Here is a 112,114-nt window from a genome sequence, read left to right as displayed (position 1 = left end):
CTGGTCCTGGGTTCCAACTGAAGTTGAGTTCTCTTTCAGTCATGTGACTCCACAAACTAAACGGTGGCAGCAGCAATTGAGCAGATTTTGAGCAGATTTGAGCAGATATTGACAAACTTGGACAACTGTCTGCATGCTCACAAAATATGTTTGTGTTTTATTTAGTTGTTTTTTTTCATAATTTCTGATAAAATATGATTATTTCCTCTGTTTTTATCATTTTTGACAAATAGTTTGAGGAATACCAGGGAGCTGAGTGTACACAGGTCGTAATAGTTCTGGGATCTGTGGTGTGCATTCAAAATACAAGTGACACAAAGATTTAATTCATTCATATATTCAACTTGGATGTAAAGTGAATTCATCTCGCCTTGTAATCTGGATATTTTATGTACATTCAAGCTCGTGTAAATTGATCCACAGTGGGATAATATTTACTCATCAGAGAAGAACTGGAAGGCTTTGAGAGGAACATGTGAGTCTGTGTATGTGCTCATGTGTCAGCGACTTGCGGCTGACCTGCAGCAGGTGCTGCCACAACAGACAGGCAGACAGCCCAGATAACGAGATCGCTGTCACCTTGAATCTGCATCCAACATCCACGTTGGACGACACTGTGCCTCATTGTCTGCTGTGAGATTACTCACCTACACTTACACCTTCACATCCCACTGGAGTTCAGAAACAGACGATAAACTGATTGGCTGTTGAAGCAGAGACAGTTTATGGTGAAGTTTGACACGGAAATATGCACCACAGTTGAGAGATTTCCTGACTTTTAACTTGTACCGTTATTTTAGAGCATTAGTTTTATACAGTAATCGCTCTGCTAGCATTTGGTGTTACACACACGTGTCCCAGTAAATGTTGCTGACATGCAAACGCAGCTAACTGGCCATTTCTAAGTTCACGAGCTGTCCTCCATGTTTGCGTACACAGAACGCAAAATGAATTTATCTGATCACCACACACCTAATCTGACTTGTCTGCTTTTATTATTGAAAATATTTAAAAAAAAATCTTCTTCGTCAGTCAGCAATGTTGACTCCTATTTTTACAGCTGTCTCCAGAGAAGTCCCTCGAAAGATTTCCTCCAAACTTTCCGTGTCTGGCTCAGGTTCAGCTGTGTTGTAAAAATGCACAAAACTGACATCATTTGGATTATCCCACAAGTATCAAAAATTGTAGTATTCATTGAATTCAAAATGGCTCGTGTAATTTTGACATTGGCAAATATACAGAATCATCATTAATTATAATACAACAGCCCATCAATATATTCTCCCTTCAAACTAATTATAATGTTCAGTTGTTATTTAATCTGATTAAGAAATGTAAGAATTTATTATTTTTAATTTTATTTTATGAAACTGTACTTATAAGTGCACTGCACTTCACTGGGTTATATTCAGAGTTGTTCCTAAAATTCTGTCAATCCAATTAATTTCAATTTAAATTCACTTCATTGAAAGGGACAGAATTTGTATATAATGCTGGTAATGTTGATCATTTCCATAATAGAGTAGCTTTGTTAACTCTATTGAAGTCTTTAGATTCTCACATGATGCAGCTTTTAAGTACAATACTATGTTACATTCATTTTTATTTACTTTGTCTGTGGTTAGAGCACATTATGTAAGGAACCTGCAAAGGGGGCGGGGCTTCTGAATGTTGGCCAATCCTTTGTGACATCACAAAGGATTCTCCAACATTCTGAAGCCCCGCCCCCTAGCCACAGACAGAGCCCAGCTAAAGGTTCCATGCACAGATTCTACTGACTCACTTCTGCCTCATACAGCACAAGGAAAGGATCTCACAGCTACTTTTACATTTCAGAAGATATCATTTCGTCTGAAAGGGCTTTATCACGAAAAACCATTCTGTCCACAGCTAAGTTACAATACTGTCAACATGAACAGACTACACCTCACGAAACCCTTCTCTCCACCAACCAACAGTGAGTCTCGCTTCCCATCAAACTTCAACAACATTCAGTGTGACCGCCCCACAGCAGGACAGGCCCCCAAAATCACCCCCCATTTCCTTTCAGATAACGAATACCGTTGTGCACCAGATAGTTACCAGTTACCACGACATTCCACCAAACAAACTCATCTCACCAAATGCATTCAGGAGTTCAGGAGCCTGCACTATAAACAGTTGAATGTATTCCCATTCAGCACCAACACACCCGACTTAAGACAAAGCCCACTCCCACCAATTTCCACTAGCAAGATTCCCCACCCTCCCCCCTGTTTCACCAACACTGAGTCCCACTTCCCGTCGAATGCTAAAAATATTCAGCTTGACCTCCCCAAAGCAGAACAGGCTTCCGAAGAGACTCCTTATTTCATTTCAGATAATGAATACCATTCTGCACCATTTTGTGACCAGTTACCACGACATTCCACCAAACAAACTCATCTCACCAAATGCATTCAGGAGTTCAGCAGCCAGAATCTTAAAGAGTCGAATGTTTTCCCGTTCGACAGCAACACACCCCATTTAGGAAAAAGCCCACTTCCACCAATTTCAACTCACAAAATTCCCTCCCCCCCCCCCTGTTTCACCAACACTGACTCCCACTTCCTGTCCAACGTTAAAAATATTCAGTGTGACCTCCCCAAAGCGGAACAGGCTCCCGAAAACACTCCTTATTTCATTTCAGACAATGAATACCGTTCTAAACCATTTTGTGACCAGTTACCACGATATTCTGCTCGACAGTTTAATCTCCACAAATACAGCGAGGAGGCCAATACCCTGCCTCTCAAAAAGACGGAAGTATACCCATCCAATACTAACACACCCGAACTGAAAAAGCCACTACTTCCACGCATTTCCACCAAGAAAACAAAGACTATTCAGTATGAACGCCCTCAACCTCCACAGGCCCCCAAAAATGATCCCCATTACCAGTTTGATAACGAATACCGTTCTGTATCATATGGTGACCAATTACCAAGATATTCCACTCAACCTACTCATCTCACCAAACGCAACCAGAAGAAAAACAGTCTGTATCTCAAAAATATGGGCGTATACCCATTTAACATGAACACACTGCACCTGAATAAACCACGAGGTCTACCAATTTATACCAACACAAAACCATCCTTTCCTCCCAAATCAAAGACGATTCAGTTTCAACGCCCGAAACCTCCACAGGCCCCCAAAAATGTTCCCCGTTACCAATTAGATAACGATTACCGTTGTGCACCATATGGTGACCAACTACCAAGATATTCTACTCAACAGACTCATCTCACCAAACGCAGCCAAAAGAAAAACAGTCTGCATCTCAAAAAGATGGGCGTATACCCATTTAACATTAACACACTGCACCTGAATAAGCCACTAGGTCTACCAATTTATACCAATACAAAACCGTCCTTTCCTCTCAAATCAAAGACTATTCAGTTTCAACGCCCTCAACCTCCACAGGCCCCCACAAATGTTCCCCGTTACCAATTAGATAACGATTATCGTTCTGCATCATATGGTGACCAACTACCAAGATATTCTACTCAACAGACTTATCTCACCAAACACAGCCAGGAGAAAAACAGTCTGCCTTTCAAGATGGGCATATACCCATTTAATGTAAACAAAAAAAACAACTTCCTCCCATTTCCACCAACACAAAATCCCACCGATGAGGCCTGTGAGCAACCCCCCAAAATAATCATCGCCACTATGTGAGTCAGGAGTTGTGATGGGTGTCAACTCCGCAGATCAAACCGCCACAACAGGAGATTCAGAACCACAGAGTCCACTTAGATGTTACCGAACACGAAAGTTTGACCCCACGATCTAATTAAACCGTGACACTTTACAATTTAAATCTTATTCTCACACACACACACACACACACACACACACACACACACACGCCACAAACGAACCCAATCAGTGTTCAGAACTAGTCTGGATGCTCTAATTTCTGCCCAAAAAACAAACACAATAGAAGAAAATAGTATTTAAAGCAAAATTTAAACTAAAATAATTACACTTTTACTAACCTGATTAGAAACTGGGCGGTGCAGTGGTCAACACTGTCACCTCACAGTGAGAAGGTTCTGGGATTGATCCCAGGCCTCCGTGTGCCTGCGTGGGTTCTCTCTGGGTACTCCAGCTTCCTCCCACCGTCCAAAGACATGCATGTCAGGTTAATTGGTGATTCTACAAACTGGTGACCCGTCCAGGGTCCCTGACCTGGAATAGGCTCCAGCCCCCCCCCCCCCCCCCCCCCACCCTCCCCCGACCCTGTTCATTATTCTTAGATAATAGATAAACCAACAAATAAAATAAATCTTAAATAAAAAAAAAAGTACCATGAAATTGTTTGTATGTTTTTTTGTGTTTTTTTTTTCAGGTTTCTTTTAAAATGAGCAGTGTTGAACAACCAAGGACTTCACGCTTCATCAAGGTGAAAACAAGAACAATTTATTTGTCTCTTTTTAAAAAGTCATTTATTCTCTGGTTCAAAAACACTGTACTTCAATAAACAATAAATCAGGGTTATAATGTGAGCAAGCAATGAAAAGGTTCAACCATAAGCAGATGTCGATGATAATTTAAGTTGTGAGTACAAACTGCATGATTAAAATTACAATAAATTAGCTTAACAACCAACAAATAATGAACTTCCACGACCTCTGACATTTCTGTAAACATCAGCAAACACAACTCGTGGACTTGAACTTGAATATGAAACCATTTGAACGCAGCTTGTGAACACTATGATGTCGCGGAGTAAGTACGGAGTGCAAGTGTTTGTGATCAGGGCAAACCGGTTCATGACATTTAGAAAAAGTCTCTAAATTATTTCACATCAGCTTATTGCGGTTCAGAGATCTGACTATATAAAGTACATAATATCTAAAACTGTTCTCGTCCCTCTGCCGGACATTTCTCCTGAAAGGATGAGCTGGCTAGTTACTGAACCACTTTTACTCCAGTACATTTATTTATTTATTCATTCATTCTAAGTAACTTTCTAGCTGACAGCACCTCACTGAAAAAGAGAGAAAACATGTTTGCTCCAAGATTTTATAATCCTAAAAATGTATTTGTTTTTACTGGAACCAAAAGCTTTATTGAAGTGAAAGACAAATATTTTTTACCATTGACTGAATTTAGCACCATGTCTGTTTGTTAAGAAGCCATGACATGTTGTGAGTATATATATCAGAATATCATCATCAGAATATGCAATATCATCATTGCATAGTTTGATGTTTTTCCTTTCGTTCCTTCCAGTCGTGCAGCGGAGGACGTAAGGCGTCAGTCACAGACGGGTCATCTGGGATCAGGGATGTCTCCATCTATTCACTGTCCTGCACACTAACACTGCATCTTCGCCTCGTTTGATAGACAGCAGAGAGGAGAAATATGAGTAGAGAGAGGAGCAATGACATTCAACATCCACACTTGAACTGTCTGCAATTACAAATAATTGGTTATTTAGTTGCTGAACATCCTTTAAAATTGTATTTAAAAACTGCAGTTCTACGAGTACGTTTGTATTTTTCTGCTTCTTTCAGTGGGGGCGGGAGGTCCCACTTCCTCTACGTGTCCGGAGTTCATCCACGTGGGCCAAAGTCAAGATGGTGAAGGCCGAAGCTTCAAAACAGATGGCCGGCACATATCGTCACCTTCCTAAAATAATGGCACAAGTCATTTTTTCAGGTTTTTCAGGAAACACAAAAAACTTAACCAAATGCTGATTATGATATTTATTAATAATTTCAGTCAAAAAGGTTATGACAATAGATGACTATTGACATACTAATAACAATGTCTGTCAATTATGTAACATAAGAGGAATAAATGACTTAGGCACATTTTTGAACATGCCTTTGTGACTTAAGCAATTTTAAACCTTCAACTCTGTCAACAATAAAGCATAACTAACAAACTAACTCAACATAATGCTGAGGAGGCATGTGCATCTCCTCACTTCTCCCTCCAGCTCTTCTTTGCTGGGTTCTTGACTGATGCCTATTGATGTGGCAAATTGTCAAAGAAATGATGACACTCGACGGGCATGACGTGTTTCATTGACTGGAGGTCCTGGAACTTTCTTTCCTTGATTGTCAGAGCACATGGAAACATTATCCATGCTATCGGCTCATTTGGCACCCGTACCCTCTGTGGCAGTGCTTCCCACGCAGAGTCCTTCAAGAAGGACAGCTTGAAATGGACCTAGTCCATTGTCCAAACGGACAATAATTTTCGCTGAGTCCTTGTCCCAGGATTTCTCTTGCCTCGCTTCATCTTTCTGGGTGACATGTGCATCATATTCGGCCTTACTGATATTCCCATGCTTGAATGAAACACAAACATCACACTGATCTTTTCCCGGAATGAATACGGAATAGTTCTCTTTATGGAACACATCTGTGAAATATCGTAGTCCAACGGCCCTCACTCCAGCAGTTGCAGCTGCCTGTTGATATTCCTGATGTATTTGGGAGATGGTTGTGCCTGGGTGAAGGAATGTCTTGTCTTTGTAGGTCTTCTGAAATATCCACTGCCGCTGTTCTTCTGCAATGACTTGGCAGTCTCGAGTTGAGACTCGCTGACATAACATTGAGTTGCAGGGAGGACCCATAGCCTTTGCATTTATTTCTTTGCCACCTTTGCTCTTGTATGACATTCTTTGAGACGTTTCTCCTTGGATTAATTTTGCTTCCATGTTCCCGGACTAAGGCATTTATTTATTTTCCTTTGGACCATATTGTTTAAATCAACATCCTCATCCTCATCCTGCTGTTCTGGAGTTGTTGCCACCATGGTTAGGCTGTCTTCATTTTCAGGGGCAGAGGACACGTCACAGGATGGGGTATAGTCTGGATCGCTGATGACATCATTGTCATCAGATATGTCCTCTTCATGGTGTGGATGTGTCTGCTTGGCATCTTCAACAACATCAACGAGAGTGTTTAAGCTATTGTCTGCTCCATCTGAAACAGTCTTGGCCTGGTATATGCTGCTTCATCTCTTCAACAACGGTCTCATTGTCATTTTCAGTGGATGAGGCCTGGTCGGTGTCAGAATTGTCAAGTGCATCTCCTACCAAAATTGAAAAACATTTCAACCCTTTGAGGTGTACGGTCACAAATGTGTGATCAATCTCAAGTGAGATTTCCATTGACTAAAATGCTGACTAAAAAGACTGAATAAAAAGACTAAATAACTAAGCAATATTTATAGCCTAGCCTATTTTATAGTAAACCTCATCACTTACCAATAAGGGGACAAGCCCTGAATCATGGAAATAACTCCAGTGGCTCGGTAGATTTTCGTTCTTCTTGATGCAGCCGCCCTCTTGAAAAGCTTGTAAAATTGCCCAAGTCACATTGTCTTTTGACTTAGTCAAAATAAAACGGCCTAAGTCATACTCTTGACATAGGCCATTATACTACAGGGGTAGAATCGCATGATCTGTTCAACTGAGGATGTAGGCGATTTTACCAGAGGTGGCCAGCATCATGAGGAGATGATTTCGGCAACAAAATCATTTTTGTTGAAAAATGACTTAGGCCATTATTTTAGGAAGGTGATGAATATAAAAGGTGTGTTCCCAACCATTTAAAAAAAAGATCTATATATTCAAGAGTTAGCAGCCAAAATAAGAACAAACACAGGTGGAGGACACGGCTTTTATTGTATTATTTATTCAAATCTAATGTCTGTTTTTATGAGGCAGGATTTAAGATTTTTCAATATAAAAAAATTGCATTATAAACAGATCATCGACCAAGAGGTTTTGTAAAGATGAGTTAACGTGGGCTCCTCATTAAGAGCAACCCCTTAAAGTAGTCATCCATTATTAATATAAAAATATATTGATTATAGCTGTTTTGATTAAGATTGATTGGCAGACAGCTAACCCTAACCCTGGGTTACATATTAGCTTCTGGTAAAGGTCAATTTATCTTGATTAGGAAGTTCATAAGGCTCAACATGACGCTCACTACACAATACTCCCTTTTGGGTTTTGGTAATATCTTTCTGTTTGTCTGTGCGTTTTCACGTCCGTGTAATTTTCTGTTCAGTTCCTTTGTCGTTGCTGCTGCTCCATCATTTTTAATCAGTCTCATTTCATAGATAAGATCTGAGTGAAAAGGTTGAATGATAGCATGGACGTGGACAGACACATACACACGCACACACCTACACACACACACACACACACACACACACACACACACACACACACACACACACACACACACACACACACACACACAAACACAGATACATAAACGTACACACACACATTATCAGGAACGACCCTTTTAGCAGTGCATTATTACAGGTAGTATCTGTGGAAGGAACTATGGTGTGCTGGCTTTTCCAAACACACCTGCATTCCCTACCAAGTACACAAACACACACACACACACACACACACACACACACACACACACACACACATTAGGCGGCTGGCTCCTGTGTTTGCTCAGCGAACAGACGAAGGTTGAGGAATAAGACGTGTTTGTACTGCTCTGGGAGATGGAGAGATTAAACTGGATTAATGAATAGGTGATTGTTTGGAAAAGAGAAAGTGTAGTATATCTATATCTTTCCGTTTAATCAATCAGTACATTTGCATTGAGATTTATACTGTAAAAATTATTAATGAATCAACTAGAGCACCATTTAGTTAACTATATTGCTTTGCCGTCAGAGAACAGAACATTTACTCAAAGATGAATTTCTCACCTTTGAGGCAGGCACTTGTTTTATATTGACATTTTAATTGTACTTTAAACCTTGTTAAAGGTAATCTATCTCTGAAGGAAATTTGGTGTAAGGGTGTATACGGACCAACGATGTCCTCCTTGTTTACTTATTTTCTTTTAAAGATAAGTCATACTGCAGCAGTATAATTACATTTCCGTGGTTATATTTCACCCTATGAATTGAAAGTTATGGCTGATTCCATATTTCTTTACAGTATTTCATTGACTTTGTGTTACATGTGTCAGTTCCACCGAGTAATAAAAGCAATAGAGATATTACGCATGTAATGATACACAAGTGATGGCTTTTGATCATTAATATCCATCATAATTGTCATATATTATTATTAATAATATATTTAGCTGATATGTGATATCTCACCTCTATTAAAATGCATCCTGATATAAAACTGTGGAAACTGTACCAGCCTTAATAGCAGCTTTCTATTCATATTTAATCTGTGTAACATTATACACATTGGCATCAAAACAGAGATAACTTTAAATATTTGAAAAAGAATGCAACTGCAGTTAGAAAGGGGGCTGATTGTCTTCGTTAGCAGCACCAACTCGGAAAATCCTGCTTCAAAAACAAGAGTTTACCTTCATGATAGCAGCTCTGGGAGGTTGTTTTTAAACAGAGGTCATCAAAAACTAACTTGAACACAAAACATTTAAAGCATGAATAAAATTGCACACTTCAGTCACTGTGATCCTTGTATTAATTTGAGAAACTTAGAACGCCTGTATAATAGACTTTTGGTCCTTTGTGTGCCGAGGTCAAAGGTCAACCATCAGTGATGTCACCACATTGGTTTGTCAATGTTATGAAGCCTCCAGTTCAGATTCTGTCCGTCACCATCTTTGCTAGTTGGGAGTGGTTTGGAGCAGGAAGTGACCATGTTTGGACGAGCTGGGGGAGGAGCCACCGGTGGATCTGACTGATCTGATTGGAAACCTGACGATACTACGTCCCGCCCACCGATAGCTGTAACACAGGCCTGTCAATCAAACAGACACGCCCCCAAAAACAGGTCTTCTTGAATCTTCTTTTCTAATGAATGAGGGATTATTTTCAGATGGACCTCCAGAAAACTAATAAGAAGGAGTGACTTTAGCTAACAACACCGAGATAACTGATGGACACATTTTATTGACTTTGAATTTGATGAGAGAAGTTGAATGGGAGTCTATGCAGCCGGAGGCTTTTTGGAGCCGACCTCTAGTGGCACTCGGTGGTACTGCAGCTCTGTCTGCTTCATATGTTCTTAGTGTTAACATTTCTACTTTCTCCATTTAACAACTACAACTCTTTTATTATTCTCTTTCTGCCTCATCATCTCGTCTCCTCTTCCTCATCAGTCATTACTTCATGCTGATGGTTCCCCTCCTCCCTCTCTACCTTCATCAGTCTCATGAACTCATCGATGGCTTCCCCCTCTCCCGGGAACTGCTTCTTCAGGCTGGCTGCCATCTCAGTCTTCCCCGCGTGGATGCGGTATTCCCTGAGAACAAGTGCACGTGAGATGTCAGAGGAGGCAAATGAGGAAGAAAGACGGAAGCGTGCCGATCCTCGGCTGCCCTGTAACCAGGAGAGGATCTGTACCTGCGCTGGTCGGGAGGGCCGAGGACCAGCGTGTCGAAGTGCTGCTCCAGCCTGGTGAACTGCAGCTGTCCCTCCGTGATCTGGTCCAGAGCCACCTTCAGCATGCTGTTCTCATGCAGCTGGCCCAGGTAGTGGATACCTGGTGGAGGCAGTCGGAGGTCACCGCTGTTTTCAGTCAAGAGATTTATCCTCATACGGTCTTCATTCAGTGACGATCAGAAGAAGTGGCACTCGGTGGTATTGCAGCTTAAGACACTTAAGACTGCACAGGTACAGTCAGTATTTATAAGTATATCAGTATATTTAGGTGAGAGTGTCGGGGTCTGAAATGACATTAGAGTGGAACAAACACCAGACCAAATAAAAAGACAAAACCATAACCATTAAAGCACTGTGAATAGCAGTGAACAAGATGAGATCAATTTTGAAGTTCTTACGAGGTGACACGGTTGCACCGGATGTGGCGTAGCATGAAATCGCTGCAGGAGGAAGATCATAGCTGCGTCTTCCTCCTGCAGCCAAACGATAGTGTCATTAACATCACAGAGGAAACTCACGGAGGAGACGGAGGAGAAGATGCTGTGGAAACAATGTGACGAGCGAACGCACGCTGAGACATGTTTGTGCGTCACAGCGTTGGACGACTGAGACACTCCGCATCACGCTTCCTTATTGACGTTGACACAACTACTGTCTGTCTGTCTGTCTGTCAGTAGCACTATTGACACGTATCTCCGCTTGGTGGACAGAACCAGACCAACCAGGCTTAAACTGGTGACTCATGTTACTTTAACAAAGAATAGAAATGTTAGAGAAACTCAAGTGTAAACATCAAGGGACACATAGTGAGATGAACTATGACTATGGTCATATATGTATTCCAGTCTACAGGTGCTGCAGCGTTGCATAAAAAAAACCACCATCTCTGTAAACCCACAGAAAAAATATTTAGACATTTTGTGATTTGGACTTGTCATACTTAATTGATTATACTGCTCATTCTGCTTTCTTATGGCAAATCGTGCTGTTCGGACAGTCACAGACCTTATGATGCAGGATGTTTATGGTAAGTAAGAAGATGACATTTACAGTAAACATGCAGCTTTTTGAGTGTCAGGGCTCCAAATGTCATCTGTTAGCTATTAAAAAGAAGGGGCTGACTGCGCGTTAGTAATGTCTCCATCATCACCATTTGACGCATTCGGCCTCTTCACCCACCCTTCTTCTTCACACACACACACACGTACGCGCACACACGCACGGTGTAAAGCCCTCCCTCCTCCGCGGCTGCTCCACTATTTAAACCTCCTCTGTTGGAGTTTGGAACCAGGTGCAGCGACCTGCAGAGTTAAAACGCACAGAAGAAGCAGAAGAAGAAGCGAAAACTCCTCAGCGGCAAAACCGAGATCTCCTGCTGCTGTAAGACTCCACCTGTGGCTCCGACCTCCTACCTGCAACCTCTGAAGTCTGCTCACAGTAAGTCTGCGCACGGCTGACTCTTATTAATCTAAAAATGAACTCCTACTTTTACTGATATTAAATTATTTTTTTAGCTCAAGCCTTTATTTCAGTAAAACTCACTCTGATAATACAAGATCATTTTTGACTTTTTTCCTGCAAAACCTTCTGAATTAAAGCCTCCTGCTCGCATATCTTTCTTCTTACGAAGTTGGACGTTTTGTTTTTTCGCACGAAGAGAAATTCTCGCCGTTCAGTAATTTTACCTTCGCGCTCATAAAGCTGACATTCCTGCAGTCAGACTGGTGATCTGCAGACGCTCTACGTGTTTCCTCTTCTCTGCTTCAGTTAAAAGCTCAATATTCTGTCGTCATGTCTGCGTATTGGAAGTGAAATGTCTTTAATGAGGTGATTCTGGAGGCGCGTTCATCTCCTCGGACAGCGCGCGGAGACTTTTCACCAAAATCTGCATGACAAATATTTCATCTTCTCACATTCAGTCTGTCTTTGATAGCTGAACTGTTTTCCTGCAGTAGCTGCACGTTTTTTTTTTCCACAGTAACTTTCAGAATTTGCATTCTAAACATCACAGAAAAGACGCGCAAAGGTCACTGATTGATCTGTAATATCTTATAAGAGGATAATTTTCTCACTTTGCAGCAAAACTATGCAGCAAATCTTTTTCTCACTATAACGCAACTTGGAGAAATTACTTTGAGCTTTAAAAATGATTCACTTTATACACTTCACACATAAAAAGGTGAAATAAAGTCAACTTTAATAAAGTAAAAAAAAAATAAAGTGCTTATTATTTTTTATATAGAACGGAGAAATGTTCTGCAGGTCCAGGGCTTATTGATCCTTGCTGCAGCCTGCAGGTGCAAAATAACTGACATAATTGTTTCATTTGAAATAGGCTAAAGCTTCCTTTAATGTTGATAAGATCGTAGCTGCTAATATTAGCCATGCACCGTAAAAAATGTATTTAGATATCCAAAAGAAAAGATAACCAGAAGATAATGTTCTCAAATGATCTGATAATGTGGAGCACTGAGCCATAAAACACATTCATGTCTGTTTCAACAGGTATTCAGAGACCAACCAGTAGAACTGAAATGATTTATTAGTCAAATGATGATCTATTAATTATTTAAGTAAATATGTTAAAATATATATATATATATATATATTTTATTTTTTTATTTTTTATTTTTTTTTTATGCTCTGGCAGCAGCCAGCTAAATGTGAATATTTGTTAGTTTAGTGTTTTTTTTAAAACTAAGAATTTACATAATTAACTTTACATTTTGGGGGATTTAACCTTAAAAATTATTCTTCCGGAAAAAAAGAAGTATCCTGACATTCAAACAAAACACAATATTTCTTGCTGGCGGTACTCCTGTAATAATTATCACCTCTTCTGAGGCTTAGCGTTTAAAACAAAGTAATTTTGACGTTTACAATAAATGACCTCAATAATAAACAAATGAAACTAGACACGCCCACGACATGAAGGGTGAAGGTTTTATTAATATTCAACTTAAGAGGTGAAACTTTACAACAAAGGAAGCGTCAGTTTAACCGTGTAGAGCTGACAGGATAAACCTGAGGCTGGGAAGTCGCTCACTGTCGGCATGTTATCAGAAAATACAAATACTTATTAAAGGAAGTCATGCTTTTTTTTAATCGAGTGTTCGTCATGATTTGCTTTTGTTTACAAAGTGAGGGAGTTTATTCGGGATTCGTCCTCGATGATGTGTGACATCAATCAGTTTTGCTCCACTGGAGTCGATCCGTTTCTCTGCATCCTCCTCAAGAACACAACAACACTCAGCTGACAGGAAGTCGATCCGCAGCTCCTTTACATGATACACACCGATTCTTCAGCTGCTTCACACCACCAGTTCTACACTTCAGGCATTTCTCAGAAAACCAGATGACTCTTGTTTTACCAGCTGTGTGGGAGAGGTTTGACATCCAAAGTTTTGTCATCAGACAGGAAGATGTTTTTATCTCATGTATTATTTAAAACACCTTTTCATGATTTTTACCAATAAAACAATAGAAAATGAGACTCGGTAGCAACAAAGACGTATTTTCCAAGAACTCTTCTTCCTGATGATTGTGTTGGACTTTAATTAAGCCCATCTTGCACCCTCCTCCTCTCCTGCTCTAGATGGCTGTAATCCTGAAGCCGTGGAGGGTTCTGCTGGCCGTCGTGCTGTGTGTTCTGGTGTGTCTGGGAGCGCTGGCAGACGCCTATCCGCCCAAACCCGAGAACCCCGGTGATGACGCCCCACCCGAAGAGCTGGCCAAGTACTACACCGCCCTGAGACACTACATCAACCTGATCACCAGGCAGAGGTACGGACGCACACACACATCAGGAAAACGGTCCTCATGAGGCTCAAACCAGATTCAGTTGAGACACTGTACACAAATTATTTGAGCGGTTTGGAGGGAAGAATCTAATATTTGACTTTCCAAAAAAGTCTAGCTTGAATGTTTGAAATATCTTCTTCACTTATCAAAAATACAAAATGAAACAAAACACAGTTTTCTGTTCCAGATCTCAATAATAATAATAATTACAACAACCACCGCCTATGGACGTAATACAAATAACATCAGAGAAAGTCAAAGTCGGCATAACAGCATGGTGAACATTCCTGCTATCTATTAAAATCTTTCAAGTAAAGAAAGGAAGAACACATAAGTCTTTTCTACCATCATTTTCAGAGAGTTCCTACAAGACTGTTATGGTTATTGAGGGTTGAAGAAGGTTTGACTGGTGCATCATCCAGACTATGACCCCAAACTAATTTTAGGTGTCAAGCTAAAAGGGTTTGCGTCGAACTTGAGCCTTTTTTCTCTCCTCCTGTTGCTCAAGATTAGATTTAGTTTGTATTAAAGTCAGTGCAGCAGCATCGTGCCAGCCCAGAGCTCGGTCAGCGTGCGATGCTCCTTCCTCCCCAACCCTCCACTGAGCACCAGCTCCATAGATTAGATTACAGTCCCGTCTCGGAAACCTCCAGGCCTCCACATCAACCGGACCAGAGCCATAAAACAGGCCCAGATGGACCCAAGAAAGAATCCCAAATTCATTTAGCGAGGCCTGCTGCTCACATTCAAATGGCGTATTTTCTATGTGAAGCAGATCATGAGCTCTCTGTCCTTTTTCATGAAAGTCAAATAGGTGTTTGATATTTAAATAATGGGCTTAAAGAAGGATCCTAATGTTGTAAAAAGTCCATTTGTTTGAAGGAATACGTGTTTAAGATTCACTGGAGAGGTGCAGATGAAGACATATTGTACGTGATGAAAAGATCTACAAGGTTTGGCTGGAGGATGTGATGAGTGTCAGCTGTAGGGATCCGTATGATGGAATCTGGTCAGTCTGGTGAATCATATATATGGTAGCTCATAGCACGATGGCTTTTATTGTGAAATAAATGCAGGAAGTGCTGAGTTTGTATTAACACAGTTTAATTTAACAGGCCAAATGGTAGTTGATCAAAGAGACTTCAATTCATCATCATGAATAAATCAATGAATCAAAACGTCTTTAATGTCCAAGTGAAAACTTTTTTTTTTATCGGCTCTCTTGCTGAACTTGTGCTTTACAGATGATCGGATTTTAGAGCACTCAAAATATATAAATGAAGTTTAACTGAATTAAGAGACATTTTGAACATTTTATTTCCTCACTTGGAGAGTAAAAGAATGTCGGAGCGTCATTTCGGTGCGGCTTTACACGCACGAGAAGCACCTGTGGTGCACGTGTCACAGTTTGGGAGTCACTGATCGAGTAGGTAGAGGAAGAAAGATCATAGACACAGAAATATAAGAAATACAGAGAGACAGAGGAAGATGAAGATGAAGACAGTCAGTTAGAGAAAAACGTGTGTGTGCAGACAGGCCATTATCAGAGCAAGAACATTTTACATCCTGATGTGTCGCCAGCTGTGTGGCGGCTGAGACAGACCATCTGTGCTTCCTGATTGTCTTCCTGCAGGGCAACACACACACACTCACAGAGCAAGTAATGGAGCATAAGATTGGGTGCTGGGGTCACAGAGGGAGGGGGAACAGGTGGTTGATGGGAAAACACGGGAACTGTCTGTGGGGGTTACATTGATTGTGTCAAACACATAAACACACACACACACATTAGCGAGTAAATTCTCTCTTAAACGGATCCGTGATTTTACATTTGTAGGCTGTCTTCAGTCACTGGTTTCCTTCCCAGGAGAATAATGAGACCCATTCAGACTTGGAAATGACACCTTCATACACATTAAAACACAGCCGGAATACTCACAAACCTGAATCTGACTATGACATAAAAACATCAGGAGCAGAGGAAGGAAAACAGGTAAAGCGGTGTATTGGAAAGGCAGAAGTAGAGAGGACATAGATGATGGACAGACACGCTCCAAAAGCAAACATCTCAAAGAGTTATGTCTGTTTAGAGGGATGAAAGAAAGATGTTATGGGAAAAGTCATTTTCAGCCTGAAAAAGAGTGTCGTAGTATGTCAACCACAGACTGGATATAAAAGTGTTCGTAGCTTCCAGCTCTGAAAAATGGTTCCGATGTAGAAGTGTCTTAAACTGCAATACCACTGAGTGCCACTAGAGGTCAGCTCCAAAAAGCCTCCGGCTCCATAGACTCCCATTCAACTTCTCTCATCAAATACAAAGTGAATAAAATGTGTCCATCAGTTATCTCGGTGTTGTTAGCTAAAGTCACTCCTTCTTATTAGTTTTCTGGAGGTCCATCTGAAAATAATCCCTCATTCATTAGAAAAGAAGATTCAAGAAGACCTGTTTTGGGGGGCGTGTCTGTTTGATTGACAGGTCTGTGGTGCAGTCAGGTTGCAGCTATCGGTGGGCAGGACGTAGTATCGTCAGGTTTCCAATCAGATCATTCAGATCCACCGCTGGCTCCTCCCCCAGCTCATCCAAATATGGTCACTTCCTGCTCCAAACCGCTCCGAACTAGCAAAAACGGTGACGGACAGAATCTGAACTGGAGGCTTCATAACGTTCACAAACCAACGGTTGACCTCATTGATGGTTGATACTTCATGTCGGCCAAAGTTTAACAGGAACACAACTTAATTTAGACATACGTTTCAGTTTCTTGCTCATGAGCAGCAGCACTGAGCCTGTGAAGTGTAAAAAAGTTGAATAATATTTTCTGTGGAGGGGAGGTGTCAGATAAAATATGTCTGATGATGTCACAGGATGTCACCAACGTTTGGAAACTACAAATTAGAACCTGTTGCAAACTGGAAGTAGGAAGTTTGAGTGACATATCTGGTGCTTTATGGGTAATGTGGGATCCAGCATTAGTAGGAATTAAAAGTCGGGATATTAACATCTCTGCTGCACTGATTTCGACTTAATTTAATTGCATTTCCTGTGACTGTTTCACAATAAAAGCCACCCCGTGTTTTGCCAAATAAAAGATTTAATTGTGAAATAGTCAGACTGAGGTTACAATCTGTAATCCCGGATTGCATGCAGAGAGTTTCCTGTGTATCTGGGCGATCTGACAGAAAACACATTAAACAGCTCATCATCCATTAAAGTGATGATTGATCTGATGAACATTCCCTCCCTCTCAGGTATGGGAAGCGCTCGGCTCAGGAGGACGTGGTTGCAGAGCTGCTGTTTGGCAGCGACAGCAACAGAGACCAGAGATCAAGGTAAAGTCTCACACACATAGACGGAGGAGGTCATGTGACCTGTGATCAATATGTTAAGGATTAATAAGCAGTTCTTCCCTGTGTGTGTTTCAACAGATATGATGACTCCTACATGTGGTGAGCCCGTCTCCCTCGTCACTGGGCATTCCCTCCGGCTGCTACCCAGAATGCACCTGGAGGGGCCGACATGTGCCTCTCACCTCTGACCCCCTACCCCAACCCAATGATCATCAGTGAGTGGAACACCAGTTCCCTCTGTCTCTCCTGTCGCTGTCTCACATCTCCGTCCTCACATCAGAACTGTACATAATTTATTATTGAAATAAAATCTATATATGAGATCAGAGCTCCTAATCAGGTGGAACTGTGTTTCTCTCTGTGTGTGTGTGGGTGTGTGTGGGTGTGTGTGTGTGTGTGTGTGTGTGTGTGTGTGTGTGTGTGTGTGTGTGTACGTGTGCGTGTGCGTGTGCATGTGTGTGTGAGCATCGAGGTCTTACTGTCCGTCACTGTTCAGAGGAGGAAAGTCTTGTTTCTCTGTTTCTGTCAGAAGTAACTTCCGAACACGCAAATAAAAACGTTTTCTGTGGGATTAAAATCTGTCGATGACTCAGAATGGATTTTTTTTTTTATTCATTCAATGATGCTCATCCTTTTTACACACTGTGGTTTAATGTCAGCTGATCTTCAACAGTAGGTTTGAGACAATAATGTAGAATATAATTAAAAATAACATTTTAAAAACACACTATTGTATAGCCATGCTGATAGTTCTCAGACCCTGTTTGAGGTTCTGGGAAAAAGTGTTCTTCACTGCAGTCTGCTGTGATCCATACAGGTGATTTGTTTCGGTGGTTGACCTTTAAAGTTAATTAAGTTCAAAAGTTTAGTTTAAATTATATTGAAGAACTTTAATTGAAGTTTGACAGTTTACATTGCCTCGTTTAAGTTCATTTTTGGGGATTTTTCAGCTCTATTTCCCAATTTAAACATAAAAAAATGGTAAACAAAGAGTAATATAATATAATGAGTTCCATTACTTTGATGAAATAATTAAAATAGCTCCTTTACTTTCATTTAAACATGGTGAGTTGTCAGCTAATCTGTAACCTATTGTATTTAAAAAAAATAAATTAAATTAAATTAAAAAAAAAATATATATATATATGATTAGGACACACTGCAGTTGATACCAACCATTTTCTAGACATTAGCTGATCTAAAATCAGGATGATTTCATATTCGAAGCTGCTGCACATTACAATTACAACTGTTTTGAATTACTGCAAAGAACAGAAATCTCCCCTAATGTTTAGTTTTTAAGTGTGCATTGCAATTCAATTCACTCAGCTATCTGCTCAGTGTACACAAAGGATACGGGAAGCAACAGGGTATAATACCATGGTAACTACATCGTTAAAAAAAACAGCAGTATCTTGTTAATAAAACTATTTTCGTACTATATGTCATTTATTATAGGATTGTGCAAATACTGGGGAAAAAAACTGAATAATCTCACAGAAAATACCAATATTAGAGATTTTCTGTGTTACTATTTCCCTGGGATGTTTTTACATACATTACCCTCATATTTTCTTCCTTCATTACATTAATAGAGAAAATGAACCTCAGTATTATCACCAAGTGTCCCAGTACTGCCCGGACATTACCCTGCTGTTTCTATTATGCTGAAATACAAAGTAATAATTCTTCAGCCCATCAAACACCACTTCAGGTGTAACACTTTAATCCGTCCACTGTATGCTGCTGTTGCTCTGCTTCCACACATGGTGGTCTTCCATCACAGCATCCTACCAGCTGGTGAGCAGCACGGACAGTCTCTGTATGTTCCACTTGTTTTTTTTTCTTCAGTTACAGGAATGTAAAGGCTCACGTGAAGCATAAAAAGGAGGAAAACACAGGGCTTCAGAAAATATGACAAACAAAACAACGCACTGGCCCTTTAACACTCCTGCGATGCTCGGTGCCGCATCAGGAGGTGTTAATGTACCATAAATATGGCGAGTTTAACCGGAAGTAAATCAAATTTGCAGCCAAAAATAAGTTTAAATGTTAAACTGCTACCTGCTTACGGTACCTACTTGCATGCGCCATAGTTCAAATAATAATAATAATAAAAAAATACTATTTTTTTTTAGTTTCATTAAAACAACATGAAATGCCAAAATTGTTTTATTTTGAAATATTGGCGGAAGTTCTGTATATTTTCGTGGTTGAAGAATCGTCAGAGGACCACAAGCAGCCAGACGACAACAAGAAGCGCACGAGACATCTCAGACAGCGGGAAGCCTTTCTCATTTGTGTCAGACGGTAAGTGTCGGCTCTCCAGTTACCGGAGACGTGACGGTATATTTAACGGGACGTTCCTCTTACGGTCAGCGTTGAGTCTCTCGTGCTCCTTTTTGTCTGAGGCTCGTTTATTGCTAGAGAGCAGCTGCACCGGAGCTGTGTTGACAAAGGTGCGTGTGCGCGTGGTAATTTCGCTGTATCTAAATAAGCGCGCGCTTGTATTAGCATACATTTATGCCAGCCGGATTTTGTTGTTGTGTTAGCATTGTCTTCGTGTGTGAGTGTGTGTGTGTGTGTCGTGCTTTGTTACATATGACCCCCGAGACTAATTAAAAGACCCCTCTGCGCCACGCGTGAATGTGGGGGTGGGGGGTACATAAATAATAAGAGTAATGGAGGGTTGGATGTCAGGAGGAGAGAAAGGGGAGAGGGGGCGATTATTAATGGAGGGAAAGTATAAAGAGCGAGAGGAGAGGGAGAAGATGGGCCAGCAAGGGGAGGGAGGAGGGGCAGTATGAGGAAGAAAAGAAGTGTGAAAGCAGAGAAGACTGAAGAAGAGGAGGTAGGAAGGTGTGAGGAGAGACTCGAGGTGAGGAGGAAGTGTTTGTCTGTGAACGTTATGAATCCTCCAGTTCAGATTCTGTCCGTCACCATCTTGCTAGTTTGGAGCAGGAAGTGACCATATTTGGACGAGCTGGGGGAGGAGCCAGCGGTGGATCTGACTGATCTGATTGGAAACCTGACAATAATACGTCCCGCCCACCGATAGCTGTAACCTGACTGCACCACAGGCATGTCAATCAAACAGACACGCCCCCCAAAACAGGTCTTCTTGAATCTTCTTTTCTAATGAATGAGAGATTATTTTCAGATGGACCTCCAGAAAACTAATAAGAAGGAGTGACTTTAGCTAACAACACCGAGATAACTGATGGACACATTTTATTCACTTTGGATTTGATGAGAGAAGTTGAATGGGAGTCTATGGAGCCGGAGGCTTTTTGGAGCTGACCTCTAGTGGCACTCGGTGGTATTGCAGCTGAAGACACTTCTGGATCAGAACCGTTTTACAGACCTGAAGCTACGAACACTTTTATATTCAATATGTGGATGTTACCAGTGGAACAGCAACTCTTCTTGAGAACCAGGAAACATAACTACAAATTGAATAGTTTGAGATCTGAAGGCACTTTGGAGGGTGATGAATTAAAAATCCTTTAATCAGTCATTACTATTCGATCACAGTAAAAAACACATTCCTATGTGTTTCTGCCATTAAGGCCTTCATCAGGGGATTTACAATAGATTGTAACTATTGTACATATTACAAATATCATGTGTCCCTAGTAGAAGAGTCCTCTGATAAACTGGCCTCCTGCAGTCCAGACCTGTCAATCATTGAAAACATATGGAGCATCATGAATGAAAAATACGACAAAGGAGACTCTGAACTGTTGAGCAGCTGAAATCCTATGTCAGGCAAGAATGGGACCACATTTCACTTTAAAAACTCCAGAAACGGGTCTCCTCAGTTCCCCAACGTTTACAGAGTGTTGTTAAAAGAAGAGGCGATGCATCACAGTGGTGAACATGATCCTGGAACAACTTTTATGAGACGTGTTTCTCAGCAAACAATAACATGTCAGTTTCAACATTTGATAGGTTGTATTTCCAATTAAATATTTACATTTTACACAGCGTCCCAACTTTTGTGGAAACGGGGTTGTATGAATCGTGCCGATGTTTCAGATGTCGTGATCTTCATCCAGTCATTGTCTCTCTTCTCTCTCACACGTGTTTCAGTCTCTTCATCTTTTCTCTTCGTGTCATCATCTCTCTCTCCTGTTGCTGCCGGGGGTGTTGTGTAACGCCTGCTCTGCCATTAACGGCGGTGTGTGTGTGTGTGTGTGTGTGTGTGTGTGTGTGTGTGTGTGTGTGTGTGTGTGTGTGTGAAGGCAAAACTGAAAGAGGACAGGTTTCCATGGCAGCCATGAGCGGTAACCGCAGCTTGTCATAGCAACCACCTAACATAGATAGATAGATAGATAGATAGATAGATAGATACACAGACAGACAGACCTCTTTGTTCTCATCTCTTTCTCCCTAATTTGCTGTAGTATTGTCTGCGTTGTCATGGCGATGTATAGATTGGTTACGCCCACATGCCCCTCCTCGTCCCATCTCCCGCTCGCGCTCCTCTCGTGACTTTTCCATCTGTACTCGGCCTCTCTTCATCTTTCGCTACGGATGTTCGATTCCAGAACCATCGCCGAGGCTCCACCCCCTCCCTCACTGACATCACTGCCTGCTGTGTGTGTGTGTGTGTGTGTGTGTGTGTGTGTGTGTGTGTGTGTGTTTGTTGTGCTCCAATCCAGTGCCTATAATGATATATATGTACTGCCAGCAGTCAGTTAGCTTATCTTAGCACAAAGCCATGAAATAAGGGCAGTTGCATCACGCTTCACTTTCCCCTTTTGTAATAAATAACATCTTCACACTTTGATGTCTGTAAGGTTTAAACAAGTAATAATAATAAACTTTATTTATTAAAGCACCTTTCGAAACCAAGGTTACAAGTTAAAACAAAAATAAAACCATAAATGAATGAGGTCGAACAGCGTGCAGATTGAATCTGTTAGTTTTGGATTGTTATCTTTAAATAAACAGCGTAAATGATCTGATGTAAACATTCGGGAGTTTAGACTGAACACAGTTACTGGAGCTTTTATGTCATCTTTTTCAGCTGTGAGAAACTCACATGGTGTGTGTCGTCCTCCTGCTCCTCTGTGTGTCCTCTCTTGGTCTCTCAGATTTCCTGAAGCTCCACCATGCCTGTGGCCTCCACCAGGACAGAGCCGGGTGAGACCCGACATGTTTTCCACAACTGTCCCCGAATATCCGGTTTACAAACGGGATCCTCAAACCACCAGAGTAGAAAAATGTCAGGTGGAAACGGGGTCAATGAATTAATGAAGCGCCGATCTTAACCTGTGATATCAGAATAATGTGGAAGACGTGTCATCACATCCAAACTTGAACCATAAAATGAGAGCTTTGATCCCAGCGATGATTCACCTGAAACAAACAGCATCATTAAAACCTGAAAGATCAGCATTTTATTATTGAAAGCAGCCCTATAACTACTGTGTGTGTGTGTGTGTGTGTGTGTGTGTGTGTTACAGTGCCCCAGGTGTTGGACGCAATGAGTGACAGCACCATCAGCTCCACCACGGCCAACGACCTGGATCTCATCTACCTCAAAGGAATCATGGAGAGTCCTCTGGTGTGTACACACACATATATACACACACACACATACACACACACACACATACACACATATACACACATATTCACACGTATACAGACATATACAGTGGTGTGAAAAAGTGTTTGCCCCCTTCCTGATTTCCAATTTTTTTTGCATGTCTGTCACACTTAAATGTTTCAGATCATCAAACAAATTTAAATATTAGTCAAAGATAACACAAGTAAACACAAAATGCAGTTTTCAAATGAAGGCTTTTATTATTAAGGGAGAAAAAAAATCCAAACCCACACGGCACTGTGTGAAAAAGTGTTTGCCCCCTCCTGTTAAAACATAACTTAACTGTGGTTTATCACACCTGAGTTCAATTTCTCTAGCCACACCCAGGCCTGATTACTGCCACACCTGTTCTCAATCAAGAAATCACTTAAATAGGACCTGCCTGACAAAGTGAAGTCGACCAAAAGATCCTCAAAAGATAGACATCATGCCGAGATCCAAAGAAATTCAGGAACAAATGAGAAAGAAAGTAATTGAGATCTATCAGTCCGGAAAAGGTTCTAAAGCCATTTCTAAAGCTTTGGGACTCCAGCGAACCACAGTGAGAGCCATTATCCACAAATGGAGAAAACATGGAACAGTGGTGAACCTTCACAGGAGTGGCCGGCCGACCAAAATTACCACACGAGAGCAGCGACGACTCATCCGAGAGGTCACAAAAGACCCCATAACAACATCCAAAGAACTGCAGGCCTCACTTGCCTCAGTTAAGGTCAGTGTTCATGACTCCACCATAAGAAAGAGACTCAGCAAAAATGGCCTGCATGGCAGAGTTCCAAGACCAAAACCACCGCTGAGCAAAAAGAACATTAAGGCTCGTCTCATTTTTGCCAGAAAACATCTTGATGATCCCCAAGACTTTTGGGAAAATACTCTGTGGACTGACGAGACAAAAGTTGAACTTTTTGGAAGGTGTGTGTCCCATTACATCTGGCGTAAAAGTAACACCGCATTTCAGAAAAAGAACATCATACCAACAGTAACATATGGTGGTGGTAGTGTGATGGTCTGGGGCTGTTTTGCTGCTTCAGGACCTGGAAGACTTGCTGTGATAAATGGAACCATGAATTCTACTGTCTACCAACAAATCCTGAAGGAGAATGTCCGGCCATCTGTTCGTGACCTCAAGCTGAAGCCAACTTGGGTTCTGCAGCAGGACAATGATCCAAAACACACCAGCAAGTCCACCTCTGAATGGCTGAAGAAAACCAAAATGAAGACTTTGGAATGGCCTCGTCAAAGTCCTGACCTGAATCCTATTGAGATGCTGTGGCATGACCTTAAAAAGGCGGTTCGTGCTGGAATACCCTCCAATGTGGCTGAATTACAACAACTCTGTAAAGATGAGTCGGCTAACATTCCTCCACAGCTGGAAAAGACTCATTGCAAGTTATCGCAAATGCTTGATTTCAGTTGTTGCTGCTAAGGGTGGCCCAACCAGTTATTAGGTTTAGGGGGCAAACACTTTTTCACACAGGGCCATGTGGGTTTGGATTGTTTTTCTCCCTTAATAATAAAAACCTTCATTTGAAAACTGCATTCTGTGTTTACTTGTTATCTTTGACTAATATTTAAATTTGTTTGATGATCTGAAACATTTAAGTGACAAACATGCAAAAAAATAAGAAATCAGGAAGGGGGCACACTTTTTCAGACACACACATACAGTATATACACTCAAACATTTACACACACATATATACACACACACATATACACACAGAGACACATATACACATGTAGATAAATGAAACTACACTTGCTTGTTGCTGATGATGTGACTGTCCTGTATGTAACTGTGTGTGTCTACCTATACATGTATATCTATCTATCTATCTATCTATGTTGTGTGTGTGTGTGTGTGTATATATGTGTATGTGTGTCTCTATGTGTGTGTCTGTGTGTGTGTGTCTCTGTGTATGCGTGTGTGTGTGTGTGTGTGTGTGTGTGTGTGTGTGTATCAGGAGCAGGATGAGGGTCTGAAGGAGCCTCGTCTGTCTCCGGTGAGAGACAACAACATGGAGCTGCTGCAGGAGATCCTCAGAGACCTGGACCCGTTCACACAGCGCTCCGACACGGCAGCCGAGCTCTCCCGCATCCTCACACAGCCACACTTCCAGGTCGGGAACACACACACACACACACACACACACACACACACACACACACACACACAGATCTGATTATGTTCCCATCATACACAGCTGGTTGAAATAATCATACAATTCATGTTTTGTGTCTCAGTCTCTGTTGGAGACTCACGACTCCGTGGCGTCCCAGGCGTGTGACACCCCCCCTCTCAGCCCATGTGACTTTGTGGATCACGAAACAGAAGAGAACCACACACACAACCTGCACCTGCCCCCTGATGCAATCCGCATGGTGGGGATACGCAAAGTGGCGGGAGAGCACCTGGTGGGTCCCGCTAAACCGTTAAAACTCCCGTTAAAATGAAATGAGTTTTATCGACACGTCCAGTTGTCAGAGACGTCTCTTTGTTTGTTTCATCCAGCAGGTCTATGTGTTGAATGAACATGAATTAAACAGCATCTAAACCTCTTATTTTGACAGCTGATGTAGTCCTTGTTTCTATATTCCAGTCACAGACGGTCTGTTCTGGAAACATACGCAGCTTTTAGGACCTTGTAGGAGCTTTTAGGACCTTGTAGGAACTTTGAGCCTCATGGTTCTCTAAGTTTTAATAAATAAATGTAAAAAAGATTAGAACTAAAATATTTATGTGATGTGCAGCATGATTACTATCACAGGAATTGATTACAGATTTATGACTTTATCAGGGAGAGCTAAAAAAAATAAAAAAAATTCACAACCCGCAACTTTTCTAATTCCCATAATTTAAGTAAAAAACATTGCAATTTGTGAGAAAATCTGCAGCGAAATGAAAAATGTTTGATCGCAACAATCAAAAAAGATCTCTGTGAAGTCCTGGAGGGACTGAAGGAGATGCTGGTCTTATCCTACAAGATGCAGATGACAGACTATTAATTGCGTTTCAGGGGGTGACGTTCAAGGTGGAGGCCGGAGAGCTGGTGATCGCCCGCATCCTCCACGGTGGGATGATCGACCAGCAGGGACTGCTGCACGTCGGAGACATCATCAAAGAGGTGAGCTAACCTTTAAGTATGACTTACTGATGTGTCAGGATCAGCAACAACTGGAACTTGAAGTTGAATAGAAGTTGTTTCTTTTTTAAACGTGGGCACCGGAAATAGTTGAGCACAAAACACTCGTTAAAACAACAAACTACATCTCCTTCATGAGTTTCATTTGTACACGTATGAAGGCAGCTGTCTTTACTGCACTCGTCTACACAGCCAGGCTCGCTGTTTGTCCATCTTTCCAGCTTTTATGCTCTTCTAACTGCCTTAAGAAGTCACATCAAAATAAAAGTTGTTCTTTATTCTCCCGATGTTGCCGTGTCGGCAGGTGAATGGACGAGAGGTGGGCCGAGATCCCCGAGTGTTGCAGGAGGAGCTGCAGGCAACCAGTGGAAGTGTTGTTCTCAAGATACTGCCCAGCTACCACGAGGCCATCCCACCCAGACAGGTGACACAAACAAACAAACAAACCTCACAAACAAACAAACCCTCACAAACAAATCTCAGACAAAAAAAACTCACAAACAAACAAACAAACCTCAGACAAATAAACATCACAAACAAACAAACCTCACAGACAAATAAACCTCACAAACAAACCGCAGACCTCCTGTCTTTGGTTTTAGTTTTTTTCTGTCAGAAATAAACCAAAGTTCTTCTCAGTAACAAGAATAAAATGTCAGAGCTCATAGTGAGATGTGTCTGTATGTATTTTCCTCAGGTGTTCTTCAAGTGTCACTACGACTATGACCCGGCCAATGACAACCTGATTCCCTGTAAGGAGGCGGGGCTACGGTTTGAGACGGGGGACATCCTGCAGATCGTCAACCAGGACGACGTCAACTGGTGGCAGGTGACAGAAACATCACGTGTACATGCTAAATACATATGAGCCTTTATCCTCACTTCATAGTGTTGGTGTTCGTTACGAGTCTGTGCAGTAACTGTGTGTGTGTGTGTGTGTGTGTGTGTGTGTGTGTGTGTGTGTGCAGGCCCGTCATGTAGAGGGTGGGAGTGCCGGTCTGATCCCGAGTCAGACGTTGGAGGAGAAGAGGAAAGCTTTCGTTAAGAGAGACGTGGAACTGGCACCTGCAGGTGAGAGGAGAGAAACAATGATTACTGCCACCTGGTGGTCAAATCACAGGCCAGAAAATAAATACCATGTTATCGTTCACGATAATACCGGTACTATTTTTCAGAAGAAAGAGACAATGATATCGTGTTAAAGGCAATTTTCTGACTTGTTGACGTAACGACGTGATTCCGATAAGTCATTATTTGACATAGACATAGAGGTTGAAGCACAGACTGTATATAAAGATGGACGACACATTTTTCTCCGATTATACTAAAGTAAAGCTTAAAAATCAGCGTGCTGCCGTCTATGAACCAGCCCACGCAGACGTGATAGAGGGGGAGGAGCCACAGTATTGTAGCCCCGCCCATACACTCCACAGCTACTTCACTTAGAGATGTTTTTTTTTTTTAGTTTAGCCCATGTCCCATCCACAAACAGTGAGGGGGGAAGGGAGGGAAGGAGGGGGCGGGGGATTATGAGCTGTACTGCAACCAGCCACCAGGGGGCAGCTGTCAGGACATCAATGTTATAATAAACACAAAGCTCAGACATGAGAGTCAGGTCTCTTTATCATAACAAACACTTTTTGTCACATATAACTGTGATTTGTCTTTTGTTTCTTTTATAAATGCTATAAACACGCACGTAAGTGTCTGTAAAATTTACATAAGCAAACCATAATTTAGTTCTAGTTGTTAGAAACGTGTCGGCTCTGTGATTAACACTCAGTTACTAAAAGTTCAGCAGACGAGGAGCAGGTTTGAGATGAGAATGGAAAGGAAGGCATGTCACTCATTCATTCATTCATTCAACCTTTATTTATACTTGAGAAATCACAATAAATACCAGGCCAGGAAAAATAAAAACAATATCAGTGATCACAGCAATAAGACGAGCTGACAGAGATGAGGTTGTACTGCAGTTTGAATTTATAGATAACCATTTAACTGTCAGATTAACCTCAAAGATGAATAGAAAGTAAGCTTTAAACTATAAGGAAGGTAGTTTGAATAAATAAAACAGTTATATAAAACAATTACAAAACTGACGTCACTAACTCCTTTAATGTGACAGGAAATCTTTGTACCGGTGTTGGAGGGAAGAAGAAGAAGAAGATGATGTATGTGACCACCAAAAATGCAGGTAAACACTCGGTTTATGTTTTTATTTGTTTGCTTCCTCAGTTTAACAATGATTTCTCAGTCGTCACCTCTCTTCTCTCCCCGCCTGACTTCCCGTCCTCCTTCCTCTCTCTCTCTCTCTCTCTCTCTCTCTCTCTCAGAGTTCGACAGACATGAGATCCTGCTCTATGAGGAGGTGGCCAAGGTCCCGCCTTTCAAGAGGAAAACTCTGATTTTGATTGGTGCTCAGGGTGTGGGGAGGCGGAGACTGAAGAACAAGCTCCTGCTGGGGGATACTCAGCTGTTTGGCACCACTATACCATGTAGGAAAAGACACACTAACAAACTATTGTGTGTTTCTGCTTGGTTGTGTTTTTTTTACAGTGTAACGTTTTCCTGACTTCCTTCCAAATAGATCAAATTTAGATTTGTCATTAAAATGCAGCCAAGCATTGTGAAGACAGACAAAATAGAGCAGAGTACATCTTGAACATTTAAACTATGTCTGAATGGATCCGCCACATAAAACATGGCGCGTGGTGTTAAATGACTGACCATGTTCCTGTGTCTGTCCAGACACCTCCAGGAAGGCCAAGAAGGGCGAGCGCGAGAGTCGGATGTACGCCTTCACGAGCCGCAGCAAGATGGAGACGGACATCAAGAACGGACGCTACCTGGAGCACGGAGAGTACGACGGCAGCCTGTACGGCTTAAAGATAGACTCCATACACGAGGTGGTGGAGGCGGGACGTGTCTGCATCCTGGACGCCAACCCGCAGGTCAGTTTTTGTTTTTTTATGCTTCCACTATGCAGGGCAACAAGTTGGACATTTCTGTAATTGTAGAAAAAAACGGATGTAAAGCAGCGCTGATGGACTTCCTGCCGAGTTCACCGGTCAGTTTTTACACTAACTGCTGTCGGGTGATGAGCTGTTCTCAAGAAAGCTTCTGAGAAGAGTCGCAGATTTGTTCTCACCTGCGTTCTTATCCCGATGAATCACTCGTTCCTCGTAGGTTGAAAGCCTACGTTGTTACTCATTAGCATAAACGCCCCGCCAACGCCCATAAAAGGACATGAGACTACAGCGAGGGAGAAAAGAGAAATTCAGAGAAACTTAGATGACGTCGACAGACGGTGGAGCAGCAGACTCCAAGAGGAAGAACAACTTCTGCGGGAAGTGAACAGGAAAGGCGCCGTCATATTTAAAACAGTAGCGTAAGTACTGGATGTCAAAATAATTTAAAAAGTAAAACGTGCACGGGACGTGATTGCTCATTCAGTGATCAGGAGAACGGCGCAAAACCAATGATGTGACCACGAACCTGCTGCACACTGTAAACACAAATGCTCAAAATAATGAAATAGATTTCGTCGTAAAAATACAAAAATAAAGAATCGGCTAACTTTATTATTTTGCTGTGACGCTTTCTTCCTTTTGAGTTCAGTAAACTAATAATAATTAAATTGAACTATTTTGTGGATTAAGTTACCAACACTTAAAAGTATATTTTCACTGTACTTATTGTTTCCACAGTAGAAACTGGTGTATGTGAGCACAGTCAGGCTGTATTACATTATTTCCATTAATATACTTAGCTATGGCAGCCTGTCCAGGTAAATTGACGGTCGCCGGGTACATTCGATGACCTACTTCAGCCTTCTTAATTTATTTTTAATCGAGAGGACGACGCTCTCGACGCAAGATCTGTTTCAGAGCATCTGAGGGAGCGGAGGTGGAGCGACGTTTCCGAATGCAGCATGCGTGTTTGAGTGGGCGTGGCTGCAGCTCATCAGGTGTGTGGAGGCTCCAGCTGCTCCTCCTGTGACTCACACAGCTGATCCTCATTCCACTAATCAACACTCAGTATATCAGTACATCTACTGCTGGTCCAGAACTCAACCTTCTTCAGATCGTTCCTTCTTCCATCGTAACCCAGTCGCTGTGTTCAGTCTTCAGTCATTCATGTTTCACCAGCAGATGTGTACTGACCAGCTCCAGTCCTGCGTTTCTTGAGCTTCAGCCGGCCCACTGACCTCCATCCGGTTCAGCTACAATCACCAGCAACCTCCTCTCCTCCTCATCGAGCCACTACCAATAATCTTTCCCTTCAGTTTTCGATAAATCTCTTGACTTTTCTCCGTTGTCAGCGTGCTGCATTTAGATCCACTCGTCTGCATTAAAAAATAAATGTTATTTATTTTTCTGGGTTTTTCATTGTTAACTAGTGCAGCCTGTTAAATCAGAGAGAACAAGGAAATACTGAACCAACGATGTCAACTCGAGTGTTTAAGTTAGTTGTACTTAATGTAACTGAGGCAACGAGTTGCTGCAAAGTTTTTGTTTTGGGTCGCGATTTTGATTATTAATATTTAAAAGTGTTTAACTTGCGTCTAATTTTAAAAAAAAGTCTAAAAAGACTGATAAATGTTGAGTTAATGTAAAAGAAAGTGTTTGTGTGCGTATGTTTTTAAGTTCTGAAATCCCATAGAAGAGGTGAATGAAAACTTCAAGTCCAAGTGACTGAAAATATTTAAGAAAAACTTTAATTTAAGTGTAATCAGAGCGTTCATGTAGGATGTAATTCAAATATTATTAAAGTTTTATTTAAGTTGATCACGTGACTACTGGCCAGCAGGTAAAGTTAACTGTTTTGTACCCTGATATCTAAAACGTGTCAGAATGCATCATGGGAACATTAGTCTGTTTTAATGAGGAACATTTTAAGCATAATAAATCCCAGTGGGGAGCTGATGTGGTCCTCCAGCGCTGCTTTATGTACCAGTTCGGTCCGGCTGCACGACATGATTTACATGCTTGAACTTCATCCTCACTGACGAGCTCGTCAAGTCAGTTGGGCGTCATGTGCCTCTCTCAGGGGCGTCTGTGGGCGAGTACAAAGTAAGTCATTCACTGTCATCCGTCCGGGATGTCCTGCAGCCGAGCACCGGAAAATAAAGATAATTCTGACACGTGTGTTTGTCTCAGTCTCTGAAAGTGCTGCGGACCTCCGAGTTCCTGCCCTACGTGGTTTTCCTGCAGTCTCCCGACTTTGAGGTGCTCAAGGCGATGAATCACTCGGCCGTGGAGGCGGACGTGGTCACGAAGACGCTGACGGTACAAAGCTCCCTCCTGTCCGATCGCACACGCGTGTGGAGAGAATTAACATTTCCAGCTGAACTATTCCCAGAAAGATCAAACGACTCCCAAATACATCCGTGATGGAGTTTCTGTGATTGTGTGTCTCAGGATGAAGAGCTGCAGAGGACGTGTGACGAGAGCTGTAAGATCCAGGCCGCCTACGGCCACTACTTCGACCTGAGCGTCGTCAACGACAACCTGGACGAGACCTACCGCACCGTCAAGGCTGCGCTGGAGACAGTTTCCAAGAACCCGCAGTGGGTCCCAGTCACCTGGGTGTTCTAAAAAGGTGGAGAACACAGACACACCATTTAAATAATGGACCGTCTCATCTAGATTTTACAGTGCCTTGCAAAAGTATTGACCCCCCCCCCCCTTGGCGTATTTCTTTTTTTGTTGCCTTACAACCTGGAATTAAAATTGATTTTTTTTTGGGGGGGGGGGGGGGTTGTATCATTTGATTTACACAACATGCCTACCACTTTGAAGATGCAAAATATGTTTTATTGTGAAACAAACAAGAAATAAGACAAAAAAACAGAAAACTTGAGCGTGCATAACTATTCACCCCCCCAAAGTCAATACTTTGTAGAGCCCCCTTTTGCAGCAATTACAGCTGCAAGTCTCTTGGGGTATGTATCTATAAGCTTGGCATATCTAGCCATTGGGATTTTTGCCCATTCTTCAAGGCAAAACTGCTCCAGCTCCTTCAAGTTGGATGGGTTCCACTGGTGTACAGCAATCTTTAAGTCATACCACAGATTCTCAATTGGATTGAGGTCTGGGCTTTGACTAGGCCATTCCAAGACATTTAAATGTTTCCCCTTAAACCACTCGAGTGTTGCTTTAGCAGTGTGCTTAGGGTCATTGTCCTGCTGGAAGGTGAAGTCTCAAATCTCTGGAAGACTGAAACAGGTTTCCCTCAAGAATTTCCCTGTATTTAGCGCCATCCATCATTCCTTCAATTCTGACCAGTTTCCCAGTCCCTGCCGATGAAAAACATCCCCACAGCATGATGCTGCCACCACCATGCTTCACTGTGGGGATGGTGTTCTCGGGGTGATGAGAGGTGTTGGGTTTGCGCCAGACATAGCGTTTTCCTTGATGGCCAAAAAGCTCAATTTTAGTCTCATCTGACCAGAGTACCTTCTTCCATATGTTTGGGGAGTCTCCCATATGCCTTTTGGCGAACACCAAACGTGTTTGCTTATTTTTTTCTTTAAGCAATGGCTTTTTTCTGGCCACTCTTCCGTAAAGCCCAGCTCTGTGGAGTGTACGGCTTAAAGTGGTCCTATGGACAGAAACTCCAATGTCCGCTGTGGAGCTTTGCAGCTCCTTCAGGGTTATCTTTGGTCTCTTTGTTGCCTCTCTGATTAATGCCCTCCTTGCCTGGTCTGTGAGTTTTGGTGGGCGGCCCTCTCTTGCCAGGTTTGTTGTGGTGCCATATTCTTTCCATTTTTTAATAATGGCTTTAATGGTGCTCCGTGGGATGTTCAAAGTAGATTGCACACAGGTGGACTTTATTTAACGAATTATGTGACTTCTGAAGGTAATTGGTTGCACCAGATCTTATTTAGAGGCTTAATAGCAAAGGGGGTGAATACATATGCACGCACCACTTTTCCGTTATTTATTTTTTAGAATTTTTTTGAAACAAGTTATTTTTTTCATTTCACTTCACCAATTTGGACTATTTTGTGTATGTCCATTACATGAAATCCAAATAAAGATCAATTTTAATTCCAAGTTGTAAGGCAACAAAATAGGAAAAACGCCAAGGGGGGTCAATACTTTTGCAAGGCACTGTAAAGACACGTTGAATCTGAACCCTTCGCATCATAAAACGTTTCTCTGGAGGAAGTAATAAGTTTACGAGATATCTTCTTAAATATGTAGAAAAGATGTCCGTTATTTAAATAAGATCAACGTTTTCAGGGCTGGTAGGCAGACTGGACCTGCACGCATCAAGGTGTGTGTGTGTGTGTGTGTGTGTGTGTGTGTGTGTGTGTGTGTGTGTGTGTGTGTGTGTGTGTGTGTGTGTGTGTGTGTGTGTGTGTGTGTGTGTGTGTGTGTGTGTGTGTGTGTACTGTTACATGGTCGTTACATTATGGCAACTCGACACACTTTTAAGGATAAAAACCAGTGAAGATAATTTGATTTTACAGTCCAGACTTTAAGGTCTGGGTTGATATCCAAGAAACGACTGTGTGCGTGTACGTGTGCGTGTGTGTCCTCGTTAATACCAGGACTTCAGAGCAAAGACTTTTGTATGTTTTTAAATTATTTGTGCCATTACTGATGATCATCAGCAGACCGTCATTGTTTACATTTCACGAGTGAGATCGATGCTGTGTTCCTGATGACATACACATACATGACATACAATATACATGACATACAACATACATGGCATACAACATACATGACATCCTTCACTCAGTTCAGTAACACATAGTACTCTTCCATGTTAGGACTCTTACTGCGTACTTCAGAAAGTAGTGTTGTTTCGGATCACACTGACAGGAAATGACCTCATCATGTGAACACATCAGCCTCCAGAACATCTGCAGCTTTAATTATTTTACCCAGAAATCAACATGTTTTTGTGTCCTCTGTTTAGCACACTCAATAAACACTGATTCTTCTGTCCAGCAGTGGAAAAGAAAAACTTTGTGTTCAGGAACAGCTGCAGCTTCCTCACATGCTTTTAATTTGAAAATCCTTTAAGTCAGTGGCCCCGCCCCCTTCCTCTGCGGAGCCAAGATGGCGACTGTTTAGGGTGGAAAGTGTCCAGAGTTTCACACTTCTTCTTTTTGGAGTGTTCTGAATTCATCATCCTGGTACTTGTAGTGTTCTGATGTTAGTGTTAGTACACAAGTAGAACATCTGGAACACAAGTACAACATCTGGAACACAGCAGCAGACTTTGTCATTGTTTACATTTCACTCCCCTGAATCGTGGGATGTCGTGGCGTTTCCCTGGCGACACGCTGACATCTATAAACTGCTCCTTTGTTTGTTTGGCAGTGAAGAAGCACAAATGAGTTCATTTCAAATGATACAGTGGATTCGATCATCGACACAGATGTGATAACAGAAAACGTACGTAGCTGCTGTTGGAGAGTTCCTCATCAGCCAAACCTGTTGAACCTGAAGCAGCTGTGAGGTTTGGAGACGTTCTGTAGCTACGAGTGAATAATCAGCCAGATAGACGCGTGATGATGAAACACATGTTCACGCCGCGGAGATCGCTGTTTTCTTCCATCGTTCTCCATTTGCACCTTTCATTTGGTCGTATTTATGATTTGACGTATTATGTACACAGTTTGTAGATAGCATGTAGATACACGATGAAACATAGATCCTGATACAGTCGATCTAGTATTTACGCTCCGTGATGCCGTTAGTGAAGACGTGACCACGGCGGCGTGCGAGTGAACAACACAGCAGCTGAGGAAGTCGTCCTTTTTTTTTTTTTTTTTTTTTTTCATTTTTGCCTTTCAGACATTGTGTTTGTCACTCCTGGGCCACCGTACATGTTAAACCGTCCACCGTGCCAACTGCAAAGAGCTCGAGCAGATTGTTTGTACTTAGATCCTTTTTCGTGGCAGCTACTGAAAACTTTCGATGCACAATGAAACTGGAATGTAAAGCAGCTGTTTTTGTTCCCCGGAGAGATTTTTAGTCCCTCAGTCTTTGTAAAATGACATTTCTATATTTGTGCTCTAGTTTGAAATAGATATTTGTCGGCAGCTATACTCTGATCTCTGATCTCTTGGTACGGACCATCATTTCTCTCTTGAGGACATTTTAAAACCTCACTGTGTCCTTTTTCTATCAACTCTCATCGATGCAATAAGACCATTAATGTCACCGTATCTTTATTATTTAAACGTACATTTTAGAACTCGCAGTAACTCTTGAGAAGTTATTTGGCTTTTTGTTCTGTTTCTAAAAATCACTGACTGCTATCTGCTTGAATGAATGAAGCATATTGAAGTAAAGGTTTACTGTACATAATGTACACAGTATATGTGCTGAATATGTACTACTGAAACATTCCCGTGATGTTACACAAGTATTTTCAGTTGGGTTACAGAATGACATCACGATGACAATTCTCTCCAGAGACTTTGGAAACTCCCGTTGGAAACTCCCCTCAAAATAGCCGACACAGCAGCGTAATGCTCCTTTAAAGTGACGGCTCGTCTCCTCGGACGAACCTCCGTCCATGTTTGCAGCTCACGTACGCTGATGACGCGTACTCGCTCCGGCAGCCGTTTCCTCTGAAGTTGCTCGAGCTCAAGTCTTTTCATGTTGTGTGTTGTCGGCCGGCCATTAATGACGCTTCAGTTTTTACGGAATAAATTATTCATTTGATTGAAATGTATTGTTCTGTTTCTTTTCTACAGGTGGTTACACTTTTAATAAGGTGCTTGCTTTATAATAACACCCTGTTGTTCAGCCCGGTTTCCAAAACAGAAATGTAAATCACGTAAACACAAAATATAATTGTAAATAGACCAAAGACAACATATCAGATGTCGAAACTGATCAATTTTATTGTTATATTGAAAATATCTGCTCATATTGAATCTGATGGCAGCAACACGTCTCTAAAGTTGTGACACGATCATGTTAACCACTGTGTTGAATCACCTCTTCTTTTAACAACACTCTGTAAACCTTTGGGGAACTGAGGAGACCAGTTGCTGGAGTTTTGAAAGTCAAATGTGGTCCCATTCTTGGCTGATTGAGGATTTCAGCTGCTCAACAGTTTGGGTTCTGTTGAGAAAATATTAGCTGCTAAAACGCTGAACTAAACGTTGCACCTGCTCATCAGCATGCTAAATACTTAAGATTCATAATATAAAATGTATAATCTAAACTGCAAACTGCCCTCAACGGAGAGTCTTACTTTCCCTGGAGTGTTTAAAGCTTTAATATTTCATTTGTTTTATTCTTCTTGTGACTGTTTTTATTCACTTATTATTTATTGTGTAGTTTTGTTTGCTGGTTGTGATCTGGTGACTGTTTCTTGGTTCCAGAACTCTTTTTGAAAATAGATCTTTATCTCAGCGACACTTTCTGATTAAACAAAATTTAAATGAAAAAATGAAATGTTTGCATTTAGCCTGAAGTCCTGCTGTGCATCAGTATCACAACTTTTTGGTATGTTAATGTATAATTTACATTAATGATACGGTTTGTATACAAAATAATACACAGCGCACTTACACACTCCATTTTATATTGTAACAGATATAGAATTTGTTCATTTCTATCTTCGATTATTTTATGTTATGTGATTCATATTTAAAATTTTAAAAAAAAATATTTATTTATTTACTGGACACTATTCTTTGAGCACAGATTTAATATCACCACCCTTTACTGCACAACAACCTTTGATTTAGATTTTTTTTTTTTGATTTTTTTAAAGATTTTTTTATACCTGATCTAAGAAAATAATAATAGTAGTAATAATAATAATAATAACTTTCCCATAAAGCAAAGTGGCCCCAGGGAGTACCAATCAGATCATCTTGGCAGTTGTTAGGTTCAGAACTATAACATAGCGCTGATAGGATAAGAATCAAACCCACAGTCAGACAAAAACAAGGCTTGGACCCAAATCTGAGTTTTACTTGCAGCAAGGGAAGTCCGTGCAGGGTCTTAGAGTTGTGAGCTCTTCACCTGGCATCAGCCAACTCCAACACAGACTTCCCTCTTTGCTCCTTTTATTGTATACATGGGGTTATAAAACAGCATGTGGTCTCTTTGCCTCCTATATGGGTATGTTTGCTTTTAACATCCATTTGCTTTTAACCTATGTGTGCTAAACTAGATAAGCCAGTTCCTCCTTCCCCCGAGTGGCCATATACTGCAAGAGAGGAACTCGTGGAATGTGCATGCAGTATGAGACATTTCATCTAAAGTTTTATGCATAGACTAACGGAAACTTTACACGCATAACAGTAACTTAATTTACACACTGACAATGAGTTACTATTTTTCCTAACATTCCCTCCTGTTTGTCATTTTGTAAATTCTTTAGATCATTGTGACATCAACATAACATCACTTGTTTTCACATTTTCAATGTATGCATCATTTTAGACCTTGGAATCATTTCATTCATTTTCAGGGGTGTCCCGTTCATATTGCTGTAGGAGCATATAATTAAATAATGTGTTTGCCACCATCTCCTGCATCATCATCCATAGGCAGGGAATAACACAACTTATGAGTACACAGAATATTATCAACACCGCGAGTACAGGCATGAATATCTTCAGTAACATATGCCACCATGGGCCTGTAGTCAACCAGGAGTACATATCCCAGCTGCCTATGCCAGGGTGGTCTTTGGTCATAACAGATTGCATTTGTTTCAGGACATTCATGGCAGTGGATATGTTGGTGTTAACCTCGTCAGGGATGTAAGTACAACATGTAGTTCCTATTTTCACACAGACACCTCCCTCAGATGCAGTCAGGAGGTCCAATACCATCCTGTTCTGGAGCACCATGAGGCGGAGTGCCTCGATCTCACTGTTTTGGCGTGTAGGGTCACTTGTTTGGAAGAGTGTGGCATGTGAGAACACACAAAACAATCACTTTTATTATACGACCTGACGAGGACCTTTACGTAGCTGTACCACATGTTAGTATCCCACGAGTTTTTGGGGTTTTCGTCCGTCCATGTCCATTCTTCTGGTTGCTGGTTTGTCCATCTTGTTCTTCTTATAGTTCCATCACCGTTGTGGCGGAGCAGGAGGAGACATAGTCCTGCAAGAGTGGTTACGACAAGAAAAGAAACCCACCTGCATGCCATTGTTGACAGGATACTATGGGCGCGGATCAGTTGTTTTCTTCACTGGGTTGAGACCAGGGAGCCTAGAGCTACACCCACCCTTTGTAACCAGACTTCCACCGTTACCCGCTGTTGGCAGCAGTCAAGGGGGTCACTCTCTTGCAGTGGCTCAAATGTATCCAGGTGCCTCTCTCCGTGATTTTTACGGCCGTTGGTGTGGTCAGGAGGACTTGGTATGGTCCAGTCCAGCGGGGGTTGGACCAACACTTCCTTTTGATGACCTTTATCAGCACCCAATCACTGGCTTTGACTGGATTTTCCTGTGGGGACACAACGTGGTCTGGCAGATTATTTGCACTCATTATTTCTTTTTCTTTCATCATCTTACACATCCAATCAGTTAATGTGTTTTCTTCTTGTTCTTTTTCTTCATCGTCATAAAATAATGGTAATTTGAACGGTCTACCATTTACTATTTCAAATGGAGTTAGTCCATTTTCAGTTGGGGTTATTCTCATGTACATTTTTACCAGATCTATACATTCTGGCCAGGTTCTTCCTGTTTGCTCCATAGTTTTTCGTAGCCTTAATTTCACCGTACCGTTTGCTCTTTCCACTAACCCTGCACTTTGTGGATGGTACGAGCAGTGATTTTTTAATGTTATTCCTAAGTGTTGCGCTAGGTATGTTATCACATCATTTACAAAGTGTGAGCCATTATCACTGTATATTATTCTGGGGATGCCATGCTGTGGGATGATGTTTTTGCATATAGCTTTAGCTACTGTTATAGCATCTGCCTTTCTGCTTGGGATAATCTCCACCCATTTGGAGAATGGGCATATCAGAACCAAACAATATTGGAAGTTATTTTTTTTATTTAATTCAATAAAATCCATGTGTATTATTTCAAACGGGTGTTCAGCTCTCGGGAATACACCGCGTTTTGGTCTGACGTTTCCTTGGGAGTTATGTTTACAGCAGATTAAGCATGATCTACAAAAATTTTTTGAGTATGAATTGAATCCTATTGTATAGAAATGTTGATGTATCCCTTCAACCATCCCTCCTGTTGAGACATGGCAAGGCCCAGGACTCAAAATGGCTGCTGTTTTGTACAGGTTTCGTGGAAGTACAGGTTTGTTGTTTATGTGATATATGCCGTTTTGTATTTGTGCTCCATTTTTTAACCATAGCTGTTTTTCTGTTGTTGGTGAATTCGCTTGCATATCTATTAAAATTTCATTAGATATTGGTTCGATTTCCTCGTTTGGTTTCTGATGAGACTATGGTGTATATGCCATATTGTCCTGTTGCTGCTTCTTTGGCTGTTTTATCGGCAAATGCATTGCCTTTGCTTACTCTGTCCGTTTTCTTTGTATGCGCTGCACATTTGCATACTGCGATTCTTTTTGGTAACAGGACTGCTTTAAGGAGTTCTTTTAATAAGTCCGCATGCTCGACAGGTTTTCCTGTGGATGTGGTCATTCCTCTCCGTGACCATTGGGCTGCGAATAAATGTAGCGTGGAGGATTCATATTGACTATCAGTATATATAGTGACGCTCTGATCTTGTGCTATTTTGCATGCTTCTGTAACTTCTATAACTTCAGCCGCCTGGGCTGAGAGGTTCGAGGCTAATTTTTTCACCTGTACAATTTCTTTGTCTGTGACCACAGCGAATCCTGTTTGTGTTTTTCCATCAGTGTACATTGTTTTTAACGTGATTCTCTGAGGTCCTAGTTTCTGAACCTTTTCATTGTAGAGTAAATCTGGTCCTGGGGTATGTTTAAACCTCAGGGTCACATGCATCTGGTCCGCATGTTGTTCTTGATACTGGCCTGTTTGTTTTTTCCTTGCAAACTTTAGGAGTTGTTCTCCAGTGTGAGTAGGGTCTGGTTGAGGCATGTCGAGGGACCAGTAGTAATAAGGTTCGCTATGATTCTGCACCACTAGTGTGTCGACAGCCTCCCCTTTCCCCACTGCGACCATTCCTTTAGAGGTAGGAACTATAGATATTTTCATAGCTAAGAGTAAGCCTCTCCCTAACAGGTTGACTGGACACTCAGGACAGATTACCACTGAACTTCGGGTTTCCTCTCCTGATTGTGAGTCTCGTATCCATACCGGTTTGGACGTGCGATGACAGTTAAGCTGTCCATTTGCGGATTTCACAAAAATCTGTCCATTTGATGGTGTTAAACCAGGTACGTGTTGTTTTAAAACTGTTTTGTCTGCACCTGAATCACATAAAAATGTGATGGGTTTTCCGTTTACTTCCAATTCTCTTGTGGGTTTTTCATGATCTCCCGAGAAATGTAATAATACTTCTGTAAGATCTAGTATGGGTGTCTCGTCCACACTACCTTGATCCTTTCCTCCCTTTTCCTTCTCTAGTCATCTATTGTGAAATGGGTTATGTGAGGGTGGCTGTTTGTATTCTTCGTCATGTTGGTCAGAGTTGTCTTCTGCTCTGCAGTCTCGTGCATAGTGTCCTTTTTTGCCACACCTCTAACAGCTGTCATCCCTGCCTCCGGGGTAGCGCAGTGGAGCCCATCCTCCTCTGCCTCTCCCCCTTCCTCCACGCCCCCTGCCTCTGGGCGGGCCGGGGAAAAATACTTGTGATAGTTCCTCATAGTCTAATAGGTACGTGGCTGCTGTTTCTGCCGTCTTTTTCTTTTTCTTTTTTATAATACTTTGGGTGTGTTGAGCCCAGTTCATACACGGGACGAGTCCGTCTGTCGGGTGGTTAACATTGTGTTTTTTGATAAAGTCAGCTATGCTCTGGTGGAGGCCTGACAGCAGAGCCTGTTTTAGTTGTTGTTGATATGGGCCATCTGCGTTATTGTTGTCGTGTAGTCCGCTGTTCTGTCTGAACACTCCCTCCAGTCTTGTCCTGTATTCATGTACGTCCTCTCCTTCCTTTTGTCTACATTGTGCTATTTTAGCGTAGTCTGGTCTCCGTCGGAATACTTCGGTCATGCTGTCATACACGGGTTGTATCTGGGCATTTAGTTCTGCTGTACCGTAGCCTAGGACGTTACCATCCGCTGCTTTCCCTGTGTACACTCTTCTTACTCTATTCCAATTATATGTGAGACATCTTTTAAACGTTTGTTCTACTTCTATGCCATTTAGGCGGTAGGAGTCTCTTAACTGTTTATGTCTCTCTATCCATCCCTCCACATCAGTGACATAGTCTCCTAAGCTTTTACATGCTTCCGCACAGTCGCTCTCCGTCCATGGTCTGTATACGTCAATAGTTCGTTCTTGGTCACCGTTTATGCCGAAATGAGGGTTAGCCACCGCCATTAGGGGGTATGTTTCAGTGTTATATTTTGGTGGGGGGTCGGGTCCTGTGCCACAGCCTTCACATTCGTTGCTTTTTTGTGTTATGCCGTATTTTTCTTTATAGGCTGTCAACACTGGATACGTGCCAGTTGCCCTAGCTGTCTTACTTCTAGTTTTCATGGGACTAGTTAGTCTAGCTGCAGTCGGGCCTATTTCGTTTATCACTTTTTGTTCCTCTTCTTTTTCCTGTTGTCTCTGGCGCTCCTCTTCTGCGTCTAATCTTTCCAACTCTCTAACTGCTCTCTCTGCTTCTTCCCTCCGCTGTCGATGTATATCAGACGGGGGCCCTGTCTCTTCATCCTGATTTACGACTGCCGTGGCTTGCAGCGTAGTACGCTTATCTCTCCCTGCTTTTTTCCTTTTTTTTACTTGCTCTAACCATTTTCTAGCTACACTTAACTGTTCTTCCTTTCTCCGCTTGTTTTTCCCTGTCTTTCCCGACACACTTAGTATCAATCCTTCTACTACTTTCTTACATTGCCCTTCCATTAATCTTCCGTCAAAATCAAACTTTTTCTTCCAGTTGTCTAGGAATCTGGTGCTGCCTGGATATGGCCGTTCCATAAACTTGGCGTCTCCCTCTAAGGCAGGCTTACTGTTTTCACTCCCCATTATGTCAATATTCTTTGTGTCCTTTACAGACTACGTGTCTTTTTCAGGACCTATTTTCCTTAATCCACTACTATGTGTACTTTAACAGACCACAGGATTATGTTTACACCGTTAGGTTTCCTCCTGTGCTGTTGTTTCCACTAGTGGCATTCACACACACACACACACATTCGCTCGAGCTCTCTGTTAACCTCCCTTACGGCGGAGTTACCTAATTGCGCATTCACGGTTATAGAGCCGTACTCTTTCCTTACTTTTAGCATTGTTTCTGTCTCCCTGGGTGATTCAGGATCCCGTCAATCGTCGTCCACCGAGGGGAGTTCAGACGTTATAGCACCGGCCTGGCCACAAATTCACACCCCAGGTCTTTTTGCAGGCATCCTAGATGTCCTGGCTGTCGACAGACTCCGGTGTGTCCTCTCCCTCCTCACTGGGCGGCAATATCTTGGGATCCGGCTCGAAGGACCAAGTTGTATGTTAGGTTCAGAACTATAACATAGCGCTGATAGGATAAGAATCAAACCCACAGTCAGACAAAAACAAAGCTTGACACGATATCTGAGTTTTACTTGCAGCAAGGGAAGTCCGTGCAGGGTCTTAGAGTTGTAAGCTCTTCACCTGGCATCAGCCAACTCCAACACAGACTTCCTTCTTTGCTCCTTTTATTGTATACATGGGGTTATAAAACAGCATGTGGTCTCTTTGCCTCCTATATGGGTATGTTTGCTTTTAACATTCATTTGCTTTTAACCTATGTGTGCTAAACTAGATAAGCCAGTTCCTCCTTCCCCCGACGGGCCATATACTGCAACAGAGGAACTCGTGGAATGTGCATGCAGTATGAGACATTTCAACTACAGTTTAATGCATAGACTAACGGAAACTTTACACACATAACAGTAACTTAATTTACACACTGACAATGAGTTACTATTTTTCCTAACAGCAGTGAAAGCATCTTTGTTGGCGATCATTGGGCAGAACCATGATGAATCCAGCTGTACAGTCAGAATCCTGTCCAAGTTGTCCGTCCTGAGGCGCTTCAGGGACGAGGAACAAAGACGCTCTGTGGACGAGGACAGAGTCCGACCGACTCCTCAACAACTGGCTGTCTTCTCTACCGGTCTCATGTTCTCGGTGTGGACAATCTGTTTATCTCAAGTCAAGAGTTTCCAAAATGTCATGCGTTACACATCCTTAACCTTGATAAGCCTTCATCCTCCTCCTCCTCCTTCACTCCACCCCTCAGTCCTCCTGCTGCAGCTCAGAGAAAATCTCGCCGGACAGCCGTCCTCTGTCTTTCACTCTCCGTGCTGTCCGTCCTTCACCATCCTCCTCTACCTCCCCGTTTCCTCCCTCCCGGCGGTGTGAAGGTCGCTCCGGGTCTCTGCGATGTGGTGGTGGCTGCTGGGCGCGCTGAGCGGCGTGCTGCTGCTGGTCATTCTCTTCTTCGTCGCCACCGGGCAGCGCTACAAGGTGTTCAGTGAGAAGAGCCTGAGGCCTCCGGCAGCTCTGGTCACCGACAACAAGCAGAGGGACGAGCGGCTGAAGAAAGGTAAAAGAAAATGCAGAAGTATGCAGCTTCGTGGTCCCCAGAGGATAAACTCCACTGACCCTAGTGGTCCTTCCACGTCACCTTGAATGTCAACGTTTTCACTTATTCAGGGTAAAAGCTCGACTTCTAACTGAATGATTGGCTTTTAAAGTTTGTGCTGACATGAATGAATTTTTGTCACTTTTCTTTAAGTGCCATGAGCAGAGTGAAATGTTGTGTGGATTAAAATAAATCTGAGGTCCCCAGAGGATGAACTCTAGCGAGCCTGGTGGTCCTTCGACTTCACCTTCAGTGTCTCTAGTGGACCAAAGTTTTCACCTGTTCAGTGAAACAGCTCGAAATCCAACAGATGAAAGAACACTAAAAGAACTCCTGGATTCCTTATTTTTTTGTTTTGTTTTTGGTTCAGCAGGAAATGTCTTGGCAATTATTGGATGGATTGGTTTTTTTTTGCTCTTGGTGTTCGAGGCTGAACAGGATGAATTGCAATAACTGTTTAAAACCTTCATTTGATGAAGGCGAGGGATGGAAAAGCAATAACTGTGTCCCAATTCAGGGGACGCATCCTTCGGGGGACGCATCCTTCGGAGGACGCATCCTTCGGGGGACGTATCCTTTGGAGGACACATCCTTCACCGTGAAGGCCGAACCAAAATAATCTAGTCTACTTTTTTGCGTCAGCACTTGTTCCTGCCGTTACCGTAGCGCTGCTCTTGTCGCCTAGCAACCTTGGAAGCTTCAGAACTGGTCACAGAAAACTCTGACATCCAGAAAAGTTTTCATTCATGTTTATCATTTGATGGAGGAGATGGAGGAGATGGGGAGGTGTCACCGCCGGCGTGTCATTGAGGACCACGGCTCACAATAATGCAAACATGAGCTACTTAACAACAGCTGGTGTTTGTCTGATGTCAGTATGATTTTATATTTAAAATAACAAGCGGTGGAATTTAATAAAGTGCATTAACTCACTGTACATGGTAGTCACTGGAAAGCACTGGTAATAATAATAATAATAATAATAATAATAATAATAATAATAATAATAATAATAATAATAATGATAACAACCACTGCAGATGAAACTACCAACAGTATATGAAGTCACAACTTTACCACAAATTGAATTAAAGCAAACAAACACATGGTAACGATGTTCCCGTCAAACTCAGCTGGAGCTTCTTTAGTGCTAATTAGAAAATGTTTTACAGCTTCAAATGTGGATTTAGTTTCCAAGTAACAAAACATTTAATGTAAATTTGAAGTTGATTACAAACAGTCCAGGACGAAGGAAACCAAGATACTTGAACTGTACCCGAGGTCCCTCTCTAGTTTTCTGGATATTCACTACAGTGGAACAGCTCGTGCACAGTTGGACCTTCTGTTGTGTTTAATCTTCAACACGTTAACGAACCCTCCGTCCGACCGAGCTGCCGTGTCTCCTGCAGGCTTTCGTGCGGACCGCGTGCCCCCCGCTCTGGACGCCGTGGTGATCGGCAGCGGGATGGGAGGCCTGACGGCGGCTGCTCTCCTGTCCAAAGCCGGGAAGAAGGTGCTCGTGCTGGAGCAACATGACCAGGCCGGAGGCTGCACACACACCTTCCAGAACAAGGGCTTTGAGTTTGATGTGGGTGAGTCAGCACAAAAAAAAAAAAAAACTTGACGGAAGTTCTCTGCAGCGATGAAACTTTAAACTGCAACCCAGGAAGGATTTTTCTAACGTGTTGGTGAATTATTTCACCCAGACTGTGGGTTCTCTAACATTTACAGAGGTTCACGTTCTAAAAACAGAAGGACATACGTAAACATGCAGACCTTCATTCTGCATGAAGAAAACGACTGCAACGCACGTCACGTTTCTTTCTCTGTCCAGCTGTGAATTCCTAAATAACGTGATCATCTAAATAAGAGGGCAGATTTAATTTCACTTTTCTTCTGATCGTCACTGAATGAAGACCGTATGAGGATAAATCTCTTGACTGAAAACAGCGGTGACCTCCGACTGCCTCCACCAGGTATCCACTACCTGGGCCAGCTGCATGAGAACAGCATGCTGAAGGTGGCTCTGGACCAGATCACGGAGGGACAGCTGCAGTTCACCAGGCTGGAGCAGCACTTCGACACGCTGGTCCTCGGCCCTCCCGACCAGCGCAGGTACAGATCCTCTCCTGGTTACAGGGCAGCCGAGGATCGGCACGCTTCCGTCTTTCTTCCTCATTTGCCTCCTCTGACATCTCACGTGCACTTGTTCTCAGGGAATACCGCATCCACGCGGGGAAGACTGAGATGGCAGCCAGCCTGAAGAAGCAGTTCCCGGGAGAGGGGGAAGCCATCGATGAGTTCATGAGACTGATGAAGGTAGAGAGGGAGGAGGGGAACCATCAGCATGAAGTAATGACTGATGAGGAAGAGGAGATGAGATGATGAGGCAGAAAGAGAATAATAAAAGAGTTGTAGTTGTTAAATGGAGAAAGTAGAAATGTTAACACTAAGAACATATGAAGGGCAGACAGAGCTGCAGTACCACCGAGTGCCACTAGGGGTCGGCTCCAAAAAGCCTCCAGCTCCATAGACTCCCATTCAACTTCTCTCATCAAATCCAAAGTGAATCAAATGTGTCCATCAGTTATCTCGGTGTTGTTAGCTAAAGTCACTCCTTCTTATTAGTTTTCTGGAGGTCCATCTGAAAATAATCCCTCATTTATTAGAAAAGAAGATTCAAGAAGACCTGTTTTTGGGGGCATGTCTGTTTGATTGACAGGCCTGTGGTGCAGTCAGGTTACAGCTATCGGTGGGCGGGACATAGGCTCGTCAGGTTTCCAATCAGATCAGTCAGATCCACCTCTGGCTCCTCCCCCCCAGCTCGTCCAAATATGGTCACTTCCTGCTCCAAACCGCTCCAAACTAGCAAAGATGGTGACGGACAGAATCTGAACTGGAGGCTTCATAACGTTCACAAACCAACGATGACATCACTGATGGATGATGACCTCACTGATGGTTGGAGAGAGACACATAACACATGACTGATTTATGGCTGATTTAAGCCCCCACAAGAGTTCATCATTTTTTTTTATTTATTGGTTCCCAGGAACCTGCTAGTGAAGAAGTGTAACATTCAGGGAACTGCTGCTTTCTTTACACTGAAAACTATGAAGGCGTTTGTGACAATAACTCCATTTATAAAATCATCTTTCCTGCCAAACACTTGAACTGGTTGATAAGAAGAACACGAATGACTCGGACTAATAACTGTGGTTGTGTGTCCTCCTGCAGCTCGCCTCACGCAGGACGCCTCTCATTGCCATGCTGAAGATCGTCCCTTATTGGCTGGTTCACTTCCTGGTTCGGACCGGCCTGCTGGATCGCATATCGTCCGTGTTTCGCCTGGCAACGAGCAGCCACTCGGAGGTCATGTCCCGCCTCACTCAGAACAAAGACCTGCAGACGTTATCGGCCTACTTATTCTACGGTGCGGGACACGTTCACACACACACACACACACACACACACACACACACACACACACACACACACACCGGACGTCCCTGTCACTGTCCCCTCCTCCTCCTGCAGGTGTCCCTCCCAAAGACTCCAGCTTCCTCATCAACGCTCTCCTGCTGCACCACTACAAGCGTGGTGCGTACTACCCTCGGGGGGGCGCCAGTGAGTTCGCCTTCCACATGATCCCCGTCATTCAGCATGCAGGTGGAGACGTGCTGGTCAGAGCTCCCGTCCAACGAGTCCTCGTCAACCGGCAGGGGGACGCCTGTGGTGAGTAAAGACTGCGGTGGGTGGCCACGAAGAGTTCATTTCCATCTGCAGCTTTCTGGCAGAAGTCTCAATGTCATCAGGTGAATGCTGGGAAATGTGCACCTGGAAAACTTCAGGTGTCTCTGGAACTGCTAATATTGTGTGTGTGTGTGTGTGTGTGTGTGTGTGTGTGTGTGTGTGTGTTAGGTGTGACGGTGCTCAAAGGACATGAGGAGATGGAGGTCCATGCCCCCGTCGTCATTTCCAACGCCGGAATCTTCAACACCTTCCAGAAGTTTCTACCTCGGCAAATTCAGCACAAACAGGGTCAGAGAACGCGGCCCGACATCAGCACATATCTCCTCGTATCTCCTAGCCTTCATCACGGCTTCGTGTGTGTGTGTGTGTGTGTGTGTGTGTGTGTGTGTGTGTGTGTGTGTGTGTGTGTGTGTGTGTGTGTGTGTGTGTTGTTTGTGTGTGCAGAGGTCCAGTCTCTGCTGGGCATGGTGCGTCACGGCATGGGTTCCTTCTTGGTCTTCGTCGGTCTGGATGGAACCAAAGAGGAGCTCGGCATCGTTTCCACTAACTTCTGGATGTATAAAGACAACGACTTGGACCCGCTGTAGGTGTTCTCCCTCCTCCTTCTCCCTCCTCCTTTGAATCGATCCGTGTTCATTTCCTCGTATTGAACGAACGTGTTGTGTGTTTTTGCGTCTCCACTGTTTGTCTATGATGAACTGTGGATGAAGGATGGAGAAATACGCCTCTCTGAGCAGAGAAGAGGTTCTGGGAAACATTCCCATGATGTTCATCACGTTCCCGTCGGCTAAAGACCCCACGGCCAGCACACGACACCCAGGTAACGCTCACCCGCATGGAGGCAGGTGCCCCCGCCGGCCGCTGGATCACTCAGCCTCACGTATTAAACCTGTCTTCCGGGTGATCACCAACAGAGACCTCCACAATCTTTAGTGGAATGGTACATTTCTTTAACGTGACTTTCTTCTGGCTTTCTTTGGTCACCTTATAAACATCTGCGAAGGTTCATCTCACCAGCGACGCATCAGGTTTTCTATTGAAGCTTTGGCTACTTCACTTCAAATTTTTGGGGAAACAATGGCTCTTCAGTTGGACCCAGAATCTGAAACTCTGGAGTAATGAAGATTTCTGATGGGTTTTACTGGAAAGAGAGGATTAAAGGAGGAGTTTAAGAGGTGTAATAAAAGTTGTGCTGGAGTTTCCGGAGTGTAAACGAACCAAGTCCTAAACAGCCGTCGTCATCGTCGTTACTCTGAACTCAGATTCAGTTGCAGCTTCAGCTCCTGAACAGGTTTCGTTCTAACCGATAGCACAAGTTACTGCTGTTGGTAAAAAGTTAAGAATGTCAACATTTGTAGTTAACAATACAGAAAAAACACTTCAATCCGTTCATTACGCACAATAACGATTTTAAACTTGGTTTTACAATTTTTGAATGACAGACCTACTCTGCAGGTCCTGCTGCCAGTTTATGTTGAATCCGGGTCAACAAAAATTATTCGACCATTAACATATTAGAAAGTTTCATTTGAATGTATAAACTAATCAGTTTTAGCGACTGGAGTGAGAAAACCCGCCAGCAGGTACGACATTCAAAAAGATTAACGGTTAAACGAATGGAATGTTTTGTGACACCCTCTCTAATCCCCTTCCCATCTCTTCTCAGGTAAATCTTGCATGACGTTGCTCACCATGGCTCGCTACGAGTGGTTCGAGGAATGGGAGGGGACAAAGCTTGGCAAGAGGGGACAGGACTACCTGGATCTGAAAAACAGCATGGCCCAAGAGCTGCTGGACTGGGCTCTGACCAGGTTCCCTCAACTGCGAGACAAGGTGTGTGTCCGTGATTTCACGCAGTTGTTACGTTGCAGAACTTCTGTGATCTATCCCTGAATAATGATAGTAGGTATCACAGTCTGTATGTAAACGTGTTTGTAGCTTCCAGGTCTGAAAAATGAGGCTGATGCAGAAGTGCCTTAAGCTGCAATACCACCGAGTACCACTAGAGGTCAGCTCCAAATGGTGTCATTTGCTAGTCCCACCTACTTCTTATTAGTTTTCTGGTTGTCCATCTAAAAATAATGGAAACACTAATTAAATATTATGCTTAAAAAAAGCTGTATTTTTGGGGGCGTGTTTGATTGACAGGTGTGTGGTGCAGTCAGGTTTCAGCTGTAGGTGGGCGGGATGTAGTATCATTGGGTTCCCAGTCAGATTGAGTCAGATCTACCGCTGGCTCCTCCCCACCTCGTCCAAATATGGTAACTTCTGGCTTCAAAACAAGACTGGATAGAAAAGTGTTCATAGCTTCCAGGTCTGAAAAATGGTTCCGATGCAGAAGTGTCTTAAGCTGCAATACCACCGAGTGCCACTAGAGGTCGGCTCCAAAAAGCCTCCGGCTCCATAGACTCCCATTCAACTTCTCTCATCAAATCCAAAGTGAATAAAATGTGTCCATCAGTTATCTCGGTGTTGTTAGCTAAAGTCACTCCTTCTTATTAGTTTTCTGGAGGTCCATCTGAAAATAATCCCTCATTCATTAGAAAAGAAGATTCAAGATGACCTGTTTTTGGGGGCGTGTCTGTTTGATTGACAGGCCTGTGGTGCAGTCAGGTTACAGCTATCGGTGGGCGGGACGTAGTATCATCAGGTTTAAGGTAAGGGTAAGGTAGTTACTTTATTAATCCCCAAGGGGAAATTTTTTTCACTACAGCAGCATACAGGAAGCAATAAGATAATAATAGAACAATAGAAAGCAATAAAATAGCAGTAAAATATCAGTCAAAATATAAAATATAAAATGCACAGTATATACAGTACAGTCTATATCTATATATATTATATACAAACAACCAAGAAACACAGACAACAGTATTATTGTTATGTGATTGATTTTGTCAGAGGTGAGTTAATGTACAGACTTATTGCGGTGGGCAGGAATGATCTCCTGTATCTGGAATGATCTCCTGTATCTGGAATGATCTCCTGTATCTGGAATGATCTCCCGTATCAGGAATAATCTCCTGTATCAGGAATGATCTCCTGTATCTGTCCTTGTGACAGCGGAGCTGGAGGAGTCTTTTAGAGAAAGTGCTCCTCTGTCCCTGCAGCAGGTGGTGGAGAGGGTGGACAGGATTATCCAATATGGATAATAGTTTGTTCAGCGTCCTCCTCTCCACCACCTTTTCCAGGCTGTCCAGTTTGTAGCCGATGATGGAGCCGGCCTTCTTAACCAGTTTGTTAAGTCTGTTGGTGTCTCCGGCTCCAATGCTGCTCCCCCAGCAGACCACAACGAAGTACAATGCACTGGCCACAACAGACTGGTAGAACATCTCCAACATCTCGCTGCACACATTGAAGGATCGAAGTTTCCTCAAGAAAAAGAGTCGACTCATCCCCTTCTTGTAGACAGCGTTGATGTTGGTCTTCCAGTTCAGTCTGTTGTTGATGGACACACCCAGGTACTTGTACTCCTCAACCATGTCCACCTCCTCTCCCAGAACTCTCAGCGGTTGTGGAGCCGTCGTCTTCCTCCTGAAGTCGACCACCATCTCTCTGGTCTTGGGCACGTTCAGGAGCAGGTGATTTCTACCCGCCCACTCCACAAAGTCCTCCACTACTGCCCTGTACTCATCCTCCCGTCCATCCCTTATACACCCTACCACTGCAGAGTTATCAGAGAACTTCTGCAGATGGCAGGACTTCTTTCTTTCTTTCTTTCCGATCAGATTGAGTCAAACATGGAGTGAACTACATGTAAACCAAGAATTATCCGGTTTGTGTTTTTTTGCTGGTGCTTTACAATAAATAAAACCTGTTCTGGTGTCAACATTCAATTTCCTCCAGAAGTCTGTGCGATATAAACTCTGTGTGGATGTCATGGGGCTGGCCAGGATACATCGAAGATTGTTTGATTTTTCTAAAAATAAAATGTGTGTGTGTGTGTGTGTGTGTGTGTGTGTGTGTGTGTGTGTGTGTGTGTGTGTGTGTGTGTGTGTGTTCAGGTGGTAATGGTGGACGCCGCCACCCCTCTGACTAACGTCCATTATCTGGGTGCTCCGAGAGGTGAGATGTACGGTGCCGAACACAACCTGGAGCGCTTCAACCCAGAAACGGTTGCTAAGACGCGACCACAGACGCCGATCAACGGGCTCTACTTAACAGGTGAGGTGACCAGCATCGCTTCAGACGCTAACAGCATTTTGCTTCCTTCTGATCTGCGACCTCAGCGACCCAGTTTCTGAATCACGTGACCGTGAGGACGTACCGGCTGTAACGCGTGTCCGTGTCCGCAGGTCAGGACGTGTTCTGTAACGGGATGGCCGGAGCTCTGCACGGCGGACTGCTCTGCGCCTCCGCTGTCCTCAATCAGATCCTCTACATCGACCTTCTGGCCCTGAAGACCCGCCTCAAATACAAACGGACCAATCACAAGCAGACCTAGTAGTGGAAGATCAGTCTGAATGATTTCTCTATTTTTTATGTCGCTTCTGTAATTATAATTATTTTTTTTTGCATTTTCTTGGAAACACTGCCGAGTCGGGAATGATGTTTGCGGTAGCCTCGAGGCCGCAGGGAGCTCGTAACGCCTTCTATTCTCATCGCAGTCCGACCCTGAAGAAAGACACGTTCTGGTTCGTTTCTCTTGGACGGTGAAGATTAAAAGTACTCGAAGCGTGTCGGCAGAGCGCTGGCTGGAAATAAATAAAATCTCAAAACAGAGGATTTAGGAATTTTTTAAACCTGCTGCCAACTGACTTAATGATAGTCCGGTAATCGACCTCAATTAAACCACCTGCATTACCACAACTTCAAGTTTTTAAACTACAAAACTCTTCTTTTTCTTGTTGACACGTGAGTCCAAGTTTTTTTTTTTTTTTTTTATATCCTGAGAATGAATGAAAGAATAAACAGAGAGGAGACGGAAACACGGAGAAAGTAACAGCAGGTGATTTAAAGAAAAAGGTGAAAGGAGGAAAACTGAAGAACTTAGAAACTGAAGATGAATGGAAACCGCAACAGGAAGAAAACATCAGCTGATGGAACCGACTGTGTGAATACAAATAAAGGTCAAGAAAAAGAAGAACTGTGTTTTAGTCTTCATTTCTAACAATGTGTTACCGTGATGTCGGGCCAGCAATCACACTCCTGTCTTGAAATTTCAAATTCATTGTTAATATAAGTTATTGGGTCATAAATGATTTCACAAATCAATCTGATCTAAAGCTCCACTTAACCTTCAGGGCTTTAAATGTCATTTGCAGCCAGTAAAATAAAATTTCATACAAAAAAAGACGTTGCATTTTATGTTAGTATTTCTCTGATCTATGCAACCATCCATCCATTGTCTGCTTATCAGGGGTCAGAGGTCGTGGTGGCAGCAGATTGAGCAAATTAGTCCACATGTTCCTCTCCCCAGCAACCAGATGTGATGTATAATCACTGTAGGATGTCCTGTTATCATTTTACTATATAATAAGGAAGACAAGAAAGCCTGACACAACAAAAAACATTTTCAAATACAAAAATGAATATTTTGCGCACATGATACAGTATATAAGGCTTTAAGTTCACAATACTTCCAATTACGTAACATTTTTCGTTTCTGTTTCAGACCAAGGATTGTGATTGAATGATAGTTTTGGGGGACACAGCGTTTACAAAGCAGCTTGTCGTGACTTGGGCTTCTTCCAAGTATTTGCGTATGTAAAAATGTATCAGCTTATTTGGATGATTTGCAAAACCCAAATAATCAAATTACCAAAAAAAAAAAAAAAAAAACGTCTTCATGTTTCCAGTTTGCCTTCTTCCAGCCTCAAAAGAGTAACATGTTTGCATATGTTTTTGCACCAGAGAATATAGAATTTTTCAACTAATGTACATTGAGGAGGAACACAAACAACATATTTATATCAGAGTTATTTATCAGCCCCAAACTTAGTGCCTTGGAATCTGCATCAGAGGTTATTAAATACATTCTGGTATTACCAGCCTCTAAAACTACGAGTACCCATTGCATCAGGAGACGTTTAAATCAATGAGAAAAACATAACAGGTATACAAATTGTAAATGGCATTATAACTTCTTTACATTTAGACAATAAAAACACGAGACAATATAGAATAACAACAATAATCAAAAAGGGTTATCTTGGTAAAAACAAATAAAAGTTCAACACATGATGAATGAAACAGCAGAATTAGAAAGCAAGAGCCTGAGGCTCAAGGGTCAAACATATCTTGTATTATACTTCTTGACATCATTTTCACAACACAAATCATCTCTTCTGTAACATGAATTCATCTTGACTCCTCTCTGTGTGTGTGCAGTTGGTCGTTCTGTAAGCTGCTCAGCAACATGACCGATGGTTCAAAATGATCTACATGCATTTACTTTAAAAACAAAACAATTGAAAGATGAACTTCCACAGTGTGTTTGCTGCTTGCTGGTTTCGCCTGACTACCTACAGTCCTGCTTTTTTTATTCAAATTAAACTCTTGCCATGCAAATGTTGGTGCAGCTTTACTAAATGGTTTCTCTACAGGAACCCTTGTTATAACTTTACATAATCATCAGATAATATGATGTTAGAATTATATAAACTGAGATCTTGCTGCTCAATCCATCTCCACCTTTCAGCTGTGACACCGGACAGTCCTTCATTGTGTCTCGTCCCCATGGCAACCCACTGTAATTTTCATGTTCAAAATCTGGGTGTTATTTTTGACTCATCTTTTAAATTAGATCTCCAGATTAAATCTGTTGTCAAAGTCCGTTTTCTTTCAGCTGATCCACTTCACCGATGTTCAAAAGCCGTTTAAAAACCTTTTTATTTTCACTGGCCGATCCGCTTTGATCTGTACTTGTTACTTTTGTGATTTGTGTTCGCTCGTCTTGATTTTGATCTTACTTATTTTTATTAATCCAGTCTTTTCCAATGCATGACTGTTTGTCTTTGAGCAGCACTTTAAGCAACCTTTGTTGTGTTTTAAATGTGCTGTGCAAATTCATTTTGATTGATTGATTGATTGATAATTCATCACCATTTTAATTTTAGGATTTATGCAGACAACAGTAGAAAGCAAGTTGCATTCCTATTTTTGATTGTTCAGCATGTATTTTGGTATTTTATGCATTCTTAAGAGGAAAGGGACAAAAATCAAAACAAAGCTGTGGACAAACTGAGAACTTTGTAGTTCATAAAGAGTAAATAGTTCCTGAATCACTACAATCTACAAAGTGATCAGAGACGTTATTTGAATAGGAGTTAAACCAACTCTTTGTAGCCATATGTAAATAATATGTTGGGGACTATTTTTGCATTAAATGCAAACTGTTTTTATTTACATAGAAACATGACGATAAACAGCTTTTAGAATTTAGTGCAATACGTTGACCACTGAGTTGACCTGCGGGACATCACGGAGGTAAGACGTCCTCTCTGGAAGAAGGTTTTTGTTAATATTGCTCACATGATGCAGTTTGTTCATGTTGACAAAGTGAGGTTCTTCAAGCAAAGTAGAAAAGAGCATGAAGGGGAACTTGTGTCGTTTATGACGTCATGAATATTCTGAGGATTTCAATGCAATATCATGAAGGTTTATTTGGCAGCTGTACAGCATACAGTACATTTCTACAAGTGTCATTTTCTAATGGGGATAGTAGAAAGATAGACATATTTTTCCCTATTGAGAATTTACTGAAAATATTCTGTGTGTTTCAGGATGTGGCGCTCTGGTGAACCCTCGAACACCGGAGGAAATGAGAACTGTGTCGCACTCCATTCTGGTACTTGGTTCGACTGGAGTTGCAATAATGCTGCAGTGTTTGTCTGCTCAGACGGTGAGAGAAACAGATTATAATATCTGATGTTATAGTATATAATATCATTGATCCTTTGATCTGCATTAACCTGCATCGACTTGGCCAGCATCAGGAACCAAGCTGAGAATGATCACATTCAAAGTATGTCCTAGAACCGAGTGACGTGGATCGGCCTCTACAGAGACCCGTGGAAGTGGTCCGACGGGACGCCCATTTCATTTGGAATCAGGCACCTGCTCCTTCAGTTTCGGCTCGTTGAAAAACCTCCTGATGGGCGTGTGTTTTGCCGTTCCCATGTGAACTTTGTTCTTTGCTAGCGATTTTAAGCTACAATAACATCAGCGAGCTCTGGCTACATACTTTCTGAACAAAGCAAATTGCTGCTCTGCGGCAGATTTTAGATGGCAATGCCAGTCAAAGCAAACAGCCAATTGCAGCACACGACACACGATTTAAACTGCAAAGACTTTTTATGGGTTAAAATAAAACATAGGCAGACTCTTACTTCCAATCAGCACCAATGAAATGAAAATGAGTATGAAATAGACCAAGATAAAGAGATAAGGAACCTCATATTAGGTCATTTTAATAATGGCAGATTTAGCCACGCCCCTAATCTTGGCGGGTCCAGGTGGAAAGCAAGAGCAGGGGGAAACAATACAGGGGCAGATAATACATTATACATTTGTATTAACTGTTGGCTATCCAATTCAAACACTTCCTTTCTGGATTTTACTGTCGTTACTTATTTGTTGTAAATAATACAACCCTGTAGGGAGCAGGTAACCTTCTCAGTTCCAATGTCATATTTACAGGGACTAAGAGACAAACAAACGGAGCGGAGACAGACTTCGATCCACTCAGGGCGCCGCATGGACTTTAAATAAAACATGAAACCAGCTTTGTTGCCGAGCGGTTCTGTTTCTCCGGTCGTTTCCATCTCGGCAGTGCCTGAGTCAGCCGAGCTTCCGGCTGATCCAAAAAATGGGCAAAGAGATGCTGAGGTGGTCCACGTTGTAGACGATACTTATTCTATTTGGACTTTTGCGGGGGAACTGAAGCCGTTACATCTCTCTCTTCAGAGCCACCAGACTCCTTTGACAAAATCAGTCATTTTACCCAACACTTCCTGGTTTATCGCTGCCTCCATTGGTCAGTTTGTTTGCCTGATTGTGCGTCTTTGGTTTTAGTTTAGATCCGAACTGAGAAGCTAAAACACCACCAAAGTCACACAGTAACACAAACACGACTACTCGTCTGTACGCAGTCACGTTCAGGAAACCGAACCAGGATTTCACGGTGCCGTGGCTCCATCACCGAGCTCGGCTGGGAACACTCCTTCGTTGGTTGGTTGGTTTGTTGGTTTGTTGGTTTGTGTTTCTCAGATGAGTCGGAGACTGGAGGACTTCGGCCTGAGTAAAGACGTGAGGCTGAGCTGGAGGAAGCAGCCCGATGGAAAGATCTTCCACTCCGAAGAAAAAGAGGAGAGGAAAACGAAGGAAGAGATTACTTGCAGCCTTCCATGAATTTATTTGACCAATTAATTACTAGTGTTGTGTTTTTTGCAACTTTGTTTGTTTATCCTGAAGAATATTCATTCACGTTATGTAATGTTTTTGTGCTGTAGTCAGCAGTTTGTACCTTTTAGATGAGTAACCTGCATGCACAACATTTTCCATTTTTTTCAACTTTTTAAATATTATGTAGGTGAACTTTGCAAAGCGGCAGAAAGTGTACAGAAAAGATTCCAGGCCGCGGTTGAATTTGGAGGCAGGTCTGCCATGTTCAGAGTCATGCAGGTATCTCAGCATGTGGCTTTTTACACAATGTGTGCAGAGATACGGCCGACGTGCTGGAGCCAGATGAAGACGTGTCAGAGGACATTTACCATCATCAATCTCCACGAGCGCTTCAGGGTTGGTTTGCATTGAAGGTTCCACGATCTCCTGAAAAAAAAAAACGCCAGCCTGCGGTCAAGTGCAGAGGAACACCTGCTCACTGAAGTTTCATTTAGTGTCTTGTACAGAAAGAACACATCTCGGACCGTGGAGCTGCAGAATCATCAAGACTGCAAGACCAGAACTGAATGTTATTCAGGCCTTTATAAAAACCTGATTGATACTTTTAAACTTTAATACTCTTTCTGTGTAGTGTTATGTTTAATTCTATGTCCTGCTATGAATGCAGTTGCTTATGTGTGTTTGTGTTTGTGTATGTGCGTGCATATGTGTGCATTATATATCTTTGAGTTCTAGGTGCAGCTCCCTGATGAGCTACTGAGGGCATGAATGTGTGGGTGTATCCTATATTACATTACATTACATTACATTTAGCTGACGCTTTTATCCAAAGCGACTTACAATAAGTGCATTTCAACCATGAGGGTACAAAACCCAGAACAACAACAATTAAGAAAGTACAATTTTCTTCAAGATAGCCAAACTTCAAAGTGCTATAAGTAAGTGCCATTTTAAGTGCTACTAAAGTGCTACCTATTCAAGGTAAATATAAGTGCCGCCTTGCTCCGCCCATGCTCTCTCTCACCTTCCTGGCACCAGATGTGGTCTTCAGTTTGATTGTCACATTAATTATTATTATTTTGTGTTAGGTAATAAAAGGTCACCTTTTTTTTTTACATCGAACTCGGTGTTGTGTCCCTCCTTATGTTGCGACTTTCGAGCCGGTCATAACAATAGTTGTAGAAAGGCTGTTTAATGTTCAATATTTGTTCAGTTCTGTCCAATCATCATCCATCAGTGAGATCATCGTTGGCTTGTGAACGTTATGAAGCCTCCAGTTCAGTTTCTGTCCGTCACCATCTTTGCTAGTACGGAGCGGTTTGGAGCAGGAAGTGACCATATTTGGACGAGCTGGGGGAGGAGCCATCGGTGGATCTGACCGATCTGATTGGAAACCTGACGATACTACGTCCCGTCCACCGATAGCTGTAACCTGACTGCACCACAGGCCTGTCAATCAAACAGACACGCCCCCAAAAACAGGTCTTCTTGAATCTTCTTTTCTAATGAATGAGGGATTATTTTCAGATGGACCTCCAGAAAACTAATAAGAAGGAGTGACTTTAGCTAACAACACCGAGATAACTGATGGACACATTTTATTCACTTTTTGTTTACTGTTTGTTTTTTTCTTTAGTTTCATTTGGAGCTCCTCCAATTGCAACATTCATAACTAGAAATGATATGCACAGCTAAAGTATTACAGAAAATGAACCAGGGAGGCGGGATGTTACTGTAATGCAACGTTAACACTTCCTTAAACAGGTCACATGACATGAGTGGCTGCTCAGTGACTCACTGAACATTCAAACCCTGTTTGTTTCTAAATAGTGAGTCAACGGCTTCCAATCCGAACGGACCAGTGCTGTCATGAGCAGCAAGAAGGTTCTGGGTTCCAAACTGATTTCTGTGAGGAGTTTGCATGTTTCAAAAGTCCAAAGATATTCATGTTGGGTTCTTCAGTGATGTGACACCCTGACTGAACGCTCCCTCGAAGAGTGTTTGTGACGTTAGCGGTTTAGGTTGTGGTCAAGCTGAATGATGGGAGCAGCATAGCTAATACATTGTGCAGATAGTCTGTTTGTGTGTGTGTGTGTGTGTGTGTGTGTGTGTGTGTGTGTGTGTGTGTGTGTGTGTGTGTGTGTATTTATTAATTGCTCTTATTTTTTTCTAAAATAATTATTTTCACTGCTTTTCACTCAGCAAGACTTCCAAATTAAAAAAAAGTGAAAAGTGGTTTGAAAAAGATGGTGAAATTTCAAAATCAGATCATGTCAAAATAAAGCCTTTTTTTTTTACATGTTTATTTCAGCAAAGGTTTATAAAAGTTGTCGATTCGCTCAGAACATCACTGAGCTTCCACAACCAAATCGTTATGTTGTGACCAGAGCTGTAGTTTTTATTCATTCCTCTTGTGACACACAAAAGGTGACCTGCATGATTTACAGTTTTATCACTACTTAATATTAACCAGTCTTTAGCTTTTAAATGTATATTGCCTTTACAAAAAGCTGTATTTTCTTTTTTTTTCTTCTCCTGAAACAAAATAAACACATTGTCATGACACTTTTCTGTTTCCTATCAACATTTTTCTTTTACACTCGTTCTGTAGCTTCACTATTGTTTTCCAAAACTGATACGCAACTACAAAAGGGAATACAAAAAAAAGGGAATGTCCAAATTAATTAACTGTTGCTATCTTAATGACATAACACACTTCAGGTAACACAACAGGTTGAGTCACATTCCTGTAGAAACTTCTGTGTTTCCGCGATCCGCGATGGAGCCAACTTCTGGCTCAGGAGGAGAGGAGATTAATCTCCTCGCTGAACATTGGGCTCCAGCCCCATACGGACTTGTATATTGTGTTTTCTCTGCCTCCTGTGCGTCAGTGTTTGGTGAGATTAAAGGACTTCCTGGTTCGAAAAGAAACCTCTTCCTACTGTGTCTGGGTCCGTTACAACACCATATCGCAACAAACACTGCAGGTCTCACAACAGGTGGAGTCACATTCCTGTAGGAACTTCCGTGTATCTGTATATTTCCAGTAAAATGAACGAATATTGTTGGCAGAGATTTCTGGAGCATCAGAGTTCTTTCATCCATCACCTGTATAAGAGGACGACCTGCATGCCTGACAGTCAGAGCTCTCAGCCGTCCCTGATCAGAAGAGCCAGGTGAGTCCACAAACTGAGGACATGACTTCTATCTAACAACTTCTCATCACAAATAATGTTTCAAATAAATGTCTCAACACCTGTTGGATGGAACAGAATTATAAAATGAAAACAAATTGTGAAGCAAACTTTTAATGTAAACTATTTATCCTGCCGTCATGGTGAACTGACGCTGACGGTACAATAGGTGAGTCTGCTCCGTGCTGTGAGTCTCAGCAGGTGGTCACCATGAATCCTTTGGACATTGTGGACGTGGCCAACGGGGGGTTGGGCACGGGACTTTCACTTGCTTCATCGATTGCTAAAACAATACCGACACACCGGCAGTGCACCGTCCAGCTGACCAATGAGAGTTCCAGATACACTCTGTCTAACCCCAGGTAACGGTTTCTCCGTACGTTGTCCTCTTATCTTAAACTATGTTCTCCCACCGCTCAGATTGTCTCCACTTCCTGTCTTCAGGGTTTACATGGACAGTGGACGCTGCACCGTTCCGTTGCCGCCTGCCATTCGGCCGTCCTCAACCGGAGAGGCGCTTTTCACGAAGACCCCGAACACTGCTCGAGGATCCGTCGGCGTCTTCACGTACGATCTCTTCAACAACGACGCCAAAGCGTCCTCGGAGAAGCTCGCCGTCCTGTACCTGGTGCCGTTTGACCTCAACCTGAAGTCCATTGTCTACGCGGTGGGCGTCTTCGGCGTAGGTACAGAGTGCAATCGGCAACTTCTTCGCGAGATGTCCAATAACACGAGCGCGGCGTTCGTCCGAGGGAAAGCGAAGGCCGGCGGTCTCACACACAGCAACGAAACGGTCACCATCTTGGCAATGATGTCGGACTGCCCCACATCCGTCATCAAGCTGCAAGTCAGCGATTCCTGATAAACAATTTTCAAACTTACTTTTAAAAAAGTAAATGCATCTTTTCACAAATGATGTTTGTGGTTTTGTATTCTAATCGATAATATGACTTTAATATGTTGCATCAAATCAATATTGATCTGTCAGCTGATTCATGTTCTTCACTGTGAACTATAATAAATACATTTATGTTTGCATCAGTATCTATCAGTTATTGCTGAGCTGTCAAGAATAGTCACTGTGTTCATTTTCATTTAGCGCCATCAGGCCAAAGGTGAAGATTTGTCCAATACTTAAAATCCCTGAAAACTTTACAATTCAATTCAATTTTATTTATATAGCGCCAGATCACAACACAGGTTATTTCATGGCACTTAACACATTAAAGTCCTTACAGCAAGACGTTACAATATTGCACCCGACCCGCCACCTCCGCATCAATACAGATTGTGGCATCACCAGGGGCCAGGTAGTGGATGGGTGCTACATCCCCGTTGTAGATCGGCAGCCACACCACAAAATGGCCACCGATCTACAAACTGCAGCTCCCAGAATGCCTCACCACTCACCCAGGTGTGAGTGTTTAATCCACCTGATTGAGGAAGGACTTCAAGGCTGCAGGAAGCAGACAACAGGAGCACATGGCTGGAAGGAGGACCGAAAGCACAAGTAGACTGGAGGACTGCCTAAAGGAGAGGACAGAACCAGACTGAAGAGGAACTAAACGAACCGAGGACACTCTAAATTGACTCTTATTTCTAACATTATTCATTTTAACAACCCCTTAACTCCACTTGGATGCTTTTGGTTGTTTTGCACTTTTGTTTGGATAAAAAGAGTTACCTGAGTTGTGGGGTTATAGAAGAATAAAACTTCACCTTTTTCTGGGAACCTTTTGCTTTTTGCCTGTTTGTTCATTCCCTTGCACCACCCCACCCTAGCCGCACTTGTGACTTCTCATGACGTTACAAGACACAACGCTGATCTAAAGTTAGGCAGTTGAATCTTCTGCAAGAATGTTAATAACCACAAAGTTGTTGTTATGTCAGCAGCAACCACTCCAGAAAAAAAAAAACACAGGCAAAAAAATCCCAGTGATGTCTGGCGTCAGGTGGCACCTTCACAAAATGTCGCCACCCGTCTTCATTTAGAAACCTGCGGGAGTCCAAAGGGATTCAGGAGTTTTAGATTATAATCCATCTGTGGAGACCACATCAACTTTTGTAGAGGAGTTTAAAGGAAGTTGTAAAGATGTGTGTATATTAATACATACTATTTTGACTTTTTTTTTTGTTCCATTATATATTTTGATTTTCATCAGATGGCCTGTCGCTGCTTATTTTTGTCACTTTTGGGACTCCATAATGACTCCAAAACAACATGGACATGGAAATATTTCAAGTTTGTAAGTCACTTTTTATGTAAACTGACAAAATTGTGCAGTAATTACAGCAAATAATGTTGCTAATACCAACATACTAATTTTATTTTCATGCTAACAAGCTGGTGATTATCGTACATAATACTTATGTTTAGTTAAGTATTTAAGCAGGTTTAATATTTACTGTAACACAATCATGAATTGTGTATTTGGAGGAATCTCGTCTGACGTTACGGTGAGCGTATTGCGTCACTTCCTGTCTACAAACATTGTGACTGGTGTTATTTCTCTGCTATTTCAGCTTCTTTTCCTGAATTCTACGTATCTTAACTCTCTCCACACTTCTTCTAATCTCAAGTTAAAACTCACGCTTGCTCTTCTTGAGCAATTCTACTGTTAAATCTTTGACCAACGTTCACTTAACTTGGCGTTTTGGTACTGCTAGCTTAGCAGTTAGCGATGTCTTCCCTCTCTCCCTCCACCTCTTCTTGTTTTTTCTGCTCAGTGTGACATGTTTAGTTACGACCCTGCCTCCCTTAATGATAATGCTACCTGTCAGATGTCAGGTATATATAACACAGATATATATATATATATATATATATCTTATTCATATTATTATTAATATATTAATATAATAACTATTATCAATATAATAATAATAATATTATTATTATATAATAATAGTCAGATGTCTTCCCGGGGCCAGAGTCAGATATCTTCCCGGGGCCAGAGTCAGATGTCTTCCCGGGGCCAGAGTCAGATGTCTTCCCGGGGCCAGAGTCAGATGTCTTCCTGGGGCCAGAGTCAGATGTCTTCCCGGGGCCAGAGTCAGATATCTTCCCGGGGCCAGAGTCAGATGTCTTCCCGGGGCCAGAGTCAGATGTCTTCCCGGGGCCAGAGTCAGATGTCTTCCCGGGGCCAGAGTCAGATGTCTTCCCGGGGCCAGAGTCAGATGTCTTCCCGGGGCCAGAGTCAGATGTCTTCCCGGGGCCAGAGTCAGATGTCTTCCCGGGGCCAGAGTCAGATGTCTTCCCGGGGCCAGAGTCAGATGTCTTCCCGGGGCCAGAGTCAGATGTCTTCCCGGGGCCAGAGTCAGATGTCTTCCCGGGGCCAGAGTCAGATGTCTTCCCGGGGCCAGAGTCAGATGTCTTCCCGGGGCCAGAGTCAGATGTCTTCCCGGGGCCAGAGTCAGATGTCTTCCCGGGGCCAGAGTCAGATGTCTTCCCGGGGCCAGAGTCAGATGTCTTCCCGGGGCCAGAGTCAGATGTCTTCCCGGGGCCAGAGTCAGATGTCTTCCCGGGGCCAGAGTCAGATGTCTTCCCGGGGCCAGAGTCAGATGTCTTCCCGGGGCCAGAGTCAGATGTCTTCCCGGGGCCAGAGTCAGATGTCTTCCCGGGGCCATAGTCAGATGTCTTCCCGGGGCCAGAGTCAGATGTCTTCCCGGGGCCAGAGCGGGCGACATTGAACCAAACCTGAAACTGCTGGCTAAGGCTAATCGTAAATACAGTCAGATTGTTATTAACGTCGGCAGTAACGACACCCGGTTACACCAGTCGGAGGTCACTAAAGTTAATGTTGAATCGGTGTGCAACTTTGCAAAAATGATGTCGGACTCCGTAGTTTACTCTGGACCCCTTCCTAACCGGACCAGTGATGATATGTTTAGCCGTACGTCTTCACTTCACCGCTGGTTGTCGAGGTGGTGTCCCGCTAACAATGTGGGCTTCATTGACAATTGGAATACTTTCTGGGGAAAACCTGGTCTGATCCGGAGAGACGGCATCCATCCTACTTTGGATGGTGCAGCTCTTCTTTCTAGAAATATGGCCATGTCTCTTAACAGCCCTAAAACCTGACATCCAGGGTTGAGGCCAGGACGCAGAGCTGCAGTCTAACACGCTCCTCTGCAGCTTTTTTAGAGCTGTCACTCACCCAAAACATTCAACATCTTATAGAGGTTGTGTCTGTACCCAGACCACCGATATTTAAAAAAAACTCAAGAAAAGATCTATCAATAAAAATGTAATAAAAATTTATCCTACCAAATTAATGGATCAAAAAAAAAATCTGATAATTAAAAGTGGACTATTAAATATCAGATCTCTCTGGTTTAAATCTCTGTTAGTAAATGAGTTGATAACTGGTCATCAGATTGATTTACTCTGTCTCTCCTGGCTGCAACATTAAGAATATGTTAGTATTAATGAAGCAACTCCTCCCAGTCATATTAATGATCATATTCCTAGAGATTCAGGCCGAGGAGGAGTGGCAGCAATCTTCCACTCAAGTTTATCAATTAATCCAAAGCCGAAACTTAGTTATAATTCATTTGAGAGTCCGACTCTTAGTCTCTCACACCCAAACTGGAAAACACAGAAACCGATTCTATTTGTTGTTGTTTATCGCCCACCTGGTCCTTATTCAGAGTTTCTAACTGAATTCTCTGACTTATTATCAGATTTAGTGCTGAGTTCAGATAAAGTGATGATAGTGGGAGACTTTAACATTCATGTTGACGTGGACAACGACAGCCTCAGTTCTACTTTTAGCTCATTATTAGATTCTACAGGCTTTTCTCAGAATGTAAATAAACCCACTCACCGTGGTAACCACACCCTCCATCTGGTTCTGTCATATGGAAACTGAAAATTTAATTGTATTTCCTCAAAACCCTGTTTTGTCGGACCACTTCATATTAACATTTGAAGTTACAATAATGGTCTACACAGCATGTGGGAATAAATCCCACTATAGTAGATGTCTGTCAGATGATGCCGTGGCCAAGTTTAAGGAAGCAGTTACATGCTTATCCTCTTCGATGCCGTGTGTTAAAGCAGTGGAAGACATCTACGTTGATCTTAGTCCCACACAAGTGGATCATCTGGTAGAAAACACTGCAGTATCCCTGCTACAACTCTGGATGATGTCGCCCCTCTGAAGAAGAGAGTCATGAACCAGAGGAAGTTGTCTCCATGGTACAACTCAGAATTACGCTCTGCTAGGCAGCGACTAGAAAGATGGAAAGGAAATGGAGTTCCACTAATTTAGAAGAATTTCACCCGGCCTGGAAGGAGAGTCTAATATTATATAAGAAAGCTCTTCATAAGGCCAGGACTTTATACTATTCATCATTAATAGAAGACAACAAGAACAACTCCAGGTTTCTTTTCAGCACTGTAGCAGGCTGACAAAGAGTCACAAAGAGTCATCACTGATGTGATGTTAACCACAGCAGCCCTGAAAACAACTGTAGGACCAGATGTAAACTTGGAAAATGTCTCTCCTGTTGAGCTCTCTGAGTTAACGATAATTATTTCTTCATCTGGATCCTCTAGCTGTCTGTTAGATCCCATCCCAACTAAACCTTTTAAGGAAGTCTTTCCTTTAATTAATACTTCCATATTAGATCAGATCAACCTATCTATTGTATCTATTGGCTGGCTCAGGTAGACCTGAACAACCCTTAGTTATGCTGTTATAGACCGAGGCTGCTGGGGGACCTCGTTACATGCTGAGCTTCTTTTCTTTCCTCCTACTCTTTAACTGACTCATACCTCACCATCTTTTTCTCTCCCATAGTTTCTTTTTATTATCTGTTGTCTGCATTCAGTTCCTTCGCTCGCGTAGTTTCTCTTCTTTCTTTTCCAGATGTCCCGTCATGGAGCTGCATGTCTCTGCCCTGCGCTTGTCGTCTCCACCAACAGTTCTTCTCTTGTATCTCTATGCTGTCCTTTTCTCTCTCTGCTCTCCTCTCTCCCCAACCGGTTGAGGCAGATGACCGCCCACCTCTGAGCCTGGTTCTGTCGGAGGTTTCTTCCTGTTAAGAGGGAGTTTTTCTTCCCTCTGTTGGAGGTTTTTCTCCCTTAAAGAGGAGTTTTTTCCCTCCTAGCTTATGTGGGAATTGTTGGTTTCTCTGTATAATATTGTAACGTCTTGCTGTAAGGACTTTAATGTGTTAAGTGCCGTGAAATAACCTGTGTTGTGATCTGGCGCTGTATAAATAAAATTGAATTGAATTGTAAAGTTCTCAGGGATTTTAAGTATTGGACAAATCTTCACCTTTGGCCTGATGGCACTAAATGAAAATGAACACAGTGACTATTCTTGACAGCTCAGCAATAACTGATAGATACTGATGCAAACATAAATGTATTTATTATAGTTCACAGTGAAGAACATGAATCAGCTGACAGATCAATATTGATTTGATGCAACATATTAAAGTCATATTATCGATTAGAATACAAAACCACAAACATCATTTGTGAAAAGATGCATTTACTTTTTTAAAAGTAAGTTTGAAAATTGTTTATCAGGAATCGCTGACTTGCAGCTTGATGACGGATGTGGGGCAGTCCGACATCATTGCCAAGATGGTGACCGTTTCGTTGCTGTGTGTGAGACCGCCGGCCTTCGCTTTCCCTCGGACGAACGCCGCGCTCGTGTTATTGGACATCTCGCGAAGAAGTTGCCGATTGCACTCTGTACCTACGCCGAAGACGCCCACCGCGTAGACAATGGACTTCAGGTTGAGGTCAAACGGCACCAGGTACAGGACGGCGAGCTTCTCCGAGGACGCTTTGGCGTCGTTGTTGAAGAGATCGTACGTGAAGACGCCGACGGATCCTCGAGCAGTGTTCGGGGTCTTCGTGAAAAGCGCCTCTCCGGTTGAGGACGGCCGAATGGCAGGCGGCAACGGAACGGTGCAGCGTCCACTGTCCATGTAAACCCTGAAGACAGGAAGTGGAGACAATCTGAGCGGTGGGAGAACATAGTTTAAGATAAGAGGACAACGTACGGAGAAACCGTTACCTGGGGTTAGACAGAGTGTATCTGGAACTCTCATTGGTCAGCTGGACGGTGCACTGCCGGTGTGTCGGTATTGTTTTAGCAATCGATGAAGCAAGTGAAAGTCCCGTGCCCAACCCCCCGTTGGCCACGTCCACAATGTCCAAAGGATTCATGGTGACCACCTGCTGAGACGCCACAGCACGGAGCAGACTCACCTATTGTACCGTCAGCGTCAGTTCACCATGACGGCAGGATAAATAGTTTACATTAAAAGTTTGCTTCACAATTTGTTTTCATTTTATAATTCTGTTCCATCCAACAGGTGTTGAGACATTTATTTGAAACATTATTTGTGATGAGAAGTTGTTAGATAGAAGTCATGTCCTCAGTTTGTGGACTCACCTGGCTCTTCTGATCAGGGACGGCTGAGAGCTCTGACTGTCAGGCATGCAGGTCGTCCTCTTATACAGGTGATGGATGAAAGAACTCTGATGCTCCAGAAATCTCTGCCAACAATATTCGTTCATTTTACTGGAAATATACAGATACACGGAAGTTCCTACAGGAATGTGACTCCACCTGTTGTGAGACCTGCAGTGTTTGTTGCGATATGGTGTTGTAACGGACCCAGACACAGTAGGAAGAGGTTTCTTTTCGAACCAGGAAGTCCTTTAATCTCACCAAACACTGACGCACAGGAGGCAGAGAAAACACAATATACAAGTCCGTATGGGGCTGGAGCCCAATGTTCAGCGAGGAGATTAATCTCCTCTCCTCCTGAGCCAGAAGTTGGCTCCATCGCGGATCGCGGAAACACAGAAGTTTCTACAGGAATGTGACTCAACCTGTTGTGTTACCTGAAGTGTGTTATGTCATTAAGATAGCAACAGTTAATTAATTTGGACATTCCCTTTTTTTTGTATTCCCTTTTGTAGTTGCGTATCAGTTTTGGAAAACAATAGTGAAGCTACAGAACGAGTGTAAAAGAAAAATGTTGATAGGAAACAGAAAAGTGTCATGACAATGTGTTTATTTTGTTTCAGGAGAAGAAAAAAAAAGAAAATACAGCTTTTTGTAAAGGCAATATACATTTAAAAGCTAAAGACTGGTTAATATTAAGTAGTGATAAAACTGTAAATCATGCAGGTCACCTTTTGTGTGTCACAAGAGGAATGAATAAAAACTACAGCTCTGGTCACAACATAACGATTTGGTTGTGGAAGCTCAGTGATGTTCTGAGCGAATCGACAACTTTTATAAACCTTTGCTGAAATAAACATGTAAAAAAAAAGGCTTTATTTTGACATGATCTGATTTTGAAATTTCACCATCTTTTTCAAACCACTTTTCACTTTTTTTTAATTTGGAAGTCTTGCTGAGTGAAAAGCAGTGAAAATAATTATTTTAGAAAAAAATAAGAGCAATTAATAAATACACACACACACACACACACACACACACACACACACAAACAGACTATCTGCACAATGTATTAGCTATGCTGCTCCCATCATTCAGCTTGACCACAACCTAAACCGCTAACGTCACAAACACTCTTCGAGGGAGCGTTCAGTCAGGGTGTCACATCACTGAAGAACCCAACATGAATATCTTTGGACTTTTGAAACATGCAAACTCCTCACAGAAATCAGTTTGGAACCCAGAACCTTCTTGCTGCTCATGACAGCACTGGTCCGTTCGGATTGGAAGCCGTTGACTCACTATTTAGAAACAAACAGGGTTTGAATGTTCAGTGAGTCACTGAGCAGCCACTCATGTCATGTGACCTGTTTAAGGAAGTGTTAACGTTGCATTACAGTAACATCCCGCCTCCCTGGTTCATTTTCTGTAATACTTTAGCTGTGCATATCATTTCTAGTTATGAATGTTGCAATTGGAGGAGCTCCAAATGAAACTAAAGAAAAAAACAAACAGTAAACAAAAAGTGAATAAAATGTGTCCATCAGTTATCTCGGTGTTGTTAGCTAAAGTCACTCCTTCTTATTAGTTTTCTGGAGGTCCATCTGAAAATAATCCCTCATTCATTAGAAAAGAAGATTCAAGAAGACCTGTTTTTGGGGGCGTGTCTGTTTGATTGACAGGCCTGTGGTGCAGTCAGGTTACAGCTATCGGTGGACGGGACGTAGTATCGTCAGGTTTCCAATCAGATCGGTCAGATCCACCGATGGCTCCTCCCCCAGCTCGTCCAAATATGGTCACTTCCTGCTCCAAACCGCTCCGTACTAGCAAAGATGGTGACGGACAGAAACTGAACTGGAGGCTTCATAACGTTCACAAGCCAACGATGATCTCACTGATGGATGATGATTGGACAGAACTGAACAAATATTGAACATTAAACAGCCTTTCTACAACTATTGTTATGACCGGCTCGAAAGTCGCAACATAAGGAGGGACACAACACCGAGTTCGATGTAAAAAAAAAAGGTGACCTTTTATTACCTAACACAAAATAATAATAATTAATGTGACAATCAAACTGAAGACCACATCTGGTGCCAGGAAGGTGAGAGAGAGCATGGGCGGAGCAAGGCGGCACTTATATTTACCTTGAATAGGTAGCACTTTAGTAGCACTTAAAATGGCACTTACTTATAGCACTTTGAAGTTTGGCTATCTTGAAGAAAATTGTACTTTCTTAATTGTTGTTGTTCTGGGTTTTGTACCCTCATGGTTGAAATGCACTTATTGTAAGTCGCTTTGGATAAAAGCGTCAGCTAAATGTAATGTAATGTAATGTAATATAGGATACACCCACACATTCATGCCCTCAGTAGCTCATCAGGGAGCTGCACCTAGAACTCAAAGATATATAATGCACACATATGCACGCACATACACAAACACAAACACACATAAGCAACTGCATTCATAGCAGGACATAGAATTAAACATAACACTACACAGAAAGAGTATTAAAGTTTAAAAGTATCAATCAGGTTTTTATAAAGGCCTGAATAACATTCAGTTCTGGTCTTGCAGTCTTGATGATTCTGCAGCTCCACGGTCCGAGATGTGTTCTTTCTGTACAAGACACTAAATGAAACTTCAGTGAGCAGGTGTTCCTCTGCACTTGACCGCAGGCTGGCGTTTTTTTTTTTCAGGAGATCGTGGAACCTTCAATGCAAACCAACCCTGAAGCGCTCGTGGAGATTGATGATGGTAAATGTCCTCTGACACGTCTTCATCTGGCTCCAGCACGTCGGCCGTATCTCTGCACACATTGTGTAAAAAGCCACATGCTGAGATACCTGCATGACTCTGAACATGGCAGACCTGCCTCCAAATTCAACCGCGGCCTGGAATCTTTTCTGTACACTTTCTGCCGCTTTGCAAAGTTCACCTACATAATATTTAAAAAGTTGAAAAAAATGGAAAATGTTGTGCATGCAGGTTACTCATCTAAAAGGTACAAACTGCTGACTACAGCACAAAAACATTACATAACGTGAATGAATATTCTTCAGGATAAACAAACAAAGTTGCAAAAAACACAACACTAGTAATTAATTGGTCAAATAAATTCATGGAAGGCTGCAAGTAATCTCTTCCTTCGTTTTCCTCTCCTCTTTTTCTTCGGAGTGGAAGATCTTTCCATCGGGCTGCTTCCTCCAGCTCAGCCTCACGTCTTTACTCAGGCCGAAGTCCTCCAGTCTCCGACTCATCTGAGAAACACAAACCAACAAACCAACCAACCAACGAAGGAGTGTTCCCAGCCGAGCTCGGTGATGGAGCCACGGCACCGTGAAATCCTGGTTCGGTTTCCTGAACGTGACTGCGTACAGACGAGTAGTCGTGTTTGTGTTACTGTGTGACTTTGGTGGTGTTTTAGCTTCTCAGTTCGGATCTAAACTAAAACCAAAGACGCACAATCAGGCAAACAAACTGACCAATGGAGGCAGCGATAAACCAGGAAGTGTTGGGTAAAATGACTGATTTTGTCAAAGGAGTCTGGTGGCTCTGAAGAGAGAGATGTAACGGCTTCAGTTCCCCCGCAAAAGTCCAAATAGAATAAGTATCGTCTACAACGTGGACCACCTCAGCATCTCTTTGCCCATTTTTTGGATCAGCCGGAAGCTCGGCTGACTCAGGCACTGCCGAGATGGAAACGACCGGAGAAACAGAACCGCTCGGCAACAAAGCTGGTTTCATGTTTTATTTAAAGTCCATGCGGCGCCCTGAGTGGATCGAAGTCTGTCTCCGCTCCGTTTGTTTGTCTCTTAGTCCCTGTAAATATGACATTGGAACTGAGAAGGTTACCTGCTCCCTACAGGGTTGTATTATTTACAACAAATAAGTAACGACAGTAAAATCCAGAAAGGAAGTGTTTGAATTGGATAGCCAACAGTTAATACAAATGTATAATGTATTATCTGCCCCTGTATTGTTTCCCCCTGCTCTTGCTTTCCACCTGGACCCGCCAAGATTAGGGGCGTGGCTAAATCTGCCATTATTAAAATGACCTAATATGAGGTTCCTTATCTCTTTATCTTGGTCTATTTCATACTCATTTTCATTTCATTGGTGCTGATTGGAAGTAAGAGTCTGCCTATGTTTTATTTTAACCCATAAAAAGTCTTTGCAGTTTAAATCGTGTGTCGTGTGCTGCAATTGGCTGTTTGCTTTGACTGGCATTGCCATCTAAAATCTGCCGCAGAGCAGCAATTTGCTTTGTTCAGAAAGTATGTAGCCAGAGCTCGCTGATGTTATTGTAGCTTAAAATCGCTAGCAAAGAACAAAGTTCACATGGGAACGGCAAAACACACGCCCATCAGGAGGTTTTTCAACGAGCCGAAACTGAAGGAGCAGGTGCCTGATTCCAAATGAAATGGGCGTCCCGTCGGACCACTTCCACGGGTCTCTGTAGAGGCCGATCCACGTCACTCGGTTCTAGGACATACTTTGAATGTGATCATTCTCAGCTTGGTTCCTGATGCTGGCCAAGTCGATGCAGGTTAATGCAGATCAAAGGATCAATGATATTATATACTATAACATCAGATATTATAATCTGTTTCTCTCACCGTCTGAGCAGACAAACACTGCAGCATTATTGCAACTCCAGTCGAACCAAGTACCAGAATGGAGTGCGACACAGTTCTCATTTCCTCCGGTGTTCGAGGGTTCACCAGAGCGCCACATCCTGAAACACACAGAATATTTTCAGTAAATTCTCAATAGGGAAAAATATGTCTATCTTTCTACTATCCCCATTAGAAAATGACACTTGTAGAAATGTACTGTATGCTGTACAGCTGCCAAATAAACCTTCATGATATTGCATTGAAATCCTCAGAATATTCATGACGTCATAAACGACACAAGTTCCCCTTCATGCTCTTTTCTACTTTGCTTGAAGAACCTCACTTTGTCAACATGAACAAACTGCATCATGTGAGCAATATTAACAAAAACCTTCTTCCAGAGAGGACGTCTTACCTCCGTGATGTCCCGCAGGTCAACTCAGTGGTCAACGTATTGCACTAAATTCTAAAAGCTGTTTATCGTCATGTTTCTATGTAAATAAAAACAGTTTGCATTTAATGCAAAAATAGTCCCCAACATATTATTTACATATGGCTACAAAGAGTTGGTTTAACTCCTATTCAAATAACGTCTCTGATCACTTTGTAGATTGTAGTGATTCAGGAACTATTTACTCTTTATGAACTACAAAGTTCTCAGTTTGTCCACAGCTTTGTTTTGATTTTTGTCCCTTTCCTCTTAAGAATGCATAAAATACCAAAATACATGCTGAACAATCAAAAATAGGAATGCAACTTGCTTTCTACTGTTGTCTGCATAAATCCTAAAATTAAAATGGTGATGAATTATCAATCAATCAATCAAAATGAATTTGTACAGCACATTTAAAACACAACAAAGGTTGCTTAAAGTGCTGCTCAAAGACAAACAGTCATGCATTGGAAAAGACTGGATTAATAAAAATAAGTAAGATCAAAATCAAGACGAGCGAACACAAATCACAAAAGTAACAAGTACAGATCAAAGCGGATCGGCCAGTGAAAATAAAAAGGTTTTTAAACGGCTTTTAAACTTTGGTAAAGTGGATGACAGCCTAATATGAAGGGGAAGGTTTTTCCAGAGTTAAGGGGCTGCAACAGAGAAGGGCTGGTCAGCCCGGGTTGTCATTTTTGATCGAGGAACAAATAAAACTGTTGGTCGAGAGACCCGAGTGAGCGAGGTGGGATGTAGGGCTGCAGCAGGTCGGACAGATGGGCAGGGGCAGCTCCATTTAGACACTTAAAAACAAACATTAAGACTTTTAAATCAATTCTGTACTGGACTGGTAGCCAATGAAGGGATTTCAAGATGGGTGAAATGTCCTCACGCCTGCGTGTACCAATTAGAAGTCTCGCTGCACCAACTGAAGGCGTGACAAAAGATTTTGACCAGTTCCAGCATACAAAGAATTACAATAGTCCAACTTAGAAGAGATAAATGCACGGATGACTTTCTCCAGGTGTTTTGAGGAGAGAAAGGACTTGACCTTAACTAAAGCTCTCAGCTGAAAGGGTTATGGTAAGGGTTACCAAGATAACCCTTTTCTTTAATTATTGTTATCATTTTTTATTGTCTCATGTTTTTATTGTCTACCTGTAAATAAGTTATAATGCCATTTACAAGTTGTATACCTGTTATGTTTTTCTCATTGATTCAAACGTCTCCTGATGCAATGGGCACCAGAATGTATTTAATAACCTCTGATGCAGATCCCAAGGCACTAAGTTTGTTTCTTATAAATAACTCTGATAAATATATTGTTTGTTGTAAGTTAAATAATTTGTACAATTACACTCCAACATTTGCTTTCAAGACGCACACATTTGCATGTGCAAAATAAGATGCAAACATGTTACTCTTTTAAGGCTGGAAGAAGGCAAAAAAAAAAGGTTCTGCTGTGCTCCAAAAAAATATTGCTGATAGGTTTATGAAAACTGGGGACACGAAGACGTTTTTTTTTTTTTTTTGGTAATTTGATTATTTGGGTTTTGCAACTCATCCAAATAAGCCGATACATTTTTACATGCGCAAATACTTGGAAGAAGCCCAAGTCACGACAAGCAAAGGATCATTCTGCTTTGTAAACGCTGTCATCCAAAACTATCATTCAATCACAATCCTTGGTCTGAAAAATTGACTAAAAATGTTACTTAATTGGAAGTATTGTGAACTTAAAGCCTTGTCTTATCTATATTGAGTTATTCGGTAATTGCCTTTATTTTTTGTTATATACAGTCCGGTAATCGCCGCCAAGCAGTGACTGTGCATATGAAGTAAATACCCCTTTATTCTGAAAGCACCCTTTCCGGTGACCAAATGTGGAGGAACACTTCCGGTCTGTGTGAAGGCGGAACAAGCGGCCCCGCAGAGTGAACAAAGGACTGTTGAGTGAGTGTGTTTACGTTGTTTACACCATTATTTGTTGAAAATGTAAAAAGAAAATTGCGGTTTTGTATATTTTATGTCGACACTACCTACATGTGTCTGGTTAAATATTTAGCTTGTAAGGCTACCGAATGGCCTCCATGTGGTGAGCGGCACCGAGAGCTGCTGACTTATTTTCCGTTAGCTTAGCTTCAACAGTCCGCTTTATTCAAACGTCCTACAGCCGTTTGTGTTTCTGTGCGTTTTTGTAACCAAACTGCGTCATGATTAATTTAATTTGACGGTGAGCTGCAAAACGAAGACCGGGCAAATGTTCTCTGTGTTAGTGTTGGCCAGGCCTAAGAAGCTAATGTTAGCATTTGAAGCCCAGTCAGCCATTGTTGTCATTAAAGCAGCGACGGAAGGTTTTTCGGTTGTTTATACAAAAAAAAAAATAATTGGCAAAAATAATGAGTATAGTCACTTTTCATTATATATTTTTTTAATTCAAGTGAACTGAGAGAAAACCAGACTTCTGCACATCCTCTTGGTGTTTCATATATATATATATATATATATATATATATATATATATATATATATAATATTATAAAATAAGGCTGTAGATAATTTAGCCAATAGAGCAGACCGGCACATCCGGGAACTTTGGCTTTCAGAAACGTCCCCGCCCCTTTTGAGGGAGAACATACGACTCTCTTCATAGACTTCGATGTAAAACAGCGTTACAACACCAATCCGTCTGAAACTACCGGATCAGAATTACTTTAAAAATGTGTCTATGGGTCATATTTCCACTCTGCCTGCCGTAAAACACGCTGGATAGGTAACAAAGTTTAATTTGATCCCTCATTTCTCAGGTCACGTCAGTCTTCCCTTCTTTAGAGTGGAGCCATAAAGCCCTTCTCTCAGGATCTTTTTTAGGACATGACAGGGAAACAAATCGGACATCAGAGTTTTTCACATCATTGTTGGTGTAACTAACCACACAGCAACTCTTCCACATGGCGTTATTATTTAAACCGGTTAGTTTAAAGCAGCCGTTTGGAGGAAAAAGCTCAACTTCCTCCGATTCTCCGTTGACATCAATGTAATATGCGGGTTTGTTTTCCCTCACAAAGGGCCGTGGCGATGATTATATTTTATAATCACCTTACTTTAGGTTTAAATCTCCTACCTCTATTCCTCTCTGTTCATTTATTACTTTCTTTTTGCTTTTTACTCTCCCAAGCTACTAAACTGAAATAGTTGAGCTATTTTGTGTGGCTGATTTATTTATTTTTTTCTCTCCAATGTTTTCTTTCGTAGTTTGACCAATATGGAAATAGCCTGCTCTGCTTAGCCCAGTCTCCAGCCACGATGTCAAGTAAGTCCATATACATGTTCATAACACGAAGAAAACATGCCCTGAATGGTGGTATTGTTTTTATTAGAGCAAACGGCATGTGTCACGGTTTAGTAAATAACCATCAGTGAAGAGAAGTGTTTCCCTTTCCTCTCATTAATAGCCTTTGCCTTGTGTGTGTGTGTGTTTTTATTTTTTACGTGTGTGTGTGTGTGTGTGTGTGTGAAGGAGGCATATGCCATAATTAACATGGGGCTATAAACAAATAATCACAATTTAAAATATCGTGCCCGTGAAACGACTGAAAGACGCAGTTATTTCAAGACACAAAAACAAGTCTGTAAATTCTCCACAGCATGCTGATGTAACGGCAGAATAACCTCATTTTTCTCCTTTTTATTTCTGTCTCGCTCAGAACGCCCCTCCTACGCCCCACCCCCTCCCCCCGCGCCAACAACAGTAAGTGTCCCACTCTCACCTCCACTCTTATTCTTTACTGTTTAGTGGCCAAGTTAGTCCTCTCTCGCTTTCTCTCCGTCTGAACACAGCGAGGTCGCCACAAATCTTATTCAGCTCTTCATCGTCGCTTCCACTCCTGCTTTTTCCTGTCATGCCACCACTTGTTTGAGGTCTTGCACAGACGGGGTCTTTATGCACCGTTACGAGACGATACGGCCGAGGGGAGCAAGTTGGTTTGAAATCTGATTTTAAGAACTTCAAATGTCTGAGTGGAGCGCTTCTAATGTTTAGCAGACATGTGAAGAGTTACAGAGTCAAAGCGCTTGTTCTGATGCTTTTCATTTCCTTCCATTCAGCAGCAGGGCACAACACTGTGTAAAGCCGAGATGGCGTGGCGCTGACACGCGGTTAAATTAAATGCTACTTGTGCTGAACACGGAACTATTTGAATGGGATTTACATGTTGTGCCCTCTCTCTGAATGCCAGCCTGCACGCCAGTTGCCTTTTTTGCCTTGCATGATGAGGTCATGGAAAACAAACAAGCAAAAGAAATCAACATATATCTTCACGTTTTCCCCTCCTTTTCACTTATTTATGTTTATCCCTCTTCCTCCTCTTGTTTGTGAGCCATTTCTCATTCGTGTTTTGTCTCATTTGTCTTCCATCAGCAAATGCCTTCCACCCCAGGGTTTGTGGGCTACAATCCTTACAGCCATCTGGCCTACAACAACCTCCGGCTGGGAGGGAGCTCCGGAGGCTCCAGCAGGGTAATGAATTGATGGAGGCATTTTAGAATAACAACAGGAACCTGTATGGGGCTCAGGACAAGATGTAGGGGGTCGTATGAAAGGCTTCGGCGGTGGGGCTGATACAGAAATTATTTTTGGAAAAATTGAAATGAACAATATTAGATTTACGTTTGAGGAAATTTATGATCATTGGAGTATTTGAACAAAGGAAAAGTTCTTCATTTGTCAAAAACCCGTCGTGTTCAGATTCATGCTTTTACCTTTTGTTATTTCTCATACAGTGAAACGACTGGATGGCTGAGGTTTGGATGCTTATTTGGCCAACACACTGTTCCAGAACAACTTGAGACTAATATCTAAAGTAATATGATAGAATATTGAATTAACTCATTTTGCTGTAAAACATCAAATTCAGTTGTTTAAATTTAGTTTTCTAAGAGGTTGGAGGTAAAAAATTACCTCCGTTTTAAATCAATCAGTAATACATACAAGTTAGTGACACAACACGTAATCTCCTCTTCAGTTACAAATACAGACAAACTCTGGACTTCAAGTTACTCGTTTAACCCTCGGTTTTCGTGAATGAAAAAGTGAGCGGTCCATTTTCTCCCATAAAAAAACAACAAACATCTTTTTGTGGGTGTCAGAGGAAAACATGCTTCTTTAGTGTTAAATAATTCTTAAATGACTCATTTACATTGATACAAAACCAGGAAGAAAGAAATTGCTCGAGCTTTTCTGTTTTTTTCATTTTCAGTGCGCTCAACAAGCAGTCGATATATTTGATAAAACATTTCCCTCAGACGAGCCGCTTCATGTCGTCTGTTGATTGATGAACCGTTAATTACAATATGGCAGCCATGATGTGCTGATATAATGAGTACATTTAATAACACTGCTGCTGTCCTGCACAGTTGGCTCAGCCATTTCCAGGGAAAGTTAATCTGAAGCGAATGTGAGCTGTGAGCATGTTTTGGTGCAGACGTCCTCGGGAGGCCGTCCCTCCAGGAGTTTTTCGTCCTTCCAGGAGTTTTTCGTGATTGTTGTGATCGAACATTTTAGATTTTTGTGGCGGATTTTCTGAAAAATTGGGATTTCAATTGTGGCGTTTTATACGGAAATTAGAAAAAGTTGAGAAAGAACAATTAAAAAAAAATTTTAAGCCCTACCTGATAAAGTAATACATCTGTAATCACTTCCTGTGTCACATAAATATTTTAGTTCTAATCTTTTTTTATATTTATTTATTAAACTTAGAACCATGACGCTCAAAGCTCCTAAAAGCTGCGTATGTTTCCAGAACAAAAAAAATGCAAAAATGGTGGATTTTCTGAAAAATTGTGATGTAATTTCTCGAGTTTCAAGTGACTATTGTGGGAATTACAACAAATTGCAAGTTGAGAAAGAACCTCTACCTGATAAAGTAATAAATCTGTAATCACTTCCTGTGATAATAATCATGCTGCACATCACAGAAATATTTTAGTTTTAATCTTTTTTATTTATTTATTGAATTTAGTGAACCGTGAAGCTCAAAGTTCCTACAAGGTCCTAAAAGCTGTGTATGTTTCCAGAACAGACCGTCTGTGACTGGAATATAGAAACAAGGACTACATCAGCTGTCAAAATAAGACAGATGAGATGCTGTTTAATTCATGTTCATTCAACACATAGACCTGCTGGATGAAACAAACAAAGAGACGTCTCTGACAACTGGACGTGTGGAGAAAACTCATTTAACATCCAGTAATATGGAATCACTTCCTTTGATCACAAACATTTAATCAGATCATTTTAATGTGAAGAACACATCTCCCACAAACCCCATCACTTCCTGTTTCTCCTCTTGTTCCGGTTTCCTCCGGTGAACAGAGTTTTATTTGGTGATGAAAACAGGAGCAGAGACTTTCTGGATGGATATGATGAGTCATTTTTGGTAATTAAGTCAGTTCTGTTTGAAAAGATTTACTTTATGTTTTTAATAATTTCAGCTCAAATTCTGATGATGTTTTTTGCGGAAAAACCACGCAAATTTAAAAATTTTGCGGCATTTGCGTTGATTATCTTTATCGCGTTTTCCTGGAGGGACTGTGGTACAAACAGACTGTATGGTTTGTGTCTTTTTCAAATTTCTTACTTCACCTTTCACCCTGTGATCAGACTGTAATCAGATGATGTTATTTTTTTTAAATTTTATTTATTTTTGCTTTCCCTCTCTCTAAACCTGCCCTTTTATTTATTTTTTGTTCCCCCTCCATCTCCCCTCTCCTCTTCTCTCCACAGAACTCCACGGGCATCACCGTGCCGAAGCCTCCCAAACCTCCAGACAAGCCCCTGATGCCTTACATGCGGTACAGCCGGAAGGTAAGCAGGAAGGTAAGACACCCATCCACGGTGTCTGCTTTTACTGCTTGTCCTCCCATCCCCTGAAAAGTTGGCAGGGGTTTGAGGGTGGGAAACAGCCAAGCCATGACGCCTCACCACCACCACCACCACCTCCTCCTCCTCCTCCACCCAGTGGACATTCTCTCCCCTCTATCTCCCTCTGTTGGCTCACAGTGTGTGTGTGTGTGTGTGTGTGTCTGTCAACCCTGAAGGGAACTGAGAACCTTTGGTTTCCTTGACCTGCTCCTGCTCCTGTACTTCCCCTCTACATCTCATCTCTCCTGTCAGAGCTGCAACTTCAGCTTTGAATGCTGCTCAAAGACTAAATCTACTCTTGGTAGAAATCCTTAGATTCTCTTTTAAAATAAAGATTTCATTCCATTTTGTTGAGCTGGTTTTTAACAGTTCAAATGCTTTACCGAGTTCGATGCATCATCTTGGGAACTGTTTCTTTCCTCTGCACTTTTCCTCCTTTAGTTCCTTCATTGTCTCGGACTAACCTGATTTACGCTCGTCTTCAGTGGACCTGCGGTGACCTGATGTGTTGTGTGTCATGTGTTGTGTGTGTGTGTGTGTGTGTGTGTGTGTGTGTGTGTGTGTGTGTGTGTGTGTGTGTGTGTGTGTGGATCCACTACTTGTGTGCACATGCTAGGTATGGGACCAAGTGAAGGCGTCCAACCCGGACCTGAAGCTGTGGGAGATCGGAAAGATCATCGGAGGGATGTGGAGGGACCTGACCGACGAAGAGAAGCAGGACTACCTCAACGAGTACGAAGCTGAGAAGGTGAGCCGCTGTTTGTCTTTTCATTCCTGTCACAGGTGTCTCAACGGGAAGTGGTGACCACAAAATGCCTCACGCATCATCAAAATAATCAAATATCAGAATTTTTTTTGTCAATCTGTGAATTAGCGCTAGCTGAAGGTCTAACATGGAAAACGAGCTACAGGCCAGATGTTCGTTGTAGCGGTCGGCCGATTATCCGGGATGATATTTTGCATTTTTATGAAAGTCCCGCCCCCAGCTTTATCTGATTGGTTACACCTTACGCGTAATGGCCAATCAGCGCTGACGGCTCCTCTGCCACAGACGAGCTCACTTCTGTCGCAGGTAGAAGCCTTCAGCGGCTCAGAGGACTGTTTCATAGGTAAGAAGTTAAAAACACCGCTGTCCTCGACGCTGTACTAAGTATTTCTTTGTTTTCACAATAAACACCCCAAATTGACGTGTACCTTCACAATAAGATTCGTTTATTGTTATTCCAAATTTTGCCACAAAAGATTTTAGTTTTTTACTGCAAATGCATATCGGTTCCAAATCAGTTTATTGGTCTGCTTGATAACCAATAATCTGTGTCGGCCCTGAAACTCAGTCGCCCCCTGGTTCTGAGAGCAGGAGACTGTAATGGTGATGAACAGGAACCTGCAGGTCAAACACGGCTTCACTCATTCAGGCTTTAAACATCCTGGTGGTTCTCGTCCAGTGGATTTGTTTTTTTAAAATACATTGTTAACCACATAGGGAGAGCAGAGCCCTGATGGGTGGGTGGATGGATGGGGACCTCAACCACCTTCCTACAAACACATATTTAGGGAAGTTCTGGGTTTGATGGTCAAACGATTTATTTTGAGTGGATTATCCCTTTAATCGTTAGACGTCACTTCACAATGCAGCAAAGTATGAACACCTGACATTTAACAAAAGGGTCATGAGATGGTAAAAGTTTCCGGACAAGTACAGGTATAATCCTTCTCTCCTCTCTCAGATCGAGTACAACGACTCGTTGAAGGCGTACCACAACTCTCCAGCCTACCTGGCCTACGTCAACGCCAAGAACCGGGCCGAGGCAGCCATGGAGGAGGAGAGCAGGCAGAGGCAGAGCCGCATGGACAAAGGAGAGCCATACATGAGCATTCAGCCCGCCGAGGACCCCGATGGCAAGTTCACATCCACAAGCGGTTCATATAATGTAGATACAGGCCCTGTGATGTTTGTTGGATGTTTTGAATCGGTTCGACCAATCAAACTCTTCAGACATCAGTTTGTCTGCCGCCCTCTCGGAGGTCCGCTCATCTCATGTTTTTTCCTCCACCAGACTACGATGATGGTTTTTCAGTGAAGCACACGGCAGCAGCGCGTTTCCAGAGGAACCACCGCCTCATCAGCGACATCCTCAGCGAGATCGTGGTGCCCGACGTCCGCTCGGTGGTCACCACGGCCCGCATGCAGGTCCTCAAGAGGCAGGTGCAGTCGCTCATGGTGCACCAGGTAGGTCGCGCTGTTTAAACCTGTGACGGCAGTATCGGAGAAGCTTCACGTCCATGACCGCTGAACCTCATGTGCGTCCGGGTGATTTCAGAGGAAGCTGGAGGCAGAACTTCTGCAGATTGAGGATCGCCACCAGGACAAGAAGAGACGCTTTCTGGAGACCACCGACTCATTCAACTCTGAACTGAAGCGGGTAGAGCAAAAAGTTCTCCACCTAGAGAGGGCCGAGTGTCGTAGACACACATTCACGGCCTCCGAACTCCAGATTAGATCACATTCAACTCTCAAAGATTACCGTCTGCAAAGTTTCTTCTGCTTCAGTCCTTCTGTGAATGAACTGCGTGTCGTCGTTGCTTCCTGTGTCTCCAGCTGTGCAGTCAGAAGGTGGAGGTGGACATGGAGAAGCTCACCGCCGAGATGGCTGCTGCTGAGGAGGCAGCGAGGCGCCGGGCGGAGGAGAGGGAGCGCGAGGCGGCCGAGCAGGCGGAGAAGGCTGCTCAACAACAACAACAGCAGCAGCAACAACAACAACAGCAGCAACAACAACAGCAGCAACAGGAGGCTGCTGCAAACAAAGCTGCAGAGCAGAGTGGTGCTAATGCTAGCAGCACAGCTAACCCCACCTCAGGGACCAAGGAGGAGGACAAGCCCACACCGATGGAGACAGGTACACACACATACACACACACACACAGGGTTGTTTCCTGCTCCGTGTGCATCACCGTGCTGCGTTCGTGTGCATCAGGAGCTGTCTATCACCAATAGAAAGGGACTAATGCAACACTTGGAGACCATTTCTTGTCCAACTGCTTAAACCTTCAATGTCTTTGTCCCACCTTCCCCTCTGCAGATGAGGCAGCGCCTCCAGAACCCCCCTCAGACCACCAGGCGGTTCCGCCCCCTCCATCCGACCCTCCCTCCTCTGCCTCTGATAAAGCCACCCCTCCCCCGGAGCCCTCCAGGGAGAGCAGCACTCCCAACAGCAGCGCTCCAAGTGATGACAGCAGTAGCAGCAGCAGCAGCATGCCGCCTCCGCCCTCTGACGGCGCAGCAGCAGCAGCAGCAGCAGCAGCAGCATCAGCAACAGCAGCAACAACAACAACAACAACAACAGCAGCAACAACAACAACAACAACAACAGCAGCAGCAGCAGCCTCCTCGGACCCCGGGGCAGCCCAGGAAGCCAGCTCTATTGCATCCAACCCTAATGTGGCTGCCGCACCGCCCCCCGCCTCAGAGGAAGCAGCCCCACCTCCTCCTCCTCCCCCTCCTCCTCCTCCTCCTCCACCACCACTCCTGCCCTCCAGCCAGAGCAGCCAACAGTATGACATGTAATAGTATTGTTAGACACGGTGGTAGCTGTAGAGGGAGCAGCAGCAGGGGGAGAAGGAGGAGTAAGAAGGAGAGTGGGACAAATATTTGGGAGTAAGAAGTGCTGACTGGTCGAGGGTCTGTTAGTGAGGTCAGTTAATAACTCCAGCATACTGCACACCCGAGCGATGTAGGGTTTTCATCATCCAGCTTCATGTAGCTGCTCCAAACATCAGGAAGTTCGATTTCCCTCCAATCTGCGTACGTTTTCTTTAACTTTATCCAGCATGCCTGCTTTCATAATGCGAGTTCACGGAAACGTCACCAAAGAGCTCAGAGTTCGTCCTGCAGGCGTAGAACGAGCCGTTCCTCGTTTCTGATCATGTCCCCCGACGGATGTTTGTCCTGTAAAATAACCAGATACAGACTTCAACCAGGAAACCACGGAGCTGACGATGTCACCGGGTCGTCAGACTCCTCCCCGTCTGTCATACACGCGTCTCTCGCCACGCCTGACATCACCGTTAGCGCTCCTGCAGCGTCGTGTCCACAACGTGAGCAGTGAAAGCGATCACACATTTAGACCAACCGACGGGACGACTTCGTTATTCATCTTTTCTAAAAAAGAAGAAAAATTTGTGAAAAATACGTGAAGTACAACTTCCCGAGGAGCCGTCGTCAGTTCCACTGACAGAAACCTTTCTGTCAGCTGTAGGAGGCGCGACGAGACACATTAGTTTTCTTTAAAATGAAATTAAATATGAAAACATCATGAAACCGACTGCTGGTTTGTGTTGTAACCCGAACCTCAACCTAACTCTGTACTGGCCGAAGGGTCTTCATGTCTGTGAATGAGCCCTCACACACAGTATGTATATTTTTTGACCACTGCTGCAAACCCCCCCCTCTCCCTCCTTCCCCCCATGAATCATGTCAGGTGACTGACTGACTGCTCGGCGTGTGTTCTGGTGATAAAGGGCCCCCTCGCCTGAAAGGACCTCAGCCTCTCCGTGTAAAACCTCTGGATTTTCTAGCTTATTAGTTTGTGTGATTTACAGAAGTGCTGCCGTTGCTTCTGCTTTGTGTTTTTAGATCTAGGTGAACCTTTTTAAGACGACTATAATCCAGGTCAGCCTTCGTTTTCAACCTGTACTCCTCAAACACACAACTCTGTGGGACGCGTCTCCCGCCCATCGTTTGCAGGTCTGAAGTCATTGTGGACGGAGCCACGTTTTAACCCTCATTCACCCACATTCTGCATGCTTTAGTAACACGAACTCACTCCTGCAAGAAGTCCATCAGTTTCCAACGTTTTAAAGAGCTGACGCGGCAGAAACGACGGACTTGTCTCTAATTAGCTTTTTTTTTAAAAATCTGTGGATGATAAAACCGACGTGCGTCGAGTATAAAAAGTCGACGCGGCTGTTTGTTCCCCCGTACTCATCACGTTTATGTAGAAAGAACCGACGCATACTCAGCATTCAGTGTGTAAGAGCTTCTTCGTTCCGCCTTTAGACTGAATATCCCTGCTGGCACCACGAACACCACCCCCCACCGAGGGAACCTCACTTATGCATTTAAAGGACTCTTTTCTTACTTGAATTGGACTGTTTTTAGTAATATACCTCCGTTTCTTTTGTACCGTCTGAACTTGTCGATCCAAATAAAGCGGATTTCTCAGTCTGTTGGTGGTCGTGTTGAGATTTTTCTGCTACACCAAGTACTGTTTGTTTCTTCTAATATTTTGGATAATTGCCCATATTTTAAGAAATCTGCTTTTAATTTGTCTTAAAACCTTTTTATAGTGGCAGTAAATAAACAGAAACACTTCCAAAGGGACAGATGAGAGCAGACGAAGCTGCTGTAGAGAAGTGTAGCAGTGGAGACCTGAGGTATTAATACATAAAGAAATCATGCAGAAATAGAGAAAATGTTGTGATCAAGAAATGTATTCTAGTTTCTTGATCACCTCCTTAAAATATATTTAATGTTATTTCATCCTTCTATATTTATGTAGTCTTTTAATGACAAAGTAGTGATGCTGTGTAATGTGTAATGCAATGATTTTAAAATCACATAAATGAATATTTAATTGAGAATAGACCAAAGACAACATATCAAAAGATGAAACTGAGACATCGTATTGTTTTCTAAAAGCCATATGGGCTTATTTTGAATTTGACGTCTCTATAAAGTTTGGACAGGGTCATGTTTACCACTGTGCTGCAGAAACGGAGTCAGGAAACAGGCAGGTTGCATCTGATCCATCCCAACCTGGACACTCTCTGTTCCAGCTCCTCCCCTCTGGGTGGCGCTGCAGAGCACTGTGGGCCAAAATAACCAGAAACAAGAACGATTTCTACCCACAGGCCGTCATTCTGATGAATAATTAACACCAGACTGAACACCAGACAGTGTCAACCCTGAGCAATAATACCACACAATTTGCACTGTACCTAAACGCACCATTGTTTAGATAGATAGATTGATAGTTACTTTATTTAGCTGTATATTTGTCCTTAAGCCATATATACCAGGACATTAACGCTGATTTTGATACGGTGTCACTGTCCTGTTTGACCTAATTAATGAACGATTAAAATAAAGGAAGAATAATATAAAGAGTCTGTATATTTTGATATCCTATGAGATTTTTACATTTGCCAAAATTACTCAATGCGACTTACGTGAGGGATATTTCCGACTGCTCCTGAACGCAGCACCGCTCGTGACCCGGATGAACTTCTGTTCAAGTTTATCTCCCATAATTCCTTTCGCCACCTCCCTCTTTCCCTGCCGCAGCGATGTCTAAGAGAGGTATGACAGCCGCCGCAAAAAATCCGTCTTCATCTGCACTTTTTCCGACACACACCGACTCTAAATGTTGTCTGAGGGTGAAAGAGAGGCGAAGGCGACATGTTTGTGTTACAAGTTCTGATTTGAAGAAACCCGTTTTCAGGTTTTTGGACAGTTTTATTTTCGCTGGCTGTTTGTCGGAAGCCATGTTTGCTGCTAGCGCCGTGCAGGCGAGTTGAACCGGAGACCGAGAAGTCAGTATGTGCTGCTCGCTCTTCACTACCGTCACAAGTAACCGTTCTCTGGTGCTTGTCGCACATTTTGTAGATGAATGAGTCCCGTGTTTTTGTCCCGGTAATGTCCGGTTTCCCCGTAGCTAGCTGATGCTAGCTGAGCAGAGCCGACACGAGCAGTGTGTCACAAACCTCAGTGTTCACTCACGAGTCTGGAGGCTTCAGGGAACACGAGATGTTTTAACTCACCAAGTCCGTATTTAGTCGGAAGTACTTAACATTGTTTTGATTGGAGGAAACTTTCAGTGCGTGTTTTCTGAATCTGAGCTGCAACGTGTGTGAATCGGTCTCTGATAAAAGCTGTTTTAGACAGTCAGGCCTCCAAGAAGTGCCGATGGGTCGAAGCAGCATGATGGTGGAGATACCCAGGTTGCCATAGAAACCCAGTAAAGGTTGATGGAGACTTGTAAAGTTACACCATGTTCTGGTTTGTGTGTCACGTGTCAGTTATTACATTAAAGTTTGATCTGAGATCTTCTGGTGGACCAAATCTAACAAGGATGGAGATGGACTTTTATTTGTATAACATGATATTCTTAAGGTTCTAGAGGTATTATTATTATTATTATTATTATTATTATTATCATCATCAGTTGGAAATGATTTTAAAGGTGTTTCTCTCTCCCTGCAGGACGTGGTGGTTCATCTGGAGCCAAGTTCCGCATCTCGCTGGGTCTCCCGGTGGGAGCGGTGATCAACTGCGCTGACAACACAGGTACACCTCAACCAGCCGCTTCTCTTACTGTGGCTCATATTCACAGTGGTTTTGTATGTTCTCCAAACTTTTTTCTTTTATTTTTAAACTCGGAGCGGATCCGTTTGGTTCAGTCCAGCGGTTTGTTTGTGGTGCCGACCAAACCAAGACTACGTGGTCTCGTGCACTTTGTTTGCTTCTGAAAGGAAAAGGACCAACCAGAGTTATTTAGTGACAATACAGTTGTTATGCACTCAACAGTGAAACTACTATTTAATCTTATCTGCAGCTTGTCAGTGATGGGGTAAAGCATCGGTCCCATGTTGGTCCTGATGATGCAGACTAACGTCACAAAAACCGCCCGATCAGACACCAAACTGCAGGCGTGAAAACCCTCCAGATACACGAGACTTCAAATCTCTCTTTGAGTGAAGTTGTCAGGAAGAGTTTCATGTTTCCTGTCAGAGCCTTTCATGTACACGTCACACCTGCAGCTTCCTGAAACAGATTCCCAGACTTGAATATTTGGAAACTATACAAAAGCTAAAAAAAAAAAATTGTAGGAAAAGTAAACTGAATAACAAATAGAAGTCCTCTTTCTGTGACTTCTGTTCTGCAGCATGTCCTGGGAGCAGGTTTAGTGCTGCAGGTAGGAAACTATTGAACAGTGGAAACTCTGTTAATTTTAATTCATGCAGTACAACATGTGGTTTTATTTCTCTTAAAAAAAAATAAAAAAAAATCTTAATAACCAATTAGAGTATTGAATCAATAAGAAATTTAAGATTAATTGTTGACTCTTCATTTCTTTAGTTTTTGTACCAAAGTGTAGATCGGAGAATCAATAAGTATTGGTATCAATAAAACCCAACAACACCCCCCCTTCCAAAAGCACTTGCTGTGTCTGCTCAGTGGCTCTGTGAGTTGTCGTCGAAGGGAACATTGAGCTCATCACTGTGGGTGAGACGGCAGCGTCACTGTGGCTGACTGATCTCAATCAGGGATGAGACAAACTGTCCATAAATCCTTGAGTCCCAGTTTCCTGTTGATCTCCGTCTTCATGCTGGTGTTCTCCCTCTGACCCGCAGGTGCCAAGAACCTGTACATCATCTCCGTGAAGGGCATCAAGGGGCGTCTGAACCGCTTGCCTGCTGCGGGTGTGGGTGACATGGTCATGGCCACAGTGAAGAAAGGCAAGCCAGAGCTCAGGAAAAAGGGTGAGTGGAGGAGAACATGCACAACAGTCTGATTTACACATTTGCTGTAAATAATAATAACTTTATTTATATAGCACCTTTTAAAAACAGAGTTTACAAAGTGCTCTACAGAGAAGCAAAGCATAGTCATGCATAACGTCAATACAACGTCAAAACATTTAAGAAAACGGGAAGCAAAAAATACCAAACCGTAAAGGTAATGAATACAACAAAACCAAACAAATGAGCAAATAGAATAAAAAACAAACAAATACATAAATGAATAAAATGAACAAACAAAAACGGGAACAAAAGAACTGCATAAAAGGACAACACCTAAAAGCAATTCTATAAAAATGTGTTAAGAAGTGATTTAAAAGACGTTAATGATTCTGCAAGCCTTATTTCCTCAGGTAGGTCGTTCCAATGTCGAGGGGCCCTAATTGCAAAAGCACGGTCACCCGTCAAATAAGAACTTAAAATGTGGAGTGGCTTGTACCTGCAGACACTGAGAGGTTTTAATGAAGGACATCGGTCTAATTAAAATGATCATTTAGAATGTTACACGAGTTTCATATTGAAGCTGTATTGAAATAATGTCAACAAAATTGAGATGACATAAAACGGGTGTCTGCGTTGGTTTTTAACTCCGTGTGAGCTGAAAGAACACAAGTACTTGTTCTGTAAACACCCCCCCCCCCCTCATCCCCCCCTTCCAAAAGCACTTGCTGTGTCTGCTCAGTGGCTCTGTGAGTTGTCGTCGAAGGGAACATTGAGCTCATCACTGTGGGTGAGACGGCAGCGTCACTGTGGCTGACTGATCTCAATCAGGGATGAGACAAACTGTCCATAAATCCTTGAGTCCCAGTTTCCTGTTGATCTCCCCGTGCAGTCAGGTTACAGCTATCGGTGGGCGGGACGTAGTATCATCAGGTTTCCAATCAGATCAGTCAGCTCCACCGCTGGCTCCTCGTCCAAATATGGTCACGTCCTGCTCCGAACTAGCAAGATGGTGACGGACAGAATCTGAACTGGAGGCTTCATAACGTTCACAAACCAACGATGACATCAGTGCAGTCGTGGCTCATAATTATTATAAATGTTATCACAGTAGAATTTTTGAATGAAATTGTGCACCGACCAGAACTCGCTTGATTGACATCCCCTCCCCTCTCCACAGTGCATCCTGCGGTGGTGATACGGCAGCGGAAGTCGTATCGGCGAAAAGACGGCGTGTTTCTCTACTTTGAAGACAACGCGGGCGTCATCGTAAACAACAAAGGAGAGATGAAAGGTGGGTTCGTCTGGATGCCGTCCAGAGCCGTGTTCCAGATGACATACAACATACATGACATCCTTCCCTCAGCACACTAACACGCAGTACTCTTCCATGTACAGGAAGTAGTGTTGTTTCAAATTACATTGACAGGAAATGACCTCATCATGTGAACACATCAGCCTCCAGAACATCTGCAGCTTTAATTATTTTACCCAGAAATCAACATGTTTTTGTGTCCTCTGTTTAACACTCAATAAACACTGATTCTTCTGTCCAGCAGTGGAGAAGAAACAGTGTGTTCAGGAACAGCTGCAGCTTCCTCACATGCTTTTAATTTGAAAATCCTTTAAGTCAGTAGCACCGCCCCCTTCCTCTACGGAGCCAAGATGGCGACTGTTTAGGGTGGAAAGTGTCCAGAGTTTCACACTTCTTCTTTTTGGAGTGTTCTGAATTAATCATCCTGGTACTTGTAGTGTTCTGATGTTAGTGTTAGTACACAAGTAGAACATCTGGAACACAAGTACAACATCTGGAACACAGCACAGGTGTTCATTTACACAGGAAATGATAGATTTGTGTCGTGACCTCATGCTCAGATACAGCAGGACGGTCAGGAGGTCTGTGGCTCAGTCGGTAGACTGGGTTGAACACTAATCGGAAGGTTGGTGGTTTGAATCCCAGCTCTTCCTGTCCATATGCCTAAGTGTCCTTGAGCAAGACACTGAACCCTAAAAAAAATTGCTCCCGATGGTGAACCATCTTACCGCTCGTAAGTCGCTTTGGATAAAAGCATCAGCTAAATGAAAAAAATGAAAGGACAGAAGCTCCTTTTCCAAAAGTGTGTTAGAGCTGCTGACTTGGCAGGAATCAACCCCCCCCCCCCCCTCATCCCCCCCTTCCAAAAGCACTTGCTGTGTCTGCTCAGTGGCTCTGTGAGTTGTCGTCGAAGGGAACATTGAGCTCATCACTGTGGGTGAGACGGCAGCGTCACTGTGGCTGACTGATCTCAATCAGGGATGAGACAAAACTTCCTGATCACTATCGTTGTGCCGGCGTTGCTCCTCCGGTCATGTCATGGTTCGAATGCAGCAGAAGTAAAGTGTTAAACTGAAATCCATGTGTGTGCAGGTTCAGCCATCACGGGCCCGGTGGCCAAAGAGTGCGCCGACCTTTGGCCCAGAATCGCCTCCAATGCCGGCAGCATCGCTTGAGCTGCACCTGTTTGTTTTCAATAAACTGTTGGTTGTCCAGCGCAGCGTCTTGTTTCATTCAGCGATCAGTGAAGACTCTCCAGATGTGTTGCCGCTGTCATAAGTCGTCTGCTAATATGAAATATAGCTCAGAATAATTTTTCATCAGGTTCCCACCGCAGTTTTATCAACTCTTCTCTGGACGGGGAATTTGATAGTTTTCGCTCCAAGTCCTAAATATCAGGGAATTTTTTTCATGTTTAAATTTGTTTCCTTCAATCAAAATATATTTTCCAGCTGCAACATTAGTTTGCTCGTTATCATCAGTGTGTGTTTGGTAGCGTTGGTGCTCACTGACACAAATAAAGAATGTACCTTATTAGGTTTTGAGCTAATTACTGTTATTGTTAGATCAATTATTTGTCTCTGCAGCCAGTATTTAGACATGGATTGAATTTTTTATATCAAATAGAACATTTCTGTTTCTTGTGCCTCACCACAACAGCAGCATGTTTTTCTGCTCTTTAGTCAGCGAGTCAGTTTGATATTGAAGAGCGGTTATTCTGCTGTTTGATAGGACCTCCTTCACTGAGCTCCAAACGCTGGAGTTTTAACGGCTCTGTAGTTGAGGCACTTCCTCAGAACAGCCACCAGAGGGCGCACTGCACCCTGTAAAGACCAGGACACGGTGCGATCATCTGTACAAGCTTTATTTCACAACCTTTTGGGACATCACAGGATGTTCAGTACACAGTAAATGGAGATACAACACCAAAGACAAACCTGAGAGCATCTGAACCGGGTCTGAGGACCATCACGAGGGACGGGGACTTGTGGACAGCTGTACGTACTATATAACGGGGGAGGCATGCTAACTGGCATGCACTACACATACACGTACATACACATTTACAGCGGTGTAGTGTGTTCATGTGTTCACTTCCAGCTGTGTGTGTGTGTCCACCTTCATCTCCCACAACGAGTCTTCATCAGCTCCGTCCTCATTTGCCCGTGGAACGAGGGGAGCTCGGTGGGTAGATGGTCAAAGAAGCACACGACCAGGACGCCGCTGCATGTGTGCAGCCGTGTCCTCGGCTCCGGTCATCCAGTCATCGGTGGCTCATGAACTTCAGCGTAAATCCTGAGAGTTAAATATGTTAAAGAGTTTTTAAAGTAGCAACAGTTGGCCTTAAGGACACCTTTGCACGCCGTTGGCAAAATCTTCTTCATGATGTCGTCACCTGGTTTCCAGTTAACAGGTGAACCTCGTCACAAAGTCACCTGGTGGGATTTCTTAGGTTCTGCACGTGTTTGCGTCAACGTACTGTTGCAAATAATGTGAACCGCAATACGGTAAGAACTGCTTAAAACGAAAAGAGCGAAGAGAAAGCGGTCCGTGAAGGCGAGTCGGTCTGCGTGAGAGCCGCTCCAGGAGAGGAAGACCAACGACCCTCTGCTGCACAGCTGAAGGTCATCAGGTAACAGCTGACTCACATTAGAGCCCACAGCAACGCTCCCTCAAGCAGCACACACATCTCTGCCTCCGCTGGTGGAGATCGGAGGTTGTGTGACTCGGGTCTTCTCGGGTCTTCTCGGGGCGACTGAAGAAGAAAACTGCTGCAACCGAGAAGCACAAAGAGTGAAGTGACCTGAGGAAACGCCGACTTCGGTCAGATGAGTCCAGACGGGGGATGTGAGGCTTCACTCGTCATGTTTTTGTGAGACTCGGAGAAGGTAAGTCGAAGGTACCTGAATATGCGGTTGCCTGGCTACCACAGCATTTTGCAGCAGCATGCATTGGGACCTTAGAGGGACCATCGTTACAACAGCACAATGACCCAATCACATGACTTCTAACCCGGCTGAGAGGGCTCAACGTGTGGGATCTCCAGGTGACGACTTCATGAAGCTGGTTGAGAAAGCGCCAAAAGTGCACAACGCTGTTATTAAAGCAGACGGAAGCTACTTCAAAAACCCTAAAAAAATACATGTTTCGTGGTTTTGATGTCTGCCGGTGTCCATGGCAACAAAGGAAAACTATGACGTGAATAGTTGTGTTCAAACTTTGGACCACCAGGTGTAAAGTGTAGTAGCTGTCAAAGGTTCCTGGTATCTCCAACTCTGGAACTTTCACAGGTAATGTGAATTGTATTCCTCGACATGGCAGCTCATAATTAAGACTTAAATTTGATGTGAAGGTGGCGATATTTCATTCTGGAACCGCGGTGCCACATCACACACCGGCCTGCACGTTCACCGGCTTCGAGAGGAACGAGACATCACAACACACGAAGAACAAAGTTCACCTGTAAATAGGTGCTCTACAGAGCTGCACGAGCCAATCATGGATATTGTGGTGATTGTGGTTCCAACTTAAGATACTGGTGTTTTCAGGATCCCAAAGAGAACCGACTTTTCTGTCCCTTTAGAAGGAAATGCTCCGAGCAGTGCTACAGCAGGTGCAGGAACCAGAACCCCACCGGCTAGATGTGGGCTGGATGATTCTCAACAACACGAGTCGTGGTCCGGTAATCTGAAAACCGCGGTGTGACAGAACAGTGACTTTATTTGTACCTGAAGAATTCTGTCACGCGCTCTAATTTACGGTATCAAGTCCAGTCTGGGGATGAAGGGTCTCCCCCCTCTCGGGGGCTCGGTGCGGGCGCTCAGGGTCGGGGTGGGCTCGGGCCGCTGTTCGCAGGTGGCGTGCGGGTGGGTGTGCCAGGTGCCGTCCCGGTAAGTGCAGTAGCAAACCGTCCACTCGTCGACGTTCACGCGCTCCCCTGCTGGGATCACCTGGCTGCCAGCGAAGCAGTTGGGACCTGGAGGGACAGGAAAGACCGTGTCGCGTCAAAGTGCCTCCCCCCGTCAAACAGGGTTTCCTGTTCTAGAACCGTCTCTTTCCGTTCAGAACAGCGGACCTCCACCGGCGGGGTTCATCTGGAGGTTACGCCGACACCGTATCGAGGAAATTAGCATATTATGTGTCAACCTTGAGCCCATTTTTGGAATTACTGTATTGATTGATTGGAGCGCTTCCTGGCCGTGTCTTTCTTACCTTTTTCTTAGAATTCAGCAATTTGGGAAGTAATGTTTATTCACCTGCTTGTCAGGAGTCGATAAGACCGACAAACGTTGAGCTGCCTCACGTAGCTGGGCGGTGGGGTGAGGTGCGGAATTGAAGCCAGATTGTCTAAATTAAATGTGACCGGCATTATTATACCCGTAACGATGAATCTCACATTTAATTTCACATCTTATTTGGGCAAAGGTCTGCTGTATCATTAACATCCAAACCAGCGGTGTCATTTTTGCTCACGACCCGTAACTATCACATACGCAACTTTCAGCTGTTAACGAGAGAAGCTAAATCTCAAATTCTGCTCATTAGTTCGTGCGTCTCTGTTTCTGGATGTGGTCTTGCTATAGAAAGCACCGCGAGTCAGGTCGATCAATTGATGATGTTTTTTTTAAATTAAATGTCCTCAAATGTTAACAGTTTTTCAAAAGCAGTCTATGTTAAACACGGTTCGTCTTTCCTTTTATACAAACACGTTGCTTCTGCTGCTATTAAGTCAGACAAAAAAAAATCATTTTGAAGCAAGTTTGTTAAGAACAATGACAGACTATACGTTTTATTTAGAAAGAGCTAACTGGAGGTAAAATTTGCATCTAATTCTGTCTACTTTTACTATTTTTGTGGTTACCAACCGTGGCCACAAGAGGGCAGTAAACATGCACGTTGCTTCTGCTACTATTAAGTCAGACAAAAATCGCTTTGAAGCCCATTTTTAAAAACAAAAACAAAGGCTTTACGTTTTATTTAGAAAGCGCTAACAGGAAGTGTAGCTTACATGTAAGCCTGTCTACTTTTTCTAGTTTTATGTTTACCAACTGTGGCCACAAGAGGGCAGTGAAAAACATGTTCTGTATTACACTCACTCAATTAAATCAATGCTAAAGCCTTAAGTTAATGACCTTTTTTTTTTTAAACTTTAATATGAATTCAAAAACTAAGGAGAGCAAGTGGAGAACCAAGCATGCGCCATTACAGCTTTCTGTTACACTGAACTACAGAACGGTGTCAGGTTTGAATATTTTTCTCAAAATGTGAACATTGTTGAATAGTTTTGTGCGTAAAAGTGCTGCAACACGTTTCCAATTGCAGCATTTTCTTTGATTTTTGCCTCCACAGGTTTTATAAATCTGAATTTAGTGTCTTTTAGATCATCCTCAGATGAACAGAAAAACACAACTCCACATAAATGCCAGCAGGCCACTAGCCACTGCAAATCCTCCTTGGTGTTTCTCCACCTGCTGAATTTGGGAAAGTTTTAGAAACTTTCTTCTTGTAGCTGTCCTGTGAACAGTTGATAGACAGATCAGGAACAAATAAAAATGTAACACTTCCTTAATATAAGTAAAAATGTTTACAATAACGTTCTTCTTTTTTGGCATTTGTGCAAACTGAACTAGCTGTTCATGGACAGATTCAAGGGTATCCATGGTTACTCCTGCACACGAACAGGAGGATATATTGAATCACAATGTCACGGTTCATCCTTGTTGTTTAAGTTTTGGTCGTATTAGTTTCTTCTTGTCCACTTTCCTCTGTTCTCGTGGTTTAGTCTTGTCAATGTCTTTTCCTCGTGCTCTGGTCCTCTGGCTCGCTGTCCTGAGTTTTTTTTTTAATGTTCATTTCCTGTTTTATTTTGGTAACTCTCCTTGTGTCTTGTTTCTGTTGTCTTAACTTCCTGTCCTTTCGTCTTCCCACCCGTCCCGATCATTTCCACCCGTGTCTGCTTGTCTTCCCGCTCTCCTGTCTATATAACCTGTGTCTTCTTTGCCAGTTCGTTGTAGTTCACAGCTTTTCGGTCCAGAGGTTTTTTCTCAATTAGTTTTCTTTGTGTTTGACCGGTGCTTTTTATAACTGGACCTGTTTTTGCCTCCCCCGTGTCTTTGTTTTTGGCTTTATTATGATACTTCTGCTGCAATTTTTCTGTAAAGATCTTTAAACTGAGCAGTTTGTCGGAGAGTCATGCATTTGAGTCCGAACACTTTCAAAAGTTTGACAATCTTCAAATATTGAGTTTATTCTCGACCTTTTGACTTTGCACAGGAAATTAGCTCGACACTGTTTGGAGGACGACGTACTGATGAGTGCGCAAGCAGAAAATGCAAAGATCCTGCCTTTGAAATCATTTGCAGCTCCCTTTCACAGATGGGGGTTCCTTGATTTGGCAGCTACCTGGGAAACAATTACCAAAAGTAGTCAGTGGGAGGACAGGAAGTACAGTTCATCCGCTGCCAGGTCCCGCCGATAAAACACAGCTGACTGGAGGGAATTTGGCAGCAGCCAGAAAAAAAAAAAAACATTGACGCAACAAACCAAACCATCTGTCCCACTGTCTGTCCAGCAGAGCAGCAGTAAAAATAGAAGGTACGACTTAACTACAACTGTCATTAAACCGCAAGGAGCAGCTTCCTGTTCTCTTAAAGGCTCATAAAGAATCGGTGATTATTATTGTCCATGCAGCTATTCCGGACAAACACACACGCACACACACACACACACACACACACACACACACACACACACACACACACTCACTCAGGGACTTTAATACCAGTGGCGATGAAAGCATGTATGACATAACAGTGATGGCTCTGTAAGCTGCTCGGCGTGTGTGAGGTGACGTAACCGGTGTTGCTTCCGGGAGCTGCAGAGTGAACACACACACACACACGTAAGGTCATGCCCCCTTTGTGTGTGTATTGTATGACACCACATGTGGTTAACGTGTACACTTGTTCGTGTGGAAACCATTCAGACTAATTTTAACCTGAACATGATATGTAAGTATTAAAGAATCAAATAAAAAGACTGGGCTGCAACCACAGACTGGATTTAAAAGTGGACGTAGCTTCTGTTTGATTGACAGGCCTGTGGTGCAGTCAGGTTACAGCTATCGGTGGGCGGGACGTAGCATCGTCGGGTTTCCAATCAGATCATTCAGATCCACCGCTGGCTCCTCCCCTAGCTCGTCCAAATATGGTCACTTCCTGCTCCAAACCGCTCCAAACTAGCAAAGATGGTGACGGACAGAATCTGAACTGGAGGATTCATAATGTTCACAAACCAACGATGACCTCACTGATGGATGATAACATCACTGATGGATGATGGTTGGCTTCAACAAGTAAAGTTGTTTACCCGTGATCAAAGTTTTCAAGTTGGCAAACTGCTTCATTTGTCTTCATTCACATTCTCTGTTGTGGATTTAATTTAAATTGATAAAAGTGTTATTTTCTCATCAACCTGCACTGCAATAACTGATATTCTACGGCAGGGGTCTCAAACTTAATTTACTTGGGGGCCGCTGGAGGCAGAGTCTGGGTGAGGCTGGGCCGCATCGGGTATTCCACAAGAAAAGCTTTGTTAAAAAAATTCCAATCTTCTCAAATGTCTTTATTTTTATTTTTTTAACACAAAATAAGATGAAAAAATAAATAAACAAATTAAGAATTAATAAGTAAATAAATCAGTAATAAATAAAATAATAATAATTAGATTTCTCTAGTCAGCAACTATGTGTGGTTTCTTCAGTCTTCTATATCTGCTGTATTCAGATTTAAATGTCTTTATTAACAGTTCTTTAACCTCAATGGGTTCTTCTGAACATGAATGGTCCTGAACATGAATGGAACATTGAAGAACATGAACTGTTCTTCTGAACATGGCTTCTCTTGCCTACTCCTTGCTGCTAGAGACCTGACAGCGCTTCCTCTCGCACAGCATCCCTGGTATTTTGCATACTCCTCAGCATGTCTAGTTGTGTAATGACGTTTCAAATTGTATTCCTTGTGCACCGCAACTTTCTCTGTGCAAATAAGACACGTCGGGGTGCCCCTGTGCTCAACAAAGAAATATTGCATCTCCCACTTTCCCTGGGATTGTCTGTGCTCATCACCAACCTTTCTCTTCACTGCAGGCTTTGAAAAAGACATGTTTGGGGCTGTGGAATATATTTTAATTCCACTTGGTGTCACTGTCGTGTTTAGCCGTGTTTATGACATCATATAGAAATACATGTAGTGTTCATCGTGTGAGGCAATGCAAATAAAAAAATAATGACCCCCAAATAACGGTGCGACCCTATAATTGGTCCGGGTTATCGGGGACTGTTATTGCCGACGGACAGGTGTCGGTATGTGACTGCAGACCACATTAGGCTACATTATTTCCTTTCTTTTATCTCGCCGCGTACGCATCACTTTGATTTATTTTGTCAGAGAGAGACATATATACGTATAATGTCCTGCTGAGCAGCAACTTAAAAAACTTTTTTTTTGAAGTGTTGTGAACGCAGCGCGCTGGGACGGATGTCCGCGTTTGCCGAATAGAAACGAGGCAGCCAGCCAGGCCCGGAAGAAAACTCTCCATGGTAACGCTGCTGTCACTTTCACTCATTGAGAAATGTTTCTCTGCTTGCATCAAGCCCGGTCGATGTCCCGCCCCCGAGAGCCATATACCCACCGTGATTGGTAGGTTCGTTCAGCTCCGCACACAACACTGGAAAGTGCCATTCATAGAAAACTCGCGGGCCGCACTAACATTAAACTTTCATATTAAGGTGGGGGCCACAAAATATCATCTGGGCCGCGAGTTTGAGACCCCTGTTCTACGGCCTCTTATTTACAGAAGTATTCTGTCCCTTGATTTGCAGACGCCCCTTCGGCTACATGTTGGAGTCTTCTTGCTTGCGTGTCTTCGATCTCTGCCCACCTGGATCTGGGCTGTTCATCTCTCGACTGCCTCCACCGTGCTTCCCTGTGGCGACGGTACTAACCGGTTGACACACGGCCTGGAGCTGTGCACAAAGTGTTTTCAATCTTCTTTCATAAGACCTTCCATGAGCAGGCTGTCACAGATCTTTGACTCTTATCTTCTGTCATGAAGCCCTGAAGCTGCTCTGATGGCCAGAAGACTTTTTTGTACTCAAACTAAACTACGGTGTTGGTGTTCAACATGGGAAGTCGCTGACTCCAGCGTTTTTGAAAAGGGAGAGCACATGAGATCAGTGTTTCTCGGAGGCGTGTTGTATACGTGCCAGAGTCTTACCGGTCGTACAGATGGGGCAGCAGTGGTTGGGTTCGAAGGAGGGGTTGACGCAGTGTGGCGCCGGGCAGTCCGCGATGCTGCAGTACACCTCTCTGTTGGACTCGCAGCGACATCGCTCACACCTCGACAACTGAAACACACCAGCAGAGTCCAGGTTTTACAGGTGGTGAAGCTGACCAGAGGGATCAGAGGACCAGCAAACACAGCTGATGTGTTTCTGTGACATCACTTCCATAAAACAGTCGACGTGTCCCCTCCCCGGCCCCCGCCCTCCCGAAGACATCACGCTGTGCTCTTGTAACACATACAAGGGTGGATCAATGAGTTCCACGAAGCGGGAGAAAGATGTAACCTTCACGAGTAACTGGGGTAAATTTTGTCGATTGATCATCGTCAGTTCTCGGGTTCTGCACGATGTTTTACGCACCTGAAACTTGAGCAGAGAAACATCAAAGTTTGCGACAAATTCTTGGGGAACAGAGAGAAGTCGCCGGGAGCCGAGTCAGATGAGTAGGAGTGGTGAGGAGCGACGGTTGTGTCGTCGCGCGCGAGAAACTCTGTGAATGTTTCCTCCTCAGACGCCTCTGAAGGTCCCGGCGGAACTCGGTGTTGACAGTCTGACTCTGGGGGACGAAATCACGGTGACACAGAAAAGCCAGCTGGCGTCTCTCGACCTGACCATCCTTCTTCTTTGGTCTTTGGACGATGAAGCTCCGCCCCCTCTTGAAACGCGTCACCCGGCTCGTCGCTTCATCGCCATCGCAGATGCGGCAGATCAGCGCTCACAAACACGAGTGGAACTCAGGAACTGATGCTGATCAAACCAGGAAATTTATACCCGTTACTCGTTTTCTCCTGCTCCGTGCACGTGAAGAAGATGTACTCTGTGCACGTGCAGTAGTCTTAAAACCTACATAAACTGTTTTTCTTTTTGGAAACAATAAAAACCAGCTGTGAACTTGTTAATATGTTAATGTTTACATACACCCGAGGGCTGTTTCACAAAACCTGGATAAAGGATGAAACTGGGGTTTTCCAGTTATCCTGGTTTAATTAAGCCTTGATTTGGTTTCACTAAAGCAGCGGCACAGTTACCATGGAGATTCCTTCTGTGCAGTTAACCTGGTCCAGACCAGGCTAACAGCCAGGCTTCATTAATCCTGGTGCCTTTCAGTCAGTGTTTAACCAGTTTTTTTACAGTTAGTACGTGTTCTCATGGAGGTTCAATTAAATAATACAAGAAGTTCATGATTTAGCACCGCTGACACTTTTAACCAAGAACCCCTTGAAGTATTGAATTATGACAGTTTTAGTGAAAACCACTACAAACTCCAAACCTTTCCACGTTCTTTAAGTAAAGCTGCAGTGTTTCATCATGCATTAAAAAATATAGCCTATTTATAAGTGCATCTTTAAAGCTGCTGTATGTGAGGCGTTTTGATTTTTCACTACATGGGGGCACAACAATATGAACCCTTTGAAAGGCTGTGATGGAGAAACCAGCTGGCTGCTGTGGGTGGAGATGAGACCGATGAGACAGAACCAAACGGTGAACATGAGGAGCTGTGAAAAGCAAAACAAAAAAGAAATGTGTGTAATAAAAAAATGTGCAGCTTTAAGCCTTTTATTGAGAATTAGTTTGGATAATATATAAATGAGTGCCTATAAAAAGTAAATACAAACTTTTGTAAATGTTGTAAGAAAAAAAAAACATTGATTTGAACCTATTCTGATCACTTAATATTTTGAATGTTTCTAAATAAAAGTCTAGTAGTAAAACAGCACAACCTGTAAGTGACTCACAAGAGTGAATCATGTACTCTGCTGTATTTTCTGGACTTGTTGGACACCTGAAGGCAACGCGATGAGGAAAGGAGGATACTTTTAAACAGGAAGCTCAGATCTCAAAACAATCATGTTGTGATGCGCACAAATCTCACGCAGTTGGAGCGGTGGATTTGCGAATGGGAGAATTGAGGGGGGGGGAGAGGGGTGTGGAAAAGTGTGGATGTTTCTCACCCTGAACTCCTCCAGGAGTCGGTACGTTTTGCCCCCGTAGACACAGACTCTGGCCATGGCCTCGCACACCGGGCAGCATTCCTTGTACCGGATCCGCGTGCACCGGGGGTGGATGCGGGGACACTTGGGTCGGACGCACACGGGTCCGTCGACGGTGCACGTGCACGGACACGCCGTGGGACTCGGGTAGTAAACCTCTCCGATGTTGTACACGAAGCCGTGGTCGTCGATGCACCACTTCCCCCGGTAGTCCCCGAACTCGTAGTCCAGGTCGGTTTTGGAGGAGTACTCCGCCGCCGCCAACGCGAGCTCCGCGCCGCGCCCCGGAGCGAGCGGCAGCGGGATCAGCAGCAGAGCGAACGCGATGGGCAGGAAGCTGAGCGCGCGGCTCACCATGGTGAACAGGTTACCCAACACTGACCGTGTGCGCGTCGGCTGCGCTCTGGAGAGCTTCTCCTCCCACTGGCGGCGGCGCGGTGACGCCCATTCATGCGCGTCAGTCCGCCCGGATCGAGCCACGCGACACACCGACCCGCAACCGAACCGTCTCAGCAACTTCCTCACATCCTGATGACCCGGCCTGTTTACCGAGGAGGGACACAGCTCACTCAGAAAACAACAACAACAACAACATCGCGTGAGCACAACATGAGTGATGAGCAAACATTCACTTTTACAACAAACTGCAGGGACACAACTGAGAGAACAAGACACAGAAAAAACTAGTAAACAAATGAAGATATTTGGATATGATGTCAAAACTGTCCAAATAGTGTCACTAGTCTGGATGCAGCTATTTAATAAACTCTTCATGAAGTGCAAACCGGGAATAAACTTGTTGACTGTAGAGATATTTCTGTGTAGTGCAGGTTGTGTTAATATGAGGTGGATTTACATGTAAACAATTTTTTTGTTGTTGTTGTTGATTTTATACACTTTATTAATCCCCGAGGGGAAATTTCTTCACTACAGCAGGGGGGCTCTCAGGGGGGAGATGCTGCAGCAGGCTGCCACTAGCGCGGCGCCAGGTAACCTGACCTGAGGTGCACGTTTTTGGATGATGGGAGGAAGCCGGAGAACCCGGAGAGAACCCACGCAAACACAGGGAGAACATGCAAACTCCGCACAGAAAGGCCCAGGACCGGATTCGAACCCGGAACCTTTTTTGCTGTGAGGTGACAGTGCTAACCACTGCACCACCGTGCCGCCCCAATCTTTTTTTAACAATACCGATTTTTTTTTAACAAGCCTAAAAGCAGAGAGGAGCTCCACATACAGTAGAACAGTCTGACAGTCTCATCATGGCTGAAGCTCTAAGATTGTCACAGTAATGCATTTTAATACTCTACAAAAACTTTTACAAGTAATATACTGAAATACAAGCATGACTAAGTTCACTTTGTAATTGAACTAAAATATAACTTAAAATATGCTAAAACTTCAGGATATTAAAATGTGTATTTTTTGGAAATATGCTTTCAGTGCATTGGTACAATGATCATTTTGAGCATACATTTAAAAATATATATAAAAAAATGTATTTAAAAACTAAATTCCAATAAATACTAAGTTCAAATAAATACACTTTAGTGAGTACAATAAAAAAAAAATCCAAAACAAATTTCAAGTAAATACACTTAAAATATATTTACAAAACAGAGCTCAAATAAATAAACTTTAGTAATTACCTTAAACTTTCACTTACAGCATATTTTTCTTTTAATATATAAAAGTTGTATTGTAAAAATTGGTACAAGCGAGATTATAGTATACTTTTGATATATTTGCAGATAGTACAATTTAGAAAATGTCAGTATATTTGAAATATAAAAAGGTATATAATTTGTTTCACCTGGGCAGTTTTAGAGATTGCAGCATGAGAAGCCCCTGGACCACCAGGCTCTTCTCAATTACGTCCGCAGGTAGGAGACCAGGCGGCGAGCTCAGTCGAGGCTTTCCTCAAACACGTCCGATGCCGGTTTCTAAGAAGACGGCCATTGACTGGAGTTCATGGACGACGGAGCTTCCGATGAAAGAGGGTGGTCTTCACGTCCCTGGAGCCGAAGATGAGCAGACAGTCCCGGACAGTTACCGTAAGTTTCCCGCTAAAGCGCGGTTTGTGTGTGTGTGTGTGTGTGTGTGTGTGTGCGTGTGCGTGTGCGTGTGTGTGTGTGTGTGCGTGTGTGTGTGTGTGTGTGTGCGTGTGTGTGTGTGTACGTACCTGCATGCTATGCGACTCGCCGACTGTCCGGCAGTGAAGCCGTTGAGGTCGCGCTGTTTGAGAGTCCATGTGTTTATTTACGGTTTAATTCATGACAGTAAAGCTTTAAAAACTGCTGGAAATGCACCTCTGTTGCTTTCCATAACGATGTTGTTGTTTTGTCAATTTTTGTTTGTGAAAACAAACAAACAAACAAACAAACAAACATGCCACCGCTCAGCTCAGGCTTATTGTTTGTGGACGGTGTTACAACATGTCCACAGTGTGTGGTTCTGGTGGTTCTCCTTCCGGTTTCGCTGACCTGCAGTGAAACCGTTGAGGTCCCGCTGTTTAATTACAGTGTAAAAACATGTTACGATGTTTATAACAACACAGCTTTAAAACAAATTGTGCATCCGTTTTTCCTTCCCACAATGGCATTGTAGTGTGTGTGCGCATGAACGCAAAATGCGCAAATAGGTGCCCCCCCCCTCATATTGTAATTGTAATATTGCGATTAAACAACACTATTATCTAAATAAAACATGCAATCAAATACTGTGGGGACTCTTATGTAACGTATGCAATGTTTACTACTCCAGGAAGTAGTCCGACCCTTAGCAACCACCCAGCAAAAAGAGAGGATTTCTAGTCTCCAACTGAATAAATACAGAAAATAGAAACACTAAACTGCTCAGCTAGCTCAGTCTGGTTGGAACAAAGATATCTGATTAAAAAAGATATTCATGGACTAGTGTGTTTTTGCTATCGCACAGTAAAAATATGGTCAAAGAAATTTTTTGAATTTCGTTAATGTTGCAGTTGTTGGACTTGGGCTCCTGCTAGTACAAAGCCAATATGTGTCAGCCGTCTGTTCCTGTTTATGCCTCAAAGAACAACAGTATGTGACCCCACAGGTTGCCGACCCCCTCCTGTGACCTTTTGGTTTGGCCAAGTACTTTCACTCTCATTCACAAACACAGTCTTTTGTCTACACCTTCATTCACAACCACACCCTGTTGTCTACACCTTCATTCACAAACACAGCCTTTCGTCTACCCCTTAGGATTAATAGTTGATAATACGACCTATATATAGGTAATATGATATGGCATACATATATGTTGTATTATTGTAAACATAACCTAGCACAGAATCGCACACAGTACATGTTATCTAGTACAAGATAACATGTACTGCAACATTAACGACATTTAGAGAGTACACTCTAAAAACAAAGAACCAATTAAAGTGTGATTGGAGTGTTGAATCATTAACATCTTAACAATATCCATCCCCTGTTCCTCACTTATGCATGTACAGGTAAATAATTAAATATAGTTTATTCAGCTAACAATTTTTGGATTTAATTTGAATTATAATTGAAGTCGATGCCATCTCACCTTTTATGTATTTCTCCGCAGTTTGAAATGACAATGAACATCAGTCCTCTGAAAGATGCCATGAAGCACGTTCGTTCAAAGACGGACAAAACATTGAAATTAGAGGTGAAGTACATCAATGCAGTGAAAGGTACGATTGTATATAATATATATCTATATGATGATCACTGTAAAACTTTACATAAAAGAAGCACTAGTTAGCAGTTTAACTCAATCAAGCCACCATCAAATGAATACACTTCAATATTTTTTAATCGGTAGAATCACAGGTTTCCTGTTTTGTTATTTCCTCATTATTCTTATAGGACGTGGTATATTTGCTCTGAGACCTTTCTGCAAAGGAGAATTTGTGGTTGAATACCGGGGAGATATGATAAGCGACGCTGAATCTCAGAGAAGAAGAAAAGTGTACCACCCAGCATGCACTGCATTTTTCCTGCCATTCAAGTGGAGAGGGAAAAAATGGTGGTAAGATTTTAGTTTTATTCTTCTAACAACTTTACTCAATATTTAACAATGTGATCCTGCAATGTAAATAAATTGAATTGTAACCAGATGTTTTCCTCTTTTCTCTTGTTTCTGTCTTTTTTTTTTTGAAGTATTGATGCCTCCAGAGACGATGGATCGTTTGGACGGCTCGTCAATGATGAGCACAGACATCCAAACTGTAGGATGAAAAGAATTGCTGTTGACGGAAAGAAGCACCTCTGTCTGTTTGCCATTAAAGATATAAAAGAAGGAGAAGATATTACGTACGCCTACAAAGGTGAAGACTACCCGTGGAGAATACGAGTATGTCGCACAACTACACATTGTTCAGCGTTTGCAGAATAGTTCATTTGAAACTATTAGAATCTAATTCAACTCTTATTTCTGTTGAGGGACTCTACTGTGTCCAGATATGCAGTGTTTACATCAAAGCCATGACACAAATGGTTTTCAAAATTTTAAACGGTTTTCTTGTGGATTTCTTGCAGGTGAGCCCTGTGAAAGTCTCCTGTCCTGCTGTCCTCTCAGAGACCACCCATCCACAGACAACTGAACAGGTACGTTCATTGTCAGCATGTATTGTATGTAGAAGGACTGTGGTAACGGAATATTGAGGACAGATCTGAACCTTTCCAGGAAAATAGTCCTCTACTCTGGTACATTCACGGCATCCCCACAACACATCAGTGTTTGAGTAGAAACACGTTAAGTATCTGACACATTACAGACAATTGGTCCCCCATAAGTGACCTTGGCATGGTGTGCGAAAATATAGGCTTCTAAATCCCACAGGGCTCAGTCGGTCAGCTGGTGTGTTCATGATCTTGTAGTTAAAACCATCTAATTTATGGAACTGCCTTGTATTATGCTTTTTTTCATCAAATTCATCAATTTTTCACCAGCAGTGGAGCATGCTGCAGCTGTGTTCAGAGCCCTGCAACTGCTTCCTGAATCCAGCACTGGGCCAGCAAGGGAGCTGGGTGCAACCATCAAGGCTCCTTCCCATTTCCTTCAGGTGAGACCTGACACTGTACGCATGCACACATCATATGATCTGTGTGGTTATTTTTTGTGATAATCTTTTGACATTTTATTGAAACTTGCTGTGCTGCATTCAGTATTTTTTTTGTATTGTTCAGCAAAGAAATATATTGGAAATCTTTCCTGTCAGGGGTTAACGTGGCTCAGTTTTTTTTTTCCAAGAATACGCGTTATTGGACCTATTGGGGATCGTAGTTCGTGTCAGGGTTTTTTGTTTCTTGTGCTACTTTTCTCATCTTATACGTTGACTTTTCTCATAGTTTTCTACCAACCACGATGAATACCTGCACCACCGAGCCCGGCCTTTTCACGCTCTTCTAGTCTCTGAACAGCATGATCACTGTGGAAAACACACCAGCGACCACTTTTGAAGGGACCACTGCTCTAACCTCGTGGCATATTATGCCCCACACCTTCCATAACAAAATGCATTTGTAAATTATTCAGTTCTTTACTCTGTGTGACCATTAAAGTGTCCTTGTACTGTATAATACACTCAATAAATGTGTGCCATAATTTAAGTCACTTTGTCTCATGTAAATCAAAATTGTAAAAAAAAAATTAGGCTGAGTTAGGAGCTCTCAAAGACGAATACGGCCCCTGGTTTCTATTTTAAATACTTTTCCAGATAAACATTGCTGTTTCTGACCAGATCCAGCAGATGTCTGCAGATCTGAGAGCATCATTATTGTCACAATAGCTGTATAATATGATTTTAAATCATGTTTCGGTGCATTAAGCCTCGTTGAACTGCCGCTTTGTCCTTTGATGGCTGCTTTATTCATAACATTATGATGTTTATGGTCCATTTTGGTAACTTTGTGACTAGAAAGTAGTCGTGTTACTGCACGCAGCTACAGAAAGTCATGTTGGCCCATACACGGTGCACCTCAATTTACTGCTGTTTTGACGTGCGATTTGAAATTTGGGATTATTAAAATGGTTGTGCGAAAGCCAGAGTGGAGCCATTAAAAAAGTGGTGAGGAGTTAACAGCGTCGACACCCGCTCTTCAGCAGATTTCAGAAAACAATTAGAGCTCCAACCACATAGACAGAAGTTGCTTCTAAGCTGGGTATGTTGTGATATGTGGCCCAATGAGGACCCGAAAGCAGGCACGGAGAGCCAGTCTCAAAGTTGCAGAAGAGTCCAGAGCTGCAGGGGTGCAGCGGGGTCTGGCTGAAACAAGCAGGAGTCCAGAAACAGGCTTTGGGACACACACATTAGAACATTGCAAGATCCATCCATCCATCCATCCATCCATCCATCCATCCATCCATCCATCCATCCATCCATCCATCCATCCATCCATCCATCCATCCATCCATCCATCCATCCATCCATCCATCCATCCATCCATCCATCCATCCATCCATCCATCCATCCATCCATCCATCCATCCATCCATCCATCCATCCATCCATCCATCCATCCATCCATCCATCCATCCATCCATCCATCCATCCATCCATCCATCCATCCATCCATCCATCCATCCATCCATCCATCCATCCATCCATCCATCCATCCATCCATCCATCCATCCATCCATCCATCCATCCATCCATCCATCCATCCATCCATCCATCCATCCATCCATCCATCCATCCATCCATCCATCCATCCATCCATCCATCCATCCATCCATCCATCCATCCATCCATCCATCCATCCATCCATCCATCCATCCATCCATCCATCCATCCATCCATCCATCCATCCATCCATCCATCCATCCATCCATCCATCCATCCATCCATCCATCCATCCATCCATCCATCCATCCATCCATCCATCCATCCATCCATCCATCCATCCATCCATCCATCCATCCATCCATCCATCCATCCATCCATCCATCCATCCATCCATCCATCCATCCATCCATCCATCCATCCATCCATCCATCCATCCATCCATCCATCCATCCATCCATCCATCCATCCATCCATCCATCCATCCATCCATCCATCCATCCATCCATCCATCCATCCATCCATCCATCCATCCATCCATCCATCCATCCATCCATCCATCCATCCATCCATCCATCCATCCATCCATCCATCCATCCATCCATCCATCCATCCATCCATCCATCCATCCATCCATCCATCCATCCATCCATCCATCCATCCATCCATCCATCCATCCATCCATCCATCCATCCATCCATCCATCCATCCATCCATCCATCCATCCATCCATCCATCCATCCATCCATCCATCCATCCATCCATCCATCCATCCATCCATCCATCCATCCATCCATCCATCCATCCATCCATCCATCCATCCATCCATCCATCCATCCATCCATCCATCCATCCATCCATCCATCCATCCATCCATCCATCCATCCATCCATCCATCCATCCATCCATCCATCCATCCATCCATCCATCCATCCATCCATCCATCCATCCATCCATCCATCCATCCATCCATCCATCCATCCATCCATCCATCCATCCATCCATCCATCCATCCATCCATCCATCCATCCATCCATCCATCCATCCATCCATCCATCCATCCATCCATCCATCCATCCATCCATCCATCCATCCATCCATCCATCCATCCATCCATCCATCCATCCATCCATCCATCCATCCATCCATCCATCCATCCATCCATCCATCCATCCATCCATCCATCCATCCATCCATCCATCCATCCATCCATCCATCCATCCATCCATCCATCCATCCATCCATCCATCCATCCATCCATCCATCCATCCATCCATCCATCCATCCATCCATCCATCCATCCATCCATCCATCCATCCATCCATCCATCCATCCATCCATCCATCCATCCATCCATCCATCCATCCATCCATCCATCCATCCATCCATCCATCCATCCATCCATCCATCCATCCATCCATCCATCCATCCATCCATCCATCCATCCATCCATCCATCCATCCATCCATCCATCCATCCATCCATCCATCCATCCATCCATCCATCCATCCATCCATCCATCCATCCATCCATCCATCCATCCATCCATCCATCCATCCATCCATCCATCCATCCATCCATCCATCCATCCATCCATCCATCCATCCATCCATCCATCCATCCATCCATCCATCCATCCATCCATCCATCCATCCATCCATCCATCCATCCATCCATCCATCCATCCATCCATCCATCCATCCATCCATCCATCCATCCATCCATCCATCCATCCATCCATCCATCCATCCATCCATCCATCCATCCATCCATCCATCCATCCATCCATCCATCCATCCATCCATCCATCCATCCATCCATCCATCCATCCATCCATCCATCCATCCATCCATCCATCCATCCATCCATCCATCCATCCATCCATCCATCCATCCATCCATCCATCCATCCATCCATCCATCCATCCATCCATCCATCCATCCATCCATCCATCCATCCATCCATCCATCCATCCATCCATCCATCCATCCATCCATCCATCCATCCATCCATCCATCCATCCATCCATCCATCCATCCATCCATCCATCCATCCATCCATCCATCCATCCATCCATCCATCCATCCATCCATCCATCCATCCATCCATCCATCCATCCATCCATCCATCCATCCATCCATCCATCCATCCATCCATCCATCCATCCATCCATCCATCCATCCATCCATCCATCCATCCATCCATCCATCCATCCATCCATCCATCCATCCATCCATCCATCCATCCATCCATCCATCCATCCATCCATCCATCCATCCATCCATCCATCCATCCATCCATCCATCCATCCATCCATCCATCCATCCATCCATCCATCCATCCATCCATCCATCCATCCATCCATCCATCCATCCATCCATCCATCCATCCATCCATCCATCCATCCATCCATCCATCCATCCATCCATCCATCCATCCATCCATCCATCCATCCATCCATCCATCCATCCATCCATCCATCCATCCATCCATCCATCCATCCATCCATCCATCCATCCATCCATCCATCCATCCATCCATCCATCCATCCATCCATCCATCCATCCATCCATCCATCCATCCATCCATCCATCCATCCATCCATCCATCCATCCATCCATCCATCCATCCATCCATCCATCCATCCATCCATCCATCCATCCATCCATCCATCCATCCATCCATCCATCCATCCATCCATCCATCCATCCATCCATCCATCCATCCATCCATCCATCCATCCATCCATCCATCCATCCATCCATCCATCCATCCATCCATCCATCCATCCATCCATCCATCCATCCATCCATCCATCCATCCATCCATCCATCCATCCATCCATCCATCCATCCATCCATCCATCCATCCATCCATCCATCCATCCATCCATCCATCCATCCATCCATCCATCCATCCATCCATCCATCCATCCATCCATCCATCCATCCATCCATCCATCCATCCATCCATCCATCCATCCATCCATCCATCCATCCATCCATCCATCCATCCATCCATCCATCCATCCATCCATCCATCCATCCATCCATCCATCCATCCATCCATCCATCCATCCATCCATCCATCCATCCATCCATCCATCCATCCATCCATCCATCCATCCATCCATCCATCCATCCATCCATCCATCCATCCATCTATCTATCTATCTATCTTCATTGTAAACTTCATACAGGCTTCTACATGTGGTTTTTGAGCAGGGGGACCTTGCAGCACTGCAGGATTTTAATCCATGACGGTGTAGTGTGTTACTGATGGTTTTCTTGGTGACTGTGGTCCCAGCTGTCTTGAGGTCATGAACAAGTTCCTCCCGTGTAGTTCTGGGCTGATCCCTCACCTTTGTCATACCCCATGAGGCCAGATCTTGCGTGGAGCCCCAGAACGAGACCGATCGATGGTCATTAGGGCCCGTGCACCGATGGTGCGAAGCCCTATTGTTTTTTGTAAAAATCTTCTTTTTCTTCTTCTTTGACGTTCTTATTCTTACGTAAAGTGATTTGCCTTTTTGGAAGCTTTATCATATTCAAAAACTCATGAAAGTGGATAAACATATGTCTCCCGATGAAAAATTTAGTATTCTAGTGGAGTCGCGAGTGGGCGCGGCCAAATGGCTCGAGAGCACCCCCTAAAGAGATGCCCTGGCGGCCACATTTACCTAAATTCACGAAATCCGGTGGATACGTGTATCACACCTAGACGCACATTGCACCATTATGTCAACTCGACAGGAAGTCCACCATTTTTAATTTAGTCGCCATTTTGGGCGATTCTGACACGTTGTACTTTGTCGAACTAGTCCGAGGGATTTTGTCGCACCGACTTGAATTTAGGTTCTGTGGATAGAAAACATGTTTGAGATTAAATCTTATCAAAATAATTCGTTTCCGTCAATGCGTGTGTCCATAAAGAGACGGCCATTTTGAGCGTCTCGCCATGAAACTACCAGTTGCTTTAAATCTCATGTACATGGACCGACCTTCTCCAAACATCACAGGTACGATAACAGACCCGCCCTGAAGACCCCTGTGTGGTGATATTCGCTCATAGTCATAGCGCCCCCTGTTGGCCACTGGAAATGACACTCTTCATACTTTCACATTCTACGTCGAACTGGTTGATCACATGAACACAAAGTCAGGTCACAAGAACCTAAACATGTGGTTGATAATATATTGAGACATTCGTTCGACTTTGTTAATGGAAGCTGCCGTGACGATGCGGCAAAGTTTGATGTCTCGCCGTGACACAGGAAGTTGATGTTTAAGGTCGTATATCACTGCTTGCAGTTTTAATTCTGCTTGTGTTTGTGTTTTGGTCTGTGTCTAAAGGGCGTCTATTTCTCCACTGCCCACCTCCAGATACTCCTTACTACCACTCCTCTGATCAGCTGGCACAGCTGCGTCCAGTTCCACTAATTACCGCCCAGCGGTATATCAATCCCGGTACTTCACTCCACCGTCAGTCCGTTCCGTCAGCTCACCTGGTACCACACTGCAGCACTCACAGTAAGTTTAGCTTCTGTTACTCTTCATCTGGTTCTGATTCCAGTCTGTGGTCTACCTGTTGCAGTTCAACGACCAGTGTGCCAGCCCGTCTGCCTGACCTAAACCTTGTTGTTCACTCACCTGTTGTCGGACTAAATCCACG

The 112,114-nt window shown here is 43.1% G+C and overlaps 9 protein-coding genes across 19 annotated transcripts; 7 read left to right on the top strand and 2 right to left on the bottom strand.

Moving 5' to 3' along the window:
* Positions 1-11,699: 11,699 nt before the first annotated feature.
* On the top strand, positions 11,700-18,112 carry pyya (peptide YYa). The gene is made up of 4 exons (XM_069177642.1): positions 11,700-11,835; positions 13,994-14,181; positions 17,449-17,529; positions 17,626-18,112. Exons 2-4 carry the CDS (start codon positions 13,994-13,996, stop codon positions 17,648-17,650), a joined length of 294 nt encoding a protein of 97 aa, XP_069033743.1. The 5' UTR covers positions 11,700-11,835; the 3' UTR covers positions 17,651-18,112.
* Positions 18,113-19,777: 1,665 nt separating this feature from the next.
* mpp2a (MAGUK p55 scaffold protein 2a) lies at positions 19,778-90,628 on the top strand. 3 transcript variants are annotated; one of them, XR_011179732.1, is made up of 15 exons: positions 19,778-19,857; positions 22,647-22,695; positions 23,019-23,119; positions 25,129-25,284; positions 25,409-25,579; positions 26,182-26,289; positions 26,612-26,731; positions 27,005-27,136; positions 27,276-27,378; positions 28,436-28,504; positions 28,644-28,805; positions 29,059-29,261; positions 31,470-31,598; positions 31,731-34,519; positions 90,047-90,628. XR_011179732.1 is itself a non-coding variant. In XM_069177681.1 (14 exons), exons 2-14 carry the CDS (start codon positions 22,665-22,667, stop codon positions 31,905-31,907), a joined length of 1,662 nt encoding a protein of 553 aa, XP_069033782.1. In that variant the 5' UTR covers positions 19,778-19,857; positions 22,647-22,664; the 3' UTR covers positions 31,908-36,002. The 3 variants fall into 3 exon arrangements, 2 of the variants coding, with proteins under 2 accessions (XP_069033782.1, XP_069033783.1); XM_069177681.1 differs by lacking the exon at positions 90,047-90,628 and having other exon boundaries at positions 31,731-36,002; XM_069177682.1 differs by lacking the exons at positions 19,778-19,857; positions 90,047-90,628 and adding an exon at positions 19,917-20,006 and having other exon boundaries at positions 31,731-36,002.
* Positions 40,962-52,809, top strand: LOC138215490 (all-trans-retinol 13,14-reductase-like). Of its 4 annotated transcripts, none has more exons than XM_069177677.1 (13): positions 40,962-41,085; positions 43,349-43,957; positions 45,406-45,588; positions 45,913-46,111; positions 46,213-46,315; positions 47,234-47,429; positions 47,534-47,731; positions 47,918-48,037; positions 48,194-48,332; positions 48,460-48,569; positions 49,416-49,582; positions 51,754-51,913; positions 52,045-52,809. In XM_069177677.1, exons 2-13 carry the CDS (start codon positions 43,795-43,797, stop codon positions 52,191-52,193), a joined length of 1,887 nt encoding a protein of 628 aa, XP_069033778.1. In that variant the 5' UTR covers positions 40,962-41,085; positions 43,349-43,794; the 3' UTR covers positions 52,194-52,809. The 4 variants fall into 4 exon arrangements, with proteins under 4 accessions (XP_069033778.1, XP_069033779.1, XP_069033777.1 ...); XM_069177678.1 differs by lacking the exon at positions 40,962-41,085 and having other exon boundaries at positions 41,157-43,539; positions 43,652-43,957; XM_069177676.1 differs by lacking the exon at positions 40,962-41,085 and having other exon boundaries at positions 41,157-43,957.
* On the top strand, positions 60,493-61,286 carry LOC138215503 (DELTA-thalatoxin-Avl1a-like). The gene is made up of 2 exons (XM_069177699.1): positions 60,493-60,650; positions 60,733-61,286. The coding sequence occupies exons 1-2, from the start codon at positions 60,499-60,501 to the stop codon at positions 61,148-61,150; spliced, it is 570 nt and encodes a 189-aa protein (XP_069033800.1). The 5' UTR covers positions 60,493-60,498; the 3' UTR covers positions 61,151-61,286.
* Positions 66,690-67,495, bottom strand: LOC138215502 (DELTA-thalatoxin-Avl1a-like). Its single transcript, XM_069177698.1, has 2 exons — positions 67,326-67,495; positions 66,690-67,243 (listed from the first exon to the last, which is right to left on the bottom strand). The coding sequence occupies exons 1-2, from the start codon at positions 67,475-67,477 to the stop codon at positions 66,826-66,828; spliced, it is 570 nt and encodes a 189-aa protein (XP_069033799.1). The 5' UTR covers positions 67,478-67,495; the 3' UTR covers positions 66,690-66,825.
* Positions 74,674-84,931, top strand: LOC138215465 (SWI/SNF-related matrix-associated actin-dependent regulator of chromatin subfamily E member 1-like). Of its 3 annotated transcripts, none has more exons than XM_069177639.1 (11): positions 74,674-74,738; positions 76,041-76,098; positions 76,493-76,536; positions 77,206-77,304; positions 79,570-79,650; positions 80,324-80,455; positions 81,435-81,606; positions 81,765-81,937; positions 82,029-82,130; positions 82,307-82,604; positions 82,788-84,931. In XM_069177639.1, exons 2-11 carry the CDS (start codon positions 76,092-76,094, stop codon positions 83,270-83,272), a joined length of 1,593 nt encoding a protein of 530 aa, XP_069033740.1. In that variant the 5' UTR covers positions 74,674-74,738; positions 76,041-76,091; the 3' UTR covers positions 83,273-84,931. The 3 variants fall into 3 exon arrangements, with proteins under 3 accessions (XP_069033740.1, XP_069033739.1, XP_069033741.1); XM_069177638.1 differs by having other exon boundaries at positions 79,570-79,662; XM_069177640.1 differs by lacking the exon at positions 77,206-77,304 and having other exon boundaries at positions 79,570-79,662.
* On the top strand, positions 85,991-90,756 carry rpl23 (ribosomal protein L23). Its single transcript, XM_069177689.1, has 5 exons — positions 85,991-86,065; positions 86,969-87,052; positions 88,120-88,248; positions 89,408-89,521; positions 90,635-90,756. Exons 1-5 carry the CDS (start codon positions 86,053-86,055, stop codon positions 90,715-90,717), a joined length of 423 nt encoding a protein of 140 aa, XP_069033790.1. The 5' UTR covers positions 85,991-86,052; the 3' UTR covers positions 90,718-90,756.
* Positions 90,757-91,390: 634 nt separating this feature from the next.
* Positions 91,391-102,782, bottom strand: LOC138215492 (von Willebrand factor C domain-containing protein 2-like). Of its 2 annotated transcripts, XM_069177684.1 has the most exons (5): positions 102,690-102,782; positions 100,838-101,417; positions 98,819-98,948; positions 93,271-93,518; positions 91,391-91,837 (listed from the first exon to the last, which is right to left on the bottom strand). In XM_069177684.1, exons 1-4 carry the CDS (start codon positions 102,713-102,715, stop codon positions 93,298-93,300), a joined length of 957 nt encoding a protein of 318 aa, XP_069033785.1. In that variant the 5' UTR covers positions 102,716-102,782; the 3' UTR covers positions 91,391-91,837; positions 93,271-93,297. The 2 variants fall into 2 exon arrangements, with proteins under 2 accessions (XP_069033785.1, XP_069033784.1); XM_069177683.1 differs by having other exon boundaries at positions 91,391-93,518.
* Positions 102,783-102,841: 59 nt separating this feature from the next.
* Positions 102,842-111,877, top strand: LOC138215493 (N-lysine methyltransferase KMT5A-A-like). 3 transcript variants are annotated; one of them, XM_069177687.1, is made up of 7 exons: positions 102,842-102,930; positions 104,462-104,570; positions 104,746-104,908; positions 105,040-105,232; positions 105,418-105,486; positions 105,832-105,944; positions 111,796-111,877. In XM_069177687.1, the coding sequence occupies exons 1-7, from the start codon at positions 102,904-102,906 to the stop codon at positions 111,848-111,850; spliced, it is 729 nt and encodes a 242-aa protein (XP_069033788.1). In that variant the 5' UTR covers positions 102,842-102,903; the 3' UTR covers positions 111,851-111,877. The 3 variants fall into 3 exon arrangements, with proteins under 3 accessions (XP_069033788.1, XP_069033787.1, XP_069033786.1); XM_069177686.1 differs by lacking the exon at positions 111,796-111,877 and adding an exon at positions 106,231-106,474 and having other exon boundaries at positions 105,835-105,944; XM_069177685.1 differs by lacking the exon at positions 111,796-111,877 and adding an exon at positions 106,231-106,474.
* Positions 111,878-112,114: the final 237 nt, after the last annotated feature.

This window comes from Embiotoca jacksoni, unplaced genomic scaffold, assembly GCF_022577435.1.
Source record: "Embiotoca jacksoni isolate LCO1_2020_lvr unplaced genomic scaffold, fEmbJac1.0.p SCAF_76, whole genome shotgun sequence".
NCBI classification, from domain to species: domain Eukaryota; kingdom Metazoa; phylum Chordata; class Actinopteri; family Embiotocidae; genus Embiotoca; species Embiotoca jacksoni.
Note: the sequence above shows the minus strand (reverse complement) of the source record. Positions and strands in the feature narration are given on the sequence as shown.

Coding starts and splice junctions, on each gene's coding strand:
- pyya (XM_069177642.1), top strand. CDS start 13,994: ATGGCTGTAATCCTGAAGCCGTGGAGGGTTCTGCTGGCCGTCGTGCTG. Junction 14,182..17,448: donor AACCTGATCACCAGGCAGAG/GTACGGACGCAC, acceptor CCTCCCTCTCAG/GTATGGGAAGCGCTCGGCTC. Junction 17,530..17,625: donor AACAGAGACCAGAGATCAAG/GTAAAGTCTCAC, acceptor GTGTTTCAACAG/ATATGATGACTCCTACATGT.
- mpp2a (XM_069177681.1), top strand. CDS start 22,665: ATGCCTGTGGCCTCCACCAGGACAGAGCCGG. Junction 23,120..25,128: donor GAATCATGGAGAGTCCTCTG/GTGTGTACACAC, acceptor TGTGTGTATCAG/GAGCAGGATGAGGGTCTGAA. Junction 25,285..25,408: donor TCACACAGCCACACTTCCAG/GTCGGGAACACA, acceptor TTTGTGTCTCAG/TCTCTGTTGGAGACTCACGA.
- LOC138215490 (XM_069177677.1), top strand. CDS start 43,795: ATGTGGTGGTGGCTGCTGGGCGCGCTGAGCGGCGTGCTGCTGCTGGTC. Junction 46,112..46,212: donor GGCCCTCCCGACCAGCGCAG/GTACAGATCCTC, acceptor ACTTGTTCTCAG/GGAATACCGCATCCACGCGG. Junction 47,732..47,917: donor CCGGCAGGGGGACGCCTGTG/GTGAGTAAAGAC, acceptor TGTGTGTGTTAG/GTGTGACGGTGCTCAAAGGA.
- LOC138215503 (XM_069177699.1), top strand. CDS start 60,499: ATGAATCCTTTGGACATTGTGGACGTGGCCAACGGGGGGTTGGGCACG. Junction 60,651..60,732: donor TACACTCTGTCTAACCCCAG/GTAACGGTTTCT, acceptor TCCTGTCTTCAG/GGTTTACATGGACAGTGGAC.
- LOC138215502 (XM_069177698.1), bottom strand. CDS start 67,477: ATGAATCCTTTGGACATTGTGGACGTGGCCAACGGGGGGTTGGGCACG. Junction 67,244..67,325: donor TACACTCTGTCTAACCCCAG/GTAACGGTTTCT, acceptor TCCTGTCTTCAG/GGTTTACATGGACAGTGGAC.
- LOC138215465 (XM_069177638.1), top strand. Junction 80,456..81,434: donor ACGAGTACGAAGCTGAGAAG/GTGAGCCGCTGT, acceptor CTCCTCTCTCAG/ATCGAGTACAACGACTCGTT. Junction 81,607..81,764: donor GCCCGCCGAGGACCCCGATG/GCAAGTTCACAT, acceptor TTCCTCCACCAG/ACTACGATGATGGTTTTTCA.
- rpl23 (XM_069177689.1), top strand. Junction 88,249..89,407: donor GCCAGAGCTCAGGAAAAAGG/GTGAGTGGAGGA, acceptor CCCTCTCCACAG/TGCATCCTGCGGTGGTGATA. Junction 89,522..90,634: donor CAACAAAGGAGAGATGAAAG/GTGGGTTCGTCT, acceptor ATGTGTGTGCAG/GTTCAGCCATCACGGGCCCG.
- LOC138215492 (XM_069177683.1), bottom strand. CDS start 102,715: ATGCTGCAATCTCTAAAACTGCCCAG. Junction 101,418..102,689: donor CAATCTCTAAAACTGCCCAG/GTGAAACAAATT, acceptor CTCGGTAAACAG/GCCGGGTCATCAGGATGTGA. Junction 93,519..98,818: donor CTGCCCCATCTGTACGACCG/GTAAGACTCTGG, acceptor CTGTCCCTCCAG/GTCCCAACTGCTTCGCTGGC.
- LOC138215493 (XM_069177685.1), top strand. CDS start 102,904: ATGAGCAGACAGTCCCGGACAGTTACC. Junction 102,931..104,461: donor GACAGTCCCGGACAGTTACC/GTAAGTTTCCCG, acceptor ATTTCTCCGCAG/TTTGAAATGACAATGAACAT. Junction 105,233..105,417: donor ACTACCCGTGGAGAATACGA/GTATGTCGCACA, acceptor GATTTCTTGCAG/GTGAGCCCTGTGAAAGTCTC.